Source organism: Cnephaeus nilssonii, assembly GCF_951640355.1.
Source record: "Cnephaeus nilssonii genome assembly, chromosome: 20".
NCBI lineage: Eukaryota > Metazoa > Chordata > Mammalia > Chiroptera > Vespertilionidae > Cnephaeus > Cnephaeus nilssonii.
Genome location: NC_137091.1, coordinates 46,042,758 through 46,155,680, shown reverse-complemented (window position 1 = coordinate 46,155,680; position 112,923 = coordinate 46,042,758). Strand labels below are relative to the sequence as shown.

Here is a 112,923-nt window from a genome sequence, read left to right as displayed (position 1 = left end):
CCGGTCAAGAGCACATGCCTGGGTTGTGGGCTTGATCCCCAGTAGGGGGGCGTGCAAGAGGCGGCCGATCAATGATTCTCATCGTCGATGTTTCTCTCCTTCTCTCTTCCTCTCTGAAATCAATAAAAATATTTTTTCTTTTTAAAAAAACACTGGTGGCCCTATTTAAGAGACCCCACAGAGATCTGCCCCCTCCACCAGGTGAGGACGGAATCTGTGAACCAGGAGGGGGGCTCTCTCAGACACGAAGCTGCCCACGCCCTCCAGCCTCCGGGACGGAGAGAAATGAACGTTTGCTGGTTGAGCCACCCAGGCCGCGGTGTTCTGTGAGAGCAGCCCCGAGGCACCCAGACACACGGGGACACGTGGTGGCTGTTTTTCCAAGTAGACGTTACATGGTGAGTGCAGCGGGTGGCTGTGGTTTTAGAACGAGGCTTTGAGAGTGGGGTGATATGGAAATGTTTCACATTTGGAGGCGGGTGGGTCTGCAGGGGGCCACGTCAGGTGGGGGTGGTGACAGTGTTTGATCTGAGACCCGGTCCCATCGAGGAACAATGACAGGGGCCCTGTCATCATTTGCAGGGGCAATGAGAACGAATGCAGCATTTTTGGAAGAGCAAAATTTGCAAACGTGCCCTTCCCGGTTTGGCTCAGTGGACAGAGCGTCGGCCTACGGTCTCAAGGGTCCCGGGTTCGATTCCGGTCAAGGGCATGTACCTTGGTTGCGGGCACATCGCCAGTAGGAGGTGTGCAGGAGGCAGCTGATCGATGTTTCTCTCTCATCGATGTTTCTAGCTCTCTATCCCTCTCCCTTCCTCTTTGTAAAAAAAAATCAATAAAATATATTTTTTAAAAAATTTGCCAACGTGTCCAGACCCTGGGAAAGTACTCCCTGCGGAACTGCAACTCTCCAGCGCTGTGATCCCCAGATCCTGGGGCCTGGGGCTCCCCCCGGGGCGGGGGATCAATGTGTGCGGGTGGCATGCAGCGCCCCCTGGGGGCAGCACAGGACACCTTCCTGACTTCACAGGGAAGAAGAAACCCCTCCACCCCCTGGCCCTTCCCCGACATTCGTCCCAGCGTGGGGGTTTAGAGGGACACTTACGAACACTTTAATACTTGGCTGTTTCTAAGCATCTTCATCTACCAAACGCAGTCCCCTCGAGGCCAGACAGGGTGTGTCTGACTTACCTGCACGTCGCCCGTCCGCCGTGTGGCACCCGCCACACCCGAGGGCCCAGGACACGAGGTTGAGCGGACACACGCAGGGTCTCTACACAACCCAAACAGACTCGTCTGAAGAAGAAGAAGAGCCGGGGCAGGGAGACAACATGTGGGGGAGTTTATCCCACTCCCTTCACACCTCCCATGCCCCTTACACGGCCGGCACCTCCCACCCTCGGCCTCACCTCTGGGTGCAGGTGTCCTCGTCACAACAGGTGTTCCAGGTAGGGGTCTCCCGATTGCATGGCAGAAGAGGAGGAGGAGATGGGAAGTGGACTCAGGTCTTGTGGGTGGGTGATCCTGGGGGACCAGGGTCAGTGAGCCCCCACCCCCAAGAAAGATGATGGGGTGCCCCTGAGACCAGTCTGCAGTTGCCAGATTTAGCAAATACAAACATGCCTGGCTGCTGTGGCTCGGTGGTTGAGCGTTGACCTATAAACCAGGAGGTCATGGTTCTATTCCGGTCAAGGGCACGTGACCAGGTTGCGGGCTGGATCCCCAGGAGGGGGCGTGCAGGAGGCAGCCGATTAATGATTCTCCCTCATCGTTGATGTTTCTGTCTCTCTCTCTCCCTCTCCCTTCCTCTCTAAAATCAATAAAAATATATTTAAAAAAACAGAAGGCACCCACTTCAATTTGAATTTCAGATATCAATGTGTCATTTTAGGATAAGTATGTCCTGGGCCAGTGGTCGGCAAACTCATTAGTCAACAGAGCCAAACAAATATCAACAGTACAACGATTGAAATTTCTTTTAAACTTTTTTTAAAAATAGATTTTATTGATTATTTTACAGAGAGGAAGGGAGAGGGATAGAGAGTTAGAAACATCGATGAGAGAGAAACATCGATCAGCTGCCTCCTGCACACGCCCCGCAACCAAGGTACATGCCCTTGACCGGAATCGAACCTGGGACCCCTCAGTCCGCAGGCCGATGCTCTATCCACTGAGCCAAACCGGTTTTGGCTGAAATTTCTTTTTTTTTTTTTTAAATATATTTTATTGATTTTTTACAGAGAGGAAGAGAGAGGGATAGAGAGTTAGAAACATCGATGAGAGAGAAACATCGATCAGCTGCCTCCTGCACACCTCCTACTGGGGATGTGCCCGCAACCAAGGTACATGCCCTTGACCGGAATCGAACCTGGGACCTTTCAGTCCGCAGGCCGACGCTCTATTCACTGAGCCAAACCGGTTTGGGCTGAAATTTCTTTTGAGAGCCACATTTCTTAAACTTAAACTTCTATTAACGCCACTTCTTCAAAATAGACTCGCCCAGGCCGTGGTATTTTGTGGAAGAGCCACACTCAAGGGGCCAAAGAGCCGCCTGTGGCTCGCGAGCCGCGGTTTGCCGACCACGGTACCTGGGCAATATTTGGGACGTGCTTATTACTAAACAAAGAGATTCCTTGTTTATCTGAAAGTGAAATTCACTGGGCACCTTGCATGGTAGCTGCCAAGAAGGGGCCTGCTCCCCACCCCCACCAACCTACCCTCCCCTGCACGCGGCCTCAGCTGCCTCATCACCGGGGGGCCCCCCCATAAGAAGGGCCCACGGTGAGCTTTCACTTCTGCTTCGGCGATGACCCGGGGCCAGCAGGGGAGCCCCCACCTTCCACCCACCCACAGCCAGGCCCCAGGGCTGGACACAGGCCTCCCACGCCCTCCCACATAGATGACCCGGGAAGGACCCGCTGAGCCAGCCCAATGCCAGGCAGCCGCCGGCCCCACTAAGGAAGCACAGACAGAGCGTCCAGGGGGCCAGGTGGGGTGGGGGAGTGGGGAGAAAGGGAGATCCCCGGGGTCTCCGAGGAGAAGCTCATTTCATGCATCAGTCCCCAAGGCCCCACTTCCGCCTGCCGGCCCCGGGCTTCCTCTTCTGTCCCTGCCCGTCTCAGCCAGAGCGCCGCCGGGGGATGAGCCTGTCTCAGGGCAGGGCCCAGTGTCTCCGGGGCAGACATGCTCCTGCCGCTGCTCTTCGGGGTGCTGTGGGGCGCCGAGTGGGCCGAGGGTTGGGGCCTCAAAAAGGCGAAGGATCGGGATAAAGACTACCGGCTGACGGTGGAGACGGTGGTGACGGTGCCGCGGGGCCTGTGTGTGAGGGTGCCCTGCTCCTTCTCCTACCCTCGGGAGATCAACACCAAGGTGGCCCCGGTGCAAGGCCACTGGTTCAGAGATGGTGCCGACGCCCTCAGCGGTTCTCCCGTGGCCACAACCAACCAGTCCCGGAGGGTGCATTGGAAGGACAAGGGCCGCTTCCAGCTCGTGGGCAGCCCCGGGGACGGCGGCTGCTCCTTGCTGCTCACGGATGCCAGGATGGAAGACCGTGGGCTGTATTTCTTTCGGGTCGAGGGCGGCCCTGCCCTGCGATACAGCTTTGTGAACAATAAGTTCTTTCTGAATGTGACAGGTATGGAGCCGGCTGGAATGGGGTGGGAACTCCCCCTGCCATCCCCCTCCTCCCCCCCGCCCCCCACCCCCGTCTCTCATGCTGGGAGGGCCGTGGGGCATGGGCCGGGGGGCGCCCCCTGAAGTGCCCGCTCTCATCCCAGCCCCGACCCCGGAGCCAGCCGTCTACGTCCCCGAGACCCTGGAGCCTGGGCGCCAGGCCACAGCCGTCTGTGCGTTTAAGTTTTCCTCGGAACAATGTCCAGCCCCTACCCTCTCCTGGACGGGGGCTGCCCTCTCCCCCCAGGAAATCGGGGTGACAAGGGGCTACGTCTCAGTTCTCACCTTCACGCCCGGACGGCAGGACCACGACACCCACCTCACCTGTCGCGCGAGCTTCTCCACGCAGGGCCTGAGCTCCGAACGCAGCGTCCGGCTGAACGTGGCCTGTGAGTCGGGTGGGGGACATCGGGGTGGCCAGCAGGCCCGGTGGGTGGGGAGGTGGGGACGTGGCGCCCTGGGTGGCTCTGGGTGGCTGGGGGGGGGTAACAGAGGGGAAGGGGTAGGGTCCTGAGCTAGGAGGACAGGAGGGGAAGCGATGCCGTGTGGTCCTCCGTCCTCAGGCGTGCCTGTCACTCCTCGGTCACTTGTCTTCACCGAGGATGGCCACACTGTCTGTCCCCAATGGTGGGCTCGCTGTGGCCGTGGGAAAACAAAGGTTCCTCCCCAATGCCGGCTCACGATCTCGTTGCAGATGCCCCCGAAGTCCCGGTCATCAGCATTTCCTGGGACAACGGACCAGGTACTGAGGCTCGGCAGGGTGGGCCGGGGCTGGGCCGGTCCTCTTTGGAGGGTGAACGGATGGCAGGAGTGGGGGGAATGGGGCTCCTCCCTCTCGCTCGCTCTCTTTTTAATAGATTCCTATTGATTTCAGAGAGGAAGGGAGAGGGAGAGAGAGTTAGAAACATCAAGGAGGAGCCGGGCCGCGGTGGCTCAGTGGTTGAGCGTCGACCTATGAACCAGGAGGTCACGGTTTGATCCCAGATCAGGGCACATGCCTGGGTTGTGGGCTGGATTCCCAGTAGGGGGTGTGCAGGAGGCAGCTGATCAATGATTCTCTCTCATCGTTAATGTTTCTCTCTCTCTTTCTCTCTCTCTCTCTCTCCCTCCTCTATGAAATCAATAAAAAACTATATTTTAAAAAAAGGAAACAGCCGAAACCGGTTTGGCTCAGTGGATAGAGCGTCGACCTGCGGACTGAGGGGTCCCAGGTTCGATTCCGGTCAAGGGCATGTACCTTGGTTGCGGGCACATCCCCGGTGAGGGGTGTGCAGGAGGCAGCTGATCGATGTTTCTCTGTCATCGATGTTTCTAACTCTCTATCCCTCTCCCTTCCTCTCTGTAAAAATCAATAACATATATAAAAATAAAAAAAAGGAAACATCAACGATGAAAGAGAATCATTGATCGGCTGCCTCCCGCATGCCCCACACTGGGAATCGAACCCGCAACCTGGGCATCAACCCGGGCATTGCCCTGACTGGGGATCAAACCGGGACCTCCTGGCTCATAGGTTGATGCTCAGCCCCTGAGCCCCCGGCTGGGTCTCTCTCTCTCTCCCTCTCCCTCCCGCAGCCCTGGAGCTCCAGGCGGACAGCCCACACCTGCAAGCCCGGAAGGGCCAGCCCCTGCGGCTGCTCTGTGCTGCGGACAGCCGGCCCCCCGCCAACCTGAGCTGGGCCCTGGGGGACAGAGTCCTCTCCTGGTCCAACCCCGCGGGGCCCGGGGGCCTGGAGCTGGTGCTGCCCGGGGCGCGGCCCGGGGACGCAGGGAGCTACTCCTGCCGCGCCGAGAACCGGCTTGGCCTCCGGAGCCGCACCCTGAGCCTCTCCGTGCGCTGTGAGTGTGCCCGCGGCCTGGCTTCGGGGAGGGAGGCGAGGGGCGGGGGCCGGGGCCGGGCCGGGGTCCCAGAGCTCCACGGAGCTGGAACCCGGGCCTGTGGGACTCCCGATGCTGGTTCCAATTCCGAGGCGGGTGTTTTTTTCCTCCCACCGCCAAGCAAGTCTCTGACACCAGCTGGGTGCCCGGCAGTTCAGCTCAGTTCTGACCCTCTGCGCCCGGAGGTGCAGGTGCCGCGGGTGAAGGGCTCAGTCCCACAGGACGGCCCCGCCTCGGACACCATAGCAAGTCCGGCTGCCGCCTGTGCTGCTGACTGTAGAGCAGAGGCTGTAGGGGGGAGCTTCCCACGACCCCCTCCTCAGGGGCCACTAACTGGCTAGATAGAGCAGCTCCCAGAACTCAGGAGAAACACACTCACCGCTTGGTCTGGAATGAAAGGCTATAAGGCAGGAGCAGCAGGTGGGAGGGTCAGGCACAGGGGAAGGGCTGGGAGCTTCACGCCCTCGCTGTCGCCACCCTCCCCAAATCTCCACGTGCTCACCAACCCTGAAGAAGCTCTCCCCTCACTCCTCCCCCTCCCCCACTTTTGGGTGTTTATGGAGCCTTCATTACACAGGCCTGATGTAATGACTAAAGCCTTGGCCATTGGTGATGGAACTCAACCTCCAGCCCCTCCCGCTTTGGGAAGTCAGGGCGTGGGTCTGCAAATCCCGGCCTGACTGGTTTCCCTGGCAACCAGCCCCCCTCTTGAGGTGCTTTCCCAAAGTCACCTCATTAACCTAAACTCGGGTGCAGGGGCAAAGCGTTTGTTACGAATATCAAGATGCCTTTATCACACTCATCGCTTAGAAACACGGAGACTTTCAGGAGCTCTGTGCCAGGAATGGGGACCAAGACCAAATATCTATACAATATACATTATAAATCACAATATCACAGGGACCCACCCTTCTTTTCTTAAAAAAAAATTATTGATTTCAGAGAGGAAGGGAGAGGGAGAGAGAGATAGAAACATCAATGATGAGGGTGACTCATTGATCAGTTGCCTCCTGCACGCCCCCTACTGGGGATCCAGCCTACAGCCTAGGCATGTGCCCTTGACCAGAATCGAACCTGGGACCTTTCAGTCCCCAAGACGGACGCTCTATCCACCGAGCCAAACCAGCTAGGGCAGTGGTCGGCAAACTCACTAGTCAACAGAGCCAAATATCAACAGGACAATGATTGAGATTTCTTTTGCGAGCCGAAAACCGACTTCTGGGCATGGGCCACGAAGTTTCCATCGCACTGTACGCGCGCGCCCGCACGTGGTATTTTGTGGAAGAGTCACACTCAAGGGGCCGAAGAGCCGCATGTGGCTCGCGAGCCGCGGTTTGCCGACCACTGAGCTAGGGCAGGTCAGGCTGGTTCCTAGGTCAATACTCAACCACTGAGCCACCCCGGCCTGGCAGGGAGCCACCCTTCTTACCCACCCATTTCCTTGGGTGCTTTGTGTCGGTGGGTGGGTGATGCAACCCTCCTCCCCTGCCTGCCACAGTCATTGGTCCGCAGGACCCTTGGCCCAGAGCGAGGCCCCGGCCCGCCTGGAGCTGGTGCTGTGTCTGTTTCAGATGCCCCGGAGAACCTGACCGTGACCGTCTCCCGAGCAAATGGGACAGGTAGGAAAAGTGGACAGAGGCCTCTCGGCGCCCAGTGGGGGCCCGGGCGTCTGGGGTGTGCGCCCGCGAAGGGTCCCAGTGTCCTCAGCGGTGTGTCTGTCCCGCCCCTCCTCTCGCCTAGTCCTGGAGACGCTCGGGAGCGGCGCGTCCCTCCCGGTCCTGGAGGGCCAAAGCCTGCGCCTGCGCTGCGTCACCCACAGCAACCCCCCAGCCTCGCTGAGCTGGGCCCGGGGGCCACAGACCCTGAGCCCCTCCCAGCCCTCAGACCCCGGGGTCCTGGAGCTGCCAGGCGTGCGAACGGAACACGAAGGCGAATTCATTTGCCGCGCTCAGAACCCGCTGGGCGCCCTCAGCGTCTCGCTGCGCCTCTCCGTGCACTGTGAGTGGGGGATGGGGCGCCAGGGGGGGGGGGGCAGCACCCCTGGGTCCTGGCAGGGCAGAGGCACCGCTGACCCTGCTCCTCGCTCCCCACAGACCCCCCGCAGCTGCTGGGACCCTCCTGCTCCTGGGAGGACCAGGGTCTGCACTGCAGCTGCTCCTCCAGGGCCCAGCCGGCCCCCTCCCTGCGCTGGCGGCTGGGGGCGGGGCTGCTGGAGGGGAACCATGGCAACGCCTCCCACGCGGTCACCTCCAGCTCAGCGGGGCCCTGGACCAACAGCTCCCTGAGGCTCAATGATGGGCTCAGCCCTGACCTCAGACTCAGCTGCGAGGCCCGGAATGTGCACGGGGCCCAGAGCGCCTCTGTCCTGCTGCTGCCAGGTCAGGGCCTGCTGGGGGGCCCTGGAGGCGGGGCCTGGGTGGGGCGGGGGCGGAGTCCTGTGGTTGGAGATGGAGCTGGGGAGGTGAAGGGGGGTCCGAGGGGAAGGTACAAAGCCTGGGCCGGGGGTTTTAAAGGAAAAGAGCGAAAGGGGTTGCAGGTCAGGAACGGGAGCTGGAGGCCTGCGAGCCGGTGGCGGAGGGAGGCGGGCGGGGGGACCCGCGTGGGGGTGGGAGGGGCTCAGGGACGCCTGGCCGTTTCCACGCGCAGAAGAGAAGGAACTCATCGCGAAAGGATTCTCTAAAGGAGTAGCTCTGGGCACCGGCGTCACCACCCTGCTCGCCCTCTGCCTCTGCCTCACCCTGGCCATGTGAGTTAGGAGCGGGAGCGGGGGTGCGGGGACCCGGGGCGGGAGGTGCCGGGGCGCACACCAAGGCGGGCGGGGCGTCTCCTCAGCGTGAAGACTCTGAGGAAGACCCAGACCCCGGAGGAGGCGGCGGCGGAGACTCCGGCAGAGACTCCCGGGCGGACAGAGACGTGGAGGTCCAGGCTCACCCGGAGGAGCACCATCCTGGATTACATCAACGTGGTCCCCAAGGCCCGCGGCCTGGTGAGTGGCCCGGGCGCGCAGCCCCCTCGCCGCCCTGCGCCCGCCCCGCGCCCCTGGGACATGGAGGTGGGAAAGGCATGGTTGTTGGATTCAAAGCCTGACTCTGGCGCTTACTGCCTATGAGGCCTTGGCCACAATCGCCGGCTCCCTCGGAGCCACCCCGTCTCCCTCCGTTTCCCTTGAGAGTTGGTCTGAGGAGTCAAAGCGTGACCTTGCTCAGTAGGTAGCAGCTATGCCGTTATTACCACCACCAAGGACATTACTGGTTATAATTAACTAGAGGCCCGGTGCACGAAATTCGTGCACGGAGGGGGGGCTGTCCCTCAGCCCAGCCTACACCCTCTCCAATCTGGGACCCCTCGACAGATGTCCGACTGCCCGTTTAGGCCCAATCCCACTGGGATCGGGCCTAAACGGGCAGTCGGACATCCCTCTCACAATCCAGGACTGCTGGCTCCCAATTGCTCGCCTGCCTGCCTTCCTGATTGCCCCTAAATCGCTTCTGCCTGCCAGCCTGATCACCCCCTAACCACTCCCATGCCAGCCTGATTGATGTCTAACTGCTCCCCTGCCAGCCTGTTTGCCCCCAACTTCCCTCCTCTGCCAGCCTGGTCACCCCTAACTGCCATCCCCTGCAGGGTTGATTGCCTCCAACTGCCCTCCCTTGCAGGCCTGGTGCCTCCCAACTGCCCTCCCCTGCTGGCCATCTTGTGGTGGCCATCTTGTGTCCACATAAGGGCAGGATATTTGACCACATGGGGGCAGCCATATTGTGTGTTGGATTGATGGTCAATCTGCATATTACTCTTTTATTAGATAGGAGGATAGAGGCCTGGTGCGTGGGTGGGGGCCAGCTGGTTTGCCCTGAAGGGTGTCCTGGATCAGGGTGGGGTTCCCTTGGGGCATGGAGAGGCCTGAGCAAGGGGCCTATGGTGGTTTGCAGGCCAGCCACGCTGCTGGTGACCCAAGCAGAGGCCCTGGTATCTGGAATTTATTTACCTTCTACAATTGAAACTTTTTATCCTTGAGTGGAGGCCTGGGCCCGCCAGAGTGTGTGGAAGGCTTAGCTTCTTCTGTTGCCAGGGAAACCCAATAGTAGCCATCTTAGCTGGGGTTAATTTGCATACTCGTCCTGATTGGCTGGTGGGTGTGGCTTATGTAGCAGAGTGATGGTTAATTTGCATATTATCCTTTTATTAGAGAGGACTAGAGGCCCGGTGCATGAAATTTGTGCACCTGTAGGGTCCATAGGCCTGGCCGCTGCTGGCTGGGGCCTTCATTTGTTCTGCGCCACCCTCTGGTGAGCAATAGAACCCCCCTTCTCCAGGTGGGACTCCCAAGGGGACACTTTGCATATTTGCCTTTTATGTATATAGATGATGTAATATTATTAGCATTCCTGAGAGGCAGTGTGTCCTGGTGACTAACAGCTGGGTTCAGACCTGCGTTCATCGCTGTGTGTTCTTGGGCAAGTCACGTAACTTCTCTGAGCCTTTTCTTGAACTTTAAAATGGGGGGAATAGTAGACTCACCCCTGAACCCTAGACTCACCCCTGAGCCCTAGACTCATCCCTGAACTCTAGACTCAACCCTGAACCCTAGACTCACCCCTGAACTCTAGACTCACTTCTGAACTCTAGACTCGCCCCTGAACCCTACACTTACCCCTGAACTCTAGACTCACCCCTGAATCCTAGACTCACCCCTGAACTCTAGACTCACCCCTGAACCCTAGACTCACCCCTTAACTCTAGACTCACCCCTGAACCCTACACTTACCCTTGAACTCTAGACTCTCCCCTGAACCTTAGACTCTTGGGCAACTCTCGAGGCAGCATCTCCCTGGGATGTCTAGCAGGCACCTCAAACGTAGCCTGTCCAAAGGCAAGCTTAGGAGTAACTACACCACTTGCGCATCTACTCCATCCTCCCCATCACAGCAAATAGCACATCTTCCCAGCTGCTCAGGCCTAAAGCCTCAGTCACCTTTCACGCCTCTCTTCTCCATCAAACCCTCCACTCCCTCCCCCAATCAATCCATCAGCAAAATCCCTTCAAACCACTTCTCCTCCTACTTACCTGGACACCACCACCACCTTCTGTGGGTCCTCTCTGCTCCCACACCCTCAATCTATTTCTCTGCACATCACATCCATTTAAAGCCCAAATGGGTCCACCAACCCCCTTGAATACAATCAAAAGGCAGGAACACACGAGTGATACTTGCTGCCAACCAGTTAACTAGAGCGTAGGGCCAAACCATTTTTTTCCATGCCAGTCTCTAAGGGTCACATGCACATGATTCCACGTATATAACACTCTTGAAGGGATGAACTTGTAGAGCTGGAGAACAGATCATGGCCTGCCTGGGGTTAGGGCCCGGTGTCTGTTGGGTTAGAGCCATCTGTCTCCTGCTGGTGGTTACAGGAGCCGACCTGTGTGAGTCTGCGAGGGCAGCCTCAGCAAAGGGCCACAGGCTGAGTGGCTTAGACTACAGACATTTGTTCATTGTTTCTGTCCTGAGATGGAATGTGGGCTCAGTGGGAACGGAGACTTTGTTTGACTCCCTGATGTAACCCCAGTTCCTCCATCAGTGCCTCCCACGTGGTACCCACAAGTATTTGCTGAATGAATGAATGAATGAATGAATGAATGATGGTCATTTCCCCGTTAGGCTCGGAATCCAAAGGCCAAGCCCAGCAGCCCTTCCATGGCCCCTCCTGCAGCTGCTAACTCCCCGAGACGGAAAATGTCCCCTCCTGCCCCAGAATCAAGGAACAGCCAACAGGAGATCCATTATGCTGCCCTCAGCTTCCCCGGCCTCCGGCCACAGGAGGCCCAGGAGGCCCAGGACACCAACTCGGAATATGCCGAAATCAGGTTCCGCTGATGGTGCCCTGGGTGGCGGGATGGGGATCCAGGCTGATGGAGAAGAGGACAAGGCCTCGCTCTCTTTCTTCTTTTGACTCCTCCAAGGATGGGCCGTCCCATCGCAGGCCTGGCGTTCAACAGCCGGACCGCTCCCTCCGGAGGGACCTTCTCTGGGTACACTATTCGGAGGACAGGGATAAACTTTTTGTCTCAGAGGCCCAGGCACCACCCTCCCCGATGCCTCCCAGTCCCACTTTTCTCCGAGGTGGGAGAACCTTGGAAAATGGTTCGGCAGTGTCTCCCTGAGGCAAGCGAGCTAACCTCACAGGCCAAGCCTGGCCCCAAGTCTATTTTCATACCACTCGAGAGCCAAGTTTTAAATGGGGGAAAGCGTTGCCCGGCTGATGTGGCTCCGTGGTTGGGCGTCAACCTATGAACCAGGAGGTCACGGTTCGATTCCTGGTCGGGGCCCAGGCCCAGGTTGTGGGCTTGGTCCCTGGTGGGGGGGGGGGGGGTGTGTGTGTGTGTGCAGGGGGCAGCCAATGATCGATGAGTCTCTCTCATCATTGATGTTTCAGTTTCCTCTCTCTCTCTCTCCTCTCTTCCTTCCTCTCCAAAATCAATAATAATAATAATAAAAAACCCACATGTTTTATTAAAAATAAATGGGGGAAGAGTCAAGAGAATGTTTTGTGATGCGTGAACATATGAAATTCAAATGTAAGTGTCACTAATAAAGTTCTCTTAGAGCCCAGCCGCGCCCAGCCCCTGCTTTTCTGTAGCGTCCTCTGTGGCTGATCTCATGCAGCTGCAGAGCCTAAGATATTCAAGCGTCTGGCCCTTGGCAGGAAAAGTGTGCAGATCTGCATCTAAAATAAACTCGCCCACGCAGTTCTGCAGAAGAGGAACCAGAAGCAGAGTTGCAAAAAGGGGTCAAGCGTAGCCCAGGCCAGCGTGACCCGCCGCAGGGCCCGGGGGAAGGTTCCAGGGCCAGGAGGCGGCACGGGGGCTGGGGGTAGACGTGTGGGAAGAGCAAACGCTTGGGGGCTTGGGAGCGGGAACGCCGGCCACGTGGAACCAGGAGGAAACGGACAGCGTGCTCCCAACCGGCCAGCGTGTGACGGGAGAGCGAGAGGCGTCTGTTTCTCGCTGCAGAGCAGGTCCCTTCCCCGGGGTCACGGTGGTGATTGCTTCATGGACAGTCCTCTTGGGGGATGGTTAAGAGTCACGCAGAAAACGGGGGAGCCCAGGAGGGACGCTGGCCTTTGCCTTAGGCCTAGCTGGTTTGGCTCCGTGGATAGAGCGTCGGCCGTGGACGGAAGGGTCCAGGGTTCGATTCCAGTCAAGGGCACGTACCTCGGTTGCAGGTTCCCTGGCCCTCGTCAGGGTGCATGCAGGAGGCAACCAATCGATGTGTCTCTCTCACATCAGTGTTTCTCTCCGTCTCTTCCTCTCGCTTCCACTGTCTCTAAAAAATCAATGGAAAGAAATCCTCATGTGAGGATTAACAAAACAAAAAAAAAAAAAGAAAGAAAGAAAAAAAAGAGCTCCCTGGCCAGTGTGCTCAGTGGTTAGAGCATCGGCCCATGCACTGAAGAGTTGCGGGTTCGATTCCCTGTCAAGGGCAGGTGTTTGGTTTGTAGGTTTGATCCTGGCTCCAGTCAGGGCACGTGCAGGAGGCAACCAATCCATGTATCTCTTTCACATTGATGTTTTTCTCTCGCTCCCCCTCCCTTCCACTCTCTCTAAAAAAAAAAAAAAAAATTAGCCCTAGCTGGTTTGGCTCAGTGGATAGAGCATCAACCTGCGGACTCAAGGGTCCCGGGTTCGAATCCAGTCAAGGGCACATGCCTGGATGGCGGGCTCGATCCACAGTGGGGGGCGTGCAGGAGGCAGCCAATCAATGATTCTCTTTCATCATTGATGTTTCTCTCTCTCCCTCTCCCTCCCTCTCTGAAATCAATAAAAATATATTTTAAAAAATTAATGGAAAAAAATATCCTCATTGAGGGTTAACAATAAAAAACAAGTGATGTTACACAGACAGGAAGAGCAGGAAAACGTAGGAATAAAGCAGAAGAGGTTGTAAGTAAAGCCGAGGAAAATATGGGTAAAAAGCAGGTCAAACATTTGTGGGGTTTTTTTGGTCTGCTCACAAACTATACATAAGTGGCAGTGTCATAACAGGAGGAAGGGAGGAAAGGAAATTCGTGGGTTTTTGTTGTTAATCTTCCCCTGAGGAGGTCTTTCCATTGACTTTTAGAGAGAGTGGAAAGGAGGTGGAGAGACAGAAATATCACACCTATCGGTTGCCCAGACCAGGAATCAAGCCTGCAACCGGAGCATGCGCCCTTGATCGGAATTGAACCCGCAACCCTTCAGTCTGCAGGCTGCAGGCTGCAGGCTGACTCTCTATCCACTGAGCCAACCCAGCCCGGGCAGGAGGCTCATCTTTGTAAGCACCTCCTGTGCACCACATGGTGAGCCAATGACGTACAGCTATCTCCTCCGACAACTGCGGTGTGTGATGAACCGGATCTCCATTGTGGAGATATCGGAGGCTCAGAGAGGTGAATTCATTTATCTGCAGCCACAGGCTGACTGGAAACCACAGCTTCCCTCGCGCCTCCCTGCGCTTCGCATCCCGTCCTGAAGGGGGCGCCCCTGGGGGAAAGGGACTGAGACCCCAGGCAGGGCCCCTGGCGCGGCTCTGGGGAGAACCTGATCTGGCTTCCAGGCAGCAGGATCAAGATGACATGTTTCCAGTCATAAAACCAGTCACGGGGTGTGAAGTAGAACACAGGAAATGCAGTCAATAATATTGTAAGGAGCCCTGGCTGGTTTGGCTCAGTGGACAGAGCGTCGGCCTGCGGAACTGAAGGGTTCCTGGTTCGATTCCAGTCAAGGGCACATGCCCCGGTTGTGGGCTCGATCCCCAGTAGGGGGCGTGCAGGAGGCATCGGATCAATGACTCTCATCATTCATGTTTCTGTCTCTGTCTCCCTCTCCCTTCCTCTCTGAAATCAATAAAAATATATTTAAAAAATATATTGTAATGACTTTTATGGTGGATCACGTCATAAGGTATACAAATGTCTAATCACTATGTTGTACGTTTGAAACGAGTACCATATTGAATGTCAACTGTAATTGAAAAATAAGTTTTAAAAAGGAGGCTATTTAATTGGAAAAATGGACAGCTTTATAAAGTTCAGTCCATGTTTTACATGGTCTTTCCTCTCACTTACTGTGTCCTTTGAGATTTTCGCTCTGTATGCTTTATAACCTTTTGTGTAGAAGACATACATATTTTTGTTAGATTTCTCTTGAGGTGTTTAATATTTTTTGGTTCTACTAAAATGGCATATTTTGAGGGTGGGGGCTGGGTGGAGGGGGCAAAAGTGGGTAAATGGGGGCATCTGTAATGTGTCAACAATAAAAATAAAGGGAAAATGACATTTTGTCGATACTGGTATATAGAAATACACTTGAATTTTTAAAAAGTACATTTAAATATATTTTTATTGATTTCAAAGAGGAAGGGAGAGAGAGAAACATCAACAATGAGAGAGAATCATTGAGCCAAACCAGCTAGGGCTACACTTGAATTTTGCACATTAACCTTGAATCTACCAACTTGGAGAGGTTAGCCTATTTTAAATAATTCATCTGTACATTATTTTGGATTTTCTCTGCAAAAAAAATTATATCATCTGATAGTAAACATTTCATTTTTCCCCCAAAGGGGAAAATAAATACATAAATAAACACTTAAAAGATGCTGAAGAGCGAGGCGAGATTTAGAAGGGAAGGCATATAATGTCAAAAGGTGACAGACAACCTAGACGGAGAGGACGAAGCCGTGAGCGGCCAGGTCAGCGTTTCCGAGGACACGCGCGGTGGGGGTGGGTGGGGGGAGGGATGGCGGACGGGTGCCTGAGTCATGGTGTCCTGAGAGAGGACGTCCAGAGATAACAGCCACTTGAGACAAACCCTCTCCAGTCCTAGAGCGATTTACCTGTGGAAGTGTTTACAACACTGACTGACATACAGCGAGCACTTATCCCAGGCACTGCTGTTTAATGCTTCCGTCACCCCCACCGAATACAGAAAGTGAAGGCCATTTTTGGCCAAAGACCATCTTGCCAAACCCTAATTAATCAGGAGCCTTGTGTTGGTAGTTACTGGGTAATTGAAGATACGGGGAGGAGGCCCCCTCTGCCATGTGCTTCTGGGTACTGAATAAAATGAAAAAAATTGGTCCTGACTGGGTGGCTCAGTTGGTTGGAACATCATCCGTACACCATAAAGTTGCAGGTTCGATTCCCAGTCAGGGCACATACCCAGATTACGGGTTCTTGGGGCCCCAACTTGAGGCAATTAATCAATGTTTCTCTCTCTCTCTCTTATCTTTCCTTTCTCTCTAAAAATAAAAATAATAAAAAGCATATACTCAGCCAGGGCTCAGTGAATAGACCATCGGCCTGTGGACCGACCAGGCATGTACCTTGGTTGCAGGCTCCTCCCTAGCCAGGACCCTGGTTGGGGTGCATGCAGGAGGGGTGCATGTGTTTCTTTCACATCGATATTTCTGTCTGTCTGTCTCTCTCTCTCTTTTCCATTCTCTCTAAAAATCAGTGGAAAAAATATCCTCAGGTAAGGATAAAAAACTCCCACAAAAACAAAACACATACTCAGGTGAAAGTTTAAAAAAAGCTAAAAAACGGAATGCAGTTGGCCCCAGAAGCCAGGACACACACAGGAATGGAATTCCAGACTCACGGATGGGGTCGCCTAGTGCACCCACCTCCTTTCATAGGTGGGCCTTAGAGAGGGGCAAGGTCTTGCCTGAGGTCACACTGCAAAATAGCAGAAGTGAGACCCAAACTCAGGCCCTAACCTAGATGAGCATGGCAGGTCCCGAGTTCTTTTTCATCCACTTAGAGTGGGGCGGGCGCTAGAGGAGCTTCTGTTCCCCTCCCTGGACCCCGACCCCCACGTTCTCCCAGGAGACCAAGCCTCCCGCCTGTGTCTGACCTGGGGAATTGCAAGGTTAGAAGGCTGTGTTGCTAGGCAACAGGTTTGACCAGGGGTCAGTGACTTCGAAATGTGTGTGTTAAGGTCCTGGCTTGTGCAATAGTGACTTGGGACTTGGAGGGAAGGAAGAGAGCGGTTGTCCGGTACTCTCCAGGAAAGGCAATGCTGTGTCGATGAAAAGGACAAAAAAGAAAAAAAATGAACACACACACACCACCAGGCCCAGAGTCTGAAGACCCCGCGTGGACCTTCTGTATTGCCAGATACTCTCTAGCACCACTTATCAGAGACTATCAACTGATATAGGTATATCAGGAAATATACCTATAACACAGCTCCATGTTTCTTTTTTCAGATATCTTTTTGATTTCAGAGAGGAAGGGAGAGAGAGAGAGAGAAACATTAATGATGAGAGAGAATCATTGATTGGCTGCCTCCTGCACATGCCCACTGGGGATTCAGCCTGCAAGCCCGGCATGTGCCCTGACCTGGAATCAAACCAGTGGCCTCCTGGTTCATAGGTCGATGCTCAACCACTGAGCCATGCTGGCCGGGCCACCGTTCCATATTTCTCATCACTGACTCAGTTGTGCTCTGTTGAAACTTTTTTTTTTTAGCCCTTAACATTGTCTTGGACATTCTGTAACTTTCCAGTCTGTTCTGATGACAAACACCAGCCTGATCTTACACCTTCAGCTCAAACTTGGTTTAAATCCCGCCATCCCCGGCCTCTCCATCCAGCAGAGCTGGGACCTGACTCCTTGGAGGAGACACAGAGACCAGGTATCCCTGACACACCTTCCCTTCATTCCCACTGCGAGCCCTAATTTCCCAAAGTCTTGGGGCTCAGAGGAAGGACAGGTATGGGGACAAGGGACTCTTGACCTAACTGGCCACAGCCATGGTTTCCTGTCGGCTGAAACGGCCTCTCTGGCTAACCCTCTGCGTGGCAGGTGTCCAAGGACTGGCTCTCTCTCGTGGAGCAAAGGAGTGAGGACTTGTCTGGCTGAGACTTTCCCAACACGAACGTTGTGTCCTCCTCCCACACTGCAACGGACAACACCCCTCCTGTGTGTTCCTCTTTCACTCCCTCGCGGCTGCCACACCTGCGACCCCAGATATGTGGGTTTTCCACACATCAGAGAGTCTTTGACACCAGCTGGCTGTCCTACAATTGACCTCAATGATGACACCATCTACCTCAAGGCAGCATCAGAACCCACAGGTGAAGGGCTCAGTCCTACAGCCGGCCCCTCTCCCGACTTCAGCCGCCAGACACAAGTCCGTTAGCCGCACGTGCTTCTGACCTGTCGGCAGTGGACTGGAGGTTCCGACGACCCCCTCCTTGGGTTTGATCATTTCAGAATGGCTCACAGATGTCAGGGGGAAACCCTTAGCTACATGTGCTGGTTTATTATACAGGGATGTTACAGGGAACAGCCAGGGGGAAGAGATGCATAGGGCAAGGGTGGGCAAGGGGTGGGGAACCTCCATGCTCTCACCTGATGCATCCCCCTCCCAGCATCCTCACGCGCTCACCAACCCAGAAGCTCTCTGAGCCCTGTAGGCTGAGATTTTTATGGAGGCTTCATCATGTAGGCGTGATCCATCCTTAACTCCATTTGCATGCAGCCTTGCTCCCTTCCCCGGAGGGGAGAAAGTTCCAGGCTTCTATGGAGCTCTATGGCTTGGTCTTTTTGGGGACCAGCCTCCATCCAGGAGCCCACCCAGTCACCTCATTAGAACAGAAGACATTCCTATCATTGAAGAAATGATGAGGTTGCAGGAGCGCTCTGCCAGGAACCTGGGGCAGAGACCAACCTTGCTGGATGGAGAGGGGAGATGTTGGGATTTAAGCCAAGTTTGAGCTGAAGGTGTAAGATCAGGCTGATTTTTAAAAAATATATTTTTGTTGATTTCAGAGAGGAAGGGAGAGGGAGAGATAGAAACATCGATGATGAGAGAGAATCATGGATTGGCTGCCTCCTGCACGCCCCCTACTGGGGATTGAGCCTGCAACCCAGGCATGTGCCCTTGACCCGGATGGAACCTGGGACCCTTCAGTCCGCAGCCAAACCAGCTAGGGCAGATCAGGCTGATTTTTGTCATCAGAACTGACTTAAAAGTTACAGAATGTCCAAGACACTGTTAGGGACAAAAAAAAAAAAAAGTTTTAACAGAACACAACTGAGTCAGTAACCAGAAATATGGAACTGGCCCAGTGGATAGAGTGTTGGCTTGCAGACAGAAGTGTCCCGGGTTTGATTCCGGTCAAGGGCATGTACCTGGGTTGCAGGCTCCTCCCCAGCCCGGGCCCTGGGGTGTGTGCAGGAGGCACCCATTCGATGATGTTCCTCTCATATATTTCTCTGTGTCTTTCCCTCTCTCTAAAAATCAATGGAAAAAATACCCTTGGGTGAGGATTAAACAAACAAACAAACAAACAAACAAACAAACAAACAGAAATATGGAGCTGTGTCATAGTTACATTTCCCGGAGTTGAGAGTCTCTGATAACTGGTTATAGAGAAAATCGGAGCTGAGTCTTCCAACTCTGGACCTGGTGGTGTTTGTTCGTTTTGTCTCTTTTGTCCTTCCCATCGACACCGCATTGCCTTTCCCTGAGAGTACTGGACAACAACACACCTCCTTCCCGCCAAGTCCCAAGTCGTTATTGCATAAGCCAGGACCTTCACACACACACGTCACCACCAGCACACACCTCCCAGCCTCCTGCTGCCTTCCTGGGTGAGAGGCCCTCTAGAAGGCTGAGACCGAGCTACCCTCACACATCCCAACCACGCTGGGCTGTGGGGTGTGGGCTGCACTTCCTCTGCCCCCACGTCAGGCACCAGCCACAAGCTCAGAGATCCCAGGCCACCAACACCTCTGGCCAACGAGCTACAGACTCAGAGGTCCCCGTGACCTTCTCGGGTTCAGTAATCTGCTGTTATGACTCAGAGAACCCAGGAAAGCACTGCCCATGATTACAGGTTTATTATAAAGGACAAAAGTCAGGAGGAGCCCCGGCCGCTGTGGCTCAGTTAGTTGAGCTTTGTCCCGTGCACTGAGAAGTTGCTGCGTTTAATTTTTTTTTACCCTGGATAACAGGTACCCTGTCCCAAATCCTCTGAGACGGCTCTCAATCCTCTCTTCTCCGGAAGCCATCACCGGAGGATCCCCCTTCACAGGTGGATTTCCACCTAATCCGTGCATTTAAAATTCCTTCACTGTCCTCAAGAAGTCAACCCTAAGAAAATACATAGCCAGAGCAGCTAAGAGAGGCCAGACTCTAGGGCATTTGAGATCTTGCTCCCTGGCATGTGTCGTCAGTTTGGCTCAAATAAACTCTTATAACGATTTTAACACACACACACACACACACACACACACACAGAAATGCCATACATGTAGCTGTATGACCTTGGGCAAGTCATTAACCTCCCCGTGACTTAGTTTCCTCCTCTGTAAAATGAGAATAATAATAATACCTATTAGGGCTGTTGTGATTGAATTAGATAAAAGCACTTGGAATAGAGTCTAATGCCATGTACATCTTCAAACATATGCATTATTACTTTATTCCTATACTAGAGGCCAAGTGAACGAAATTCGTGCATGGGGGGGGGGGTGTCCCCTCAGCTCAGCCTGCACCCTCTGCAATCTGGGACCCCTTGGACCGCTGGCTCCTAATCGCTCACCTGCCTGCCTGCCTAGTCACCCCTTACTGCCCCCCCCCTGCCAGCCTGGTTGCCTCCAACTGCCCCCCTCTGCCAGCCTGATTGCCCCTAACTGCCCCCCTTCCTGGCCTTGTCACCCCTCACTGTCCCCCCTGCCAGCCTAATCGCCCCCAACTGCCCCTCCTGCCAGCCTGGTTGCCCCTCACAGCACCCCCACCGGCCTGGTTGCCCCATGCAGCCTGCTGTTCAGTTGTTTGGTCATCCCTCACTAATCCCCCTGCCAGCCTGGTCGCCCCATGCAGCCTGCTTCTTCAGTCATTTGGTCATCCCTCACTAATCCCCCTGCCAGCCTGGTCGTAGGCAGCCATCTTGTGAGGGTGTGAGGGTTAATTTGCATATATATAGGATCACCTATATATGGTGGCAGAGACCTCAGGAAGGGGGTGGGAGCCTTAAAGATGACTTCCAGAATTTCAAAAATGTCACTAAAACACCTATAAAAAGGGAGTGGGGTAGGGGAGAGGAGAATGGCAGTGAGGGTTGGGCCCTACGAACAGGGAAAAGGAAGGGGAAGGAATATGGATCCGAAGATAGAGGTTTCCCTGGAGACCACCTCCCCTGGATACTGAAGGATGCCTGGGGCCCTCTGAAAGAGTGGGGGCCCTCAGTATGGCCGCCCCCCCTCCTACAACTTTCAGGGTTCCAGGACTTCCCAAGGATCAGGAAGACTAGGGAAATGGGGAAGGCTGAACTGAGGGGAGAGATCCTGACCTTCATCCTCAAGGGCCTAGATGCAGGGGGGCTGTGGAGGGAGGCATAAACCCCAGGAAGGATGGGACCCCTCCTTGGAGTCTGCAGGGTTCCCCTGATCATCTGAGGGGCCCAGGGGCTAGAAATAAGGGGTGCAGAAGCAGAACTCTTGGGTTAAAGTCTCAATGTGACCCCTGGGCCTTGGGGGGCCGGGAGGGGTGCAGTGAGGGGAGAGCCCTCCAGCGGGTGGGAAGCAGGATGGAAGGCAGGTGACCGGGGACCCCAAGTTGGAAGGGTTGAGAGAATGGAGAAGGCTCAGGGGAGCGTGCGGGGTGGGGGGTGGGGGCGGGGTGTCCGGAGGGGCCGGAAGTGGGGTGAAGGGGGCCTTGAGGGAATCCGTGAGCCTAAAGGTCAACTCTCGCAACCTTGACAGTACGATGCCTGTCGGGGGGCGTGAAGGGAGGGGTCGGCCCTCAGGCGGGGGTAAGGCAATGGGGCTCCGTGGGCGGGATTCCCCCTCAGCCCAGCCCAGGGCCCCCGTCCTCTCCCAGCTTCGATCTGATCGATCTGATCGCGGCGGAAGAGACCATTCCGGAGCAGACAACCGCCACCGCTGGAGGCCCAAGCCAAAAATGTCAGTTACAGCCCGAAAAACAGAAGCGGAAAGAGGACAGCCAATCAGAGGGTGAGAAAGAGGCTCGCGCTCAGTGACGTAGCCAATCAAAGAGCGAAGGCGGGAGGGACGCAGCTCAAGCTCACTCTGCAATCAGAGTGGAGGGAGCTATCTCGCGCTGCCTTACGTAGCAAGAAGTGGGCGGGGCCAAATCGGTCCTCAGCAAATCAGAAGCTTCACTCATCCCCTCCCCCCGCCCCCCACCCCGATTCGGGAATTTATTGGTCACTTTTCGGAACTTGGCTGTCAATTTTGACAGAAAGCTGTACAGAAGGCATTTCTTTAGAGACGCAAGGTCCCGCCTCCTCTCTCTCAGCGTGGGAGGAGAGCCTTAAAGGGCCAGGTACGAGGTACTTGAAGAAGTCGGGCCGGATCGAGGACGGAGGAGAAACCTAACCGAGCAGAACCGCAGCACTCCCCCTAAGCTGGAATTGAGCAGAAGCGCTATCTCTGCAAAGAAACGCTGACTCAAAAAGCCTAAGCAACCTGTTGGGTAAATGGCAGCGATTCGAGCCCTGAATTTACAAACCCTGCCTAGACATATAAGCGGCCTCTTTGGGATAAGGTGTAACCGGATGGGTAGACCCAAAGTTCAAATCTGGAGACCCAGATCCTCATCATAGTCGCCAGGAAAGAAAAGCCTTCCTTCTTTTTTTAAAAAAATATGTTTTTATTGATTTCAGAGAGAGAGAGAGAAACATCAATGAGAGAGCGAATCATTGATGGGCTGCTTCCTGCACGCTCCCCACTGGGGATTGAACCCACAACCCGGGCATGTGCCCTTGACCGGGAATAGAATCGTGATCTCTGGGTTCACAGGTGGACGCTCAACCACTGAGCCACCGCCGGCTGGGCAAAAGCCTTCCTTGAAAAAAATCTTTAGATTCCAGCCACCTGGCCGCCACCTTCTCTAAAACCACTTCCCTGACATCACCCTCCACCCTTTGCCTGCGGGCAACACTGTTTTCCCTGCTTAGGGCACTCCCTGCTCCCGTTCCTCCCTGGGTCCTGGCTCTGGTCACCCTGCAATGTTACTTGTCCATCTCTGTGTCTGCACCCCACCCCTCAAGACCGAGAGAGCCCTTGCAGGGCAGGTACCAATTCTGCATCATTTTGGCGTCACCGGCATTATCCAGCGAAAGGCCTGGATTCTAGCGAACTCAGAAAGTGAAAGTTAGTATCTGGGATTTCTCAGAGACAATGGTAGCTAAAGAAACTTCCACCTTCTAGTTTTATGTAAATTCTTGCTAATTGGCTATTATTGGAATTGCCTGCCTAAGGGCTATGGGTGTATCACATAGTCTTAATAAAAGGGATAGCAAGGCCAGAGCGGGGTGGAGTCCTTCCCCTCGAGTTGGGCTCCCGCCTGGCCAATATTCCCAAATTAATATTTTCTCGTCTCTTTCATTTGCGTGCGGCCTCCTCCAGAGCCCGAACCCTGAACCTGAACCCTGAACCACGCGGGACGTTGAAAGGGGTTCACTACAGGACCCTGGAACAGAAAAAAAAAAGACAAAGAACATTAGTGTAAAAATTAGTTCATAGTCATGTTGGTCTGTTACCGGGACAAGTGCTACACAGCCGTGTGACACGCTGACATTAGGGAAGCTAGGTGAGGAGTATATGGGAACTCTCTATTACCTTTGTAAGTTTTCTGTAAATATAAAAACATTCCAAAATCAACCATTTATTAAAAAAAAAAATAGAACGTTCCCGCTCCTCTCCTTGTAGCCCTCACTCCGGCCCAGTCCCTCCAACACTATGCCTATTCCACCCTCGAACCTTTGCATTTGCTGTTCCCTCGGGTGCCTTCCCTAAGCGTCTCATCTGAAATAGCTGCCCCCTGCGCCTCTGGATGCCCTCGCCCTGGTTCCACACCTTCGCAGTACCTATAGGAAACGTGTTGTGGCGCAGCCGGGATAAAACAGATGCGGCCCCGCCCACGTTCTGGCAAGCCCCGCCCACTTTCTCCCCGGACCCCTCCCACCTCCCCGGCCCTGGAGAAATCCAGCGGAAGGTGCTAGAAGAGACTCGAGGGACCCCCGTGCAGATGGAGCAGCAGAAGGAAGAGACGGGCCGGGACGGGTGAGAGACTCAAGACCTCCCTGGGGAGGACAGACCCAGAGCGGGGAGGGGACAGAGAAAATCCGGGGGAGGTGAATTGACCGCCCCCCCTATCCCCCCAGAGCATCAGAGAAACAAAAAAGTCTCCGGTATCACGGCCCAGAAACAGAACCTTGAAGGATCTTGGTGACAGAATTGAGCAAGATACTTAGGGCTAGGGAGAGAGCTAGAAGCAGATATTCCTGGGACAGAGAGAAATTTCGAGAATGAACCAGGAGAATGGAAGATGCCAGGAACAGCCATAGGACTGGAGAAGTAATAATAATAAAAATAGTAATAATAATAACTGCCTGCATTTCTTGAACATGTCCCAGACCCAGCCGTTTCTCAGGCACCTTGGGTACCACCAAAAGGCACGTTTCGGTAGGAAAACTCGAGGTTAGCATGGGCAAGTGCTTTGGCCTGAGAGCAAGCCTGGCGGGCAGCCTGGACTGGAACTGACATCCCCCTGATGCTGAAGGGCCAGCCCAGCTGCCCGTCTTTCTGCAAAAGGAGAAACAGAGAGAGGGTGGGAGGAGAGAGGGTGGGACGAAGGGTGAGGGCGCCCAAGGTGGACGCAGAAGTTAGACGGGGAGATGGGCCCCTGGAGGCACAGAGGCCGCCAGGCTGCCTGGGCAAGGTGTGCGGGCGGTGGGAGCCGCTGACCTGTCCCTCTTGCCATTCCAGGAACAACCTGCCACCGCCCGGGACTGGGCCCTGGTCCCCGGTGCCCTTCCCAGCCCTGCTGTCTCCACTCCTGGGCACCCCAGACCCAGCACACCTGGGGCTCCCCGAGAGCCTGGCCTCTGTCACCGTGCCCATCCGCCTGGACGCCCTCTCCTACCTCCTGCACAGCGCCTTGCTGGGGGCCTATAACCTCCAGCAGTCCCTGCCCTCCTGCACCTGCCACCCCCCGGCTCCCGACCCCCAGCCCCCCGCCGCCAAGAGGCCGTTCAGGGGGGGTGGGGACTGGGACGTCCCCCGCAGGCCAGGCTGGGGCCGGGGCCGGGGCCCGGGCCGGGGGCTGAGGCGACGGGGCCCTGGGAGGTCTGAGCAGCCAACGCCGGTCTGGGCAGGGGACTCCGGGGCTGGCCCCAGGACCCCACCCACGATGCCGTCATCACCCCCAGCACTGCCGACCCAGGATGGGAGGAAGGAAGCGGGAGGTCCGGAGCCACCCCTGGCCACGCCACCTGCCGCTGAGGACTGGGACATTGAGTACTAGGACCCGGAGGGCCCAGCACCTTGGCATCTGGAGGCCACTCAGGGTCACCAAGAGGGTCCTGGAGCCCAAGGGGAACCTCAGAGATACCCCGTCCTCTCCCCCACAAAAAAAATACGGCCTCAGCAGGGGCCCTGGGAATCCCCTGGTGAAACCTGGCCCTGACTTAGCATCCCAAGCCTTGCACCTCATACCCAGTGCCTCTCCCCATCCCAGCACCGCTCCCAACTACAGCGACAACCCTCAGCTCATTCCCTATCCGGACGCTGACCCCGTTCTCAATCCCAAAGCCATTCACCGGCCTCTGCAACCCCATCCCACCCCCACTCAGTACCCTCTTCCCAATCCCCTTCATTCCCGTCTCTGTCCCCATCTCCACTGAACCCGCCTCATTCCCAGCTTCTTCATCCTCACCCCCCACCTACGTCAGGTCAACCCAGCCCCGTCCTTACCTTCATCCTCAACTTCAGCCCCAATCCCAGCCCATCTTCCACCCCATCTCATCCTCAACTTCCCTCCTGTCCTGGCCCCAACTGTGACATGCCCTCTGACCTCATCCACAAAGCATCCCCCCCAGGCCCAGTATTCCCAGACACCACCCCATTTCCCGTCCTTGGGAGTGGGGTGGGCGGGGGAGCCCGGTTGAACAATAAATGGATGCGTGTCCCTATGTCTTGTGTCTGTGTGTGTGCTTACGCAGCTCAGGCCGACCCGGTGGGTGCCGTGAGCAAGGCCTGTGACGGGGGGAGGGTCGTTGAGGGTCACAGAGAGAGGCCAGTGGGGCTGGGGGGGGGGTGCAGGGAGGGAGGCCTGGATTCCCGCTTCAGCAAATTCCACTTGGGGCCTCTGCCACCGTTGCACTTCTGCCTGCTGGAAGCTGCTGGGCTGTGGGGCCATTGTGTGGGGAGGCTTAAGGGATTTGGGGGGCCTGGGGAGCAGAGAGGCCAGCGGCCTGGCTCGGCTCAGTCTGCACAGCGGGGCCGAGGCAGACGGAGTGCTCAGGACAGGCTCTGCCACTCAGGTAGGGACCGGGCATGGGACCCACAGCCCCTCCTCCCCACGGCCTAGGCACCCAGTTCTCCAGCTCCTTCCTTTCCCCCGGGGCCTGGTGAGGTTCCAGCCCTGGTCCCCTTCACACCCGGGACCAGGAGTCCAGGGCCCCAGCCTCCTCTTCCCCCAGGGATTTTGGTGCCCCAGTGCCCACACCACCTCCTGGCTTAGGACCTGGAAATCCAGGCCCCCAGGATATTTCTCCCCCAAGACCCAGGGGTCTAGCTCCTCAGCCCCTCCTCCCTCAGACCCAGGGGTCCAGGCCCCCAGCCCCTCCTCCCTCAGACCCAGGGGTCCAGGCCCCCAGCCCCTCCTCACTCAGACCCAGGAGTCCAGGCCCCCAGCCCCTCCTCCCTCAGACCCAGGGGTCCAGGCCCCCATCCCCTCCTCCCTCAGACCCAGGAGTCCAGGCCCCCAGCCCCTCCTCCCTCAGACCCAGGAGTCCAGGCCCCCAGCCCCTCCTCCCTCAGACCCAGGAGTCCAGGCCCCCAGCCCCTCCTCCCTCAGACCCAGGAGTCCAGGCCCCCAGCCCCTCCTCCCTCAGACCCAGGAGTCCAGGCCCCCAGCCCCTCCTCCCTCAGACCCAGGGGTCCAGGCCCCCAGCCCCTCCTCCCTCAGACCCAGGAGTCCAGGCCCCCAGCCCCTCCTCCCTCAGACCCAGGAGTCCAGGCCCCCAGCCCCTCCTCCCTCAGACCCAGGAGTCCAGGCCCCCAGCCCCTCCTCCCTCAGACCCAGGAGTCCAGGCCCCCAGCCCCTCCTCCCTCAGACCCAGGAGTCCAGGCCCCCAGCCCCTCCTCACTCAGACCCAGGAGTCCAGGCCCCCAGCCCCTCCTCCCTCAGACCCAGGAGTCCAGGCCCCCAGCCCCTCCTCCCTCAGACCCAGGGGCCCAGCTCCTGACCCCATCTCTCCCCTTCCCCACAGATCGCCATGTACAGCTTCATGGGCGGCGGCCTCTTCTGTGCCTGGGTGGGGACTGTCCTCCTGGTGGTGGCCACAGCGACGGACCACTGGATGCAGTACCGGCTGTCGGGGTCCTTTGCCCACCAGGGCCTGTGGCGGTATTGCCTGGGCCACAAGTGCTACCTGCAGACGGAGAGCGTCGGTGAGGCTCCGGGCGGGGCTGGGCTGGGCTTGGGGCAGAGCCCGTCGGGCAGAGCCTCACGGCCCAAGGGCGGGCCTCCTGTCCGGCAGATGGAGAAACCTGTGGCTCAGAGAAGGAAAGGGTCAAGCCAAGGTCACTGAGCATGGGAAGGGGGAGGGCTGGGGTTTCAGTATTCCTCCCCAGCGCAGTTGCAGCACGTATGGATTGAGGGGTTCAGTAGGGAGAGGGGACGTGTCCTACACAAGTCGAGGTCGGGTACAGCAGGTGGGGCTGTGGCTGCCAGAACAGCATTTTCTAAATATTGACGATGGATCAAGAACTATGTTAATGTGCTGAGTGACATAAGTCAGGAAAAGACAAGTGCCATACAATTTCACGTATAGGCGGAATCTAAAAGAGAAAATAAATGAACAAAAAAAACATAAACAGACTCAGACACAGAGAATAAACGGATGGTCACCCCAAAGGAGGGGGCTGGGGTGGGGTGACAAGGTGAAGGGATTGAGAAGCACAGGTTGGTAGCTACACAGTAGGTGTGGGATGTAAAGTACAGCATCTATAATAATAAAAGCATAATATGCTAATTAGACAAGATGTCCTTCCAGAAGACCTTTCAGATGAAGCCGGGTCTGCAAGGGAAGCTTGTGTCCCAGGTGCCTGCCAGCGGCTAAAGGGAAGCCTGGGTCCTGGTTGTCAGAGGGAAGCCAGTGCCAGCAGCTGGGGGAAGGAAGGCCTACTCTTGCATGAATTTCATGCATTGGGTCTCTAGTAGGGAATATAGTCAGCAATAATGTGGTAACTATGTAGGGTGCCAGCGGGTACCTGAAGTATCGGGGGATTACTTCTTAAATTCTATAATTCTCTAACCGCTATGTTGTATACCACAAACTAATATAAAATAATACTGATTGTCAACTGTAATTGGGGGAAAAAAACTGTTAGGTACTGGGGGATACAAAAGCAAGATAGACCCTAAAGTTGCTAAATACTGGATGAGGTACTATACTAGCCATGTGCCAGGCTGTGTAATATATATGTACATAACTCTATGTATATATGTATGTGTGTGTATGTATGTATATATTACAATATACACTGAGTGGCCAGATTATTATGATCTCTGGACGCATAATAATCTGGCCACTCAGTGTATATCCTATATAATAAAAGGCTAATATGCAAATTGTCCCCTTGACCAGGAGTTCGACCAGAAGGCAGGCCAGCCAACCGCCCATGTCCCCTCCCCCTGGCCAGGCTGGCTGACCCCACCCATGCACGAATTCATGCACCGGGCCTCTAATATATATATATATATATATATATATATATATATATATATATACACACACACATATACACACACACACATACACACACACACACACACACACACACACACACACACTGAGTGGCCAGATTATTATGCATTCAGAGATCATAATAATCTGGCCACTCAGTGTATATTATAAATATGGGGATAAGAATAGTACTTACAGTATAGGGCTCTTGCAATGTATATTATACACATATATTATGTATGTATAGTATATATATGATATATTATGTAATATGCTACATCTCTATCTATGATGTAGTATATTACATAGTATACAATTTATGGGAAGAGAGAATGATCCCCAGTGCTCAACACCCTTTCCTGCAACATGCTTATTGAGCATCTGCCATAGGCCAGGCTCAAGGTGCTGGGCATATAGCAGTGAATGAGAAAGCAAGACCTTGGTCCTCACAGAGCTGAGAATCCCCTGGAGAGAGACAGACATCATAAACAAGTTAAAAATAAATAATTGGGGTTTTTTCAGATATGGGCACGTGGCATGAAGGCAATGCAATGTACTGATGCCAATCATAAAATGGGAGAGAGGATAAAGAACGATCAGCAGGACAATACGGGGAGTCAGCATCATTCATTCACTCACTTACCCAGCAGCCATTTCTCCGGGCCCCGTGCAAACCAAATCTATGCTGGGGGTATTCGTGACATAGAATCAACCCAGTCCCTGTCCTCAGGCAGCAATCAGACTGGAGGGGGGAGACAGATAAAGAGTCACAACCCAGAGCAGGGGCTGAGGATGATACCTGAGTGGCAAAGGGATGCTTCCTGGAGGAGGGGATTTGGGAGCTGGGTTTTGAGGGATGGATAGGAGTTTGCCAGGTGGAAAGGAGGGCACTTGCTAAGAGGTGAAGGAGAAGCTCGGGCGGGGATATGGAGAGGGGTAAGGCAGTCCTGCTCTCAGAGGTAGCAGCTTTCCCACGGAGGGCAGGGGAGGCCCAGGAGTGACCGCCGGGTGCTCCCACAGCATACTGGAACGCCACCCGGGCCTTCATGATCCTGTCCTCCCTGTGTGCCACCTCGGGCATCGTCATGGGCATCCTGGCCTTCGCTCAGCAGCCCACCTTCACCCGCCTCTCCCGGCCTTTTTCCACCGGCATCATGTTTTTCGCCTCCAGTGAGTGGACCCGCCCTACCCTCTCCCTCTCCCTACTCCCGACTCCCTGCCCATCTCCAACCCCAATCCATCCCCACCCCCAACACCACTCTCATCCCAGACTCCTCACTCTCAACCCCATCCCCACCCTCATCCCAACCCCACAACCAACGCCAACACCAAGGCTGTTTCCAATTCCTCCTTTTCCGACATGGCAACACAGTTCTGGCATTAGCGCCAGACTCCGTAGGTTTAAGGCCACGGTTCCCAACAAGACCGGCCCTCCTTCAGCTGCAAGTGGGGTCCCCCAAGCCACCTGTGTTTGTGACCAACTGGCTTCAAAGTCGACGGTTTCCAGGACCCACTCGGGTTTGAAAATCTTGTTAGAGCAACTCACCAAAACTCAGAAAAGCACTATACTTAACAGTTACAGTTTTATTATAAAGGGGTGGGGAACGTTCGGCCCGTGGGTCATACGTATCAGGCCCCCGAAATCACTTGGTCTGGCCCTGCCAAGGCATTAGGGGTGAGTTAATTCCATGTTTGAGCAAACATAGCAGGCTACTTTTTTTTTTTTTTTTTTAAATATATCTTATTGATTTTTTACAGAGAGGAAGGGAGAGGGATAGAGAGTTAGAAACATCGATGAGAGAGAAACATCGACCAGCTGCCTCCTGCACACCCCCCACTGGGGATGTGCCCGCAACCAAGGTACATGCCCTTGACCGGAATCAAACCTGGGACCTTTCAGTCCGAAGGCCGACACTCTATCCACTGAGCCAAACCAGTTTTCGGTAGCAGGCTACTTTTTAGGTTGATCATTTTGTGTGGCCTGCGAATGATGTTTTACATACCCAAATGGCCCTTGCCAGAACACAGGTTCCCACCCCTGTTATAAAGGATCAACTCAAGACGAGCCAAATAAACAGAAGCAGAAGGAGACGCCTGAGAGGGACCGCCCTCCCCCACCCCCCGCCCCCCGCACACCCACGTGTTCTGTTCAGCAACCAGGAAGCTCCCAGCACTTGGCATCCAGTGACTGAATCGCTGGCCACGTGATTGAACTCAACCTCCTCCCCACCCCCCTCCCCAGAGGGGCCGATATCAACCAGCTCAAAGCCTCAACTTTCGGTTCTGGTGGTTGGTCTTTCTGGTGACCAGCTCCCATCCTGAGTCATCCCAGCTCAACAACAGGTGTGATCCCAGAGGCTCCACAATGGCAAAGACACGCCTAACTCAGGAAGCTCCAAGGATGTGGCGTCCTCCCAGGAACCACAGACAAAGACCAGTCAGATTCTCTATGACATCGCACAGCCCTGCCCCATCTCCACCCCAGCCCCACCACTCCCTGTCCACCTGTCCTCCCACTTTCAACTCAACCCTGTCCTCACCAGATCCCCAGCCACCCTTCACCCACCCTACTCTACCCTACCCTACCCCTTTCCTCAATCTCACGTCCACCCCCCATCTCCAAGCCCAACTTCATCCCTGTGTCCACCCCACCCTCTCCCCCAGCTATTTTTGTCCTGCTGGCCTTGGCCATTTACACCGGAGTCACCGTCAGCTTCTTCGGCCGCCGTTTCGGGGACTGGCGCTTTTCCTGGTCTTACATCCTGGGCTGGGTGGCCCTGCTCATGACCTTCTTTGCAGGTACCTGGGCTTGGGGGTGGGGAGGGCAGTGTCTGGGATGAGCAAGCGTACTCCCCAGGGCGAGAAGATAGGGGGTCTCCCATGGGCTCCCAGCACCCAGACGGAAGGCAGACTCCAGATCCTGTGGACACCCAGGGGGCTTGGCGGGGGGTGGGGGGTGGGGGGACGTCCATTGGGACCTTTTCTCGCACAGGAATTTTCTACATGTGTGCCTACCGGATGAAGGAATGTCGGCGCCTGTCCACGCCCCGCTGAGCCCAGACGTGTCCACCAACTTCATCGGGAAGTTAAAATGAGGTCACTGAAGAGGAGGGGGCGGGTCTAGAGGCCTGAAATCCTGGTTCCTGGGGGTATGAGGGGGTCTCAGTCCTGGACTCTGGGTGTCGGGGGAGGGGGCCTGACTCCTGAGTCCCACGTGGAAGGAGAAAGAATGGGGCCTGGTGGGAGGGACCTGGGAAGACTCAAGGCTCCACCCGCGGGGGGGGGGGGGGGGGGTGTTTGAGAAATGGGATATCCATTAGAGCGATTTTTTGGAGTCTAATAAAACTGATGTGAAACCACCACAGGGTGACTCCCTGAGGGGTGGGGGTGAGTGTGGTGGATGGGGTTGGGGGGGTGTATGATGGCAGCCCAACCTGCTGTTTCTGTAGACATGGGGACAGAGATCCACCATGCAGCCCCCAGAGATGACAATTCTACTTCTAGGAAACGGGTGTGTAGGTCCCCTTCTGACAACAATTCCAATGTGTATCTTTTCTTCTCCCCTCATGCCACCAAACAATGAACTCAATTCGGACATTATCTGCCTGGAGATACTATCAGATCCCACAGGTTAAAGGCTCAGCTTTGAAAGACTGCACCCCGCCCCCCCCCCCCCCCCCCCCCCGCCACTTCAGAGGCCAGTCACAGTCCAGGATGTCACCCGTGCTTCTGACCACCCGCGATAGGTTGGAGGTTCCCATGACCCCCTCCTTGGGGGTCTATTCATGTCCTAGGGGTGCTCACAGAACTCAGAAACATGTTACTTGCTACATTGCCAGTTTATTATAGAAGGACATAACGCAGAAGCAGCCAGATGGAAGAGATGCAGAGGGCCAGGTGTGGGGAAGGGACTCAGAGCTTCTATGTCCTCTCTGAAGTCACCACTCTCCACAAGTCTCCATGGGTTCACCACCCCTGAAACTCCCCGAGGAGGCTGCATGACACACGTGTGATTGATTAAATCCCTGGCCATTGGTGTGTGAACTCAAATCCCGGCTCCTCTCTCCTCCCCAGAGGTCAGGGGCTGGGACGGAGAGTTCCAACCCTCTCATCACATGGTTGGTTCCCCCATCCTTAAGTGGGGTCCAAAAGTTACCTCATTTGCACCTTTATGGCTTTCATGACTTGGGAAATTCCAGGGCTTTTAGGAGCTGTCATAATCAGGACCCAGACCAAATATATATTTCTTATTAGAAATCACAATAGCACAGTAGAATAATCCTATATAATAAAGAGGTAATATGCAAATTGAGCATCACTCCAACACACAAGATGGCCGCCTCCATGTGGTCAAAGATGGCCACCATAAGATGGCCTGCAGGGGAGGGAAGTTGGGGAGACCAGGCCAGCAGGGGAGTGCAGTTAGGGGCAATGGGGCTAGCAGGGGAGCAGTTAGGCATCGATCAGGCTGGCAGGAGAGTGGTTAGTGGGTGATCAGGCTGGCAGGCAGAAGTGGTTAGGGGCAATCAGGCAGGCAGGCAGGCGAGTGGTTGGGAGCCAACAGTTCTGGATTGTGAGAGGGATCGGGCCTAAATGGGCAGTCAGACATCTCTCGAGAGGTCCCAGATTGGAGAGGGTGCAGGCTGGGCTGTGGGACATACACCCCCACCCCATGCATGAATTTCATGCACCGGGCCTCTAGTAGGATAAATAAAGAGCTCAGTGGGAAAAAACAAACTAGCTTCCTTGTCCGCCTGCCCCACCCCATCTCCAGTTGGCTCTCCCAACGTCCTCTCCCCTCCCCAATGGGCTCCAGAACGCTGACCCTTCACCTCCTTCACCCACCTCTTCACACGCTATTCATGAGCTTGACCTTGTCTTCATCCACTCATTCACCCAAATAAACTGATGTTGATTACCATGACATGTACTGATGCCAATCATAAAATAATAGGACTATTTAGCAAGGGCAACTTCAGTAATATTTATCACCCGTCTAGGCTATATTCATAGAGGCTGACTCCCTAGAAATAAGATTTACTGGGGCCTCCTCACATCACAATAATGCTATGTTTATAGAGGCTTCATCCCAAAATAATGGCGATTGAGGCCTTCTCTAATCCTACTTTACTGAGGCCTCGTTAAGTAGGCTTATTCCAGTAATCATATTTATAGGGGCTTACTCTAGCAACGGTGATGTGGTGACTGCAGACTCACACCTCCAACTCCTTACTCAGCCGTTCCGCTCGAAAAGAAGAGGCGTCTCACGCCTCACATATCTGACGCCGAGTTCCCGGTCCCTCTCACACCCCACACCTGCTCCTCCCATGGTCTCCCCATCTTAGTAAACGACAACTCCATGTTCATCCAGCTGCTCAAGCCACACACGCACGCACGCACGTTGGGATCTTTCTCGGATGCTTTCTCTGTAACATTCCACATCTGATTCATCAGCCAATGGCGTTGGCTCTACCTTTAAAATGTGTTTGGGAATTTGACGCTTGCTTCACCAATGATCACCCTAATGCAAGCCACCTCCCTTCTGTCCGTCGTCTGTCACCTGGCTTATTGCCACACCTTCTTTCTAAAAATATATATTTTTTATTGATTTTTTTTACAGAGAGGAAGGGAGAGAGATTTAGAAACATCAATGAGAGAGAAACATTGATCAGCTTGCCTCCTACACACCTCCTACTGGGGATGTGCACACAACCAAGGTACATGCCCTTGACCGGTATTAAACCTGGGACCCTTGAGTCCATAGGCCGACGCTCTATCCACTGAGCCAAACCGGTTAGGGCATGAGGTCAATTCTTGTTAAAGGGCAAGTACCTGGATTGCAGGAGGTAAATAATCAATGTGTCTTGTAGGGAGCAGTTATAGGGTTAAGCCTCGGACTGACCTGTTGGCAAAGTCAAAAACGAGTCCCAGCATAGAAGGCACAGGCCTCTTAGCATAATTAAGCTTGACCTTATGACACTCCCTAGATCCTTCCTGGGTAGCTAATGGGCTGTAGGAGGTGCAGCAAGTGCTGCCAAAACAAGTGAAACTCACAAAGAACACTGTAACTATGGTGACCACTACCTTGTTTACCTCTGACTATAAAATAAAGTCTCAGCTTGCCGTCTGGATCTGTTCTGTGGTCTGAGCCAGGCACAGAGATCCGCCTAGACCAGTGATGGGCAACCTTTTGAGCTTGGTGTGTCAAACGTCGCCAAAAAACAGCATAACTCGGGTAGTGTGTCACTTTGAGGAAAAAACATTATTTCACAAATGTTTCATCCTCAGGAGCAGCAAATGTTTCATCCTCGGCATGGGGCCGCATGTCATCAGAAATGGCTACGTGTGTCAGTGCTGACACGCGTGTCATAGGTTCGCCATCACTGACCTAGACCCAGCTCATTCTTTTTGTCCGTCTTTTCTTCATCCTTCGCCAGCCCTCCCTCAGGCTCGCCGAACCCTTGGCTGTGCTGGCGAGGCACAGTGTCTATCTCACATCGATGTTTCTCTCTCCTTCTCTCCTCATTCCCTTCCACTTTCTCTAAAAATCAATGGAAAATAGTATCTTCAGGTGATGATAACAAAAAATAAATCGTGTCACTCCTGCTCTAAGCCCTCCAGTGGCTCCGATCTCAGGTAAAAAAAAACAAAAACAACCCAAAACTAAAGTCTATCCAGGTCATTCAAAATGCCATGCGTTCTGGCCCTGCTAACTCTCTGACTTAATCCCCCTCCACTCACGACAGTTCAGGGGTCCCGGAGGCCACCCCTGGGTTCAATGAGTTGCTAGAAGGACTTACAGAGCTCAGGAAAACTTTTGCACTCACCAGTTAAGTTATTACAGCGAAAGGGTACAATTTAACATCAGCAAAGGAAGGAGCGGCATCCAGGTGAGACCAGGCACCGGGTCCCAGTTGTCTCCGCCAGGGGAGTCATACGGACAGCACTTACTTCTCCCAACAGTGATGCGTGAGGACACCCACAGAGTCCTGCCAACAGGAGCAGCTCACCCAAACCCTGGTGTCCAGGGTTCTCATGGGAGGTCAGGCAAGAAGCACCCCATGGCTGGCCTTAGTTCCTCAGTTTCCAGCATCTCCAGGGGTCAAACTGATATAGTAGACACCTCCCCATCACCCCACCCCCACATTGATAGCATAAACTATCTGGTGTGGCCCAAGGCCTCCAGGTACACAGAGACTTAGCAGACAGGAGGTTCCTCCCAGGACTAGGCAAGGTCAAGCTTTCTTTGGTCAATGATAGTGGTGGGACTTAGGGAGATGAGAAACAGGGTTGCAGCCTTGAACTTGGAAACGGGATGAACATGAAATGGGGTGAAGGTGAAGGTGATTTATAGGGGTTGGGGGTAAGTATGAGAAAGGAAGTGGAGGTAGGACTGGGGCTGGTGCTGGGATTGGAAACATTCTGGTGTGAGGAAGGCAATGAGGATAGGGTTAAGTCTCAGGATGAGGGTGGGTTTGGGTTTGTAGATGGGGATGGGGTGAGTTTGGGGTTGGGTTTGCCAATAAGAATGGGGTTAGGTTGTGGGATAAGGAGGGTGTTAAATTAGGGATTGGAGCTGGGGTTAAGAGATGGGCTGGGACGGGATGGGTTAAGAGCTGGTTTGGGAAATTGGGTTGGGGTTGGAGCTGGAATTATTTTATTTATTTATTTTTTTATATATATTTTTTATTGATTTTTTATAGACAGGAAGGGAGAGGGATAGAGAGTTAGAAACATCGATGAGAGAGAAACATCGATCAGCCGCCTCCTGCACGCCCCCTACTGGGGATGTGCCTGCAACCAAGGTACATGCCCTTGACCGGAATCGAACCCGGGACCCTTCAGTCCGCAGGCCAACGCTCTATCCACTGAGCCACACCGGTCAGGGCATGGAGCTGGAATTATTGATGCAGGTACTGTGATCCTCATGTTCAAGCTGGCCATGCTCAGAGCTGAGCTGTGTGAACTCACACGTCAGAGGAGGATGTGGGTGTGTTTTCTCCTCCACAGACGTTTGCAATTGTGATTCTCTACCGTCTGCCTGCCCCTGAGCATACGCTGCCACCTGCCCACGCACCCCTTCCTCCCTCCGGACCTGGTGTCCACGTCTCCAGCTCCTTTCTCCTTCAGCTCCAGGCATCATGGAGACCTTAGAGTGGGGGGCCCCCCCTCTCCCAGAACGGAAGTTTGCAGCACCCACAGGAAAACATGACACATCCCCCAACTGTCCCGTGTGGCCACATCCCGCCCCTCATTGAACTCACACCCTGGCCTCGTGTGCCAACCCCACCTCTGAACCCCCAAGCCTCTCTGTCCTCTCTTCCGGGAAGCCCCCCCGCCCTCTGGTGTTGAGCAAGGCTCCGAGGGTGAGAGCTACAGAACCCGAGACAGCAAGGCGGGTTCTGAACCACTGACCAAACCACTGATGACACCCTTCCCCACCAGACACTGTGAGTGGGGGACTAGGACCGCGGGGAGGGGAGACCTTATCGTTACAACCCAGGAAGGGAGGGTGTGTGAGAATCCGTTGCCAGGAACTGAAATGGGTGAAACAGAACCAGTCTGGTCTTAAGGAGCCCAGGTCTCCCCCACCACCTCCCCCCGGAGCTGCTTCAACTGCTTGCTGGCTTCTTTGTTTTTTGGGGGGGCTCAGAGGACCCAGGAGTCTGGATCCTTAGCCTCTTCTCTCAGAGACCCAGGAACCCAGCGCTCACCCCCATGGAGCCCTATCGGTCCCTGGCCCTGCTGGCTGGCACCCTGGCCCTGGTCTTTGCCCTGGTTGCTCTGAGCACGGATTTCTGGATCGTGGCCATCGGGCCTGGCTTTTCAATTCACGTGGGCCTCTGGCTGCAGGGGCGTCTAGCAGAAGGTAAGGGGGCGTGGTGTGTCTTGTCTGGGGGACAGGGGAGAAGAGCCAGAGGGGACAGGTCCTCAGAGGTCTCCTCTCTGAGCAGCCTCCATCCACGTGACGCAGTCCTTCAGCATTCTAGCCGCCCTGAATGGCCTGATGTCTGTGGGCCTCCTGGTCTTGTCCTACATCCCCTCACTGTCCGCCCCGGGCCGTGGCCCCCAGATCTCGGCCATCCAAGCCTTTGTTTCAGGTAAGGAATCTGGACTGCCCGTGGGCCTCGGGGACTGTGAATTCCCGCAGAGGGGCTGAGCAGTCTTCTTGTCTCTTGTCTCAGCCCTCTTCATGCTGGTGGCCATGGCCGTCTACACCAGTTATCACTGGGGACTTCAACACCCCCAGACCCAGTACTTCTTCTCCTGGTCCTTCTACCTGGGCTGGGTTTCGGTTCCGCTCTGGCTCATTGCAGGTGACTGTTGCCCCGGGAGTTCAGGAGGGCCCACTGGGGGTTCTGTGGGAACAGGTGGGGGCGGGGGCAAGTGCTAACCTCCCTCTGCCACCCCAGGGAGCCTAGGTCTGGTCGCTCACTCCCGTGCCCCTCGGCCTGGCTACGACCAAGTGTGAGCCCAATGTGTGAGCCGAAGGGGAGGACAGCAGGTGGGTTGGAAAGCATCATCCAAGCCTCATCCAGAGCCATGGGATCACCTGGCCCTCCCTCGGCCCTCACCCCCCAGCCCTTCCATAGCCCCATTGTTTGTTTATTCATCCTTTCAACAACGATTTGCTGCAGTCTGGTTGTTTCGAGATTAATTCCACCACGACACAAGCTGATGGCACGCCAGCTCCCCGGTGGGCGACACTGGGCCCCCAGAAGGGAATCCAAAACCTCTACCTGCTCTCCGAGGGCTCCCGCCCAGTGTGGATTCGGGCACTGCCCGCATCCTCTCCCCGCTTCTCTAGCCGTTGTCTGTCTTCTGTTTCCACCTCTCTTCTTCGTCCTCCTTTCTCTGCTCTTCCCTATGCCTTTCTGGCTCCAGCACTTTCCTCTCCTCTCTCTCTCTCTCTCTCTCTCTCTCTCTCTCTCTCTCTCTCTCTCTCTCTCTCTCTCCATCACCTGCGCTTTCGTTCTCATTGCTCATTTCAGTCATTCATTCTCTCCTTCTTCGGGCTTCCCCCAAGCACATCCTTTCTGCTGGGCCTCGCTGGGGGCTGGGGACGCTGACAGGAGTCAGATCCAGGTGATGCCCACTGGGAGGGGGTGGGGGCTGCAAGTCAGGTGGGGGAGGGGAGGTAACACAGGCCAGGGGACAGGCACAGCCCAGGAAGGATGTGGGACAAAGGGTGATGGTGTTGTGGGGGGTGGAGGTGAGCTCTCTGTGGGGGAGGGGTGTTGAGGGACTTCTTGGGGGCCGAGGAAAGGTAATCCAGGAGGAAGGATGCTGAGGCAGAGGCATGAGAAGGCTGGAAGTGGGATGTGGGGGTGGGAGATAGAAAATGAGAATGAAGTGGTGGGTGGGAGCCAGGACCCCTAAAGCCACAACTGACTTTCTCTCAGGGGGGGCTGGGGAGCCAGGAGGAGAGCAGGGGCGGGACAGTGTCAGCCCCCCGGTGCCATGGGTACAATCCCGGAGAGGCTGAGAGGGAGAAAGGAGCTTGGCAGTGCAACCAACAGGTGGGACATGAGTGAGGACGAGGGCTGACAGGGAACAGGGCATGAGGTGGAAAGGAGGGAGGTAGCCAGAAAGATTCAGGGAGCAGGAGGAACCTGCCTCGGAGATCCAAGGGCTTTGTGGGGTGAAGAGCAAGAAGAAGGTAAGGACAGTGCCAAGGGGTGAGATGGGGGGGGGGCATTCCTGGTTTGGTGGAAGATGCTGAGCTCAGGTGGGAGGTGTTGAGTGCACGGATCTGGGAGATGGCCAGGAGCAGGTGAGGGCTCCAGCCCAAGGTTCGGGAGAGAGACCAGAGCTAGTGATGGAGTCTGGGATGGCCTCAGAGCATCGTGGCCACTGAAGCCGTTAGAGTGAGGAAGCTCGCCTGGGAGAAGGTGCAGGATGCAGGGAGCAGGAAGGGCAGGAGCCTGGGTGGGGGCCTGGGAGGCAGAGTCAGATCTGGGGATAGGAGTGATTATGGGTCAAGGGAAGAGAGGTTTTTAGGAGGATGTGGTCTACCGTGTCCTGGTCCTCAGGCTCCCCACAGACCTACCATCGGGCTTTGAGCTGTCACTTTGCTGGGTGGTTATCTCTTTAAATGGCCGCTGGGAGAGGGGGTTCTGGAACTCCTGCTGCCTCACAGAGCCTGACCCAGCCTCCCTTCCCCCACCCCTCTGCACCCTGCTTCTAGGAAGCCCTGGGGGCTGGCTGTGAGTCACACAAGTGGGGGTGTGTGGGGGTGTGGTGTGGAGAGCACCCTGGACAGGCCAAAGGGACATCCCACTGGGTGATGGAGGTCTCTGGAAGGCAGGGGGGTTCCTGATCATTGACTCCTGGGGGGAAGGTCTCACCGTCCCAGGCAGGGGTGCTGGGGGAAGGGCCTGCAGCATTGGGGGGGACCTGAAGGAGGGCACCTCCAGGTCCCCAGAAGCAGTGGTCCCAGGCAGGGGTGCTGGGGCAGCGGGCGGGGACATGGAGAGACATGTGGGAGGGGCTCTCAGGGAACCTGGAGGGGGCCTCGGGGTGGGAGGGGTGTTGGCCAATCCAGCGTGTGTGTGGCCCTCTGCAGCCGCCTCCCTGGCATGGGGGTGAAGCGGAGCCTTCAGTGCGGGGGCACCCTGCTGGGCCTCTTGGCCAACATCTCCACAGTGCTCTCCACGGCCACCAACTACTGGATCCGCTTCCCCACGGGACACAGCGGCCTGTGGCAGGATTGTACCCAGGGCGCCTGCTCTAACATGCCCTGCCAGTGTGAGGCCCAGGCCGCCCAGATGTTGTCAGCCCCTCAGCCCCCACTACACAGACAGCCCCAGCACCGACCACAGCTGGCCCCTCCCCTGACTCAACACCTGGGCACCCCCTGGGGGGGCCCCATCCCACCCCCTCCGCTCCAGCCTCAGATCTAGCTGCCCCTACGTGACCGAGGCCACCACCAACATGACAACTTCCCCTCGTGGCAACTTCCAAGTCCCCATCCAAACCCCCGACTCCGCTGCCAGCCCTGTGCCAGTGGGTGGGGGGCGGGCGGTGGCCAGGGGGCCGCCGCGCGGGGCTGAGGCGGCGGCTCTCCCCAGCCACGCTGGCGGTGACCGGGGCGTGCATGGTGCTGGGGGCCGCCTTCAGCCTCGTGGGCTTGGTGATGGCGCTGCGGATCCTGTATCAGGAGGGCAACCCGCGGGGCCGGACCACGAGCGCGGTCTTCTTCCTCTGCGGTGAGGCAGCATCGACTCAGAGCCTTGGAGAGGGAGCCAAGGAGAGGGGCTGGCGACCCCCAGGAGGGAACACAGCCAGAGAGGGCGGGGTCAGGGGCGGGGCCCGGAGGAGGTGGGCGAGGTCTTCTGGAGCGGAGAGGCCCAGGGGGGGCGTGGCCAGGGCGGTGGGCGCGATCTGGGTGGGGCCTGGGTGCAGCCCCCCTCCTCCCGTCCCCCCCCCCCCTAGTCCACGCTTATCTGGCGGGTGGGCGGGGCCAGGCCTCCTGCTGCTGATCGCTCTGACAGGCTACACCTTGAAGAACGCGTGGAAAAACGACGTCTTCTTCTCCTGGTCCTATTTTTCGGGGTGGCTGGCGGTACCGTTCTATATTCTCGCGGGTAACTTGGGCAGCGGGAAGGGGATGGAGGAGAATATCCGGGGGAACCCTCCTCCCCGCACCAGACTCCCCAGCCGTCCTTCCAGGAAATCCCACTCTCACGTCCCGGGAACTCCCCAACAGACTCCACTCCCGGCTTTCATAGACCCCCACAGAGATGCCCTAGGAGCCCCAAACCCCAGGCCCCTCCCGCCATCCGCCCCTGGACCCACCCCACCCCCCTCCACGCGCGCTCCCCTCCCTCCCGCCAGGCTTCTGCTTTCTGCTGGCGGACATGATCCTGCAGAGCACAGAGGCCATCGGCGGGTTCCCCGTGTGCTTGTGACCGCAGGCGGCCTGGGGCAGAATAAAGGAACAGCTTAGCGTCCGCCGCTGGCTCCGCCTGCCTTTCTTGGGGAAGTGAGGACTCGGGCACGGGCGACACGCACGCACGTGGGAACGTGACAGGACACGGGGCTCCATAGAGGTTCAGGGAGGGCATAAGGACATGAACCTAGAGGGAATGTGGAACCTATAGGACCTGGGGGACACGGCATGGAGACACGAACACGGAGCGGACAAAGGACACGGATGCGGCCGTCGCTGGTGTGGCTCAGTGGATAGAGCGGCGGCCTGCGCGGATTGATGGGTCCCAGGTTCGATTCCGGTCAAGGGCACGTACCTCGGTTGCGGGCTAGATCTCCAGCCCAGGGCAGGGTGCGTGCGGGAGGCAACCAAGCGAGGTGTCTCTCTCGCATCGATGTTTCTCTCTTCTCTGTCTCTCCCCCTGCCTCTCTCGGGTGAGGATTAACAAAACAAAACAAAACAAAACAAAACAAAACAAAACAAAACAAAAAACAAAAGGACATGGATGTGGAGGGCAACGGGGACCCGGGGCACATGGGGAGGATGTAGAGCAAACACGGGAGGATTCATGGGGGGTGGGGGCATCGGCTCGGGGTGGGCGTGGGGACACTGGCGCTGCGACTTTGCGAGGCGAGGAAGACCCAGGGAACTGGGGCAGGGGTAGATCGGAGGACGCTGCGGAAAGCTTGGAACGACTGGCGCCTTCCCTCCTCCGCTCCCTCCCCCGGGACCGACCTTTCCCCTAGTTCCCGGCCACGCCCCCTTCTCCGAGCCGGTGTCCCTTACCCTCCGGGTTCCGCCTCTCTCTCTGGAATCCGCTTCCCATTGGTCCTCAGCCGTTTGACACACCTCCCTCACTCCGGCCTTCCGATTGGTCCCTTGTTGGGGCGGAGGCGGGCACCGCAGAGTTGACTGGCTGGCGGCCCCGGCGCAGGCGCAGAGCAGGACGAGGAGGCGGGGCCTCAGGGCCTAGGGCCCGAGGGTGCGGCCTGACCCCGCAGGTGGCCGCGGCTGGAAGATGGCGGAGCTGCGCGCGCTGGTGGCTGTCAAGAGGGTCATCGACTTCGCCGTGAAGGTGACCGGGCCCCCCTCTCCCACCTCCCCGTGCCCCGCGGCCGTGTGCTTCCGGGGTCACGAGCGCACCTTGTATGGGGGGGTCTTCTCGTAACCTCTGATCTCTGCCCTCTCCTCCCCCCCCCCCCCAAACGTCAAAGTCACACCTGAGGGCAAAGATCCAGAGACTGAGGTTCTGACAGCCGATCGACCCTCCGGGGCTGTGACCCCGTTTCCTTTTCTCCGCTTCTGAACTCACTGCCTTAATAATTGCGTGCAGGGCGAGTTACCGCCTCTATTTCTGACCCGCTGGTGGAGTCCTGTTCCCTGTTTGACACACGGAGAAACTGAGGCACAGAGCGGTCACTGAGCCGGGAAGGGGCGGAGCCGAGATTCCCACCCAGGCCCGTCTGCTCCACACCCCAGCCAGTGCTCTGCACACAAGCCATGCTTTCCCCCGCCAGGCGGCATTGCAAACCCCACGGAGTACAGTATCACAGAGCAGGAATCGTGCTGCCATGGAGCTCAGACCAGGTGCCGAGGGAACCCAGATCTGTTCCACCTCCATAGCTGGAAAGGAGGGAGAAGTGCTCCTTGGAGTCGGAAGCCAGTCTGATAAGTTGGTGGGATGGCTCACATCCTCCATGAGGCGGTTTGGGGACCTCTCTGAGCGCCTGGCTCGTCCCCAGAGAGAAGCTGGTGTGGACAGAGGCGAATCAGACACACTGCCCCAGGCCACTGCCTTTCAGAACTTGTCCTAAACCAGACAAGGTGGTGACTGTGTCCCGCTGGCTGCCCCCCTACCCCCAGCAGACCCGGAGCCTGCCTCTGTGTCCCCAGCATCGCCCCGCACAGGATCTGGCGTGCTGGAGGCCTCGGGCGGGTGAAACGGGGGCCCCTGCCAGGTTGCGGTGTGTGTTGGGGAGGAGCCAGACCCCGGTGTGAAAACGTCAGTGATTATAACAGCTCACCTTTGGGGGACATTTACCTGTTCACCAGGCAGCGTTCTAAGTCCTTGGCTGAGATGAACCCATGTAGTCCTTTCAGCATCCTCTAGGCCAGCGGTTTTCAACCATGGTGCCTGGGCTCGCTGCTGTGCCGCCAGAACTTTTAAAAAGTGCAATACCTGACTATTTAGTCAGGGGCACTGACCCCATACCCCTTAGACTGTAAAAAAAAAAAAAAATGACAACAGCCAACACATCAACAGCTATCCAACGTGAATGAGTCCAAATTATACCAAATTTTTTTGTCAGATCGGCAAAAAGCATCATATATTTTGTGGTGTGCAGAATTTTAGTCGCTTATGCGTGCTGTGAGATGAAAACGATTGAAAATCGCTGCTCTAGATTTATTTACTTTAAAAATATTTTTATTTATTTCAGAGATGAAGGGAGAGGTAGAGAGAGATAGAAACATCAATGATTGAGAAAGGATCATTGATTGGTTGCCTTCTGCACACCCTACACTGGGGATCGAGCCCACAACCCGCGCATGTGCCCCTAATTGGAATTGAACCCGGTAGGGACCCTTTAGACCGCAGGCTGACGCTCTATCCACTGAACCAAACCAGCTAGGGCTCACTGCTCTAAATTTATCTATCTATCTATCTATCTATCTATCTATTTATTTATTTATAAATATATTTTTATTGATTTCAGAGAGGAAGGGAGAGGGAGAGAGAGATAGAAACATCAATGATGAGAGAGAATCATTGATCGGCTGCCTCCTGCACGCCCCCCACTAGGGATCAAGCCCATAACCCGGCCATGTGCCCTGGACCAGAATCAAACCCCGGACCCTTCAGTCTGCAGGCCGATGCTCTATCCACTGACCCAAACTAGCTAGGGCGGCTCTAGATTTATTAATCCCATTGGGCAGGTGAGAAAACTGAGGCCCATGAAGGTTCCGTTACTTGCCCGTTCGGCAGCGACTGGCAGTATTGAAACATAGGCAAGCTCTGCTCCAGCTGCCCGCCTCCCATCCCACTCACAGCCGCCCGACCTCCTGGCAGCTCTGGCAGAGGCGTGGGCCCCAGGCGTTTGGAGACTTGCTCCTCTCAGATTTCTGAGACTCGACTCTGCTGGTTCCCTCTGGCCTCCCACTGATCGTAGCCCCCCAGCCTCCCCCCGGCCCCCGCCCCGCTGGGCCTCTGACCCAGCTCCCAGCCCTGGTCCCTGGCCTGAGATGCCTGGAGCCGTATCTGTCTCCCCACCGGGCAGGCTCACGCTGAACTCAGCTGTGGGTCCCGGCATCGCCCAGCCTGGGGCCCTGCACGGGTGCCTCCGCTGTGTGTGCCCCGGGAGGGGAACTGGGCAGTGTCCTGGTATCCGCTCCTGAACTTTCCTGAAGTGTGGGTGCTGCCTGCCCCTCCCACAGTCCCGGGGCCCCCTCCATGGCATCCCGTCTCAGAGGGATGTGTCTATCAATGTCCCTTTCTGAACAAATACATGATTCCAACACTGGCAACAACCTAATCACCGGGCCAGAGACGGGCACCCCTCCTTCCCTCACCCCTTCCCCAGCCCATCAGCTCTCAGCCCCAACCCCCTGCCCCCTCCATCTCCCTCTTCTCCATCCTATTCCCTCTTCTCCATCCTCATGGGCACAGCAGTTGAGGCCTCACCTTCTCCCACCTGGACCCTTGCCCCAGCCTCCTTCCCAGCTCCTGTCTCTCCCCTCCAGCCCAGACCCCCCCAGCCTCAGGGGTCTCCTTACACCTGGAGCTGCCCCCGCCCCTCCAGTGGCCCAGCACCCTCAGGACAAAGTCCCACTCCTCAGCCTGGGGTTCAAGGCCCCTCGAGGTTCAGCCCTGGTCCCCTGTTCAGCCATCCACATCCCCCGGCCGCCTCTCACCCTTTGTGCTTTCCCAACACAGCAGGCTGCCTCCTGCCTTGGGCCTTCGTCCCTGCTGTGCCTTCTGCCTGGGCACCTTCCACTTCACCCTCCAACCTCTGCTTCTCGTGCCCCTGCCTTGTCCTGCCTCACTCCGACCTGCTGTACATCAGGGCTTAGTGAATTGGCACTGCCTCCTCCAGGGAGGCCCCCATCTCACCTCCTCAGTGATATTGTTATTATTGGTAGTAACAATAATAACAATATTATTGGGCTAGCACTCAGTGATATTGTTATTATTGGTAGTAATAGCGATGGAAGTTTATTTAGTCATTTATTCAAAGCATAACAAATGCTCTGCTCAGTGTGAATGTGGGTGTCTGTGTCTGTGTCACTGTCTCTGTGTCTGTGTCTCTGGCTGTGTGTGTCTATCTCCGTGTGTGTGTGTGTGTGTGTCACTGTCTCTATGCTGTGTGTTTGTCTCTGTGCTCTGTGTGAACGTGTCTCCGGCTGTCCATGTGTGGGTCTGTGTCTCTGTGTGTCTGTGGCTGTCTATGAGTGTGTCTGTCTCGTGTGTGTGTGTGTGTCTGTGTGTCTGTGTCTCCCTATGTGTGTATCTGTGTCTCTGTGTGTGTGTGTATCTGTGTGTCTCTGTGTGTGTGTGTGTGTGTCTCTGTGTATGTGCCGGTGTCTCTGGCTGTCTGTGTGTGTGTCTGTGTGTGTGAGTGTGTTTGTCTCTGTGTCTGTGTCTCTGTGTGTGTGTCTGTGTGTGTGTGAGTGTGTTTGTCTCTGTGTCTGTGTCTCTGTGTGTGTGTCTGTGTGTGTGAGTGTGTTTGTCTCTGTGTCTGTGTCTGTGTGTGTGTCTGTGTGTGTGTGTGTGTCTGTCTGTGTCTCTGTGAGTGTGTCTGTGTGTGTGTCTGAGTGTGTCTGTGTCTGTCTCTGTGTCTGTGTGTGTGTCTGTGTGTGTGTCTGTGTGTGTGTCTGTCTCTGTGTCTGTGTGTGTGTGTCTGAGTGTGTCTGTGTGTGTGTGTCTGAGTGTGTCTGTGTCTGTGTGTGTGTCTGTGTGTGTGTGTCTGTGTGTGTATGTCTGTGTCTCTGTGAGTGTGTCTGTGTCTGTGTGTGTGTGTGTCTGAGTGTGTCTGTGTCTGTGTGTGTGTCTCTGTGAGTGTATCTGTGTCTGTGTCTGTGTCTCTGTGAGTGTGTCTGTGTCTGTGTGTGTGTCTGTGTGTATCTGTGTGTCTCTGTGTCTGTGTGTCTGTGTGTGTGTGTGTGTGTGTGTGTATGTCTGTGTCTCTGTGAGTGTGTCTGTGTCTGTGTGTGTGTCTGTGTGTATCTGTGTGTCTCTGTGTCTGTGTGTCTGTGTGTGTGTGTGTGTGTGTGTGTATGTCTGTGTCTCTGTGTGTGTGTCTAGGCCCTGGGGTATTAATAGGCATTTGGCAGCCACTGACACCCACTCCTGGCCAAGGACACATGTCCATGAGGCTGATGACGCTTAACCTTTAGGGCTTTCAGGTCCAAGGAGAGCCTTGAGCATTTCTGTGTCCATGATTAGCTCTCCGTTCCCGTAAGGAGGACCCTCCAAAGAAAGGAAATTTGGGCCCCAAACCCGTTTCCATCTCTGGGCCTGACCCCGACCAGCCACGCCTTCTCTCGGTTCTGGAAGCACATGGCGTTGCCTCCTGCTCTCGGCATGGCGGGCACCTCCCTGACCCTCAGGTCACACGTGCCACCTCTTAGGGGCTGTGGGCCTTCGTCTGCCCCACACGGTGTCCTGCTGGCGGCCTCAGAGCGCGGACCGCTGCCTGGGCGCTTGGCTGCTGTCCTAGCCTGCTGGCTGCCGTCTCCCGTCTGGCGTGGGCTGTCCTGCTTGCTGCGTCCTGGTCCCTCTGAGCCCCCTGAAGCCCCAGCTCACGCCCAGTGACTCGCGTGGTGGAAGAGTCTGGAGGACAGAACCCAACAGAAGCCCTGAACCGGGCTCAGGAGGGGCTGTGGGCAGTCACTCGGTGGAAACCCGCTTGGAGCTTCTGCTTTCGTCTTGCGCTTCCCTCCCGGGCTTTAGAGATACGTGAGACGACGCCCCATGCGCCCTCATTTTTTTTCTCTCCCCCATATACACTTCCCTTTGCCCATCGCTACTCCCCTAATTTTACCTCCCTCTCCCGTTCCAGGGCCTCCAGGGAATTCTTTGTCCTCAGCACACACACTTCCGTCTGAATTTTTTCTTCTTTTTTTTTTTTTTCCGTCTGAATTTTTAAAAAAATATATTTTATTGATTTTTTACAGAGAGGAAGGGAGAGGGATAGAGAGTTAGAAACATCGATGAGAGAGAAACATCAATCAGCTGCCCCCTGCACACCTCCTACTGGGGATGTGCCCGCAACCAAGGTACATGCCCTTGATCGGAATCGAACCTGGAACCCTTGAATCCGCAGGCCGACGCTCTATCCACTGAGCCAACCCAGTTAAGGCCCTTTTTTTTCTTTAATGGTCCTAAGTGATCATTCCTTTTTTTTTTTTTTCTTAATTGATTTCAGAGAGGAAGGGAGAGGGATAGAGAGTTAGAAACATCGATGAGAGAGAAACATCGATCAGCTGCCTCTTGCACACCCCCTACAGGGGATGTGCCCACAACCAACGTACATGCCCTTGACTGGAATCGAACCTGGGACCCTTGAGTCCACAGGCTGACGCTCTATCCACTGAGCCAAACCAGCCAGGGCTAAAATGACTTTTTAAAAACGAGAGGATGGTGATAGAAAATGATAGTTGTCCGTTTTCTTTTTTTTTCCTCCTCATCCCGCATCTCTGCTTCTGCCGTGCCAGCGGGCGGGGCCGCCACACCCACCAGCCCCAGTGAGGACGGGGTAGGGAAGCAGTTAGAGTCCCGGTGTCCCCAGCGGGGCAGGGACCTGCTTGGGCCAGGCCTTTGGGGCAGCCGCCTGGGAGAAGAGGGGGAGGTCCCGGGCTGCATGGCACAGGCTCCCCAGCCGGGCCCCTTGGGCATCTGACCCGCTTCGTGAACACAGTGAGCCTAGAGCCCAGGCCAGCGTCCTCCCCGCTGTGCTCATGTCCCACCAGAACCCCAAGGGTGTCCTGCCGGACTCTTCCTTCTCACCCCACCAAGCTCTGCCTGCAAGGACCCTTCCGACCCATCCTCCTCTCCTCTCCACTGTCAAGGCCACTGAGCCACCGTCATCTCTTATTTCAATGGCTCACAGCCGCCCAGTGGTCTCCCCACTTCAGCGCTTGCCACTTTCCCAATTTTCTCCCTGGAGAACCCAGAGGCACCCTGGCGGTGTTGCTCAGTGGTTAGAGCACTGGCCCATGCATCGAAGGGTCATGGGTTCGATTCCCAGGTCGTGGGTTTGATTCCCCGTCAAGAGCACGTACATGGGTTGGCAGGTTTGATCCCCAACCCCAGTCAGGGCGTGTGCAGGAGGCAACTAATTGATGAGTCTCTCTCACATCAATGTTTCTCTCTCTCTCTCCCCCCCCCCTCCCTCCCTTCCACTCTCTCTAAAAAATTAATGGGAAAAATACCCTCTGGGGGGTTAACAAAAAGAAAGAGAGAGAGAAACCAGATGACCCGTGCAGCCCAGAGCCAGGCACACAGCTGGGCTCAGCGAGGACCTGCCCCGTGAGGAGAGGTTTGCCCCGCCCCGCCCCCACCTTTGCCTGTGTGGCAGCGCGGCCTTTGAAGCGGGTGCTTTCCAAACCAGATGGTGACCATGCGCTGATCATGGAATCCCTGTCGAGGGCTGGCATTCAGAGAAACAGAATAGCCCTGGCCACTGTGGTCAGTTGGTTGGGCGCCATCCTGTGTACTGAGAGGTCGCTGGTTCAATTCCTGGTCAGGACATAGGCCTGGGTTTTGGGCTCGATCCCTGGTAGCGGGTGTGCAGGAGGCACCTGATTGATGTTTCACTCTCTCATCGATGTTTCTCTCACTCTCCTCCCTTCCTCTCTCGCTAAAAGTCAATAAAAAAAAAAGAATAGAAAATGTCACGTATAGTGTATAGAGTAAAGGTAAGTATCGTCCATTGAACCTCACATTGCAGTGGATTTATATTTACATGTGAACACATGTGTGTACTTACAACACCCTTGGGGGTATCATCAAATGTGTTTCTCACTGTGGGTGATGCTATGACTGAGAAACAGTCTTTCAGGCCCAAGGAGCAGAGACGAGTCAGCTGTCCCGGTGTCTGGGAGAATCTGAGTGAGAGGGTGAGAGGGCGACCCTTCACCCGCCTGCGAATTCTAACCCTGTCTGTCCCTGGAGACCTGGGGCCCCGGACAAGGCCTTGCGCCTCTCCAGGCCCCTGTGTCCCCATCCAGCCTGTGCGAGGGTTGGTGCTGTGGCCCCGGCCCCTGACCCTGTCCCTTCCCCTCTGGCTGCACAGATCCGAGTGAAGCCTGACAAGACGGGTGTGGTCACCGATGGCGTGAAGCACTCCATGAACCCCTTCTGCGAGATCGCCGTGGAGGAGGCCGTGCGGCTCAAGGAGAAGAAGCTGGTGAAGGAGATCATTGCTGTCAGCTGCGGGCCCAGCCAGTGCCAGGTGCCAGGGCCCGGGAGGGTGCTCGGCCCGGACTCCTGGGTCTGAGGGAGGAGGGGGCTGGGGGTCTGGACCCCTGGGTCTGAGGGAGGAGGGGCTGGGGGCCTGGACCCCTGGGTCTGAGGGAGGAGGCGCTGGGGGCCTGGACTCCTGGGTCTGAAGGAGGAGGGGCTGGGGGCCTGGACGCCTGGGTCTGAGGGCGGAGGGGCTGGGGGCCTGGACTCCTGGTTCTGAGGGAAGAGGGGTGGGGGCCTGGACCCCTGGGTCTGAGGGAGGAGGGGCTGGGGCCTGGACCCCTGGGTCTGAGCGGCTGGGGATCAGACTCCTGGGTCCCCCTGGTGCTAGAAGCCAAGTCAAGCCCCTTCTCCTCCCAGGAGACCCTCCGCACTGCCCTGGCCATGGGCGCAGACCGAGGCATCCACGTGGAGGTGCCGGCTGCAGAGGCGGAACGCATGGGTCCCCTGCAGGTGGCCCGGGTCCTGGCCAAGCTGGCAGAGAAGGAGAAGGTGGGCCTGGTGCTGCTGGGCAAGCAGGTGGGTGTGCCAGCCCTCCCCCATCCCCCGTTGCCCTCCCTGCCTGGGAGTGGGGAGGCCTGAGGTGAGAGGCAGGTGACTCAGGCCTGGGTTCATGGGTCCCAGGCCGAGCAGCCTATGACTTTGCTATCCCTGCTCCAGAGTTTGAGCAGGAAGGGCAGGGTCACTGTGGGCCTCAGAAGGTCCCCTTAGGGTCCTATGAGGTAGGATTGGAACCCTGGAGGCCTGGGCCATGGCCCATGGGACAGAGCGGAGACAGACGTGCTGGAAGGACGGGGCCCGTAGGGAGGATGGGAGGGAGGAGGGAGGAGAGAGGATAAGAGGGAGGAGGGTGGGGCCGTGCACGGTTGACTTGGAGGGTGGGGCATCCACATGGGTTCTGACCGAGGCCTGGGCTTGAACAGAGACCTGAGGCCGTCGGAGGGCACCGGGAGCCTTGGGGGCTCTGTGAGCACAGAGGGAGGGCCCCGCTGTGGTGCAGAAAGACCCCGTGAGGAATGGCTTGGAAGGGGAGAGACTGTAGGCCAGGGGTTTGGGCTAACAGTGCTCTGGGGCTAGAATTCAACTAGAACCTTCCCCAGCACACGGCATCCCAGGACACCCAGGAGACCCTTCCTCGGGGTCGGCCTCCCCACCCCATCCCATCAGGACAGACCTGGTGGCTCACCTAGGGGAGGGGCCGAGGGGGGCCTTCGGAAGAGCCTGGGACAGACAGGAGCTGGACGGGAGATCATGAGGCTGAGAAGAAGGTCAGAGACAGTGAGGTGAGGTGAGACGGTCACAGAGACCCACGGGAGGCTCAGAGGTAGAGCTGGAGTCCCCGCGGGGGGAGACCAGCATTCCAAGGGGCCGGCTCAGCCTGGGGCGAGGGGAGACCGATGGGTCCAGTTAGGTCACTGGGTGTCCTGCCCAAGCCAGGCAGCCGAAAACACAGAGAGATGACAGCAAGGGAGTCAGAGTGCAAATTAGGAAACTGAGGCAGGGGGTCTAACCAGAAAAGAGGCCAAAAAGGCACGGTCTGGGTGGGGTGGTGGGGCGGGGGGGCTCAGGTGTCACACCAGCTCCCCTGGTAACAGGTGCTGGTGGCATGGCCTATTGAAGCTTCCTGCATCCGCTGGTGGGGCTCAGACTATAATGCCCTGCTTGTCCTGCGTGTCCGGGACAGCTCCCTGGGCCCGGGCCTCCTGCTGGGACCTGCTGGATGAACTGGCCAGGTCGCTCTTTGCTGTAGGTGGCAGAATCACAGCTCAGACCGGCTTAAGCCAAAAAGTGACCTTATTAGCTCATGTGAGGAGAGCTTCAGGCACAGCGTGATCCAGGGTCCACCTGTGCTCCAGACTCCGCTCCTCTGTCTTGGTTCACTCTCTGCGTCTCTGCCAACCCAGTGACCCCAGCAGAAACGAGAGCCTCTTTCCCAAGGGCTCCAGCGAAGCTCTCAGGGCTCACTCCCCATTGGTCCAGCTGGAGTCTTGCGTTCATCCCGGAGCCAATCACTGGAGTCAGGGACAGAATGTTCTCATTGGCCCAGATCCCATTCACTCAGCTCCCCAGTGTGGCCCGCCCAGGGCCTGGCTCACGGGAGGGTTCTGTGAATATTTAGGCGGGGCAAAGATTTGACCTTGGGGATACTGGGTGCCCCTGGATGAGTGACTGCCTGTCTCTGGGCCCAGTTGAGGGGATGGGATCAGCAAACTGTGGTCCATGGAGACGACAATTTGGTAAATAAAGTTGTATTGGAACGCCCGCACATCCATTCGTTTATACAGACACGCGCTGTCTATGGCTGCTCAGGCACTACAGCGGCGGAGCTGAGGCGCTGGGACAGAGACCACGGGATACTGCCGACCCCCGTTGCAGACACAGGCCCCGATAGCGCGTGAGAAGCCCCCTTGTCATACGGTCTTCTCTTTCCCCGCTCAGGCCATTGATGATGACTGTAACCAGACGGGGCAGATGACTGCTGGGTTTCTGGACTGGCCACAGGTGGGTGAGGCTGGAGTGGGAGCGCCTGCTGCGGGCCAGGCCTGGGGGCTCAGAACAAGGTCACCTGTCCCTGCCCTTCCAGGGCGAGGCAGACGAAAAGCAGGATAGCTGCCCCAGCGGGCAGGAAGGAGAGTGCCCCGCCGGGACACCTGGCCTCGTCTGCTCCTCAACCGCACCGGCTCGTCCCCGCCTCAGGGCCTTCGCGTGTGCTGTTCCCTCCGCCTGGAACATGGTCCCCTGAGATTATCCCAGGGCTTTTCACTCCCCCTGCAGTGGAGACCTCTCAGACATCACCTCTTCTGGAGGCCTTCCTGGCCCACCTCTACGAGATACTCATGCCCCTCCAAACTCCGGATTCCCCAGTCTCCGCCTCTGCCAGTCCAATTGAAATGCAAGCCACAGACGCAATTTAAAGTTTTTTCATAGCCACATTAAAAAAGGGCAAAGAAGCTGGCAAAATTAATTTTAATGATATTGTATTTAACCCATTATATCTTAAATGTCATTTCAACATGTAATCAATATAAAAAATATTGAACTATTTTGGATTCTTTTAAAAAACTTTTCCATTTCAATATTTTTATTTTACTTTTCTTTTTTTAAAATATATTTTATTGATTTTTTACAGAGAGGAAGAGAGAGGGATAGAGTTAGAAACATCGATGAGAGAGAAACATCGATCAGCTGCCTCTTGCACACCCCCTACTGGGGATGTGCCTGCAACCCAGGTACATGCCCTTGACCGTAATCAAACCTGGGACCCTTGAGTCCGCAGGCCGACGCTCTATCCACTGAGCCAGACCGGTTTCGGCATTATTTTACTTTTCAATTACAGTTTATATTTGGTATTATTTGTATTAGTTTCAAGTGTACAGCATAGTGGTTAGATAATCATATACTTTACAAAGTGACCCCCCTGATATTTCAAGTACCCACCTGACACTGTACATAATTATTACAATACTGGAGGCCCGGTGCATGAAATTCATGCACTGGAGGAGTGGGTCCCTCAGCCCGGCCTGCGCCCTCTTGCAGCCTGGGACCCCTCAGGGGATTGGGCCTAAGCCGGCAGTCAGACATCCCTCTCACAGTCCAGGGCTCTTGCAGTCCGGGACCCCTCACTCCTTACCGCCCACCTGCAATGGAAGCAGGAGAGGCTCCCACCACCGCCGCTGCACTCGCCAGCCATGAGCCCGGCTTCCCATGTTGAGCGTCTGGCCCCTGGTGGTCAGTGCACATCATAGTGATGGTTGTTCCACAGTTCGGTTGATTTGCATATTAGGGTTTTATTATATAGGATTGATTTCAGAGAGGAAAGGAGAGGGAGAGATAGAAACATTAATGGTGAGAGAGAATCAGTGATTGTTTGCCTCCTGCACGCTCCCTATTGGGTATTGAGCCTGCAACCCAGGCATGTGCCCTGACCGGAATCAAACAGGTGACTTCCGGTTCATGAGTTGATGCTCAACCACTGAGCCATGCCTGCTGCCCCCACCCGCCCCTCCCCCTGTATTTGAACTTGATGTCTGTAGATCACCTTGCAGGATGCTTCCTCTTCTGTTGTCATTCATTCTTGCCTCTGCTGCACTCCGCAGAGTAGCCAATGGAGGACTGCTCGGGGCCTGCCCTGAATTAATCTGCCCACTCCCCCTACGCTGTCTCTCCCCAGGGCACCTTTGCCTCCCAGTTGACGCTGGAAGGGGACAAGGTGAAGGTGGAGCGGGAGGTTGATGGAGGCCTGGAGACCGTGCGCCTGAAGATGCCTGCCGTGGTGACCGCCGACCTGCGGCTCAATGAGCCCCGATATGCCACGTTGCCAAACATCATGGTGAGCAGCTGGCAGATGGGTCACGGGGGCCTGGGGATGGGTGAGTGCTGTAGGCCCTGTGCCTCCCTGGTGTTCAGATGGGAGGAGACAGGATCCAAGGGACATGTCCTCCAAAGGAAGGGGTCACTGGCCATCTGGGCTAACAGAGAGGGTCCACGGGGCCATCTGTGCCGAGAATGAGAGCGCATGGGGCTGTTTGGCTAACAGGGAGGGCTTGCTGTTTACCTCAGCCAATGAAAGGCTTGATCAGACAATAAAGAGGGTTCCCCTTGTCATTACACCAATAGGAACAGTTCATTCTGGAATCCTAGCCAAATGAGAAGGGTTTATTGGGTCACCTTAGCGTGGAGAGTTCAGTGGGTCATCTTGGCTGGTAGGATGGGCTCAATGAGTCACCTCAGCCAATAGGGAGGGTTCAGTGGTCACCTCAGCCAATAGGGAGATTTCAGTGGTCACCTCAGCCAATAGTGAGGGTTCAGTGGGTCATCTCAGCCAGTAGGGAGCGTTCAATGGGTCATCTAATCCAATAAGATGGGTTCATTGAGTCATGTCAGCCAGTAGGGTGAGTTTGATGGATCAGTTTGGCCAAAAGTCCAATGAGTTATTACTGCCAGAGGATGAGTTTGCCAGTTCATTCGAGCCAGTGGAGGCTGTTGACTGAAGGAGAACTCCCGCAATAGGAGGGCTTCCCGGGTCATCCCAGGCAACAGGAGTCGTCTACACCAGGTGTGGCCCTGTAAGAGGTCACATGTGTCCTGGCCAGTGGGCAGGTCCAGAAGGGTCCAGCCAATGGGAGTCCTTCAGCGGATGTGGCACCCCTGGGGGCTGCAGGAGGGTGGGCAGGGGGCTCGGTGGCTTTGTGATCTGTGGCTTCCTGTACGTAGAAAGCCAAGAAGAAGAAGATTGAGGTGCTCAAGGCCGGGGACCTGGGCGTGGACCTGACCTCCAAGCTCACTGTGGTGAGTGTGGAGGACCCGCCCCAGCGCACGGCTGGCGTCAAGGTGGAGACCACGGAGGACCTGGTGGCCAAGCTGAAGGAGATCGGGCGGATTTGAGCCCCGTCCGTGAAACTTGGCAATAAAACTATGACTCTCGACGTCTGTCTCTGTTACCTCATTCCATGGACACCCATTCCTTGATTCATTCAACAAACATTTACTTAGTTTTCCTGTGTGCCAGGCCCTGTGCTGGGCAACGCCGGAGACCCAGGTGAGTCACGTCCAGTCCCTGCCCCTGAGAAGCTTCCATGTTGAAGGGGGATGGACGTGGGCAAAGGCAACCGTGAGGTGGGGTGCCGGGTGCTGTACGTGGAGGCACTGGGACCCACATGGGGCATCTGAGCAGGCCTGTGGGGTCAGAGACTTCCCAGTGTGGTGGCATCTAAGTTGAGTCTTGAAAGACAAATACCAGTGAGGTGGGGTGGGGGTAAGAGGGGCTTTCATCCGAGAGGTGTTTGCTGTGGGCTCCTGGGTGCCAGGCCCCTGCGGAGACTTGGGACACAAGAGGGAAGGAGGCCAGAAGCTCTGGTTCTGGTTGGGGAGACAGACAAGCAAGAGATAATCAAAACCTGGTGCAGGGAAGAGCTGGGACCTGGAGTCAGCCTTAGTGACTCTCACACTTACCAGCTGTGAGGTCTTGAGTGAGTTACTTCCCGTCTCTGAGGCTCAGTCTATTCATTTGACCTATTGAGACAGTAAGAGGTCCACGCAGTGGTTACAGCCCGGGTCTGGATCCCGAGGCCCTGGGTTCAGATCCTGACCAATCCCTGTCTCTAGGAGAACCTTCGACAACTTCCTACTCTCTAAGCCTGAGTTTCCTCCTCCATCAGGCAGTTAGTGACAGTCTGGCTTTCTGTTGTTTGGTGGTGTAACCCAACAATCCTTCAGTTTGTTCATAAACCTGAGATTTGAGCTTGGCAGGGAAAGCTTGCTTCTCTTCCATGGCTCAGATAGGCCAGAGGAGCGACATCCAAGATGGATCCATCACAGGCTTGTGAGCTGGCTGTTCACTAGGGGCCATTATTCCTCTCCATGTGGCTGCTTGGGCTTCCTCACAGCATGGCGGCTGCGCTCCCAGCAGGAGTGGTTCACGATGCAGGAAGTGGAATACGCCAGTCTCTTGAGGCCTCGCTAGAGCAGGGTCACTTCCACTGTACTCTCTTGGTCTAGAGGTCACAGAGCCTACCAGGCTGCAAGGGGGGTGGGAGTGGGGAGGGGGAACAGACCCTATTCCTTAATGGGAAGAGGGTTGAATTTGCAACTGTCTATAAGACCCACCCCATGGGGTTTTGAAGGGTTAATGTAGCACCCCAAGAACCACACTAGATGTGCAGAAAATGCTCACTATATAGTATTATCATTATTATTATCCGTATGGCGAGAACTCTACCTGGGCAAGCTCAGAGGACTGGTGAGGCCAGCTGGGGTGGTAGGAAAAGCTTTCAGGCGTGCGCAGCCTGGCCATCCTGGGCCGAGGCCGCCCAGCTTCTCCCTCTGGCCATGCAACCTCCGGCCGGCCCGTCTCTGAGCTGCTGTCTCCTGGATGGTAAATACCAGCACATGGGGCGTTTGGAAGGGTTCAGCCCATAACGTCCGGGAGACATTTTTGCACGGTTCCTGGCACCGGATAAGTGGTAATTATTATTTTGGTTCTTAATAAGAGACCTGAAGGACAAGTTGTGGATTAGCCAGGTTGGAGGGGGGCGGAGAGCGAGGGAGAGCATTCCAGGCAGAGGAAACTTTGCCGATCTGGGAGGGGAGAGATGGGCTGAAGAATGGCAATGTGTTCAAAGAGTCAGCGCTGGAGGCGGGAGGGAGCGGGTGGAGTGCGTGGGACTGGGCAAGGCAGGGTCTAGCCATTCCTTGGATGTCTCCTGAGAGCCCTAGGGAGCCACGGGGAGGGCTGTGAGCAGGGCAGGGGCAGGGGCAGCTCTGTGTGTAGAAGGACTCAGGGGCCTTCGAGGACCCATGGACTGTAGGAGACGAGGCTGAAGGTAGAAGGCTAGGCGAGGGGATGGGGGACAAGGCTTCGGCTGGGACTCGGCCCATGGGAACTGAGAGGAAGAAATGGGAGAGAGAGATGCAGGGGCAGAGATGCACAGCGGGGTGGGGAGGGTGGAGGGAGGAAGGCTCCCGGCCTCTGCACAGATGGTGGAACTGTACTTGAGATGGAGAATCCAGGAGGAGGGTCGGGTTAGACTCTAGCCGTTAGAGGGATGATGCGGAGATGAGTGGGACGCAGGGCATGGAGGCTCTAGGGGCCATGAAGATGCAGTTCTGGGTCTCAGGAGAGATGATGGTGGGAGAGAGCCACCTGAAACTTGGTCCCGAGGGCAACAGGAAATCATGGGAGGGGTTGGAGCAGAGGAGGAGCAGGGCCAGACGTGGGTACCAGGTGTACCGGTTAATAATGCGGATTCTGTAATCAAAGAAAACACAAAATTTCAAGAGAAACATCAAACGTGCTTTATTCAAAAGCTAGCTACACATTTCCCCCATCTTTCCGGTAATTTGTGGATACCGTCCCAATAGAACTTTTCTTGTTTTGAGGCAAAGCATTCAAAGACCCAATTTTCCACTTCTTTGTACGTTTTGAAGTGCTGCTCAGAAAGTGTGTGTGCCATCGATCAGAACAAGTGGTAATCTGAAGGAGCAAGGTCTGGTGAATATGGTGGGTGGGTTAATACTTCCCAGGCAACATCTTTTAATGTGTCTTTAACTGGTTTTGAAGTGTGTGGTGATGCGTTATCATGAAGCAAAATTACTTTGCTGTATCTTCTGGCCCATTCTGGTGGTTTCACGATCAAAGCGTGGTTCAAATTGACCTGGATTTCTTTGTCTTTCACATCGAAATCATCACTTTTAAAGCGTTTAAACCAGTGTTCACAGGTATCTTGAGATGGAGCATGTTCACCATAAGCTTCCCAAAGTATATGATAACTTTCAGCAGCACTTTTCTTAAAAATAAAATAATGAGTTAAAACTTCCCGCAAATGCTCTTTTTTTGGCACGAAATTCGACATTTTTAAGTGTAAAAATATCGATAATAACACGTTCAGAAAATTTGGCATATGAAGTTTTGAAGCTTGTTGTCAATACAACAAAACTGCATACATATCAAATCGCATATATATCAACAGATGTGTCTCCATCTATTGAAAAAAATCCACATTATTAACCGGTACACCTGGTATATCTGAGGCTGCAGGCAGGACCGCGTGGACCCGAGGCCAGGAGGCTGGGGAGTAGGAAGCCTGAGCTGAGGCCAAGGCCATCAGAGGTGGGGCTCTCTGAAAGGTCACCTCACCCTCCTCCAGGAAGTCTTCCTGGCTTTGCTCCTATGTTTCCAGCTAGGACTCAGGTCTCACTATCTCCTCCCTGGGGAAGTGTGTGTGTGGGGTCGGGAGCAGGCTGGGACCAGCTGATGAGGACCAGTGGGGTGGGGTGGGAAGCTAGGCCACCAGCCCGGGGTAGGGGACCCTGGCACCTCCCACTGGGTCTGGCTCCCTTCCCCGCCCAGGAAGCTACCAGTCCTGTCGGACTTGTCCCGGGAGGGACGGGTGCCGGCCCGAGTCTCACTGCAGAGCCCTCCTGGGTGCGGCAGCACCATGGACACCTCACGGGCCCTGCTGCTCTTCCTGCTCCTGGGTAAGTCTCACCCCCTTCCCACCAGCCCCCCTTCTCAGCAGCCCCCCAACGCCCTCCCCTCCTCTCCTCTGCAGCCTCGGCCGTAGGGGTCCTCACTCGCAGAGCCTCTTCCGGAGTTCAGCGAACCCATTTCACCTCTGACTCGGGAAGCTCTTCCCAGGGCCCGGGTTCGAATGTTTCTTTCCACGAATCCCCCGGAGGGAACATTCCGGATCAGTCTCCAGGTTCAAGAGCCACGGCTGATATCCCCCATTCCAAATGGATCCCCGAGGCCCTGGATTTGAAGGACGGGCCTGGGTCCTTCTGGCCAAATGTTTCTGCTGGGGACCACACGTTGGGCCTGGAGCCCCCCATCTCCGGGACCCCTGGCTCCCCAGCCCGGCCTGACACCTTGGGTGCTCAGGTTCCTGCGGACGCCTCAAAGCCTTCCTTCCCGGCGAGGCCTCCAGCGTCAGACATTGCTGTTCCAGCCCCTGGTGCTCCTGTGTCTGTGGAGGGCCCGGGTTTACAGTCACCCCCTGACGACCTGGATGCTAAATTCTCTGCTCAGAGTCCTGAACCCAAAGTTCCTGCAGAGGCGCCCCCAGGGCCAAGCTTCCCCCAGCAGGTGGGGGGGCCCCTGGCGGTGCTGGTGGGGAGCACCATCCAGCTCCCCCTGCTCCCGGTGCCCAGCCCTGCCCCCCCGCACCCTCTGGTGGTCTGGCGCCGGGGCTCCAAGGTGCTAGCAGCTGGGGGCCTGGGGTCAGGGGCCCCTCTGATCAGCCTGGACCCGGCTCACCGAGACCGCCTGCGGTTCGACCAGGCCCGAGGGGCCCTGGAATTGGCCTCTGCCCAGCTGGAGGATGCTGGGGTCTACACGGCCGAGGTCATCCGGGCTGGGGTCTCCCGGCAGACTCGGGAGTTCACGGTGGGTGTGTATGGTAAGTGGGCGCTGAGGTCCAGAAGGCAGGCTGTAAGGGCTCTGCCAGACCTTCGGGCTGGTCACTGGTGTCTGAGGAGGTTTGCTCCCCAGAAGAAGGGGGCAGAGGAGAGAGGACTTCTGGGGTGGAGGGAGGGGAGGAGGAGGAGGAGAAGAGGGGCTGGACCTGGGGGCCCTCGACTCCTGGGTTCTCCAGAGGAAAGAGCTGCAGACTCAGACTGGGGTCTGTGAGAGGAGGAGGCCCCGCTGAGCCTGGAAGTCCGGGGTGTAAGGGGTGAAGGGCTGGGGCTTTGAGTCCTGGACCTACGGGAGCGGGGGGGGGGGGGGGGGGGGGGAGGGGACTGGGTCCTGAGCACGTCCCTCCTCTCCCAGAGCCCCTGCCTCAGCTGTCCGTGCAGCCCGAGGCCCCGGAGACCGAGGAGGGGGCGGCCCAGCTCCGGCTGCGCTGCGTGGGGTGGGGGCCGGGCCGCGGGCAGCTGAGCTGGAGCCGGGACGGCCGCGCCCTGGAAGCCGCGGACCCGGAGGGAGCCGAGCCGCCTCGGATCCGCGCGGAGGGCGACCAGCTGCTCATCGCGCGCCCCGTGCGCGGCGACCACGCCCGGTACACCTGCCGGGTCCGCAGCCCCTTCGGCCACACGGAGGCGGCGGCCGACGTCAGTGTCTTCTGTGAGTGGGGGGCGCGGGGAGCCCGGGGTCGGGGAGGGTCCTGGGGGCCCAGGCTCCTGAGTCCCGGGGAGGAGCGGGCTGGCGGTCCAGCCTCCAGTGGCCTTGGAGGAGTCCCGGGCGACCCCGACACTCTTGGTTCCGACTCCCTCCCTCCACCCAGACGGCCCGGACCCGCCGGTCATCACCATCTCCTCGGACCGCGACGCCACCCCGGCCCTCTTTGTCACCGCCGGCAGCAACGTGACCCTGCGCTGCAGCGCCGCCTCGCGGCCGCCCGCCGACATCGCGTGGAGCCTGGCCGACCCGGCTGAGGCCGCGGTGCCCGCTGGCCCGCGCCTCCTGCTGCCCGCGGTCGGGCCGGGCCACGCCGGCGCCTACGCCTGCCTTGCCGCGAACCCACGCACCGGCCACCGCCGCCGCTCGCTGCTCAACCTCACGGTGGCGGGTGAGCGCAGCCGGGGCGGGATGGGGCGGCGGGGGACCTGGAGAGGACGGTGCCAACGCAGAGGGGCGGGGTCAATGTGGAGGGGCGGGGCCAGCAAGGGAAGGGCGGTGCTAACGCTGAGGGCGGGGCCAGCAAGGGAAGGGCGGTGCTAACGTGGAGGGCGGGGCCAGCAGAGGAGGGGCGGTGCTAACGTGGAGGGCGGGGCCAGCAAGGGAAGGGCGGTGCTAACATGGAGGGCGGGGCCAGCAAGGGAAGGGCGTTGCTAACGCTGAGGGCGGGGCCAGCAAGAGAGGGCGGGGCGGGTCCACGTGGAGAGGCGGGGCCTGCAGGGAAGGGCGGAGATTCCGCGTAAAGGGGCAGGGTTGTCCAGGAGAAGGGGCGGAACCAGCTGAAATACACATGGGGGCGGGGCCAGCATGGAGGGGCGGAGATTCCTTGAAAAAGAGGCGGAGAATGCCCTGGAGAAGGGGTGGAACCAGCTAGAGGTGGCAATACCCCGACAGGGGGCGGGGCCACCGGGGAGCGGTGAGGCCGCAGCGGAGGGGTGGGTCATCGCCGAAGGACAGAGATCCCCGTAAAAGGGGCGGGGATCTCAGAAGAAGGGGAGATACACGTGGAGGGGGCGGGGCCAGCATGGAGGGGCGGGGCCAGCGGCTCCGGCGCGGCTAAGAAGGGGCCGAGTGAATGCACGGAGGGGCGCGGGTAGAGGGGCGCGGGACTGACTCCTGGATCTTCACCTCCGCTCCACAGATCCGCCCCCGGGGTCCCCACAGTGCTCAGTCGAAGGGGGTCCCGGGGACCGCAGCCTTCGCTTCCGCTGCTGGTGGCCCGGGGGGGTCCCTGCCGCCTCCCTGCAGTTCCAGGGTCTCCCCGAAGGCGTCCGCGCGGGCCCCGCGCACTCCGTGCTCCTCGCGGCTGTCCCCGCCCAGCCCCGGCTCAGCGGCGTCCCGGTCACCTGCCTGGCCCGCCACCTGGTGAGCACGCGCACCTGCACTGTCACCCCAGGTGAGAGCGGGTGGGCCCTCTTTTCTGTTTCCTGAGGAGGACGGGGTCTTTCTTAGCCCCTTTAGGACATGAAAAGGGGGGAACTTCCTAACTCCCGAAGGACCCAGGTTTCCCCTATATTTAAGCAGAGACAGGGACAACATTTCTTTCCTGGACCCGGGAGGAGGGCTGACCCCTTCCCACGTGTTCAGAGCAATACATGGCTGAGAACAGCATGGCTATCCCAGCCCAGGGCCCGGCCGGTAGCATGTACTTAGTAAGTCCTTCAGGAAGCCAGATGCTGAATGAATGAGAGGGAGGGGGGTGAGTGGAGGGTGTGTCCTCATCTAACTGGGGTGCTGAGTTTCAATGTCCTGATTCACCACAGGCCACAGGGCTTGTTCTCTGACTCCAAGGCAAGGCCTTGACTTCCTTCACTGCGTTTCTTGCACCTGCAGAGGCGCCGCGAGAGGTGCTGCTGCGCCCGATGGTGGAGGAGGCGCGGTCCGGGGAGGCCGAGGTGGCGCTGGAGGCCTCTGGCTGTCCGCCACCTTCGCGAGCATCCTGGGCCCGGGAAGGGCGGCCTCTGGCCTCCGGCGGCGGCGGGGGGCGCCTGAGGCTCAGCCAGGATGGCCGGAGGCTCCTCATTGGCAACTTCAGCCTGGATTGGGACCTAGGAAATTACTCCGTGTTGTGCAGTGGGGTGCTGGGTGCTGGGGGCGACCAGATCACCCTCACTGGTGAGTTCTGACCTTTCCCAGAATCCAGAAGTCCAGGCCCCCAGCCCCTCCTCCCTCAGACCCAGGGGTCCAGGCCCCAGCCCCCTCCTCCCTCAGACCCAGGAGTTCAGGCCCCCAGCCCCTCCTCCCTCAGACCCAGGAGGCCAGCCCCTCACCCCTCCTCCCTCTGACCCAGAAGTCCAGGCCCCCAGCCCCTCCTCCCTCAGACCCAGGAGTCCAGGCCCCCAGCCCCTCCTCCCTCAGATCCAGGAGTCCAGGCCTCCGGCCCCTCCTCCTCCCTCAGATCCAGGGGTCCAGGCCCCCAGCCCCTCCTCCCTCAGACCCAGGGGTCCAGGCCCCCAGCCCCTCCTCCCTCAGACCCAGGAGTCCAGGCCTCCGGCCCCTCCTCCTCCCTCAGATCCAGGGGTCCAGGCCCCCAGCCCCTCCTCCCTCAGACCCAGGGGTCCAGGCCCCCAGCCCCTCCTCCCTCAGACCCAGGAGTCCAGGCCCCCACCCCTCCTCCCTCTGACCCAGGAGTCCAGGCCCCCAGCCCCTCCTCCCTCAGACCCAGGGGTCCAGGCCCCCAGCCCCTCCTCCCTCAGACCCAGGAGTCCAGGCCTCCGGCCCCTCCTCCTCCCTCAGATCCAGGGGTCCAGGCCCCCAGCCCCTCTTCCCTCAGACCCAGGAGTCCAGGCCCCAGCCCCTCCTCCCTCAGATCCAGGAGTCCAGGCCCCCAGCCCCCTCCTCCCTCAGACCCAGGAGTTCAGGCCCCCAGCCCCTCCTCCCTTAGACTCAGGAATCCAGGCCCCCAGCCCCTCCTCCCTCAGACCGGAGAGTCTGGGTCTTCGAACCCTCTTCCTCTGAGACCTATGAGTCCAGGCCCGCAGCCCCCTCCCCTCTCCCCTCTAGGACCCACAAATCTCACCCCCTCCACATTCACCCCCCCTTCCAGGACCGTCCATCTCCTCCTGGAGGCTGCAGAGAGCCCAGGATGCCGCGGTGCTGACTTGGGATGTGGAGCGTGGGGCCCTGGTCAGTGGTTTTGAGATCCAGGCACGGCCGGAGGGACCTGACCCGGGCAGAACCACCAGCTACCAGGACTGGGTCTCCTTGCTCATCCTGGGCCCTCAGGAACGCTCGGCCGTGGTGCCCCTCCCTCCTCAGAACCCAGGGACCTGGGCCTTGCGTATCCTGCCCACCCTGGGGGGCCGGCCAGGCACCCCATCCCAAAGCCGGGTCTACAATGCCGGTGAGTTGGGACTGTCGGAGCCTTGTCCTTGGCTGCCTCCACCCATCTGGTTCCTCGGATTCTCTTTCTCCCTGGAATTGTTTCCCGGGGCTGCGATGACAAAGGACCATGAACTAGGTGGCTTGAGACAACAGACACCCATCTTCACACAGCTCTGGGGGCCACAAAAAGTAAAGGGGTCCTCTGGGTCCTGCTCCTGAATTCAGGGGCCCTGGGCAGAAGCCCTGCTTGCCTCTTCCAGCTCCTGACATTGCCTGGCAATTTTTTTTCCCCCAACATGTTTTATTGATTTTTTAAAAAAAATATTTTATTGATTTTTTACAGAGAGGAAGCGAGAGTTAGAAACATCGATGAGAGAGAAACATCGATCAGCTGCCTCCTGCACACCCACTACTGGGGATGTGCCCGCAACCAAGGTACATGCCCTTGACCGGAACCAAACCCTTGAGTCTGAAGGCCGACGCTCCATCCACTGAGGCAAAGCAGTTAGGGCAAATTGTATTGATTTTTAGTGAGAAAGGAAGGGAAAGGGATAAAGAGTTAGAAACATCAACCAGATGAGAGAGGAATATCATCGATCGGCTGCCTCCTGCACGCCCCCTACTGGGGATGGAGCCCGCAACCTGGGCACGTGCCCTGACCGGGAATGGAACCAGCGACCTCTTGGTTCCTGGGTTGACGCTCAGCCACTGAGCCACACTGGCCCGGCAGGTGTTCCTCGGCTTGCAGTCCAATCTCTGCCTCCAGCTCCCCGCTGCCGCCGCCTCCCTGCATGTCTCCATTTTCTTCTTGCAAGAACACCAGTCATATTGGCTTGGGGTGTACCCTAGTGATCTAATCTTGACTTGACTGGTTGAATTGTGTCTCCCCAAAAAAAGATATATTGACACCCTACTCCCCAGTACCTGTGAATGTGACCTTATTCGGAAATAGAGCGAGGGTGGTCCAGTCAAAACGATCTGCAAAGACTCAGTTTCCAAATAAAGTCGCATTCTCAGGTATGGACAGTTAGGGTGTCACTATCTCTTTCTTGGGGGAGACACAGTTCAACCGGTAGCACTTCCCAGTTTCCGAGTATTGGATGGCTCCGGCCTCAGTGCCCAGCCTTCTCCTCTGGCTGTATTTCTGCCCAGTGTGACCCTGTTCCCTCTCATTGCCTGGAATCTCGTGATTACTCAGATGACTCTCAACGTCTGATCCTGAGCCCAGACCTTTCTTCTGAACCCCTACATTTGAAAGCCCACCTCCTTACTCGACACCTTCACTTTGGATGTCCAATTGGCATTTCGGACTCCACGTGTCCAAAATAGACCGCTTCATGGTTCCCCCCAAAACTGCACCCCACCTTCCTGCTCCCATCCGACTTCCCTTCTCCCCACCCACATGCTCAAGTCACCTCCAGCATCCCCAGTACTAGCAGGTCCCATCAACATTTCTCCCCAAATGCATTTCTAATCCATCCATTTCTTTCCAACGCCCTGGTCAGACACCGCCATCCTCTCTTGCCCACAACAGCCATTTATCTGGTCGCCCGCTGCCCCCTCTTGCCCTCCGACACCCCATCCTTCACCGCATAGAAGCCAGAGTCAAAGAAACCACAGCATGTCGCTGCTGATCTCCTTCAAAGCCTTTCATGAATTCCTCCAAGGTGCCCCAGGCTCTGGCCCCTGCTAACCCCTCTAACATCATCCTCTACCTCGTTCCCTCTCCTTCCAAGTCCTCAACCCACACTGGCCTTTATTTAAACACGGAAAACTCTTTTGTACCTCTGAGCTTTTGCACTTTCTGTTCCCTCTGCTTGGAACACCCTTCCCCGGTTTAGCATGCCTGGCTCCGGATTCCGCAGGTCTCTCCTCAATGCTACTTCTTCAGAGACCTGCTCCTCACCCTCCTTTCTAAATGTAAACTCCCCTCCCATTATTTCTATCGCACCACATTTATTTTTTTCTTTTTAGTGAAATCTATAATGATGTTATTGATATTTTTTAAAATATATTTTTATTGATTTCAGAGAGGAAGGAAGAGGGAGAGAGAAATAGAAACATCGATGATGAGAGAGAATCATTGATCAGCTGCCTCCTGACCACCCCACACTGGGGATTGAGCCTGCAACCTGGGTATGTGTCCTTGGCTGGAATCGAACCTGGGACCCTTCAGTCCTCAGGCCGATGCTCTGTCCACTGAGCCAAATTGGCTAGGGCTGTTATTATTTTAAAAAAAATTTATTTTATTTTATTGATTTCAGAGTGGAAAGGAGAGGGAGAGAAAGAAACATCCATGATGAGAGAGAATCATTGATTAGCTGCCTCCTGCACGCCCCACACTGGGGATTGAGCCTGCAACCCTGGCATGTGCCCTGACCGGGACTCAAACCAGTGACCTCCTGATTCCGGTTTGTTGCTTAACAGTTGAGCCACACCCGGCTGGGCACATAATTATGTTATTTATTTGCACATTCATTTCGGGTTTTCCTCCTAAAATGAACCCCCATGAGAGAAGGTATCTTGGGTTTGCTCAGCAATGGGTCTTCGTCACGTGGTAGAATGCTGGGCACACACAGTCCCTGAGTAAACCTTAGATGAATTGCGAGTGCTGGGTCCCAGCATCCTGGGTTCTGAGAGCTGGGGCAGGGGACTTGATCCAGCCCTGGCTCTCACTTTCCTTGTCCTGCTTCACTTTGTCTCTTCCAGACCCCACCCTGGGCCCCGGGGCCATCGCTGGCATCGTCCTGGGCTCCCTCCTGGGCCTGGCGCTCCTGGCAGGCCTTATCCTCCTGTGCATCTGCTGCCTGCGCAGGTTCCGGGGTGAGTGAGCGGCCCCCTGGAAGGGTCCCTAGGTAAAACCCGATTGGAGGCCTGGCTGAACCAATCAGCGTGGTTACAGGTCCATAGCAGCCAATCAGATCAAGGCTCCGCCTCTCAGCCCCCAGCTTCCCTTTCCATTGGGTGGGTCCAGGATGTTGGAGCAGCCAATCACGTGTTTCTGTTTTCTTTCTTTTTTTTTTCTTCCTCTCTCTTTTCCAGGAGAGATTCCCAAGAAAAAGAAGCACCTCCCCACCTTTGCCCCTGTGATCTCCCCACCAGAAAAGAAGATGCAGAGCCTGCCCCCAGTGCAGCCTCCACAGCCTCTGCCCCCCAAAGTCCCGCCCGAGGACCCGAGCCCAACCGGGGCCCACCAAGTGAGTGTGGAATTTCTGCGTTATTTAGTCAGGGAGATGAAATGCTCGGAGTTCTCTTCCGACAGCTTTACTGGTTGGTTTACAATCCTGGTAACATTTTATCCTTTTGAAAATATGTAAAGGCTGGACAGGGTTTCCCATCCAACCTTTATGTCAAGCATGTCAAACTCAAAGGCTGACACGGGCCAAATAAACAAGGTGTAAGTGTATGTGGGCTGCAAATAAACCACAAAAGCTTCAATTTTCATAGAAACGTAGGTTTATTTCAATAGAGACATGCTGAATGCAAAGGGCTGAAATAAATGAGTCATCGTTAACATAAAATAATAGAACATTTTAATAAAAGTTAATATTTTTTTCTTGAACACGAACTTACCAGACACCGAGTTACTGCACAAATGAGTAAGGGTCACGCAAACAAACCTATTTCTCTTGTTCTCCGAAAGCGAAATATTTCCTGTTGCGCACACCAAACAAGTCAGTCCAAGACTAATGAGGTGGCAATCGGCTGCTAAAATATTCGCTGCTAGTATTAGTGGAGAGAAATGGTGGGCCTGCACGTAAGGCGCGTAAGGGAAATGAATGCAACACAATGATAGTAATCAGTCATTGGCGAACGTTGTAGTTTGTTATTAATAACTAGAGGCCCCTTGCAGGAAGTTTCCTGCAATAGGGCTTTCTGCTGCGGTCTCCCCCGCCCCGCCTGCTTCCCTTCCTTCTCCCCTGCCCCGCTTGCTTGCTTCTCCGCAGCTTCGCTCCTTTCTGCAGCGCTTGGCTTCTTTCTACGCTGTCTTCAGTCTTTGTTCTGACCTGGATATGCAAATTAACCGCCATCTTGGTTGGGTTAATTTGCATACTCGCCCTGATTGGCTAGTTGGGCGTGGCTTGTGGGTGTAGCGAAGGTACGGTCAATTTGCATGTTTCTCTTTTATTAGAGAGGATTATGTATAACAGGATATTGTAAAAATTAAGTTACAAAATTTTTATTAAAACGTTTCTTATATACCGTTATATTGGCTGGGTCACAAAAATATTCGTTATGCCCCACGAGTTTGACATGCTTGCTTTAAAAGAAGAGTGACATTCCAATTTCCCCCACAAAGGGAGTAAGATGGGACCTCCTTTATTTATTTCCCCATAAAAATGGGCCAAACTTCCATTTTCTCTCAGAAGTGAAACAGGATTTCTCTTTCCCAGTAAAGTTGCATGTCTCCTCGCTCCCAAGGGAGGCTAGACATTTCTTATTCCTTGTAAGTGGAGGAAACCCCGCTAATTCCTGAATAATGAGAGCTAGTGCTAGAAAAGGCTGAGTCATCTCACATCCAGGGTAACTCCTGAGGTTGCTCCCCGCCTCTCTTCCAGGCCTCCAGCCCAGCCATCTCTCCAGGTGGGGTGCCGAAGACTGTCCGGGCAGCCACACAGGTGTGACCCGGCGAATGGCCTGTTCTGTGCAGGATGTTTTGGGCAAGACTTCCTGTTTCGCCTCCTGTCCTACTGTGACTCAAGGTCAGACTCTGAGAGTGGGACTTCCTGTCTCCCTCTCTCACCCGAGAAGACTCTGCCTGTATTTGTGCAACGAAGGAGGTGGGACTCCTGGGCTTGGGGAGACTCCTGCTGACCTAACAGTGTGGTTGCAAACCACCAAGCAGGCCAAGACCTGGGGGCTGTGCAGCGAACAGGGGGCTTGCTGTGCCGCTCCGAGCCAGAGAGGGGGGCCGCACCTCATCCCTGAAAAGGTCTTCCTATGTCCACTTCCACCTCCCCCAGACCATGCCCATCCAGCTTCCAGAGTCTTCACCTTAAAACAGACTAGATCACATGTCCTCTTCCCTTTAAACCAGTGGTTCCCAACTTTTTTTGGCCATGCCCCACCTAAGCATCTCTAAAATCCTGATGCCCCTCTCTCACCCCCGTGACATAGAATTCTTATTATTCAGAAAGTGAACTCCTATTCACGTGGAGGAAGCCTAAAAGGCCATTAACTTGGTGTAAACAAGGTTCCAAAGAACATGGCATCCATGAAAGAGAAAGATAAAAGAACGAAAGGACAGTTGAAGTACTGAGGAAGAAATCACTAAGAAATTGTTTAAAAAAAATAATAATAATATGAAGTGATATGAAAAAATAGCAAATAAAGTTTTAAAACATATAATAGAGAAATGAAATGCATAAATATGTCACCATACTGTATATGAGGACCATAAAAAATGCAAAAAATTCACTGTCAATAACTCATTCTCAAGTTGTCCTCCTTAAAAGTCAAATTGCGCCCCCCCCCCCCCCCCTTTTGAGGCATGTGCCCCACATTGGGAACCACTGCTTATCTGGTTGCTCATTGCCCTTCAGATGGTGTCCAAAAGCCTCATCATGACCTTCAGAGCCTCGTGGTTTGACCTCCCTTGGCCTCTCTGACCTCCCGTTCCAATCCTCCCCCTGCCACTCCAGTGGCACAGGCCTTCTCTCTGCCACGTTATTTTGCCCCGGGCCTTTGCCCCTACCGTCTGCTCGTCTGGAGCATGGTGCTTTCTCCTGTGTGGTACATTTCTCAAGCGTAAAGGTGACAGTTACCATCTGAGAAGATGCTCCTCTAACCCCTGCCTCAGTCGTGGGTTAGGCCCTGGAGACCTTGCGCCTTGTGCTTCTCCTCTGTAAATACATCCTTACTTGTTTAGCCTCTGACTCCCTCTCTACACTGAGAGCTCTGTGAACAGAGACAGAGACCATGTCATTATCCCCAGAACGTCACACAGAGCCTAGCACCCAGCAGGCAATCTACCTAATAAAAGAGTAACATGCTAATTGACTCTACCTTTGCGACACCCACCAGCCAATCAGGAGTCAGTATGCAAATTAACCCATAAAAATGCCTGGTTAATTTGCATACACAGGCTCTGAGCGTCTGGAGCAGAAAGGCAGCTCCCGCCAGAGGGAAGGCGGTGCCAGTCGCCAGGGAAAGGAAGGCCCATTCCTGCACGAATCTTCATGCATCGGGCTTCTAGTCAATAAATATAGGTGAACTGCTCAGATGTGTGGGTGCCAGTGAAGGGCTGGGCTGGCCACCGCTCTCCCCAGCATGGTGCCTTCCTTTATCAGCAGGGGTTCCCCTTGGAAATGAAGGGGTGCATCAGTGAAGATTCTTTTGGCTGAAATTAACAAAATAAATGGTGGAAAGAATCATGGAGGTGGGTGGTTGGGTTCAGGCTGGTGCAGCATCTTAGGGACCCCATCAAGGACCTGGGCTTATTGCATCCTCAGCGGGTTGGCGGGTTGCCTCACGTAGCAAGATGGCTGCTGCGGCTCCAGGAATCACATCCTCGACCCATCTCCTGAGCGGGGCAAAGCTTCCTTGAAGCCTGCCAGAAAACGTCCCTGGTGTCATTGACCCAGAACCGGGCATATCACTCATGCAAGAGAGTGAAACCAAACCTCTCAGCCTGTATCATGGGCGGCGGCGGGTCTGACACAGAGAAAGAGGGAGCACAAAACGAGAGCACAGGCCACCGGCCTCTGTCTCAGGGAAGGAGCGGAGGTGAGGCCTCTGGTTCAAGATTGGGGTGCAAGAGGCCGTTGGGAAATAGAGCTCATGTTGAAGGGCTGAGGGCTGGAGTCCTGGGTCCCTGGACCCTCCATCCAGGGACCCAGGACTCCAATTTTTTAAAAAATATATATATTTTATTGATTTTCTACAGAGAAGAAGGGAGAGTAATAGAGAGTAAGAAATATCGATGAGAGAGAAACATCTGTCAGCTGCCTCCTGCACACCTCCTACTGGGGATGTGCCCACAACCAAGGTACGTGCCCTTGATTGGAATCGGACCTGGGACCCTTCAGTCCGCAGGCCGACGCTCTATCCACTGAGCCAGACCGGCTAGGGCTATAGCTCTTTTATATCAGGTAGAGTTGTCATTTCTTTTTCAATCACCAGAGACAGAAAACCTAACACGAATCGCCTTAAACACACAGGGGACGTGGCGTGTGTAAGTGAAGGTGGGCATCAGGTGTGTTTTGACCCAGTAGCTCACATGCCGTCACCGCGGGCTCAGTTTCTCTAGGCCTTCTACTCTGTGCCAGGCCAGTTCCAAACCTCCCCAAGGGAAAGGGGCCAGAGGAAATGATGCTGGGGGCACCGCCGATGACCTCGACCCTTTGACCTCCCTGCACCCGGATCCTTTCAATGACGTCATTGACACCTGCAGGCGGAGACTTTGGAAAAAGGCGTTTATTGGTGTGGTGGTCTCAACACTCCCCATGAATCGGAACACACGGCCCCCAGGGCCCGCCCGCCCCCTCCCTCGCCTCCCTCCCCCTCCCAGCCCCATCCCCCCGGACCCTGGGAATGGAAGACAATGTGGGATGGGGCCCACGCCCCTGTCTGAGGTACAGTCACTGCCCCTTGCCCCCCCACCCTGCCCCTGCTCTGTCCTCGACCCCCAACCCCCAAACGCTGGATGGTGTGGTTCAGGGTAGGTGTTGGTAGAGGGTCTCCTGGGAGTCGGAGCTGGTGACTCCATCTTGGTCCGGGCTCCGGATGTCTGTGTGGGACCTCTCTCCCCCAGTTGGCGTGATGTGGTGTGCCGGGGTGGGAGACTCCTACAATCGGAAGCCACAGCCCCGCAGCGCCGCCTCCTGACAACGGTTGCCCACCCTCGGGGGAACCACGGCTGGTCACGGGCTACAGCTGGAGCCAGGGGGCTATTGCTGGTCCATCGCTGGTGTGTGTGCGTGTGTGTGTCTATGTGTGTGTGTATGTGTGTGTGTGTGCACGTGTGCGCGGTCACGTCAGCCTTTGGGAGGTGCAGTTGGTAGTTGGTGGAGAGGCCGGGGAGGAGTAGACCAGCAAGCCCATCGGTGTGGGCGGCTGCAGGGACGCGGAGGGCAGCTGGTTGGCACTGCAGGTGGCCAAAGGGCGTGGGGGTTGGGCGGGGCAAAGCACTGAGACAGACAGGTGGCCACAGAACCAGCCTGCCCGTTGGATGGAAGCACCGGTTGGCCCAGGAAGGGCCCAGAAAGTCCAGGGGGGGGGGGGGCGGGGACGGGGGAGGTGGGAGGTCTCAGGCTGTGAGCCAGCGATGGAGCCTCGGCTGCAGGCCGTGGGTGGTTGACAGCAGGGGGACCCGGAGCCCAGATGGAGATCCCCCACCCGCTCACAGAGGCTGAGTGACAGCTTGACCCCTCTCCCCACGGCCCGCCTGCCCAGGAGACACCTCTTCAGCAGCGAGGAGAGGGGGGTGTGCGTGCATATGCCGGGAAAGCAGGGGCTCGGATAACCTCCCCTCACAGCTTCTGCCACGAAGCCCCCATACCTACCTCCAGCCCTAGGGGAGAGGCAGCAGGGTCGGGGCAGTGGATGTGGGGGTGTCAGGGAGGGAAGATTGGAGCCCCCTTCCCCACCCTGCCCACCCACTCCCATGCGCACACACACACACACACACACACACACACACACACGTGCAGGCTCACACGCACACACGCACACCCACTCCCCACATGCGATCCGGTTGCCAGCCTGAGCTAAGAGAGGGGTGGGAGTGGCGGGGGTGGGTCACAATCAGAAACGTGAACGGTGGCGAGAATGGCTGTAGAAAGATGCATAATTTTGCGTTATCCCTCACAGTGATGGGTTCTCTAGAGATCTTTCTTCTCCCTCCTCCTCCTTTCTTCTTCCTCGGCAGCCGAGAGCTCTTCGGCCCCTTCGAGACCCACGCCGCTCGCTCCCCCTTTTTCTCTGGCTCTCGGCCTCAGCCCCCCGCAGGGGGAGGCGAGCCGCACTGGGTTCTTCCTACATCCTCCACCACAGCCAGCCCAGGGCGGAGAGGAGGGTCAGGGGTCCTGGGGGCCTCGGGGCTGAGTTCTCCACGGAGCCTGGGCCTGGGGGGAGAGAGAGGGTCACGGGAGGAGGCCTGGGAGGAGGGCCCTGAGGGTCTCCTTGGAGGCTGCCTCTCCCGGGGCCATTCTGAGCCTTTCACTCCGTGTGCCTGCTCTTCGGATATTTTGTTTGGTTTTGTATGGTTTTAAGTTGATTTTAGAGAGAGAGGAAGGGAGAGGGAGAGAGAGAGAGAGAGAAACATCAATGTGAGAGAGAAACGTCCATCGGTTGCCTGCCTTATGTGCCCTGACTGGGGATGGACGCCACCATCTGGGCATGTGCCTTGGCTGGAAATCGAACCAGGGACCCTTGGGTGCGTGGGAGGATGTTTCACGAACTCAGCTACCCGGCCAGGCCACTCTTCTGTGTTGAGTCTCAGCATCTCAGAGCATTTGGCTGTCTCTCTTATTTCCCCGTTTTTCTCACATCCCCCCCTCTTTTTCGTCAGCCTGGGGCCCTGCGTGTCTGTCTTTCAGTCACACAGTTCCCGTCGACCCGGAACCTCCACCAGGCATCGTACAGGCAGCTCGTCCAAAACTGCACTCTTGACTTCTGTCCCCCAAGACTGGCTGGCTACCGCCCTGCCCCAGCGCCCCGCACCTCTCCATTTCAGTGCTTCATGACTGCATCCTGCTACCCAGAGGCTCAAGCCTACTTTGGAATCACCTGGCCTCTACTTCACTCTTCCCTCCACCTCCCAAAACATCTCCCTGAGGTAGACACTCCCCCCCGCCCCCCACAGCTCCAAGCCTGGATTACTGCAGTAGCCTCTGTCTGCTCTCCTGGCCTCCACTTCCACCCCTCCCCCCAGCCCATTCCTCAAAGAGCAGTCAATGAGATTCTTCTGAGAAGCATCAGCCACATGCCACCCCCCCTGCTTAACAGCCTGCAGCAGCCTCGCCCTGAAATAGAATAAAACCCAAAATCCTGACCATGGCCCGCCCAGGAGACTGGCTCCCCCTTCCTCTGTAGCCTCAGGTTCCCAGATCACCCTGCTCACGTCACGCTGGCCTCCTGCTGTGCCTTTTCTTGTGCTGTTCCCTCACCTGCAACGCCCTTCCCCTTCCCGCAGACCTGGGCACAGCTGGCTGCTGCTTACCACTCAGTTCAAAGGTTACCCCCCTTGCCCAGGCCGGTTTGGCTCAGTGGATAGAGCATCAGCTTGCAGATGGAAGGGTCCCAGGTTCGATTCCGGTCAAGAGCATGTGCCCAGGTTGCAGGCTCCTCCCCGGCCTGGGCCCTGGTCGGGGCTCCTGTAGGAGGCAACCAATCGATGTGTCTCTCTCACATCGATATTTCTCTGTCTTGCTCTCTCCCTTCCACTCCCTCTAAAGAAATCAATGGAAAAATATCTTTTGGGTGAGGATTAAAAAAAAAAAAAGGTAACCCCTATTCAGGAAGCTTTCTTGATGGGTTATCTAATGCTACCATCCCCAATCCTATTATTTCTGGCTTCGTTATGTGTATGTGTGTTTGCTTCTCATTTTATTTATGTGTCTACTTGTTTATTGCTTTTCTGCTACTACGAGACCATAAATTCTGCGAGCCCCTGCATCTTCTCTCCCAGGCACTGCTGTGTCCGCAGCGCCCAACGCCCAGCCCTCAGTGGGCACTCAGAGAATCGATCATCATGGAAGGGATCGGTTTCTTGGTCGGTTATATTGCCGGAGTCCCAGCGTCCTTCTCTTCCCGAGGTTCTGAGCGAGTCTGGGGCATTCAGAGCGTCCCCACCGCCCAGACCCCGCCCACCCCGCCAGACCCCGCCCACCCCGCTCAGGCCCCGCCCACTCGATCACGACCCCGCCCCCCCCCCCCCCCCCGCCGACCGGCGCTCAGACGCACGCAGGAGCCGCATGGAGGCGCTGGACGCTCCGAGCCGGTTGGCGGCGCGACACGTGTAGTTGCCGTAATGCCGGGCGCTCACGTTGGCGAAGAGGAGCATCGAGCGGGTGCGCTCCGTCTGCACCTTCAGGCCCTCGGCCGCGCCGCTGCTCAGCCTGCGGGGACCCGGGTCAGGGGGCGGGCCGTGACCCCTCGGGGCGCAGAGCCAGGCCCTCGACTGTCAGGCTTCCCAAGTCCCCGGAGACCCCAGAGACAGACAGACAGACAGACAGACAGACAGACACACGCACGCACACAGCCTCCAGGTCAAGGATCCCGGGCCACTGCCGCCGACGCCCCTCTCCAGGCACCCCTGTCCCCCCGGACACTGGACTCCCCCGTCTCCAGGGACTCCCGGACCCCGCTGGCCCCAATGGTCTAAAGCGTCCCCGCCAGGTCCTCCGCAAGCACCCGGCCTTCTCCCCGAATGGCCCCAGGAGATGGAGGCCCAGCATTCATCACCGAAGGGCCCAAGCTCCCAGCAAGTCCCCACCAGCTCGCTCTGGGGCCCGCGGACCCATCACCAAAAGCCGGACCCGCCCCTCCGGTCTCCGGACGGAGGACTGTGCGGCCTTCCGCGGGCACCTCCCCCTCCCCCTCCCGTCCCCCCCCCCCCCGCATCCGCCCCCGCCCCCGCCCCCGCCCCGGGGCAGGCGCCGTCCTCACAGCCTGTCGTCCTTGTACCACTGGAAGTCCGCGGGGGGCACCGCCATGGCCTCGCAGCGCAGGAGGGCGGCCCGGCCCGGGGCCGTGCGGGCGCTGGTCACGTCCGTGATGGTGGGAGGATCTGGTGACGGGCGGGGGTCAGCGGATTCTCCCAGCCCCCAGCCCCCTCCTCCCTCCTTCTCCGGGGCCCGGGCCCCCCAACCTCTCCTCCCTCAGGACCCAGGGCCCGCCCCCCTTCCGCGCGCAGGGACCCGGGGGCTCACAGTTGACGGTGACCAGCACGCGGCGGCTGTCAGGCGCTGAGTTGACCCCGTTGTGAGTCACGCATTCATACTCCCCAGCCTGGCCCCGCTGGATGTCGGAAATCTCTAGGATCTCGCCCTCCGAGGTGAAGCCGTCTGTGGAGGTTGGGAAGGGAGGGGGCGGGGCCGGACACAAACACTTAACACGGGACAACACGGGCACAACACGGACACACATCAGCGGGGCAGGCACCGCAGGGCCTGAGTGCCCGGGGCCAATGGGAGATAGGCAGGGCCTGGGGTGGGGGTGGGGGGGATGTAGGGGGAGGTGCTGGGACCTCCCGCTAGGGGTGGGGCAGGAAGTGAGATCCGGGCTTAGTAACTGGAACCCAGAAGGGAGGGTCCTAGAATTTGGGGGTGCAGGGGATCCAGGGATCTGGGAGCACATGATTCAGATCATGGGGCTCAGAGGACCCTGAGGGGGAGAATCCCAGGATCTTGGGGCTCAGAAAGATCCAGAAAATACAGACTCAATGGGGGAGGGTCCTGAGTTTTAGGATCTAGCTCTTGGGGTTCAGAGACTAGGGATCTGGTGATTGGGATCAATAATCTGGATACATAGGGTCTTATGACAGATCTGGGCTCAGAGACCCTTTGGGACTTAGGGCACCTGGGAAACCAGGACCTTAGACCAGGATTGTGGGGTTCAGATGACCCACTGGGGGAGGATCAGGAATCTGACACCTAGTTATTGGGTTCTGGAGTCTCAGGGTGTCCAGTGATTGGCACCATTGGCCTCCAAAGACCCAGTGAATGAGGATCTAGAGATCTCGGAATTGGTGGTGAGACCCAGGTAAAAAGGGAGATATCAGGTCTGGGAAGTCACACTCAGGCAGCTTGGGACTATGTTTGGGGGTAATCTAGGGAGTGGCTCTCAGCTTGACCGTTGGAATCACCTAAAGGGCTTGTTAAAGTGTGGAGATGGAGATGGAGATGGTGATGGAGATGGAGATGGGGATGGAGATGGTGAAGGTGATGGAGATGGTGATGGAGATGGGGATGGTGATGGTGATGGAGATGGTGATGGAGATGGTGATGGAAAGGGGATGGGGATGGAGATGGAGATGGTGATGGAGATGGGGATGGTGATGGAGATGGTGATGGGAATGGTGATGGAGATGGGGATGGTGATGGTGATGGAGATGGTGATGGAAATGGGGATGGGGATGGAGATGGTGATGGAGATGGTGATAGAGATGGAGAGGGTGATGGAGATGGAGTGGGGGATGGAGATGGAGATGGAGAGGGTGATGGTGATGGAGATGGAGATGGAGATGGGGGAGATTTCTAGTCATCTGGAAATCTAGTCATCAGGACTGTGCTTTTCTGGCCAGTTCCCAGGTGACACTGATGCTGCCATTTTGGGAACACACTTTGGGAACCAGGGGGCGGGAATGTGGGTGGGGCCACTGGCCGTGACCTGGCTCAGGCCTTCCAATGGTATAGGGACCTGAGTCCAGGAGAATCCTGTGGCTGGTGGGGAAGACACTGGGGATATTGGGGTAGGGACAGGGTGGAGCGAGGGGAGGAGGGGCAGGGCTGGAATCTAATGGATGATGTGGAGGGTGTGCCCAGGCCTGGGATGCCAGGTGGTGAAGGCTCTCAGGATCTGAGGTCTGCCAGGGAAGTGAGGGGAGCGGGGTGGGAGGGGCAAAGCAAGTCATCACAAGGGTGTCGGGGATCACGGCTGGGGGAACGGAGGGCTCTGGACATCTGGCTAGGGACACGGGGAAACATGGGGCCCAAACTGTGGAGCAGGAGAAGGGCTTTGGGCCAGGGGTGAGGTCCTCACCTCGAAGTTGCCTCCAGGTGACTGTAGGCTCCGGCCGCCCCACAGCCAGGCAGAGCAGGTTCACGTTGCCCCCCTCATTCACCGTCACAGGCGAGGAGATGTTCACGATGCGGGCAGGGACTTCGGGGGAGGGGAGAGAGGTCAGCGACAGGCTGGGTATGGGCTCCCAGGCCCCCAGCCCCTCCTCCCTCAGACCCAGGAGTCCAGGCCCCCAGCTCCTCCTCCCTCAGACCCAGGAGTCCATGCCCCAGCCCCTCCTCCCTCAGACCCAGGAGTCCAGGCCCCCAGCCCCTCCTCCCTCAGACCCAGGAGTCCAGGCCCCCAGCCCCTCCTCCCTCAGACCCAGGAGTCCAGGCCCCCAGCCCCTCCTCCCTCAGACCCAGGAGTCCAGGCCCCCAGCCCCTCCTCCCTCAGACCCAGGAGTCCAGGCCCCCAGCCCCTCCTCCCTCAGACCCAGGGGTCCAGGCCCCCAGCCCCTCCTCCCTCTGACCCAGGAGTCCAGGCCCCAGCCCCTCCTCCCTCAGACCCAGGGGTCCAGGCCCCCAGCCCCTCCTCCCTCAGACCCAGGAGGCCAGGCCCCAGCCCCTCCTTCCTCAGACCCAGGAGTCCAGGCCCCCAGCCCCTCCTCCCTCAGATCCAGGAGTCCAGGCCCCCAGCCCCTCCTCCCTCAGATCCAGGAGTCCAGGCCCCCAGCCCCTCCTCCCTCTGACCCAGGAGTCCAGCTGACTTTCCCTGTCTTTCTGTAAGATTTTCCGGTTTTCCCTTCCTCTGGATCTGGCTTCATGTCTAACTTCTGTCTTCCTCACTCTTTCTCCGTCTCTGTCTCTGCCTTCATCCTATCTTAGCTTTTCTATTCTCTGTCCTGAGTTTCTCTCTCCCCATCTCTATTTTTATTCATTTGCTATTATTAATTTTTTAAAAAATAGCTCATTTTACAAATGCTCACCTGGTGCTTCTGGTGTGGGAAACCCTGTTCTCAGTGCTTTGCAAAAATTAGCTTATGAAACCCTCACAGCCACCCTCCCTCCGGGGTAGACGTGGCCGTGTCCAGCAATTCTGGCCCACGTAGATGTTTTTTATTTTATTTATTACTTATTATTTGTTTATTTAATCCTGTCCCAAGGATATTTTCCCATTGATTTTCAGAGAGAGTGGGAGAGAGAGGGGAAGACAGAGAGAAATATCGATGTGAGAGAAACACTTGGACTGGCTGCCTCCCGCACGAGCAAGGTACGTGCCCTTGACTGGAATTGCGACCGGGACCCTTCCATCCTCAGGCGGACGCTCTCTCCTCTAAGCCAAACCGGCGAGGGCTGTTTATTTTATTTATTTATTTTTTTACCTCACTTGATCATGCCTCTATTATCAGGATGCCAGTTTCATTGGCAGGATTTTCCCTTTTCCAGCAGAGCATACAGTAAAGGAGCCCCTTGCAATTGCTGATGTCTTGGATGTGATGCGTGTGAGGGGTCCGAGACCCCCCTGCTCAGGGACCCTCAGCTGGTGCTGGTGCCCAGGTTGGAGCCAGGCGGCGGGTCTGGCTCCCAAGTCGGGCTTGTCCCGGCCCCGCTGGGCCGTCCCTGTGCCTGGGTTCCCGTGTCCGCGAATGCTCCCTCCCTTCAGCCCGTTTCCGATGCCACACGAGGCAGCCTCACCCCTCTCTCTCCCTCCTGCCCGCTCTGTGGACCCCCCCAGCCCCCTCTGGCCCACTCCGAATGCTGATGCATCCTGCCATGCAAGGCCCCTCTGGGCACGCCTGACTCATTTTCTCCCTGGGCGCCCGCGCCTGGCGCTCCTTCCCGGTCCCAGCTCTGCACCTGGCTGACGTCTCAGCTCAGACAGCCTGTCTGGGAAGCCGCCTCTCCTTGGAAAGTCACCCCCAGAGGACTGGGAGCAGCCTGATGGGCTGCTTCTCTCTCCCCAGTTTGGAGCAAATGCCTGCGCACAGTAGGTGCTCAATAAATGGGGCTGAGCCAGGGCATAGGATCTTCCTGTGAGCACACCTTCCCCTCACCCTGTAGCTCTCCAAGGGCCGCTATCTGTGTGCCTGTCCCCGCCTCCCGGCTGAAATCCGCAAGGGCCGGGCTGTGTCTGCCTCCCCGTGGGCGGAGCCTGGACGGCGCCCCGCCCCCGCCCCGCCCCCGGCCCCGCCCCCGCGGCTCACCGTGCACGATGAGGTAGACCTGAGTGGTGTAGGGCTGGTGGCGGGTCTGGAAGGAGCAGGTGTAGAGGCCCTCGTCGCCCAGCCCCACCTGGGTGATGAGGATGGAGAACTCCTCGGGCGTGTTGATGAGCAGCCGCACCCGCGGGTCGCTGGTCCAGCGGTCGTTGCCCGCGTACAGGATGTTGGAGCGGTTCAGCCAGGCCACGCGGGTCACGTGCTCGTCGATGAAGCAGCTGCCGGGAGGCGGAGGGGAGGAAGGTTCTTCTCGGTCCCCCCTCTCCTCCCCCCCAAGCCTGGTCCCCCAGGTTCTCCCATCGCAGGGGCTGGGGGGGACTGGGGGGAGGCCCACTACATGTCCAGGTCCCACGGGAGCCCTGCCCTGGGAGGCAGAGGTGACGGTGCCCACTTCGCAGGTGGGTGAACTGAGCCCCCGAGAGGGAGGGTGGAGAGCTCAAGTGAGCATGGAGTGGTAGCTGGAGGTTATGAAGGGATTGTTGTGCCAGAGACTCAGAGGGAGGAGGACAGGCACTCTGGGAGAGGGGGACAGAGATTGAGGGAGAGAGAGAGACCCAGAGGGAGGGGATAGAGACCCAGAGAGAGGGGGGGAGAGAGAGAGAGAGAGGGAGAGAGAGAGAGAGTCCCCCAGAGGGAGGGGGCAGGGACCCAGAGGGAGGGGACAGGGACCCAGAGGGAGGGGGACGGGGACCCAGAGGGAGGGGACAGGGACCCAGAGGGAGGGGGACAGGCACCCAGAGGGAGGGGACAGGGACCCAGAGGGAGGGAGACGGGGACCCAGAGGGAGGGGACAGGCACCCAGAGGGAGGGGACAGGGACCCAGAGGGAGGGGGCAGGGACCCAGAGGGAGGGGACAGGCACCCAGAGGGAGGGGGCAGGCACCCAGAGGGAGGGGGCAGGCACCCAGAGTGGGCAGAGGCCGAGGCCTGGGAACGGCGGGCGACCCTGGCTCTCACGGACTCGGCAGCCACAGTGTGCCGCGCTCTCGCCCGGGGGGTGTACAGAACCTTGACTCCCCACAACAAAGGACATAGTGGTTACCACTCCTCCGCCCGTTTGACAGGCAGGGACACCGAGGCCCGGAGTCCGTGCCCTAGGGCCTCTCCGGAGGGGAGTCACGGGCTGTGTCAGGCCGGGACGGTGTTCCCCAGGGGAGGTGAGAGGCGGGACTGCGGCCGGGCCCACACCTGAGGGTGGCATTGTCGCCTTCGCACACTGTGTAGTTGTCGGCGGGAGAGCTGAACTCCAGGCTCTGGGACAGCAGCCCTGTGGAGGGAGGATCAGCTCAGCACAGCGGGCACTGTGCTTGGGCACACACTCACACACACACACTCACACACACACTCACACACACACTCACACACACACACACTCTCACACACACACACTCACACACACACTCACACACACACTCACACACACACACTCACACACACACACACACACACTCACACACACACACTCACACACACACACACTCATACACACACACTCACACACACACACACACACACTCACACACACACACACTCACACACACACTCACACACACACTCACTCACACTCACTCACACACACACACACTCACACACACACTCACACACACACTCACACACACACTCACACACACACACTCACACACACACTCACACACACACTCACACACACTCACACACACTCACTCACACACACACTCACACTCACACACACACACTCACTCACACACACACTCACACACTCACACTCACACACACTCACTCACACACTCACACACTCACACACTCACACACACTCACACACACGCACTCACACACACACACTCACACACACACACTCACACACATGCACACGCGTGCCCTCACAGACACAGACATTCTCCACACCCACCACACACATGTTCACTGATGACTCCAGAAACACACGGCAGACACACTCCGAGAGGACACACACACAACATGTTTCTTCCCACAAGCCCACACTGACTCAGACAGACCGGGACACACAAACCTACACCCTCCAGAGACACTGAGACCACACCCCCAATCATCGCACACGAACACACATGTATGCAAGGCACATGTACACCAAACACACATGTTCACACACATACACTCACAGATACTGTTTACAGAGACACATACATACACACACAGATATTTATACATGTATAGACACATGTGTGCACACACACAAACACACACATGTATGCGCAGGCACACATGTATTCACAGTGAGGAGACACATGAACGGATTAAAAACGCATAGATACATATACACGGGCAGACACACATACACAAATGCAACAAACACTTCCACAGATACACACATTCACACACACAGATGGACATGGGCACACATATTCAGGTGTATGAGTACACAGATACATACACAGAGACGCATGTACCTATGCAACCAACAGATGCAGACACACACATGTGCACACATTAATTCTGAAATACATGATAACACACATATGGAGCTGGCTGCATGCACTCAACTCTCATGCATACACACATAGACATACAGACACAGATGCACACACACACACACATACACACAAACACATGCATCTAACACAAACACACAAACACACCCTTAGGCATGGTGCACAGCCACACACCAACCTTTGCAGACACACGAGTCTACACAGACACACCCGTGTGCCCTGCCCACCCGGACGCACTCTTGCGGGCACAGGCCCATGCCTGCCTGCACACTCCAGTGCAGCCTGCGGGCCCCATTGCCCGGCAGGGCCCCCGCCCCCACCCATTCATCTCTCCGTGGACCGTGGCCAGCGGGCTGGACCGGAGCCAGGAGTGGGGGCTGGGCAGTGGAAGCAGCCGGATGGAGATGCACCAGGCTGGGAAGAGGAGGCGGCCGGATGACCTTGGACGCCAGGGAGGGAGGGCCCTGCCCTGCCCCGGGATGAGGAGCTAATTAATCTGATGAATTAATTGCCCGTGCTGCCCCAATGACTCCCGAGGGCCCTCTCCATCAGCAGCCCCTCAGGACAGGGCTGGGGCAGAGCCAGCACAGTGGGCAGCCCCTCCCCCAGGCCTCCCCCAGGCCTCCCCCAGGCACTCCTGGATGGAGGGAGGGGCCCGCCCGCCCCAGCGGTGCAGAGTGGACAGGGCCACCCACGGCCCTGGGAGCAGCAGGAGGCGGCCAGCAGATGGACCTGCACAGGGACACACACAGCCACCAGGCCCAGGACACATCCCACACTCGGTCCCGTGAATGGCGACGGGGCCTGCTCAGGGCCCCCTCAGGGTGACAGCACCGCCCGGGACACACCCAGCGGAAAGGAAAGCCATTAGAAAAGGCAAGTCTTTCTCAGGAGCACGCCCGTGGCCACAGTCAGGCCAAGCTGCATCGCACCCTGAGTCCCGCCCCCCCCCCCCCCCGCCCCCATGGACAGAACAGCACAGTTACACTGACACCAACCGCCTCCCACACGCAGGTGCAAAGTCTACACAGTCACAGCCCTACTGAGGGGGCCCTCTTTACACACACACACACACACACACACACACACACACGTGGCCTAGTCCTGTGTGACACCTCCAGCCCCCCCCCCCCTCTGGAATGTCGTGCACGAAGCTACAGCCTGTGCAATGTCACAGCCACGTCGTCACAGCCTCTGAACTACAAAGGGGCCGCTCTGGGCCAAGGATCAGGCGCACACAGTCACGCTGTCACCTACAATCAGATCACACATGGCCACACACACACACACACACACACATACACACGCAGGATTTGTCACACTCCTGGTCACACATGTCCTGGGCAGGGCCTCTCCACGGCTGGCTCGGCGGGAGGATTCCTCGCTGTGGGGCGGCCCTGCCCAGGGAAGGAGGTGCTCATGCTCAGCACCCTGGCCTTGACCCCCTAGACGCCAGTAGCTCCTCCCACCGTAGGGTGGGGACAACCAGAAATGCCTCCAGCCATTGCTAAATGCCCGCTGGGGGGGCATCCCCCTCCCTTAGCAGCCACTGTCCCAGTTTGAAGGAGGGGGACCCGGCCTGGGTTAAGGAGGGAGCTGTCCAAGGTGCCAGGCAAACTGGGAGGGCACCAGGGCTCCTGGCTCAGCCCCACTCCAGCCAGGAGCCACTGCGGGAGCTGCACCCACACACCAGGGCTCTGGGGCGAGGAGCGGACCCCACACCAGCAGCCAGGACCCTGGGCAAATGTCCTGGCTGACAGAAGTACGGACAGAAATACAGACAGACAACCGCCTTGCCGGAGGGGGGCTTTCCAACACACAGAGCTGCCCGCCCCTCCCGTGGCTCCGTGCTGCCATCGGGACAGAGTCCCAGCCCCTCAGCCCGGTGTTGGGCCCTGGTGTCCCTCTCCGGCCTGGCCTCCCTCAGTGCACGTGGGGCCCAGCCTGGTCCATCTCTCTGCCTCATAGTTTCCCATCAAACGCTTCTCCTTCTTCAGGGACCTGCTATGGCGGGGCCTCTCCTGGGAGAGATGGCGAACCTGGATCAGGGTCAACGGCCTCCCAAACCTGCTCCTCCAGGGCAGGAGCTGGGGCAGCCCACCTCTGTGTCTCCAGCGTGCCCAGCTCGGGGCCTGGCAGAGGGCAATCCCAAGTTTCATGGGGGCAGAGCCCGGGTCTGACTCAGGCCTGTGTCCCCAGCATCTCCCAGCACGGGGTCTGGCCCCGCAAGGCTTTGGGAAATAGTTGCTGAATGAGTGGAAGAACATACGTGGATGCCTGCAACATGCCTCCCCAACTCTTGAACTCCTACTCATTCTTCAAGACCCAAACGCAAATGCCCCCTCCTCCAGGAGGACCTCCCTGACTGTCCACAGCGGAGGGTCTCCACTCTCTGTAACGGGTAACGTTGACTCCGCTGCGGCAGCGTCCCCCACCTGGCCAGGAATTCCCCGAGGGCCCGAATCTTGGCCGCGTTCCCCAGAGCTGGGCTTAGCTGAGAGCAGGGAACTGTTCATAGAGGGAAGAGATGGTCTCCAGAGACTGGATAAGAAAGCCCCGAGGAGCCTGTGCTGGGACATCAAATATCTGCAACACCATTTCCTGTCTGGGTGACGACCCCCCACCCCCACCCCCCACCCCCCCCCACACACCAGTTTGAGTCTCAGTTCCCCCGTCTGTAAAAGAGAGAAAAGTAGCCCAGCCGGTTGTGGCTCAGTGGTTGAGCGTCCACCCGGGAACCAAGAGGTCACAGTTTGATCCCCAGTGTGGGGCGTGCAGGAGGCAGCCGATGGATGATTCTCTCTCATCATTGATGTTTCTATCTCCCCCTCCCTTCCTCTCTGAAATCAATAAAAATATATTTAAAGATGAGAGAGGGAGAGGGAGAGGGAGAGAGAGAGAGAGAGAGAAAAAACAGTTTTTCCCTCGGAGGGCTTAGCATGCAGAAAGGACCCAATAAATGCTCGCTGTTCCAAAGCCACATCTATTGCTCTCCCTGGTCCAGGGTCAGGCTCCCGGGTGTGGGGAGTGGGAAGGGCAGGGCGCGTCTGGGTGTAGTTGCTCTGTGCCCAGCACCCTCCCGAGTTGGCGACCTTTCAGACGCCCCGTCAGCTCTGACACTAGCATTTAGCAGGCGCCTGGAAGAACAGACTGGGCAGCTGGGTTACTCAGGTTCAAATCCCACCTCTGCCTCTGTGTTGCACAAGCTCCTCCACCTGCCTGGGACTCAGTTTCCCCACCTGTGATCAGGGATGATCATCGTGCCTTCCTTATCAGGTGGTGGTGGTGGGGGAGGGGGAGGAAATGAGGTCATTCAAGGAACGGTTCACCACAGAGCCGGCTGGTTAAGTGCCCGCCAGCAGCTGCTCGGTGGGGTAATTAGGGGGCAGGTGCCAGCCTGTCTGGGGGTCCAGTAGTGACCGGAGGGACCACATGGGTCTCAGCCGGTCCAAACTAGCAGCCCCCATGCCTGTTTGATAAATCAAGGGGCGAAGGTGGCAGGTGGGTGAGTTCCGAGACAAAAGGGGATATCTAACAAGCTGGGTGACCTTGAGTTGGAGATAAGACCTCCTTTTGCGCCTGGAAGAAACTTGGTTAAAATTAGGGTCTAACAATGAGGGGATTCATGGATTCCACAGTCCTGGGGACCCACAGGTGGGGACCCCGAGGCCCAGGAGTGTGTGTGAGCCCGGGGAGGGGCGGGGGGGGGCACGTTGGGAGGGGGTTTGTGGCTCTGGCAGGGAAGAGGGTGAGAGGGGTGGGGCCTGGCCTCCCTACACCGAAAAGCTCCCCCCCCACCCTCTTTCTCATTGCTGACCGTGGAAGTCCAGGGGCCTTCCCATCACTGATGCCCGGAGCCTGAACGCTGAGCCAAGGCCCCCGGAAATTTCCGCTGGTTCCCGCCTTTGCCCCTGGGGTTCTCGGGGTCCTTGAAGGCTGACTTCTCCGCTCCTTTCCGTCTCAACTGCTCACGTGGCCAGCTCGTCCCTAATTTTCTCCACTCGCCCGTCACTCTCTGAACTGACCCATATTGACTTGCTGGCTTGCTTTTAGATTTTTTCGTTATTTGATCTCCCTGGGTCCCAGGAGGAGCCCCTGGCTGTGGCTGTGCAGACCCAGTGCCTGGAACAGACTGTGCTCAGTCAGTACATGCTACGGGAAGGGATGAGGCCGAGACCTCGTCCAGACAAGCAGGGTGGACCCTGGTCCGCACGGCTGGGCCCACCCTGCCCTCTCTGTCTAATACGGAGAAAAAAGTTAGAGGCAAAAAAGTGAAAGCTAGAACAATATCTAAAATGCCAACGGCAGAGAAGCGGGCTTAGCTGGTCTCCATCACGTGGAACTTTGGGTGTCCGACGGTGTAGGTGGGAGAGGGCGGGGCCGGGACACCCTGTAGAGGACTGGTAACCTGCACGCATCCCCCCCGCAATTTGGAAAACGTAAGAGAGGAGAGGCAATTTTGTGTCTCTCCCAGGAGCTTTTTCTCAGGGAGCCCCAACTCCGTCAGTGGGTGGGCAGGTGGGGCTGTCTGCCTGCCTCCTGATTCTGTGTCAGCTCCCCCCCACTCCCCCGCTCCCCAGCCCTCCATTCCCAGGTGGGGAATCCGAGGCCCAGAGCTGGGCAGGCACTTGGCCTGGGTCCTAAGCCTCCTCGTGGCCCCACTAAGCTCCCAGCCCCGCAGGTGTCAGCACCAGGAAGTCTGGGGGCCAGAGAAGTGAAAAGTGGGAAGTTACTTTGAGAGGAGAAGGGGAGAGAGGGCGGGAGGAGGTGAAGGGGGAGGGAAGGGAGTGAGGGGAGGAGAGGGAGGCGGCTGGAGACAGGGAGGTGTCAGGGACCAAAGGGGATGTGAATCCCCAGAGGTGACCGAGGCCCAAGGCTCTGGTGGGAGAGCCAGGAAGGGACCGAGAGGCACTGGGGGCGGGGGACAATGGGGGGCATTTCCAGAGGCAGGAGGGACCGACGGGAGATTGTGCTGAGACCAGCAGGGATGGAGAGACAGACCCAGGGAGTGGGAGCCAGGGAGCCCCCGGAAATGGCTGAGACGCCTGGAGAGACACAAAGAACAAGTGACAGAGATGGACAGACAGAGGCAGGGGGGCAGTCAGTCAGCTAGCCTGTCAGACCTGCACCAGGGAGGGGCTGATGCTGGGCCCCGCTGGGCCCGGCCCCGAGGCTGTGAGGGCTGGCTGACCCCTGACCTGCGTGCACAGAGCCCTGCTGGCGGGACCATCCTGCTGGCGGGGCCGTGGCGGCTGCAGGTGCCCGGCCAGGTGCGCTCCGCCTTGGCCTCAGTGACGTGTGGACGTGGCTGAGCCAGACCCGGTGTGTGGGGGCGGGAGGCGGGGGCGCAGCTGCCTGGCTGAGACTGTTGGGGGCTCTGGGCTGTCCCTGACTGTGTGTCCCTGACTCCGTGACCCTTGTTTGGAGGCAGAGCTGGGGGGCAGGGGGAGGGGCTCCAGAAGCCCCCAATGAACCCTGCCTCCCTGCTCGCCCCTCCCTCCTCAGGGGCATCTGCCAGGCCGCCTGGGCGGCAGCCCCCGCTGGGAGGACACAGTCCTCTATGCAGACACGGCCCCCTGCACCCCCTGCACCCCCGTGCACCCCCTCCCTGCTCCACAGCCCAGCCCCCAGCCCCCAGCCCCCTTCCCCCCGGGAGGGCTGACATTCACCCTTGACCCGGGTCAGCCCTTCCTCCCTTCTCAGTCTGCCCTTCTCTCACCCCCCAGTCCCGCTGGGAACCAGGAGCTACCGCCTCTGAGTCCCCGGCCCAACTTCCTGGACCCCCTTCCCCCACATAACTGCACCCCCAAATACCACACTTTCCCCCAGCCGACAGGACCCAGCTGGGAGGCCAGCCCCCACCCTGCCGGCCTGGCCCTGGGACCGAGGTCTCGGGACAGCTGGCCCCTCCTCACACTGAGCCCGGGGAGACCCCATCCCCCACCTTCGCCCACACACTCCAGCCCCGGCCCTCGGGCCGGGACCCCCACGGGCCCTCTGCACGCAGAGAAGGGCCCCGGACGGGGCATCCCCCGACCCCGACGCCCCAACTCAGTTCAGAGATCCTGCCCGGGGACCCTTACTTCAGCGTCGGACCCCCTCCCTGATCCGGGGCCGCACACCCCGCCCCCCGCCGGGGCCAGTGTCCGCGACCCTCGGTCGCCCCGCCGCCTCCAGGCCCAGGCTCGCGCCCCAGAACCGGACCACCCCCCGGGCACCGATCCAGGCGCCCGAGCACCCCTCTGCCAGCCCCGGGAGGCACCCTCGCCCGGGCCCAGACCTCGGCGTCCGGGGGCGTCCCCTTCCCCGCCCGCGGATGCACCCCCCAGCCCCGTCCCCGCCCGGGACCCGGCGCCCGGACCCCCGCCCCCGGCGCTGCGGTACCTCGGCTGATGACGGCCAGGCCGGCCAGGGCGGCGGCGGCGAGGAGCCGGAGCCGGGCCCCGGGCGCAGGGGGGGGCATCGCGGCAGCGGCGGCGCGGAGGGGGAGGGGAGAGGGGGGGGCCGTCCCGGGGCGCGCGAGGCCTGGGGGGAGAGGGGGAGGGGGAGGGGACCCCGCCAGCGGCTGCACCGGCCCGGGGGGGCGGCGGGGGCGGGGGAAGGGGCTGGGGGGGCGCGACGAGGCGGCCGGAGCTGCTGCAGACCCGGGGAGGGGGGCGGCGCTGACGGGCAGGAAGACGGACCAATCAGGGCGAGCGGGGGGCCGGGGAGGCGGGGCCGAGGGGGGTTGCTTGTGGGAGGGAGAGGCCTTTGTTACTGCGGCCCGGCCCCTACCCCCTCCGCCCCCGGCGTCCCCACGTCCTCCGGCTCGATCCCCAGAACCCCGGGCCGGAGACTCTCCTGAAGCCCCTCCCTTCTGCTTCAGGTGCAATGTCAGCCTCCCTCAGACCCAGGGGTCCAGGCCCCCAGCCCTCCTCCCTCAGACCCAGGAGCCCAGGCCCCCAGCCCTCCTCCCTCGGACCCAGGAGCCCAGGCCCCCAGCCCTCCTCCCTCGGACCCAGGAGCCCAGGCCCCCACCCCTCCTCCCTCAGACCCAGGAGTCCAGGTCCCCAGCCCCTCCTCCCTCGGACCCAGGAGCCCAGGCCCCCAGCCCTCCTCCCTCGGACCCAGGAGCCCAGGCCCCCAGCCCTCCTCCCTCGGACCCAGGAGTCCAGGCCCCCAGCCCCTCCTCCCTCGGACCCAGGGGCCCAGGCCCCCAGCCCCTCCTCCCTCAGACCCAGGGGCCCAGGCCCCCAGCCCCTCCTCCCTCAGACCCAGGGGTCCAGGCCCCCAGCCCCTCCTCCCTCAGACCCAGGAGTCCAGGCCCCCAGCCCCTCCTCCCTCAGACCCAGGGGTCCAGGCCCCCAGCCCCTCCTCCCTCAGACCCAGGAGTCCAGGCCCCCAGCCCCTCCTCCCTCAGACCCAGGAGTCCAGGCCCCCAGCCCCTCCTCCCTCAGACCCAGGAGTCCAGGCCCCCAGCCCCTCCTCCCTCAGACCCAGGACTCCAGGCCCCCAGCCCCTCCTCCCTCAGACCCAGGGGTCCAGGCCCCCAGCCCCTCCTCCCTCAGACCCAGGGGTCCAGGCCCCCAGACCCTCCTCCCTCAGACCCAGGAGTCTGGATCCCAGCCCCTGGTCCATCAGACCCAGGAGTACAGGCCCCAAGCCCCTCCTCCCTCGACCCAGGAGCCCTGGCCCCCAGCCCCTCCTTCCTGTGGGACATAGTTCAGCTTCTCTACTTTCACGAATAACATTGACTTTAGGGAAGAAATTTCCTTCTTCCTTCCATCCCAACCCTCACCTCCAGGAGAACAAGAGAATGGCGGCGGGGGGGACTGGGAGACCTGATCTGGGGGCTGGGAATGGCGAGGAGATGGCGGTCCCAGGCTTAGGTGCAAAAAAAAAACCCATTTACTCATTCTTTTCGGGGGCCTGGCTGTGTGACCTTGGACAAGTCACTTCTCTTCCCAGAACCTGGGGGTCCTGCCCTGCTGGATGGAACCCCCACCGTCCCCGGTTACCGAGGAGAATGAGGAAGACCCTGGAAGGTGTTAACTCTGCCCGGCACACCAACAACCTCTAGTTCCTCCTCCTCCTGGCATAGTCCTCCCTCCTGGCCCCCAGGAGAAGTGTCCCTGTCCCGTCCCGTCCCTCGCATAGGCCTCTGAGAACAGTCTCTGAGCCTGCTCCATGTCTGGGGCAGCGGGGGGCTGGAACATTTAAAGTCGCTCTGAGCTGACACCTTCTCCCCAGGTATGGCTGCTCCCACCACAGCAGCCCACGCCCTGGCCCCCCAGCCCCCACCTTTGTCACCTCCTGAGTTCAACGATCCCGGAACATCGCCCCACACCGCGGCCTGCCCTTCTTTCTGTTCCTGGAAAAAGCCAAACTTACGTCGGCCTCAGGGCCTTTGCACATGCTGTTCCCTCTTCTGCAGTGCTCTTCCTACCAGACCGGCACAAGACGATCATTGAGGTCCGTCTCCCCTCCAAGAAGGCTTTGCGGCTCCTGCTCTGCACAGAACCCCCACTCCCGACAGTGTCTTTCTGTCCCGCCTCGGGTTTGCTTTCTCCGTGGCATTTCCCATTCCCTGATTTCATGTGTTCACGTGTGTATTTTCTTTCAGTCACCCCCCCCCACACACACACACACGCCCCACTTCCAGAATGTAAGCTTTGCTCGAGAACGTCCTCACCCGCCCACACCCACGCCTCTGCCCAGTGTCTGGGGATTCCATCTGCGCTTGGCAAGGGGTTTGCCTTCCGAGTGGAGACACCTCCTTTCGGCGGGACGTGGGTGTGGAGAGCGGGTGTCCCTTCCGTCTCTGGGCTTCTAATCAGATTTGCAAATGAGAGGCTTTTCTTGGACCCCCGCTGCTTCTTAAAAGCAGGGCTTTAATGACCAGCCTGTTCGAATCCAGACATTGCACACTGAACTCTGAATCTCTGGATTCTCCTAAAAAAGAAAAAAGTCACCAGATCTGGCAATAGAGTCCCCATTCCTGCCGGGAGGTGGGTGGCAGGGGAGGTGCGGGAGGGGTGGGAGCAGGGTTGGCTGCCGCCGGGCGCCCCCTGCAGGTGGGCACCTGCTCCCCAGGCGGCCGGCCAGGCCCACTGCACTCCTTTTGTTACCGGCCTCGCCCCGTGGAGTTTTGAGGTTGCGGACCCTGCACTGGAGTCCTACGAGGTCAGGAGAAGAGGACCAAGGACGGGGACCAGGGACCTTGGAGTCAGGGGTCCTGAGCAGGGCACAGTCTTGCTGTGTGGCCTGAGGCACTGGGGGCCTCAGTTTCCCTGTGTGCAGAGCAGAGCGCGGAGGATGAGGTCTCAGGAGCCCCAAGGCCCCCACAGAGAGACCTCCGTTTGTTTGGTTTCGCTTTGCTTTTTTGGTGTCTCAGCCCTTCCTTCCTGCGGGTCTGTCCCTGTAGCTCGCTGAGGCTGGGTTGGATGGCGGTGCCCCATGGCTGTGGGAGGGTCGCTGTCACTCTGGGTTCACAGTGCCCTCCCGGCCTCTCATCTTAGTCTGAGGTGGAGTTGATCCCCTCCCCGCTCTGCAGGATTTTGCTGGTCTGACGAGGCGGTGGCTCTACAATGTCACCATCTGTCCTGAGAACCAGATTTGGGCGTTCCATCCCCTCTCCAGGTCTCCCAGCAATGGAGGGACCCAGCCTGCTCCTGGAAGCCTCTGTATGGGCTGAATTGTGTCCCCCCCAAATTTATACGATGAAGCCCTAACCCCAGGACCTCAGAATGAGACTGTATTTGGAGGCAGGGCCTTTGAAGGGAAAATTAAGATAAAATGCGGCCATTAGGGTGGGCCCTACTCCAATAGGGCTGATTTCCTTAAGAGGAGAGGAGAGGAGAGGACACAGAGGCACAGAGAGGGAGGGGGACCCCGTGAGGACACAGAGAGAATCTGGCCACCTGAAGTCAAGGAGGGGCCGCAGGGGAACCCACCCAGCCGACGCCTTCATCTCAGACCCACCCTCATCTCCCCAGCGTCCAGGACCATGGAAAACTACCTTCTGTTGTATAAACCACCGGGTCCGCGGACCGCGGTTCCAGCAGCCTGAGCTCCCTTCCTAGCATTTCCTCTTCGCCCCGGGCCGGGCAGTGGTGCTGGGACGGAGTGGCCTCCTCTGGGGGCCAGGGGCTGGGCTTGGGGCTGGGCGGCTGGAAGGGGAGCTCAGCTTGAAGGACAGAGGCTGTTGAGGCCCAGCCCCGGTTCCCTGTGCTGGCTGCCAGGCCTTGGAATGAGCTGGGGTCCAGGCCTGGGGCCCAGGGCGGAAGGGTCCAGGGGGCCCGGGGCGTCTCCGTTTCTAAAGAGCGCTCGCTGAGGGCCGCAGCAGTGCAGCCTCCTGGCTGGTGGACGGCCTGGGCTCCAGCCGCTCCAGGGACTTCTCTCCGGCCCAGCTGGGCGAGGTTGTGTCTTTAGTCTCCTTGGACGTTTCCGGCTCCTCCAGCAGCTCTGGCTTCTTGAGGATCAGGGCCTCTTCCTCCTTGGGGATTTGACGCTTCACCCACCACTTAAGAAACCTGATTCTAAGGCAACGAACCTTGTGGTTAACGCTGTGATCAGTCTCCCTCCTCACCCCCCTCTCCCCTTACCAGACAGAGCCCTGGGTGGAGGTCAGAAGACTGAGGTTTCCTCCATTTGTGGGTTCTGTGACCAGCCCTCCCCACCCTTCATCAGATGGGGGCACAAATACCCCCTTTTGGCCTGGACCCTCTTCCCAGCCTCTTTCCGGGCCTCCTGCCCAGAGCTGCCCCTGCCCCTCCCTTGCTCAGTCTTCTCAGGGCTCCAAGAGCGCCCAGGACAAAGTCTCAGCCCTCCCACCTGGTGGCCCTTCATGACTTCATCTTCCCGCTGCTTCCCTCCCAGCCTTCTAAAGTCTTCTGAAAATAGGCATATTCTTATTGACTCCAGAGAGGACGGGAGAGGGAGAGAGAGCGATGGACACATCAATGATGAGAGAGCATCATCAGTCGGCTGCCTCCTGCATGTCCCCCTCCTCCCCCCCGGGGATCGAACCCAAAACCCAAGCATGTGCCCTGACCGGGAATCGAACCATGACCTCCTGGTTCATAGTGGACACTCAACCACTAACCTATGCTGGCCGGACAGCCTTTTAGTGTCTTGATTTGAGTATAGTGGGCTTCTTTTCCTGGACAAATCTTTGTTGATATCTCTCTTCTTTCTCTTAATACTAGAGGCCCAGTGCATGAAATTGGTGCATGGTGGGGTCCTTAGGCCTGGCGGACAATCAGGGCCAATCAGGGCCTTCCTGCTGGTTGCTGGCTGCCGACTGGGGCCTGCCAGATGGGAGAGGGACTGCAGGAGGTTGGCCAGCAGCGCGAGGTTGGCTATGGGAGTGCACTGACCACCAGGAAGCAGCTCCTACATTGAGCATCTGCCCCCGGGTAGTCAGTATGCGTCATAGTGACCAGTTGTTCCGGTCATCCTGGCATTCCGGTAGCTTAGACTTTTATATGTATAGATTTCTGGGATATTTGTGCATATCAGTGCACGGAGTGCTTCCTCCATCTATACAGCTGTGTAGTGTTCTGCTGTGTGGGCGTGCCATTGGTTACCCTGGCAACTGCAGTGGTCCCCCTGCTTTGCCCAGGCTGGCTCTTCCAGAGCTGTTTTAAAAGTAACTGGGGGTTTATTTGTATTTGGCTATGGTGAGGCCAATAGATCAGGAGACAACTGCCATTGGAAAGAGAGTTACGGCCCTAGCCGGTTTGGCTCAGTGGATAGAGTGTTGGCCTGAAGGGTCCTGGGTTCGATTCTGGTCAAGGGCATATGCCCAGGTTGTGGGCTTGATCCCCAGCAGGGGGCATGCAGGAGGCAGCTGATCAATGATTCTCTCTTATCATTGGTATTTTCATCTCTCTCTCCATCTCCCTTCCTCTCTGAAATCAATAAAAATATAAAAATAAAATAATAAAATAAAAGACAGTTATAATTCCCAGAAGAGTGGTCATGCCATGCCACGCAAGGTCGCACGAGGAGGCACCAGGGTCACTCAGGAGGTGCAAGGAGTAAGGAGGAATTGTGGCTAGGAGCTTTTCTTGTGGTTTCGATGGGAACAAACAAGGCAGGGTAAGCAGACTTTGGATAGGCTCATCAAAGTACCTCTCCCGCCCTTGTGAGCATGGCTATTGGTCCAGGATGGGCCTGTGACTCTAGCAGGGACAACCAGCATCACTACTGGGATGGATCTATCACCAAGAGAAAGACAGGTTCTCTCTCAGCTGGTTGCTAAGTTAGGAGGATGTGAACTTGGGGCTGCTGTGGGCCATCTGCCCACGAGGTGGCGAGAACCTCCAGAGATGGGGACATCATTTGCGTGCCTGGATCCAGTCAGGCCCGAAGTACAGATACTTCCTGTTGTGGGCTGAATGGTGTCCCTGCCCTCAAATCCACATGTGGAAGGTCCAACACCCAGCCCCTCCGATGTAACCATTTGGAGACAGGGCCTTTAAAGGAGGTCCTATGAATGGGCCCTACGCCATATGACTGTACAGTTGACCCCTGAACAATGCGGGTTTGAACTGGGTGGGTCAATCGAAATCTGCATATAAGTGGAGCCACACACAGTTCAAACCTGTTGTTCAAGGGTCAACTGTACTTGGAGATGGTGATTAACTGGAGTCCTAATCCAATACGACGGGTATCTTCATAAGAAGAGGGAGAGACAGCAGGGGCATGTGTGCAGAGAGGAATAACCATGGGAAGAGGCAGCCAGAGGCTAACCATTTACAAGCCAAGGAGAGAGGCCTTAGGAGAAACCAACCCTGCTGACACGTAAATCTTGGACTTCCAGCCTCCAGAGCTTTGAGGAAACAAGTCTCTGTTGTTTACGTCTGACACTTAACCTGTGGTCCACATGTTCCTGTGGCAGATTAAAAGACGGCTGCGGATTTTTGGTGCTCCTCCCATGGAGAGCTAGGGTCTGTTTCCTCTCCCCTTGAATCTTGGCTAGCCTATGACTGTCAGAACATGGCGGAAGTGATGCTCGGTCAATTCCAGGCCTCACCGTAAAGACGACTGGCAACTTCAGCCTTGGAAGAGATGAGAGGCCCTGAGGCTACAGGGAAAGGGACAGGGGTCCAGCTGGCCCAGCTTTCTGGCTGTCCCCCATCAAAATGCCGGGCATGTGAGTGAAGGCATTTTGGACCCTCCTGCACAGCCCAGCTGCTAGCTGAATACTACACCAGGTGACATCAGTGATGCCAAGGGAAGCAGAAGAATAATCCAGCTGGACCGTACCTGAACTCCTGACCCATGAAATTAACACTAAAATGATCATTGTTTAAAGTCACCAAGTTCTGGGGGTAGTGACATAGCGACCAATAACCAGAACTGTTCTCTTTTTCCTTGAACTTGTAGAGTTTTCTGCTCTTCTTAAAAAATAGATATTTTTATTGATTTCAGAGAGGAAGGGAGAGGGAGAGAGAGAAAGAAACATCAATGATGCGAGAGACTCATTGATCGGCTACTTCCTGCACACCCCCTCCTGGGGATTGAGCCCACAACCTGGGTGTGTACCCTGACCAGGAATTGAACCGTGACCTTCTGGTTCATAGGTCGACGCTCAACCACTGAGCCGCGCCGGCCGGGCATGAGTTCTGCTCTTACTGCTCACAAGTGGAACCGTCCTGTCTAATGAGACTTGTCTCCCTCAACTGCCAAGGGGCCGTTATCCCCCCAAACATTTCCACCTCTGAAACTTTCAGTCCCAGTATCTCATGATCTGCGTAGTTCTAGTCCCTCAAGTTTTCTTGTGCTTGCCTTCCAATCCGGTTCCTGGTCTTTGATCTCACAGGTGGGAGCTCCATTCCCAAGACCTCACATGCTCCAGCATCTGTCTTGGCTTCTCTTCCTTCCCTACCCCAGGGGGTAAATGGTTACCTGCTGTAAGGGCTCTCTCCCTCCGGTCTCCTCGCCTCCCTCGCCACCCATATAATCAGCCTTTGATGGCACTCTGCCGACAGGGATCCAAACCTGGATCAATGCCACCACCTATTCTTTACCTTCCATTTACCATGCCTGGGAGGAAACGTCCCCCAGTCATGACAGGTGGTTCCATAGGCAATTAATAAGCTCCAGTCACCATCGGATCTTCACTGCTGCTCACTAACGGTCTTCCTTGTCATTGTACAGATCCCATTTATTCCCATCAGTGGCTACTGCAACCACGCCTAACACCATCAGCACTCTTCTTAAATTCCCTACTCCTGACCCCTGCTCTGACCCACCTCACTTTCAGCAGATGGCTCTGCCAAAGTCCTTTGCTGTGAAAGGAAGACACTGGGTAGGAGGGCATCACCCCACCCACCCAAATCATAAATGCCAGCTAAAGATGAACAAGAGGGACAGAACATTTGCGACTGGGTTTTGAGGATAAGGATACCTGATTGCTTTAGACAATGCCACTTTGTTGGCATGGTGCTGGAGAGCTGATGGCAGTGGATTGAAGAGTGTAACGGTGATGAGGATCCGGAAATGGGTGTAAGCTATTCTCTCAAAACGAAAATATGTGGCCCAGCTGGCATGGCTCAGTGGTTAAGCGTTGACTGACCTATGATACAGGGCATATGCCTGGTTCGCAGGCTTGATCCCCAGTGTGGGGCGTGCAGGAGGCAGCCAATAAGGATTCTCTTTCATCATTGATGTTTCTACCTCTCTCTCCTTCTCCCTTCTTCTCTGAAATCAATAAAAATATATTTAAACAAACAAAACATTTGATGGTATATAGAGGGAGTTTGTAGGACTCAGGTGGGAAAGATTTGGGCATGTTTATATTATCCTTCAGAGAAAGAGCCAGTAAAAAAAGAATGATTGAAAATTTAGGAGAGAGAAGGGATGATTAATCAAGTGTGGAGGAGATGGATTCCCAAGCAAAGGAGGTGGAGCTAAGTGTATTAGGTTTGGGGAAAGGCATGCTGATAAGCTTTAACTTGATACTCACAGAAGAAGGACAAGGAAGAAGTAGAATAGTGCTGGAATAATGACTCCATACACGATGCCCTGGATCAGCCCTTTCACGAACAATATGGGAACTGAACTCTCATCTGGAATCAGAGGGAAGCAAGAGTGTTGTTGTTTTTTCTCCTAAGGCTGTGAAGTCTGAGATGCTCTTCTTCCTTTCGTCCCCATGCCCATCCTCATCCCAGTCCCTAGGTGTTGTCATTCTAGCCCAGTCACAAGAACCCCTGTATACTTACCTGGTACCAGGAAGATGCTTGCCTCTTGGATTCCATATTTGTTCTTCCCCTCACAGCGAAGGCTCATGACTTCTTCCGGCTTCCCAGTAAATGTGATGGTGCTGTTGGCCCAGGGGGCAGTTATGGTGGTCGTCACCTGGAAGGTGTCACTCATGTTTTTCTTTATCACAGGAACACCGTCCATAAGCCACTGCACGAAGGGTGTGGGGATACCGTAGAAAGAGCAGTTGCACTGCGGAATCTTCTCCAAGGAACACACGTAATACAACAGTGTGGCGGGCACTGTGGGGAGGGAGGGCCAGGAGTCACCGAGGCACCCTGATTTCCCTTTTCCACTTCCTCCAGGACCCAGCCTTCCCCTCATTTATGATTCAACAGGAGCTGCAGTAAGACTTTCTGGAAGCTCAGAGGGGCTGGTGTTCAGAGCAGGTCCCCTTCCATCCTCTCTCATCTTTCTCAGACTTGGGCTCAGCTCTGACCTCTGACCTTTCAGCCCCAGAGGCCAAGGGAAGATGTGACTGCTCCCCAGATGTCCTTTCCCTTCCTATGAGGCCTCAGGGGTTTCTCTTGGGGTTATCATTTCTCTCAGACTCTGGATCTTCCCTTGCCCACCAGCACTCACTGATCACTGGGAACCTGACAGCGGTCGAGTTAGATAGAGGGAAGTTCAAGTAGCATTGCAGTGTGGTGCCACGGTCCTTGGGCTTTGGTGCGAAGTGCAGCACCGAGGAAGAGATGGAGGAGTTTCTGGAGCCATCGGTGTTGAAGGACGTGGCAGGCTCTTTCCAGGAGAGGAAACGGGCTTTGGCTGCTATGCAGGAGCTTCTGATGGTGCAGGTCAAGGTCACAGACGCTCTGGCCATAGGTATATCTGGAATGTAGAGCTCTGGTTTCTGAGTCAGGTCTGAGGGACAGAGATGTATTGTACCCAAACTTTGGGGACAAGGGACCCTCATGGACACGTCGCTGACGCATAGCGTTTTCAGGTTACAAAGTGCTTTCCCACCCGTGAGCTCATTTAATGCCCCTCCCCCATTCCTCCAACCTCAGGGAGCCTGGGTAGCTTTTCATAAGTATATTTGTCTTCTCTGCATGAAAGGAGCATCCCCCACTGTCTAGGTGAGCAAACTAAAGAGACTTACTTAAGGTCTTGAGCCTGAACTTGAGCCTGAACCCTGGACTTTCAAGGTGAAGGTGAGTGAATTTCCTGAGGATCTAGATGGCCTATGGTCTCTTGTCTGTCCCCCAGCCTAGACTTCCTAGGCCAGCTCCTACTCTGCCTCCCTCCTTCTCAACCCAATTCTCCCTGTAGGCGCTGCCCTTCCAAGCTGATCAGTGATCATTTGTGCCTCCAGCTCTCATTGGCTTGCTGCTGCTGGGTAAGTCACTTTCTCTCTCTTTACCATTTTGATTCAGAAAGAGAAAGATTTCAACTGTACCTGTCTCGTTGTATTGTTGTTGTAAAAATTAAATCACTAAGTTTTTTTTTTTTAACTCCAGTGCCTGGTGAGGTAGACACCACACCATTACTAGAACCCCTTCTGGAGTTCCTCCTTTCCAAACCACCCATTGTATGAGATTAACCGTCACCTGACAGGAAGAGTGTGATGTTCTCCCTCAGGAAGGCCGTCTTTTGTTCTTGAAGATCTGCAGCGGACAAGTATGTCGCGTTGTCCCTTTTGAGTACATTGTGGATCAGCAGGGTACAGTCTCGTTCTTCAAGGTTCCAAAGAATGTAGAATCTCCCATTGTTGTGACCATCTATGATAACATTGGACTTATTGGTAGCTACAGGGGCGCTGACATTTTTGTTGAGCCAGTAGCCCATGATCATGGAGTTGTCCAGAGGTTCTTTGGGAAATGCTAATCTGCAAGGGACTGTGGTACACAGGTTCTCTTCCAGTGGTATCTTCGTGACTCCCATCAAAGCATGAGAAAGTAACCCTGTGGGGAGAGATTCATGTTGAAAACAGACTCACCTAGTGTGTCCCAGTATCCCAATGGTGCATTAAAGGATTAACCTTATCCTAGAAAGGTTTGGCCATTGCCCAGATCCTGGGAGGTAACCTTTAAGCCCTTGGAATATCCAGAATGATGAGTGTGTCTTGGTTTACCTGAGGCCCGGGGCCACAGACAGTATATGCTAACAATGTGATTGATGGTGGGGACTTTGGGGCACACGATATCATCTTGACTTCTGTAGGGGCTGGGGGCTAAGGATGGCCATGGGGGTGGTCAGCCATGCCTATAGGATAAGACTCTTTCCCGCCCCTGCAGAAAAACAAACAAAACCCTAGACAACAAGCCTCAGTGAGTTTCTCTGGTTGGCAATACCATGCGTGTTGCCACCCATTGTTGCTGGGAGAAGCAAGCACCGTCCGCACAGCTCTACTGGGGGAGACAACAAGAAGCTCATATCTGGTCTCTCCTAGACCCCGCCCCATATGCCTCTTCCCTCTGCTGATTTTAATCTCTATTATTTTGCTTTAATAAACTGTAACCATGGATATAACCATTCTGCTGAGTACTGTGAGCGCTTCTGGTGAATCATGGAACCTGAGGGTGGTCTTGGGACTCCCAAACTGCACCAATATAATGTCGTCTGTTTTTTGTTTTGTTTTGTTGTTCTTGTTATTGGTAGTAACTGTATCTTGTGATTTTGGCCGCTTTCCAGGAAAGAAAGCGGGCTTTGGTTTCTATGCAGGAGCTTCTGATGGTGTAGGTCAACTCACAGGCTCCCTGGCTATAGGAATATCTGGAATGTAAAGCTCTGTTTTCTGGGGGTTTTAATCCTCACCCGAGGATATTTTTCCATTGATTTTTAGAGAGAGTGGAAGAGAGAAAGACAGAGAGAAACACTGATGTGAGAGAAACACTTGGATTGGTTGCCTCCTGCGTGAGCCCTGACCAGGGTCCAGACCAGGGAAGAGGCTGTAACCGAGGTACGTGTCCTTGACCAGAATCAAACCTGGGACCCTTCGGTTCGCAGGCTGATGCTCTATCCTCTGAGCCAAAGCGGCTAGGGCTAGAACTATGGTTTTTGAGTAAGTGCATATAGATTTTCTATGCCTTCATAGAAATCAGCTTAAGCCTTTCTCATAATAGTTTTATTATTAGTCCCCTAGACGTCTGGGAAAACTGAGGTTCAGAGAGATTAAGGACATAGTCCCATGTAATAGAGAAAGGAGTAGCATCATCAGGACCAGACCCCAGCTTTTCACACATGAAGTCTGCTACTCTGAGACATCACATCTGTGGGTCGGGACACAGTTCTGGGCCACTGTGCTGTGTCTCTTCTCTAAGATTCGACCTAATAATGCTCACCATATAGGATGATGTTGAGAGAGCAGATGTGGGCACACTTATCATCTTGGTTCTAAAATGGAACTAGGAGTCAAGTTGGGCTCCACTAGCAAAATTTCCAGGGACTTTGGGCAAGTTGCTTAATCTCTCAAAGCCCGTGTCTTCATCTGTCAAATGGGCATAATAATTCCTCAGGGGGCGGTTGGGTAGATGAAATGGGACATGTGGTGGGTCACAGAATGTGCACATGGGATTCTTTATTACTTATTTTTCAAGTACTTAATTCTTTAGGTCCTCACCACTTTTCCCGACCTCAGCCTTTCTCATCTTCCACCACCACTCACCTCCATCCCAGAGCATTCTTGGATACCTGAGATACCTCTTCCCACTCTGCCTTTCCTTCCACTTACCCCACCATAACCGCGGTAGTGTCATCATCATTAGCAGGATCTCAGGGACAAGAGAGGACCAGCATCTATGCTGCCGCTAGCTCTGATCTCAGATCCATATGTCCTGGAGGGAAGGATTTGGAATGGGTGAGGTGGAATGCAGCAGTGAGCGACATGGGTTGGGGCAGAAACAGACTCACTTCTCACTAGGGGCTATTGTCTCTTCCATCACCCTGAAGGTCTGTTCATCTTGTGAACGGGGAGCTTCATTTAAACAACCACCAGGAGCTTCGAGAAGAGAGGAGAGTCCCCATGACTCTCTGTGGAGCCGCTACACCATGTCTGCTTTCTTCTCTCTCCTAGCATCTTCACTCAGCTCCTTCCCCCTTAAAGAGCCTCAAATGCCAGGCTGAGGAGCTTGGTCTCTCTCCCAAGTCAATGGGGAAGTAATGCAAATCACGGAAAGGTTTTGAACCATGGGGAGCAGCTTTGGGCATTATAAAGGTCCCTCTGGGTGTTCACTGAGGAGGACACAGGAGTTCAGGACAAAGATGACGTGGCCTCAGCTGGCATGGTGGCTATGGGGTGGGGGTAAGAAGATGGGATATACTTATGATATTTGCACACACACACAAAGGCATTTCTATGGCGGACAGGATAAATTCCAAACTCCCTTGCTTTGCATTCGAGCTTTCCATGATTTTGCCCCACACTTGTTTTATCTCCACTGCCCCACTCCCCATACTTATGCCATTATTTGCATGCAAAAGAGAACAATGGTACCCATTCCAGCCTGGCCAGTGTGGTTCAGTAGTTGAGGGTGGATCTATGAACCAGGAGGTCATGGTTTGATTCCAGGGCACTCCCTTCTTCTCTTAAATATATATATATTAGAGGCCCAGTGCACAAAATTCATGTACCAGGTGTGTGTGTGTCCCTCAGCCCAGCCTGCACCCTCTCCAATCTGGGACCCCTCGAGGGATGTCTGACTGCCCTCTCACAATCCAGGACTGCTGGCTCCCAACTGCTCGCCTGCCTGCCTTCCTGATTGCCCCTAACCACTTCTGCCTGCCAGCCTGATCACCCCCTAACCACTCCCCTGCCAGCCTGATTGATGCCTAACTGCTCCCCTGCCAGCCTGTTTGCCCCTAACTGCCCTCCCCTGCAGGCCTGGTCACCCCTAACTGCCCTCCCCTGCAGGCCTGGTCACCCCTAACTGCCCTCCCCTGCAGGCCTGGTCACCCCTAACTGCCCTTCCCTGCAGGCCTGGTTCCCCCCAACTGCCCTTCCCTGCAGGCCCGGTCGCCCCCAACTTCCCTCCTCTGCTGGCCTGGTCACCCCTAACTGTCCTCCCCTGCAGGCTTGATTGCCCCCAACTGCCCTCCCTTGCAGGCCTGGTCCCTTCCAACCGCCTTCCCCTGCTGGCCATCTTGTGTGTTGGGAGTGATGGTCAATTTGCATATTATTCATATATATATATATATATATATATATATATATATATATATATATATATATATATATTAGAGGCCCAGTGCATGATTTAATCATGCACCTGGTGCACCAGCTGGCTGTCTGTCCGCTGGTGCCCCAGGCCTTCCGAAAGCCTCCGGCGCGGTGGCGGCTTTCGAAAGGCCTTGCGCCGGCGCAGACAGACAGACAGCTCCCCCGCTTTGGCTTTTGATCGCGGGGGAGCCGGCTGGCTGTCTGCACCAGGCCTTCCGAAAGCCTCCGGCGCAGCCATGACACAGACGCTGAGCTCGCGGCGCCACTGGCGCCGCGAGCTCAGCGTCCTGCTGGCCCAATCAGCTACCCCGGCCACCCTGAGTCCCGCCCCCTGCGCCTCCTGCTGGCCCAATCATGGGCGTAGCGGAGTGATGGTAATTTACATATTACCATTTTATTATGTAGGATATATATATATATATATATATATATATATATATATATATATATTAAGGGGACTGATTCCAAACATACATCATATATTCCTACCTCTGTGTGTTTATTTGGGCCATTGCCCTTTTCATGGTAACCTTCTGCAACTCTCTCCTCTGCCTATGTTCAAATCTTACCACTCTGTTCAAGTCCAGATCAAATGGAACTTCCTCATGGTAGCATTAAAAAATATCCACAACCAGAAAGCCATCTTTCTCTGACCCTTCAGCTCCCTTTCTGACCATATCTTTTACGGCAATGTCTCAGGCTGTCCCGAAGAGTTTTCTATATGATATCAACCCTCCTGTGCCTCATTATTCCAAATTTATTCAGGTGATCAAGTCTCCCGCTCTTTAAAAAACAAACCTGTATTTCCCTGCCTTTTTAATATTTAGGGGTGGCCATGCAGCTACTGAGTCAAATTTTAAAAAAATGTTATTGAATTATCAGGATATAAAAGCCTATTCAGCCTTAGCTGGTTTGGCTCAGTGGATAGAGCTTCAGCCTGCAGAATGAAGGGTCCCAGGTTCGATTCTGGTCAAGGGCACGTGCCTAAATTGTGGGCTCGATCCCCAGTAGGGGAGTGCAGGAGGCAGCCAATCAAATGATTCTCTCTCATCATTGATGTTTCTATCTCTCTCCCCCTCTCTCCTCCTCTTTGAAATCAATAAAAATACATTTTAAAAAGCCTATTCCGCCTTTTACACCATTTTTCTTTTTGCCATCACAATTGAGATCTGAATATCTGTTTTAGGATTTTTTTTTTGTATATACTATTAATAAAACTCCAGAGCTTAGCTTTAAAAAAAAAATACTATGGTACATGTTTTTTGCCCTGGCTGGTGTGGCTCAATTTGTTGAAGCATCGTCCCATACACCAAAAGGTTGCAGTTTTGATTCCTGGTCAGAGCAGATACCTAGGTTTCGGATTCGATCTCCAGTACAGGAGGCAACCGACTGATGCTTCTCTCTGTGTGTCTCTCTGTCTCTCCCCTTCCCTCCCATTCTCTCTAAAAATCAGTAGAAAAATATCCTCGGGTGAGGATTAATAGCAACAAAAAATAATATAATTTATGTTCTCCTCTGTAATATACAGCTCTTTAATGAATATTCATGAGTGTTATTGACTTGTTCCATTCTCTGTTAATACAAATACTCCCTTGAAAGAACAATTTAAACAAAGTGGTCTTATGAGACTCCAAAGATATTACAAATTATCCCAGGTCTTATGAAAATGATATTCAAATAAAATGGAGTTCTGACCAGTTGTCTGACTTGATAATTTCTTGCTCTGGTAACAAAACACTGTGATGGATGGCATTGTTTTCCTAAATTGTATACCTGTCTGTGGGATTGCACGCTTCTCTTTTTCCACATGGACGATGCAAAAATAAAAATGCTTGGACTCTGCTAGACTTATTATTAAGCAAATATTTTGAGACCCGTCTATACAAAATACCAAATATCTGAGCCTGTCTGCTGGAGACTTTGGGAAGTTCTGCTTTTCTGATATTGGCTCCAATGCTTCCTCCTTGTCACTTGCTGCTTCTTCCCTGGAACATGGATGTAACGCGGGAGGTGGAAGGGCCATCTGGCAACCATGAAGTAACCATGAGCGCGGTCCCCTCTCTGGTTTCTCCCCGGTTTCCTCATCTATAACACCAGAGGTTTTTATTGCCCAATATGCAACGGTCCTTCAGTCTTTAACATTCTTATCTTTTCCACATCTCATTCCCTTCTCCAGGCCTTGCCACCTCCATGTATTGTCTTCACGGGCAACCTCTTTCGTTTTCCAAATGTCCTTTTCCAAGTTTACCTCCTCGTCTCGGGTTCAGGTCCCAAGAGTTCCAGCCTGGACCCTCCTCAACATCTGTCCACCTGGCTACTTTCTGGAAAACTGAATGTCCTCCTGCATTTTGCTGAGGGACAAATGACTAACTGGACTTATTAACTATAAGTTATAGTTAATAGTCAGTGATATGGAACACTGACTGGGGAACTTGCTTTCCATAGCAAGGAACTGTTGGGCTGATTTAACGTCTCACCCTGAGCCTGATGAACTGACTGACCCGTGGAATAACCGTGTGTACAATCACTAAGGGACTTACCGGGAAGTGACAGAGGTGGAGGAAGGCTACCTGATTAGTCGCCTTATAACCAGCTCGTTAGACTTCCTTGGTGTCCCCAAGCTTCACCAACGTCCCACCAGCCAGAGGTCACGTGCGGATACCCGCTCCCGGAGAAGCAATCTTCCAAGCCCCCAGGCCTCCCCAACCCGCTGTGCACCAATGAGCATGCGCGAGGCCGTCAGGAGCCAATCCAGGCCTGAGGATGCGCGCAGGGGCCGCTGAATGGGGCGGGGCCTCCTGGGTCTCCAGTGGCTGAGCCAGTCTGGAACAACGGTCACTACTGGGAACCCTAGACTCCAGCTGGGAACCCCCTTCCCCAGCCCTTAGGAGAACCATCTTTCTAGACTCCTAGAGCCAATCGGTCGTTTGGGGAAATTCTCCCTCCACCCAGTACTTGTGGGGAAGCAGGTGATGGGCAGATTGGGGGCCATTGATCAAGGACCAAAATGCCAAGTGCACAACCCTCATGGCCAATCAGAAGGCGCCTTGGTACCCCCTTGTTTCCTGTCCTGCAACCAAGGCCCCTTTCCCGAAGAAAACGACACACACACAAAGATGACCCAGCTCTCCATTTTCATGACAACCCAGGCCTGACCTATTTCCACCCCAGTTCCCATCCTTTTTCTCCTTCTCCACCCCTTCCTCAAACCTACCACCCCCCCTCCCAGTCCTTGTCCACTCCTCCCTGATACAGGATTTGTTTCTTTGATAGAAGCAAACTTAAGACTTATAATGAAGGATCCTACCTTCGACTTAAAACTTCTGTTACACAATATTCTCATAGATGAAGTCCTGATGACTAGGAGCCCTCTTTCCAGGATTACAAAACACATGAGGCAATAACTCTCCCCAAGAGAGGATAAAACTTGAACTTCTCACCTCGAGGCCCTGAAAGGTCTGTCTCCTCGGCAGCTCACCTCCCAGTCTGAGCTGCAGCAGCATAGACCCACCCACACTCCACTGCTGACCTGGGGTTCTTGAACTCATCAAACCTCTCCCATCGCAGAGCCTAGAATCTGCTCTTCCCTCTGACTAGCTCCAAATAGTTTAGAGGTCTCAGCAGAAATGTCACTTTCTTTGACTTTCTAATCCACACTAGGTTCCTCCTCTGGTCTCTTATACATGCTCATAGTATTCTGTCCTTCTTCTTCTTGGCACTTGTCATTTTAGGTTATTTTATGTTTCTTTCTTCATTCTCTATGTAGCTCGTGGAGACCATGAGCCCCACTGAGGCAAAGTCAGTGTCTGGCTTGTTTGCCTCATCTGTGGAGTGTATGAGCTGCACACAAGAAAGGTGCCCATACATGTGGGGACTTATATAAGCATCTACCTTGAGTACAAGATGGCCATCTCACTGGTGCTGAGTGAAGAACCACTGGATTGACTCGCAAATAATGCCCCAGGGAAGAGATGACCCCTTTTTCAACAGCTGCAAGTCACCAGCCTCTGGCGCCAGAAAGGTTGTCATCTACTCTGAGGGGGAACACTTCACAGCCATGGTCCATTCTAATGCCAGAACCCCATTCTCATTCCTTGTATGCCTACCTTTCAGCCTGGCCAAGAAATATTGCAATAACCTCCTAATTAGGTTCTTTGCCTCCACCTTATCTGGTCACCCCACTTGTTTGCTTCAATTCTTCCAGCAGCTTACAATTCATCCACTCATCCATCCATCCATTCAATGATTAAACTATTAAATTATTAAACTATTAAACTATTGTGAGAGTTTATTTTAGGCACTGTTCTAAGTGTAGAGAAAAAAAAGGACAACATCCCTGTTCTCATGGAACTTACATTCTGAGGGAGTCAGAATAAAGTCCTACCAGATAAAGCTCCACTGCCTTATGTTGGCATTCACAGCCCATGTTTGTGTCTTTTCTCCACCTGTATCTCTGGACACTTTTCACTCACTCTCCATCCACGTACACCTCAGGTGAGGATACTGAAGTTCAAAGTTAAAAGTTCAAGGGTGGTCTTATCTGAGACATATGACCACTAAGCATTGAAGTTGGGATTTAATCCATATATTATGGTTTCAAAGCTTGGTCCTCTTGTATATATATTCCAAGTCCTGAGCACATAGTAGGGGCTCAAAAGGCACTTTTTTTGGTGGACCTATTTCATAGTCTCAAGTTTATTTTTCCTTCCTTTGACACCATTCCAGGACAGGGCATATGTCTTCTGGCTAAAACAACAGTTCATAGTTTGCTTTCAAAGCTTCTATGATCAGGTCCGAGAGTAACCCTATTCGATGGAGAACCAGTGTGAGGACAGGGCGGGGGGCTTGAGAGGCCTTTGTAAACTGAGACTCAGGGGGTCCAGACTTGTTACAGGCTCCTGGTTTCCAGGCTTTAACAGTTCCGGGGGATAATGGCCAGTCCAGGTGTGAATGTAGTTCTCCCAGGGTTTGTCAGCCCCAAATTATCTTGCTTTTTCCTGGAAGTTTAGGATAATGTGTTCTGGAGAGCAAAGAAAGAAGGATGTTGGAACAGGTTCAGAGATGAGGTACCCAAGCCTAAAAGGACAGAATTCGGTCCCCTCTTTGGGCACTTGGGGCAGTATGGGGCAGGCAGTGCCCTGGTGGGAGCCTGAAACGGTGTCTTCTCCTGCTGGTCCTCCCCATGCATTCACAGCACCAGATTGTTCCCAGACTCCCTTGGCAAGTTTTGCCTGCTTCTGCAGGTAGGTTTAGTCCCCGCTTCCTCTGGGCAACCAGAACCCCAGCTCAGCCTTGTTACTGAGAGGGTGCCTTTCCCACCAGCCTGGGGTGGACCCACTTCTGAGATCCCCGAATTGCCACATGGGTATTAGAAAAGACTGCAGGAAATATTGTGAAGTATTGCAGATGCGTGGTTTATACAAAAGAACACCAGTTCCCAGTGCAGGATATAAGGAGAGCAGGGCACTTCTGGTCCTAGAGAATCAACAATGGTAACAGTGAGACTCAAGCACTGCTTCCTCCAAACCCCACTGAGGATATGGGGGTGCAGGGCGAATGAAGTAACCCAGGCTTAGTCTGGTCCTCCAGCACCTTGGCTGATTTGGGCCTGTGACATCTATAGCCTGTGCTGATGTAGACTGCCACTCAGAGACCAAACCCTTTGGTCCTCACTCTAACGCTACAACTGCTGTTAGAGGTTTCTCAACCCTCTTCTCAATGGGGACACAGTGTGTGTGTGTGTGTGTGTGTGTGTGTGTGTGTGTGTGTGTGTATTGTTGATTCTTATTACCCTTCAAGTGTTTTTCTTAATATCATCCTTTTTCCCCTCCCTGAGCCTAGGTTCATCATCTGTAAGGTGACAGTCAAGGACAATCGGACATTCTATAGGATGAGGAGGGCAATTCCTGAGCACTGCATGTGCCTCTCCTCGTGGGTCTTGTTACATTGTTATGGTAGACTAGATTCCAGACACAATGGGTACCCACCACACTCTTGCTCCCAGAAGACGGCATGATTGTGGACTTTTCTGGTTCCTCAGGATTCAGAGCCATGATGGGTTCTGACGGGCTCCTTTCGGCCTTGATCACTGCAATTATCTTTGACAGTGTCTTTCTGATGTGGCTCATTCTAAGGAAATGACCCTCTGGATCAGTTCTGGCTCTCCACCCCCCAGTACCCCCAATGGTCTGTGGTCTTAGCAGTTCTGGTTTAGAGCCTCAATGACACTACCATCTTGTCGTGTTATCTAGGGTGAGCCAGACCACTCTCTGGGAATTATTTCATACAAGGGGGCCACCTTGCCTATCAGGCTGTGAAGCTCAGATGAGGTCAGCTATGAAAGGGCTTTGCAAATCGTAAAGGGCTGTTGCTGTGTTGTTTTTTTTTAAAGTCTAGAATACACTTCTTTGAAAATGGCTCACCAGTTGGCCCTGCCACTCTGCTCCTCTTTATTCTCACCTGGGATATCCGGTCACTGCCAAGTCCCATGTCTTGGTTTGCTCCTCATCACTTGCCCTGGCTCAGCCTGGCTTAGGCCCCAGGCCTCCTGACTCTCCCTCTCTGGTCTGTGCTCCACCCCAAGCTCATGCTTTCCTTCCCAGCTTAGCCTGCGTCCATGGCTCCCAATTCAGGATTAAGCCCAAGACGTCTGGACTGACCAGACTCCCCTCTCCCCACCGCCGGGCCAAACTCTGGCCTCACCTCTGGTAACTCTGCTCTTCTCACTCTAGGCTTCTAGCCAACAGGTTTAGCCAAGTTTCAAGAATCTTTCTGAACTGACACAGAGGGCCTTTCAGCTTCACTTTTGGCCATTATCTGTCACTCTCAATGCAACTAACATAGCATATGTCACTGGGAATTCCTCAAACATGTCCTAGGGTCTGCATAGGCCGCTTTCCACCAAACAGTGAGTGCTCTGGCCCCCCGATCCGCTATAGACAGTACTTTGGGGGCTCTGCTGTCTTCTCCAGGGATGCCACTCCCTCCTTTGCCTTCTCCTCTGAGATTTGCAAAAGCTCCTGTCTCTCAGGCCTGTTTGTGACTCAGAATAGTCCTGGTGGCCCTGGATTTCGGTGACCATGTGTGATGCCTATTTCCCTCGCCAGGCCCTGAGCTCCTGTCTTTGCCTGCTCTGTGCCAGCACCACACCCAGGCCTGCTGAGGAGCAGGCTCTGGGAGAGGCTGGCTGATGGGTTTTAACTCCAGTACTCACATGCATGGGGTGAGGCAGAGAAAGAGCAGTGAAGTTGCAATGACTCCATAGACAAGGCCCTGGAAGAGCCCGTTGATGAAACTCTGGGTAGCCAAAGGACTCTTTACTGAAAGTAGACAACATATGAGAAAGGCTTCTCCCCCTTGACCTTCAAATTGAAGCCAAAGCTCTGCTTCCTGCCCTGGCCCCAGTGCCCATCCCCATCCCGCTCTTCCCCATCCTCACTTGACATCAGTATGATATTCATAGCATGGTTTCCATATTCGTTCTTCCCCTCACAGAGAAGGTGTGAGCCCATTTCTGGCATCTCGGTCAGGCTGATGGTGGTGTTGCTCCAGGGGGCAAGGATGGTAGAAGTCACCTGGGGGTTGTCTATACCGATGACATCACCTTTCAACCACCACCGCACATAGGGCGCGGGAACCCCATGGAAGGAGCAGCTGCACTGCAGCATCTTCTTCAAAGAGCAAGAGGAAGAGACCAGCTCGGCAGGTTCTGTGGGGAGGGAGGATCAGGGATTGGCAAGCATCCTGACTTCCCTTCTTCACTTTCCCCAGGATCCAGCCTGCTCTTTATTCGTGAGTCACAAGGAACTTTGAAAGACTTTCTGGAGGCCCCAAGGAGTTGAGCCTCACAGACCTCTCTCCTCATCTGGCCTGAACCTGAATGCTTAACCTTCTAGACTGGAATTTTCTGGGGATCTACATTGCATACAATCCCTATCTACTCCCTAGGCTAGACTTCCTAGTCTCAGCCCCTATTTCCTCTCTCTTCCTCCCATCTCCACTCTCCCCTTGGCCCTTCCCCTTCCCTGCTCCATCTGTGATCAATTTCTCCCTTCATCACTTACTGCTGGATGCTGTGGGGCAAATCCCTTTCCCTCTCTTTGCTCTTTCCTAGTCTGGAAAATAGGGATGCTCACTGAACCTGTGTCATATTATCATTGCTGCAGGGATGAATGCCCTAATGTTTGCAGTATTCCTAGCTCAGTGTGCAGTCAAGCATTACCCATTCAATAAACAGACACCTTTTAGAGTTTCTTCTTCCCAACCCCAAGTGGACAAGGCTTGAGAATTCATCTAAGGCAAAGATTGCTGTGACATCTTTTGAATAACAACATCTGATGCTGCCTCACGCTACAAAGAATAGGTGGGACATATTGTCCACCTGGTGAATATCATGGCTTAGGGAGGTCCTTAGTGTTTTTGTGTTCTTTTTCATTGGAGTTGGTTGAGGTTACTGGAGGAAAGGGGTCATTTCCCCCTAAACAATAACCCTGGATCTTGGTCTTTCATCTGGTCACTTGAGGTGATGAGGAATTTGCAGGACTGGTTATGGGTGATGTGTAGCCTGTCCTCCACTGCTGTTCTCTAGATTATTTCTTTTTTCCATCTGGGAAAGTGAGCTTGTGGAATGCCTGACTCCCTGTGAGCTCCCAGCGAGTGCCAGTGGTATCTGAAACAGCTCCTTGTGCTCTCTTTTCTGCAGACCACCCTCACCTCCCATTCCACTCCCTGGCCCAATCTGCTACTTGCCCCGGACACCACCAGCCCCGCCAGAATCTGGTCCACAGATGTCTGATCCGGATTGGTTATTTGATATCCTACACCCTCGTGTTCTCTTTCCTCGTGCTCCCAGAGCCCTCAGCTTCCTCAAACACCCCAGTGTTACTTCTCTCCATCACTCACCCAGACCTTTGGGTGGCACCACCATCTGCAGCATTGGTGGATCTCAGGGACAGGAGAAGCCCAGGGCCTTCACTGCAGGCAGCTCCGACCTCAGAACTGTGTGGTCCAGAAGGGATGAGAGGATGAGTAACTGAAAGAAGATGTGGGGATACAGGGAGCAGAAAATATTCTTTTTAAAAATATGTATTTTTATTGATTTTTAGAGAAAGAGGAAGGGAGAAGGATAGAGAGATAGAAACGCCGATGAGAGAAAAACATCATCAATCCACTGCCTCTTGCATGTCCTCTACTAGGGGTTGAGCCCACAAGCAGGCATGTGCCCTGACCGGGAATAGAACCCTGACATCTTGGTTCCCGGGTCAATGTTCAACTACTTAGCCATACTGGCTGGGCCAGAAAGTATTCTTGGCAAGCCAGGAGTTTCTGTCTCTTTGGTCATCCTGAAGGCCAGTCTACCCCGAGAAGCAGGAATTACATGGGAAATGCTCAAGAACATCTAGGCAGGCCACACCAACCCCCCTGTGAAACCCCCATGCCAGGTCTCCTTTCTTCACTCTCCCCTCGTTTTTTAGAAACGACCTCCCACGAGCCAAGGGCAAAGGACAGACCTCTCTTCAGGCTTAGGTTAAAGTCCTTACTACACAGAATGATAAATGGCAAAATCAAGGTAGCAGTTCACTCTAGGTTTGAGTGGGAGATGTATTTGGGGTGGTAGGTACATGCTCTTCTTGCACAGTTTTTACACCTTTCCGTATGTCTGAAATATTTCATAATATTTAATGAAAATATAATCAATGGTCATTTATATTAAAGCTTCATATATATGTATTATACATAAATATATGTACTCATACATATTTATATATCCATATATAATATATTCATAAATATGCACATATATAAGTGAATATAACAAAGATACAGAAAGATCATAATAAACCAGCACCAGTACTTACCTATGGAGAGAGCAGAGATGATGGAAAAGATGGAGCAGGATTTTCAGTTTTTATTCTATACACTTGGTACTGTTTGACACATTAGTTTGCATTTATGTGTTATGAGTGAACAAATTATTTTCATAAAGATGGATTAGTAAAAAAACAAAGAATTACATAATTAGGTTATAATAAAAGTATTTTAAATTAATATTCATTTGTTGTTTACTATATGCTTGTCAATTTCACACTCCTCCCAAGAACCTGAGAGATAGAATATACAGAAAGACAAAGGCCAGACCACGTATGACCTTCAAGCCTCAGCTAAATGACTTACATGACTCTGATCCAACTTTGCAGCAACCAGTCCAAGAAGCCAAAGCAGAGAGCAATTGGCTCATAACAGCCAGAACTTGGTCAATGAGTACCAGGTTCCCTATTTTTTACCTGCTTCCAGCTCAGAACCAACCAAAGTCAAATATGTTCCCCCATCAATCACATGAGGTGCCCCACTTGTAATTAGCTAACCCCCAGCTTCCCCATGAGCACAGTCTCCAGTCAAGCATTATCTAAAATTCTTTCTCTTTTTTTCCCTCTTCACTGTAAGGATTCCCCACTGCCCGGCCTGCCTTTGAGTCTTTGTCAAATGCAAGTGATGGGGGCTGACCCTCTTGCCATAGCAAGCTCTGAATGAATAG

The 112,923-nt window shown here is 55.9% G+C and overlaps 9 protein-coding genes across 10 annotated transcripts; 7 read left to right on the top strand and 2 right to left on the bottom strand.

The window, feature by feature from the left end:
- Positions 1-3,179: 3,179 nt before the first annotated feature.
- On the top strand, positions 3,180-11,868 carry SIGLEC10 (sialic acid binding Ig like lectin 10). 2 transcript variants are annotated; one of them, XM_079800597.1, is made up of 10 exons: positions 3,180-3,634; positions 3,951-4,061; positions 4,367-4,414; positions 5,248-5,511; positions 7,122-7,169; positions 7,291-7,548; positions 7,644-7,928; positions 8,197-8,296; positions 8,383-8,536; positions 11,211-11,868. In XM_079800597.1, exons 1-10 carry the CDS (start codon positions 3,184-3,186, stop codon positions 11,424-11,426), a joined length of 1,935 nt encoding a protein of 644 aa, XP_079656723.1. In that variant the 5' UTR covers positions 3,180-3,183; the 3' UTR covers positions 11,427-11,868. The 2 variants fall into 2 exon arrangements, with proteins under 2 accessions (XP_079656723.1, XP_079656722.1); XM_079800596.1 differs by having other exon boundaries at positions 3,777-4,061.
- Positions 11,869-23,531: 11,663 nt separating this feature from the next.
- Positions 23,532-24,874, top strand: LOC307116564 (piRNA-mediated silencing protein C19orf84; the record flags this gene model as incomplete). The annotated part of the gene is made up of 2 exons (XM_079800643.1): positions 23,532-23,631; positions 24,337-24,874. The coding sequence occupies exons 1-2, from the start codon at positions 23,597-23,599 to the stop codon at positions 24,872-24,874; spliced, it is 573 nt and encodes a 190-aa protein (XP_079656769.1). The 5' UTR covers positions 23,532-23,596.
- A 1,975-nt stretch (positions 24,875-26,849) lies between these two features.
- LIM2 (lens intrinsic membrane protein 2) lies at positions 26,850-31,376 on the top strand (the record flags this gene model as incomplete). Its single annotated transcript, XM_079800644.1, has 4 exons — positions 26,850-27,024; positions 29,343-29,492; positions 30,987-31,121; positions 31,315-31,376. The coding sequence occupies 4 exons, from the start codon at positions 26,850-26,852 to the stop codon at positions 31,374-31,376; spliced, it is 522 nt and encodes a 173-aa protein (XP_079656770.1).
- Positions 31,377-37,040: 5,664 nt separating this feature from the next.
- Positions 37,041-37,794, top strand: NKG7 (natural killer cell granule protein 7; the record flags this gene model as incomplete). The annotated part of the gene is made up of 4 exons (XM_079799811.1): positions 37,041-37,191; positions 37,277-37,423; positions 37,508-37,639; positions 37,736-37,794. 4 exons carry the CDS (start codon positions 37,041-37,043, stop codon positions 37,792-37,794), a joined length of 489 nt encoding a protein of 162 aa, XP_079655937.1.
- A 2,107-nt stretch (positions 37,795-39,901) lies between these two features.
- CLDND2 (claudin domain containing 2) lies at positions 39,902-41,233 on the top strand (the record flags this gene model as incomplete). The annotated part of the gene is made up of 4 exons (XM_079800645.1): positions 39,902-40,070; positions 40,394-40,531; positions 40,790-40,909; positions 41,160-41,233. The coding sequence occupies 4 exons, from the start codon at positions 39,902-39,904 to the stop codon at positions 41,231-41,233; spliced, it is 501 nt and encodes a 166-aa protein (XP_079656771.1).
- A 964-nt stretch (positions 41,234-42,197) lies between these two features.
- On the top strand, positions 42,198-55,140 carry ETFB (electron transfer flavoprotein subunit beta). The gene is made up of 6 exons (XM_079800631.1): positions 42,198-42,328; positions 49,545-49,703; positions 50,075-50,233; positions 52,154-52,216; positions 53,886-54,044; positions 54,929-55,140. Exons 1-6 carry the CDS (start codon positions 42,272-42,274, stop codon positions 55,097-55,099), a joined length of 768 nt encoding a protein of 255 aa, XP_079656757.1. The 5' UTR covers positions 42,198-42,271; the 3' UTR covers positions 55,100-55,140.
- A 3,302-nt stretch (positions 55,141-58,442) lies between these two features.
- VSIG10L (V-set and immunoglobulin domain containing 10 like) lies at positions 58,443-68,278 on the top strand (the record flags this gene model as incomplete). Its single annotated transcript, XM_079800589.1, has 10 exons — positions 58,443-58,690; positions 58,915-59,610; positions 59,982-60,275; positions 60,436-60,720; positions 61,471-61,725; positions 62,163-62,444; positions 63,376-63,672; positions 66,363-66,476; positions 66,696-66,856; positions 68,213-68,278. The coding sequence occupies exons 1-10, from the start codon at positions 58,651-58,653 to the stop codon at positions 68,276-68,278; spliced, it is 2,490 nt and encodes an 829-aa protein (XP_079656715.1). The 5' UTR covers positions 58,443-58,650.
- A 4,302-nt stretch (positions 68,279-72,580) lies between these two features.
- IGLON5 (IgLON family member 5) lies at positions 72,581-88,445 on the bottom strand (the record flags this gene model as incomplete). Its single annotated transcript, XM_079800620.1, has 8 exons — positions 72,581-72,718; positions 74,559-74,713; positions 75,264-75,384; positions 75,527-75,661; positions 77,358-77,477; positions 79,522-79,754; positions 80,724-80,802; positions 88,367-88,445. 8 exons carry the CDS (start codon positions 88,443-88,445, stop codon positions 72,630-72,632), a joined length of 1,011 nt encoding a protein of 336 aa, XP_079656746.1. The 3' UTR covers positions 72,581-72,629.
- A 3,831-nt stretch (positions 88,446-92,276) lies between these two features.
- SIGLECL1 (SIGLEC family like 1) lies at positions 92,277-111,324 on the bottom strand (the record flags this gene model as incomplete). The annotated part of the gene is made up of 5 exons (XM_079799810.1): positions 92,277-92,499; positions 96,936-97,038; positions 97,192-97,402; positions 110,027-110,097; positions 111,291-111,324. 5 exons carry the CDS (start codon positions 111,322-111,324, stop codon positions 92,277-92,279), a joined length of 642 nt encoding a protein of 213 aa, XP_079655936.1.
- Between the last annotated feature and the right edge of the window lie 1,599 nt (positions 111,325-112,923).

Excerpts from the sequence above, each read along its gene's own strand:
- SIGLEC10 (XM_079800596.1), top strand. The coding sequence starts at position 3,184 with ATGCTCCTGCCGCTGCTCTTCGGGGTGCTGTGGGGCGCCGAGTGGGCC. Across the intron at positions 3,635-3,776 it reads GTTCTTTCTGAATGTGACAG|CCCCGACCCCGGAGCCAGCC; the intron begins GTATGGAGCCGG and ends CTCTCATCCCAG. Across the intron at positions 5,512-7,121 it reads CCTGAGCCTCTCCGTGCGCT|ATGCCCCGGAGAACCTGACC; the intron begins GTGAGTGTGCCC and ends TGTCTGTTTCAG.
- ETFB (XM_079800631.1), top strand. The coding sequence starts at position 42,272 with ATGGCGGAGCTGCGCGCGCTGGTGGCTGTCAAGAGGGTCATCGACTTC. Across the intron at positions 49,704-50,074 it reads GCGGGCCCAGCCAGTGCCAG|GAGACCCTCCGCACTGCCCT; the intron begins GTGCCAGGGCCC and ends TTCTCCTCCCAG. Across the intron at positions 52,217-53,885 it reads GGTTTCTGGACTGGCCACAG|GGCACCTTTGCCTCCCAGTT; the intron begins GTGGGTGAGGCT and ends GTCTCTCCCCAG.